General features: G+C 33.3%; 15 protein-coding genes and 1 long non-coding RNA gene across 28 annotated transcripts; 9 read left to right on the top strand and 7 right to left on the bottom strand.

The window, feature by feature from the left end:
- Window positions 1-10,747: 10,747 nt before the first annotated feature.
- On the bottom strand, window positions 10,748-19,877 carry LOC122605844. Of its 8 annotated transcripts, XR_006324733.1 has the most exons (7): window positions 18,541-19,877; window positions 18,339-18,437; window positions 12,132-12,204; window positions 11,931-12,003; window positions 11,365-11,455; window positions 11,096-11,248; window positions 10,748-10,762 (listed from the first exon to the last, which is right to left on the bottom strand). It is a non-coding gene; the product is annotated as an uncharacterized LOC122605844 (long non-coding RNA). The 8 variants fall into 8 exon arrangements; XR_006324732.1 differs by lacking the exon at window positions 10,748-10,762 and having other exon boundaries at window positions 10,963-11,248; window positions 18,541-19,850; XR_006324734.1 differs by lacking the exon at window positions 10,748-10,762 and having other exon boundaries at window positions 10,963-11,219; window positions 18,541-19,850.
- Window positions 19,878-20,619: 742 nt separating this feature from the next.
- Window positions 20,620-28,309, bottom strand: LOC122605096 (SKP1-like protein 1B). Of its 4 annotated transcripts, none has more exons than XR_006324550.1 (6): window positions 27,941-28,309; window positions 22,274-22,936; window positions 21,995-22,115; window positions 20,986-21,121; window positions 20,811-20,892; window positions 20,620-20,712 (listed from the first exon to the last, which is right to left on the bottom strand). XR_006324550.1 is itself a non-coding variant. In XM_043777972.1 (2 exons), exons 1-2 carry the CDS (start codon window positions 28,151-28,153, stop codon window positions 22,766-22,768), a joined length of 384 nt encoding a protein of 127 aa, XP_043633907.1. In that variant the 5' UTR covers window positions 28,154-28,309; the 3' UTR covers window positions 22,220-22,765. The 4 variants fall into 4 exon arrangements, 1 of the variants encoding a protein (XP_043633907.1); XR_006324549.1 differs by having other exon boundaries at window positions 20,819-20,892; XR_006324551.1 differs by having other exon boundaries at window positions 20,855-20,892.
- A 7,203-nt stretch (window positions 28,310-35,512) lies between these two features.
- Window positions 35,513-40,625, top strand: LOC122605321 (phospholipid-transporting ATPase 1-like). Its single transcript, XM_043778245.1, has 7 exons — window positions 35,513-37,181; window positions 37,278-37,584; window positions 37,714-38,389; window positions 38,727-38,850; window positions 38,944-39,163; window positions 39,497-39,955; window positions 40,161-40,625. Exons 1-7 carry the CDS (start codon window positions 35,645-35,647, stop codon window positions 40,366-40,368), a joined length of 3,531 nt encoding a protein of 1,176 aa, XP_043634180.1. The 5' UTR covers window positions 35,513-35,644; the 3' UTR covers window positions 40,369-40,625.
- Window positions 40,626-42,723: 2,098 nt separating this feature from the next.
- LOC122602666 (late embryogenesis abundant protein 47) lies at window positions 42,724-45,397 on the bottom strand. Its single transcript, XM_043775259.1, has 3 exons — window positions 44,695-45,397; window positions 43,624-43,914; window positions 42,724-43,022 (listed from the first exon to the last, which is right to left on the bottom strand). The coding sequence occupies exons 1-3, from the start codon at window positions 44,812-44,814 to the stop codon at window positions 42,843-42,845; spliced, it is 591 nt and encodes a 196-aa protein (XP_043631194.1). The 5' UTR covers window positions 44,815-45,397; the 3' UTR covers window positions 42,724-42,842.
- An 83-nt stretch (window positions 45,398-45,480) lies between these two features.
- Window positions 45,481-51,537, bottom strand: LOC122602664 (protein translocase subunit SecA 1). The gene is made up of 5 exons (XM_043775258.1): window positions 51,205-51,537; window positions 48,772-48,920; window positions 48,440-48,601; window positions 46,882-46,997; window positions 45,481-45,890 (listed from the first exon to the last, which is right to left on the bottom strand). The coding sequence occupies exons 1-5, from the start codon at window positions 51,446-51,448 to the stop codon at window positions 45,875-45,877; spliced, it is 687 nt and encodes a 228-aa protein (XP_043631193.1). The 5' UTR covers window positions 51,449-51,537; the 3' UTR covers window positions 45,481-45,874.
- Window positions 51,538-53,204: 1,667 nt separating this feature from the next.
- Window positions 53,205-57,066, top strand: LOC122602663 (programmed cell death protein 2-like). The gene is made up of 8 exons (XM_043775257.1): window positions 53,205-53,354; window positions 53,471-53,571; window positions 54,002-54,085; window positions 54,178-54,269; window positions 54,701-54,990; window positions 55,213-55,447; window positions 56,062-56,257; window positions 56,747-57,066. The coding sequence occupies exons 2-8, from the start codon at window positions 53,479-53,481 to the stop codon at window positions 56,822-56,824; spliced, it is 1,068 nt and encodes a 355-aa protein (XP_043631192.1). The 5' UTR covers window positions 53,205-53,354; window positions 53,471-53,478; the 3' UTR covers window positions 56,825-57,066.
- Window positions 57,067-57,290: 224 nt separating this feature from the next.
- On the bottom strand, window positions 57,291-60,602 carry LOC122602667 (DNA-directed RNA polymerase II subunit 4). The gene is made up of 7 exons (XM_043775260.1): window positions 60,513-60,602; window positions 60,016-60,083; window positions 59,795-59,903; window positions 58,414-58,491; window positions 58,270-58,303; window positions 58,094-58,162; window positions 57,291-57,594 (listed from the first exon to the last, which is right to left on the bottom strand). Exons 2-7 carry the CDS (start codon window positions 60,062-60,064, stop codon window positions 57,514-57,516), a joined length of 420 nt encoding a protein of 139 aa, XP_043631195.1. The 5' UTR covers window positions 60,065-60,083; window positions 60,513-60,602; the 3' UTR covers window positions 57,291-57,513.
- A 5,341-nt stretch (window positions 60,603-65,943) lies between these two features.
- On the top strand, window positions 65,944-69,063 carry LOC122604532 (receptor-like protein EIX1). The gene has a single exon (XM_043777418.1). It carries the CDS (start codon window positions 65,944-65,946, stop codon window positions 69,061-69,063), a length of 3,120 nt encoding a protein of 1,039 aa, XP_043633353.1.
- A 7,520-nt stretch (window positions 69,064-76,583) lies between these two features.
- LOC122604531 (receptor-like protein EIX2) lies at window positions 76,584-79,748 on the top strand. The gene has a single exon (XM_043777417.1). It carries the CDS (start codon window positions 76,584-76,586, stop codon window positions 79,746-79,748), a length of 3,165 nt encoding a protein of 1,054 aa, XP_043633352.1.
- A 6,661-nt stretch (window positions 79,749-86,409) lies between these two features.
- LOC122604529 (receptor-like protein EIX2) lies at window positions 86,410-89,385 on the top strand. Its single transcript, XM_043777416.1, has 3 exons — window positions 86,410-86,641; window positions 86,749-87,234; window positions 87,455-89,385. The coding sequence occupies exons 1-3, from the start codon at window positions 86,410-86,412 to the stop codon at window positions 89,383-89,385; spliced, it is 2,649 nt and encodes an 882-aa protein (XP_043633351.1).
- Window positions 89,386-91,494: 2,109 nt separating this feature from the next.
- Window positions 91,495-93,126, top strand: LOC122604528 (receptor-like protein EIX1). Its single transcript, XM_043777415.1, has one exon. The coding sequence runs from the start codon at window positions 91,495-91,497 to the stop codon at window positions 93,124-93,126; it is 1,632 nt and encodes a 543-aa protein (XP_043633350.1).
- An 11-nt stretch (window positions 93,127-93,137) lies between these two features.
- On the top strand, window positions 93,138-94,481 carry LOC122604527 (receptor-like protein EIX2). The gene has a single exon (XM_043777414.1). It carries the CDS (start codon window positions 93,138-93,140, stop codon window positions 94,479-94,481), a length of 1,344 nt encoding a protein of 447 aa, XP_043633349.1.
- Window positions 94,482-100,625: 6,144 nt separating this feature from the next.
- LOC122605385 lies at window positions 100,626-105,059 on the bottom strand. The gene is made up of 3 exons (XM_043778326.1): window positions 104,889-105,059; window positions 104,607-104,770; window positions 100,626-101,107 (listed from the first exon to the last, which is right to left on the bottom strand). The coding sequence occupies exons 1-3, from the start codon at window positions 105,001-105,003 to the stop codon at window positions 101,024-101,026; spliced, it is 363 nt and encodes a 120-aa protein (XP_043634261.1). The 5' UTR covers window positions 105,004-105,059; the 3' UTR covers window positions 100,626-101,023.
- A 1,588-nt stretch (window positions 105,060-106,647) lies between these two features.
- LOC122605060 (protein PLASTID REDOX INSENSITIVE 2, chloroplastic-like) lies at window positions 106,648-107,977 on the top strand. The gene is made up of 3 exons (XM_043777934.1): window positions 106,648-106,968; window positions 107,095-107,190; window positions 107,425-107,977. Exons 1-3 carry the CDS (start codon window positions 106,735-106,737, stop codon window positions 107,611-107,613), a joined length of 519 nt encoding a protein of 172 aa, XP_043633869.1. The 5' UTR covers window positions 106,648-106,734; the 3' UTR covers window positions 107,614-107,977.
- Window positions 107,978-108,339: 362 nt separating this feature from the next.
- On the bottom strand, window positions 108,340-114,175 carry LOC122603649 (histone-lysine N-methyltransferase ASHH3-like). Of its 3 annotated transcripts, none has more exons than XM_043776416.1 (14): window positions 113,966-114,175; window positions 113,806-113,890; window positions 113,561-113,684; window positions 113,130-113,250; window positions 111,179-111,278; window positions 111,017-111,095; window positions 110,766-110,937; window positions 110,612-110,692; window positions 110,034-110,148; window positions 109,778-109,805; window positions 109,581-109,668; window positions 109,380-109,428; window positions 109,192-109,291; window positions 108,340-108,716 (listed from the first exon to the last, which is right to left on the bottom strand). In XM_043776416.1, the coding sequence occupies exons 2-13, from the start codon at window positions 113,824-113,826 to the stop codon at window positions 109,214-109,216; spliced, it is 1,056 nt and encodes a 351-aa protein (XP_043632351.1). In that variant the 5' UTR covers window positions 113,827-113,890; window positions 113,966-114,175; the 3' UTR covers window positions 108,340-108,716; window positions 109,192-109,213. The 3 variants fall into 3 exon arrangements, with proteins under 3 accessions (XP_043632351.1, XP_043632349.1, XP_043632350.1); XM_043776414.1 differs by having other exon boundaries at window positions 109,986-110,148; window positions 113,966-114,174; XM_043776415.1 differs by having other exon boundaries at window positions 109,986-110,148; window positions 113,561-113,681; window positions 113,966-114,174.
- A 25,348-nt stretch (window positions 114,176-139,523) lies between these two features.
- Window positions 139,524-143,004, top strand: LOC122603168 (systemin receptor SR160). Its single transcript, XM_043775801.1, has one exon. It carries the CDS (start codon window positions 139,530-139,532, stop codon window positions 142,794-142,796), a length of 3,267 nt encoding a protein of 1,088 aa, XP_043631736.1. The 5' UTR covers window positions 139,524-139,529; the 3' UTR covers window positions 142,797-143,004.
- The last annotated feature ends 1,175 nt before the right edge of the window (window positions 143,005-144,179 follow it).

Below are 144,179 nucleotides of genomic sequence, written 5' to 3'. Positions count from 1 at the left end.
ACATTGATCTAAAAGAATAAGATTTAATGATGCAAAACTAAATACCCTTAACCGAATTTTATTACGTTATATGATAAAAAATTTATAAAAAGAAAAACATAATTTATAAAAACGTATTACATTAAAAAAAGAAAAAACTATTTTAAAAAATCAAAATTTGATTTTAAAAATGAAAAATGATGTAAAATATAAAACTAATAGTTTCCATTGTTATATGATTAAAAACATTAATTAATAATGTTTACAAATGCAAATAAGATCCATATTTGTTTAATTATGAATTAAGGTTTTTTTATATATATTTAGAGATAAAGTAAAGCCATTAAGCTATAGGCTATAGCCGTATGAATTGTTGATTTAACTTTTTTTTTTCTTTAGAACACCCATTTATTTATTAATTAAAAAGGAACTTGATAGTTGAGAAGGTCAACCATAAGTCCTAAAAAAAGGATATTTACAACTTGATTAGTGGATTATCAAGTCCAGAATTGTTGATAGTTTTCTGGAGTATTGAAATTATTATTATTATTATTATTATTATTATTATTATTATTATTATTATTATTATTATTATTATTATTATTATTATTATTAAGTTGGTGGATAAAGCTATTCAATATAATTTTAGAATTTTAGTTAAATTTAGATATGTTTCTTTGATAGATGTATGTACTTATTAATTAGTTTACATCAATATGATAATAGCTCATTTATGAGCAAACTGTCACAAGTTATTTTTAGCTAGGGAAAAAAGTTATTTTGATGCTAGTCTACACGCATAAAGTTAACATATTAATATGTTGGTGATCAGTGTGTTGCATAAAATTGGAAAAACACAACTTTTATTATGCATATGTAAAAACATTTATTTACTGCTTCTTACCTCTGAAGGATCATTTAAGATGTATTTACTAGAACATAACTTTGGTAAGTAAAAAAAACGTTGATTTTGATCTCAATTAAACAGCTGCAAAGTTATATTTACTAAAAGTTTCTTCCAATATGTTGGTCCTTTTAAATCTTCATCACCATACAGATTTTTCCCCTTAAATATTCTTCATCTATGTTTGTTGATTTTCATATAGTTAACACATAAACTATTGAGAATTCACTTTAAGACGGTTACCTTATTTTATATTTTACGGCAGATAAAATTATGTAAAGAACCAAGCTCAAGACGAGTTTAGCCTAAAAAAGTTAAATTACAAGAGTAAAGATTCAAAGTTACTTTTCACATCTAATGTTTAATCTATGAGTTAGCATATTAATTCATTCTTGGTTAACTTGTTAAGAAAAGCCTGCTAAAATAATCTTACATATATATATATATATACTATAAGACAGTTGAACTAATGATTTATTAACCAATCAATCATTCAATTTTATTAAATTGATTTTCGCTTATGTCATCATTTAGATTAACTATAAATTAAAATTTCTAATAATCATTATCTAAATATATTATTATATTAGTGTTTATATTAATTTGTAGAGAAAATCTCATTAATTTACACTTTATTGTTTATATTCGCTTTTTAGCCCTCAATGCTTAACTTATATTTATTTTTAATATATATTTTAATAACGTGTGCACTATTGTAATAATATAGTTTAGTTAATTTTTTAAGTTTTAAAATTAAAAGTGACATGTGTCATTTGAAGATTGTGTTGGATGTCGTTTTAATAAAGTATCAATCATGTTTTAGTATATCACAATAAAATGTTAAACAAATTATTATATAAATCTAAATTTAATAAACTCAGGAAACTGCAATAATATAGAGTAAAAAGTAATCAGAAAAAATATAATAGAAAAGTTTTAGTTAATACTTCATAGCCTTCTACCTACAAAATAGACTAACCAAATATGGGATAAAAAAACAAATTACCTTAAAGAAAATAACGAATATAATAAAAATCTTATGATCAAAACAAAAACATACAACTTATTAACGATTATGTATAGCAAGTAAATTCAAGTTAAGTCATTTAATCAATTATTAAAATCAGATTATATCGCTTTATTTAGAGATAAAGGTCATGAGTTCAATCTTCACCTCATACAAAGGCTGGAAATTCTTTTCTATCATTTAGATAGACCTGGAATTAAAGGAGTCTCTCTACCTTGGTAGACTAAGTCTGTTTACATCTCTATACGCCGTCGAGACACTTAAACCTATGAAAGATGGCATTTGATGTTACATTTACACTTGGCTTCATTTAATAAAATTACTAAATTTTGACTCGTGTCATATATACGTATTTTTTTAACATGTTAAATTTAAAAATAAATATATGTAATCTAAGAAAAAATGGTGAAAAAGAAAATTTAGGATGGGGTTTTTCGTGTAAATTACTTCTCCCTAGGTCTATTAGTGAACCTTCTCTCCATGGATTATGAAACTAGAAATATTCTTGTTATTGCTTCGACTCATATTCCCCAAAAAGTGGATCCCGCTCTAATTAATTTAGGATTATATAGTTGTTATTAGTTAAATATGTTATATTTTTAGTACATATAATTATTGATATTTTGATAAGTTATAATTATAGATGGAGGTTTTAGAAAAAACCCCTAAAATCAACATTCTTTTTAATACATATAATTATCTAGAGTTATAACTTATTGATAATTGTATTTATCTCTATTGTATTTATCTAGAGATTTTGGTCGACAACATAAGTTGATTTTAATTAATTGAATCAAGTCACGTGATTAATTTGATAATTAAAAGAAATCAAAAATTTTAATTGGTCAATTGAGATTTTATCAGTTGTCTTTTAGTATAGATAAAGAAAAATTATATATACGTAATACTCGATTGATAAATTTTCCATATAAAAACTCTTTACGAAATATAGATAGATGGACCATTATTTTTTTTTGTAAAAGATAGATATATTTATACTCAGTTTAAAATATATATATATAACTATTAATATTAGTTAAGGTAACTCAAAATTAAGAAAACCCTATTAATATATTATGTATCAATACGAATACGATAGGGATATCGGCTTCCCACTTGGGTTAGTGATCGTATAGTTTCCATGTCACATGAGTTTATCAATGGGTTCGAATGATATTATTCAACTTAAATTTTTGGTCAATGAATATTGTGCAAAGACATACATTTTTTAAGTCAGAAAACCAATACACAACTTACCAGAAACAAAAAAAACTGATACAAATACTTACAAAACATATGGCTAAGAAAAAAATTGATCCTGTATAGATTCCTGCATTTGATTCTTGAAGTGAGCACATATACCAATTTGGAGCGAAGAGTGTAAAATTATCTCTTTCTTAATAAATGATAAATGTGTTCTTTCCCTGACAATAAACCAGCTACATGGTTCCCCCATCTCAATTTCACAAGAAATTCGAATCAATAATTTGTAATTGAAATTGAAATCTTAATACATAAAATCTAATTTTCATTCATGTTTTCATTTAGGTTCATTGGAATTGAATTACTAACAACCCTATTTGGACCTTCTTTGCAAATGTTTTATATTCTTTGTATTGGCAGTACATAATTACCTTTGTTGTTAATGTATATTCGATTTTTGAAACTTTAATTGAATGTATTGCATTTATGGTTTTTGCTACTTTATTTATATAACATTTTATTTATATACTGTATAAAGGATATTGTAATAATGCTAGCTGGTTTTAATAACATGTCAGATGATGTGAACTTAAATGATTATAGTACTTGTTCAACAAACGAAGGTATAGAAACACATACCAAAAATAGTAGATTGCCTACAGAGATTCGCTGCAAACATTATCCAAACAAGTCAAATCTGATATATTTTATATACAATTATTTATACATTACCTGTACCTACTATTATATATACATGTTTAGACCTCTACAAAATGAATAACTTATTCATCAATCGTCCTACAACCAACAAAATAATATAAACTAAATAAGATAACTAATGACACGAATGATAAAATTCATTTGTTTGAAATGGGACTTGATTATTGTGGTCTTAGTTATGGAAATAAAATTCGGATTGAGAAGCTTCAATTGAAAATCTTTACCATTTTCGAAAATCCAGACACTTCATATTTTGGACAATGCGTTTTTGACACAAGTCACATACATAGCTTGTAATGTTTGACGGTTGGGCTTGTTAAACGTGGTTATCTAGCTTGTTCGACTCCATGGCAAATTTTGTGTTTTTTAAGACAAAGAAAATCTATTATGATGAATCTCAATAGAGATTTAAGCCATACATCATAATAACCAAGCTGTTGTTTTTCATTAATTGTATTTCGCAGTTCAATTTGAGCGTCTTTGTCATGAATCATTTGTGTCGAACAATAAAATTTTGAAACCTAGCCGATTTGTCTTAAGAACACATAAAAATGCATTTATGCACCTCAAAAATTACAAAAAAGTAACAAAATCTTTTGAAAAAGGGTCTTGTTAAACAAAATCATAAGGACGGTCATTAAAATGCATTAAATAGTTGTACATTTACAATAAAATTCAAGGGGTGGACTTTTAATATAAAAAATACAATCTTTTAATGCATGTTAAATAAAACCCTAAAAAAATTCATTTTATACTGCATCATAGTATCATGTGGTTATTTAGTCATTAGCCATGGAAATATCAACTATATTATTGTTTAAAAAACCTTTGAAACGTCCGTACAAACTAATATATTAGTAAATGAAATAAGAACAAATAAAAGTTAAAGTTATAGTCGTTAGCCTGGGATTACTTAAACGTTGTTGACCGGGAAAATATTTGGTTTTTTTTGTTAGAAGAGCCTTTATTTTTTTTGAACGGCATTTAAAAATTTTATTAAAAAAATGCTAGTAAGAATCTAGCAATTACAACATACACGTTAATCGATCCAACAATCAAATGGAAGTAAGGAAAATAATAAGTTCTAACGAAACAAGAAAAACACGCAACATATAGACGGCTACTAAAATCACTAGGGAGATCCCAACCCGACGCTAAAAGAATGATCTTCCATGAACGAAGCCAAAAACCCGTTGCATCATACCACAAATGCAAATATATCTAACCGACATCTTTTTTCCGTCTCTTTAATACACTGCGTAGGAGAACAGTATCTTTAACGTTGCCATAATATCTCCAGATCTTAAAATCATCAGAAAAATAATCTTTAGCCTTTATAAAAATGATTACAAATTAACATACTACTAAATGGGTGAAAAATAAATGAAAGATTGATGTTAGTTAATTAAGGAATGACAAAAAAGGCTAAAAAGATATAAATATATAGGATACGCAACAACATAACACTTAGAATAATTAAAAAATGAATTTATTTTCTAAAAATGTAGCCTATTGTTTCAGTATAGATAAAGCCGTCCTCTTTTGTGCATATATATACTAGGTTTTTTACCCCGCGTGATGTGCAGTTGTTTAAAAATATAGTTCAATTAAGTGTTGGCTAAAACTATATATATATGCTAACAATTATTAACAAATTGTTTTTTCTGCTTTAATAATATATATATAAACTCAGTCTATTTATTATTTATGTTGTTAATTATTAATTGAAACCAAAAATTTTATTTTCAAAAACGATAGATTTTTCACTAACACCTTTGATTAACAACCATCATGATATTTGCCATTAAAAATGGTCACCCAAAATCTAAGAAAAAAAGTATTGTAGTTGAGTAACAATAACAATAAAGCAAAGAAAAGATAAATCTTATTGTAATTAAGTTGTGCCATAACTAATAAATTAAGAAAAATAAAAAAAAAAAGACGTGCAATAGAACACATGAAATATAACAAATCGGTTAACTTGCATATTGAAAGTGGTGAAGAACAAAATTAAAGAGAAAACCTAAGAATTTTATATAATTGTGTCGATGGGCATTAGGAAGCATATTTATATAGAAATAAACAATATATTGACCACAAGTAATGTGTGTATTTAAAAAAAAAATCAAAAAATATATTTAGTATTTTTTTATAAATATAAATAAATAAAAATATAAATAAATATATTATAAAAAATATGGGGATGCCACCTAGGATAAATCCTATGTGGCAATATTTAAGGGTAGCTTTATAATAAGGAGGATGTCTTAGAATGCTTGGATTATTACTGTTTTATTAATTAGATAGATATACTATTGACTCTTACAGAAACATTTTAAAAAAAATTCATATACTAAATTTAGATTAATCCTTCAAGTTCTCCTAACTGTACCGTGCAAATATAATGCATGTTTAAAATAATTTTAATTATACCAGATAAATGTATTCTCGCTACGACGACGATTTAGCAGGGGCTGTGTGGTGGCGGGGGTTACAAGTAGTGGCAGCAATATTAACAGCGGAAGTGAAGGTGTCTGGTAGTGGTGGCGACATCAGTGGGTGGCGGCGACGATGACAGGTGGTGCTGGTGGCGACAGTGGTGTGGTTATTAATGTAAAAGTGACTTATGTAAACGGGGTAGTATCTTTATTTTAAAGGTTGAGAGTAGGGCCGTCTCTAAAAATTTATGGATCCAGCCCGAGCACAAAAATAAGGGCCCATAAGCTAAACGCAACAAATAGTATTATATAAAATATTTTATAAAAATGACAATAAATAATTATATCAATAATTAAAACCTAAAGACATAAATAAAATTTCAACATGTTCAAAAGAATATGAAAAGACCTAAAGAAATGACAAGCAACACGCTGATATGTTATTGTTTTTTTAAATATTATAAATTAAATATATAAACTGAAGCCAAGAAGTGAGTTTGCATAAAAAGCAAGGTTACGGAACTCGGGAATTGGGATCGGATCGACGAGATGAGAGTCAGGATTTTTAAAAATTTGGATCGGAATTGGATCGGTGAATAGTGGTTTTTTATGTTTAGACTTTAGAATAATAATTTTTGAAATTACATATAAGAAAAAATTAAAATTATAACTTCAAACTTACAAATAACATAATTTTTCAACTTAAACAAAATTGTCAGGAACAATAACATAATTTATAAAATCTTTAAAAAAGAAAAAAATGGTTTGACTTTGGTTGATCCAATCGGATATACCCAAGTCTTGACCGATACGACCAATTTTTGACCGTTGACCATGTTGACCCGAGTCTTGAACCCTGACTGATTTTCAGTCCGAATATCGGAAACTCGGATCCCCAGGCAGTTGATACACGAGCGATTCGACAAAATCGGTTGTATTGGCCGAGGTTTACAACCATGATAAAAAAGAAGACAATTTTTTGAATTATTGATGGTCATCTTAGTTTTAGGGGAGTGATAAATCTACAACAACTATTAGCCATCTACAACAAATGTACATATTTTACTGCACAGTATACAACTGCGTAAAGCATACATTGTTGTGAATGGCAAATAGTTGTTGTAGATATATTATTCCCCTTAGTTTTAGTTTTGTAGTTTTACGCGTATAAAACATAAAAATTCATATTAAATAAGTATTTAATATTGACAAACATTAGGCAAAAAGTAACACCACCTAGCCCTTTAACCAACAGGAAATCGTCATTATAAATCAAAACCCCGAGCCATATCCTTAGTATAACAATTTGATCAAATACCTTTATCAAAATTATACATGTTTTGTTGAAAAGCTTAAGTATTGAATATTGACAACTATCAAAAATAGTACAAATAATCAATTGTTTTGTTTGTCAAATTATATTCATAATATCGATGTTGTTAGCGTTCTTCTTGATGGATTGTTCATGGGATTGCCCGGGTTCAACATAACTAAACGTGTGTATTGGTTGTTGTATGCATTAGTGTCCTGTTACATAATCCAAAAATTTTTCCTAGGTAATTTTACTGCTATTGGACTATATGTCTATGTCTCAAATGGTCCAAACATTTAGTTAGGCCCCTAGGGTGGATAAGTTGGTTATAAATACACATAACTTAACATAAACGAGTGAGACTTGTGTTCAGAAGTATATATGTTGGACTTACACACTTATTTAATATGAATTTTCATGTTTTATACGCTTGAAACTACGAAACTAAAACGACCATCAATAATGCAAAAGGTTGTCTTCTTTTTATGCAAATCAATTCTTAGCTCGAGTTTATATATTCCTTTTTACCACGTTTTATTCAAATCAAACATTCCTTGTAAGCTTTCTAGAGTCGTGGTTGAAAATATAATTTTCATTTCCTCTAAATGTTTCTTATATTTTGTTTTGCCCTTTTTCATCGCATTGTGTGGTTGATTTTACATTGCAATCAACTTTATCTAAGTTATCATTGTTTAAATCAATACGAAATGATTGAGACCCAATTAATGTATTTAATTTTTGGTTTTTTGAATTCAATTATCGATTTTGGGTCACTTCTTTTCGATAAATGACCTGATTTTCCCATTAGGAGTCACAAACATATAATATCCTAGTAACTATTTAATTAAATAGGTGACTCCCTTATCTTTTCTGAAAAAAGTTAGCCTATAGGTTACAAATACACATAATTTAACATAAGCGAGTAAGATTTGTGCTCAAAAGTATATTTAATATTCGCGAGACTAGCAGTAAACTTTTCAATGATTTGAAGTCCATTTTGTTTATATGGATAACCAACAGGAGTAATAAGCATCGAGTATCATGGTTGGAATACGAATCCTCTTAATACTGGTAGGTAGTTTGTTTATATTTAGTTATCCTTGGAAGTCTCGTTTTGTTTTTATAAATTTAGTCGATTCTGTTCTTTTTTGTAACTGTATGTTGGTGATCACTAGCTCCTTGCTAGTCGATCTCTTTATTAATAAAATTTATGTTGTTCTAAAAAAAAAGTATATTTACTGGATTAACACACTTATCCTCTTTTCTTTTCTTTTTTTAACAACAACTAACACACTTATTTAATATAAAGTTTTATGTTTTATTTGACTAATAATAATACATCAGTATTGTATTGTTATGTTATAGGATTTGTACCACTTCTCTGCATAATACGATTCTTTAATACTAAAGGAAATTCAGAAAGGCTACAATTTTCTTATTATAGTCTGAAATTTTTTCCATTTTTAGCTAGCATTTAACAAGAGATATGACTAGAAAGTAGGTAGCTTTAGTTTATGATAGATTGATAGTGATCGATTTTTGAGGTGTTGTAGAATAGTTTTAATATATTCATTTTGCTATTTATTTTCTTCTTTATTATTTAACCTTTTTATGGTGACATTTATTTTACCATGACTTATTTCATTAAGTTAAGAATAAATTATTCTGACTTGATAATACACCACATAATCATCATGAACTCGTTATATTTTTACTTTTAAGGTTAAGAACAAATTATCCTACGTAATAATAATACACCACATAACTATCATGGACTCCCTATATTTTTTCTTTACTATATTGAACTCATTATATTGACCTGGCAAATGACCTGATTTTTCCCACTGGGAGTTTCACAAAGATATACGAGTAATATCCTAGTAACTATTTAATTAAATAGGTGACTCCCTTCTCTTTTCTGAAAAAAGTTAGCCTATAGGTTACAAATACACATAATTTAACATAAGCGAGTGAGATTCGTGCTCAAGAGTATATTTACTGGACTATCACACTTATCTTTTTTTTTTTTTTTTAACAGGAACTAACACACATATTTAATATAAAGTTTTATGTTTTATTTAACTAATAATAATACATCAGTATTGTATTGTAATGTTATAGGATTTGTACCACTTCTCTGCATAATACGATTCTTTAATGCCAAAGGAAATTCAGAAAAGCTAGAGTTTCCTTATTATAGTCTGAATTTTTTTTTCCATTTTTAGCTAGCATTTAACAAGAGATATGACTAGTAAGCTGTTCAAAAAAAAAAAAAAAAAAAAAAAAATTATATGACTAGAAAAGTAGAAAGTAGGTAGCTTTAGTTTATGATAGTGATCGATATTTGAGGTGTTGCATGATAGTTTTATAATTTTCATTTTGCTATTTATTTCCTTCTTTATTATTTAACTTTTTTATGGTGACTTTTATTTTTCCATGACTTATTTCATTAAATTAAGAATAAATTATTCTGACGTGATAATACACCACATAAGCATCATGAACTCGTTATATCTTTACTTTTGAGGTTAAGAACAAATTATCCTAACGTAATAATACACCATGTAACTATCATGGACTCCCTATATTTTTTCTTTACTATATTGAACTCATTAGATTGACCTGGCAGATGTTAAAATCAAAAACCTTTTAAATCTGCATAAACTCATTTGAGAGATCTCTCTATAAGAAATTTTTTTTTTTACCTAGGAACAGTTTTTGGATTATCATTTCCTTTCATTTTGAATAGAAATCAAAACGAAACTATTTTACGAGAAATGTTATTTTTCTGCCCAATTTTATATCACTAATACTTACGCTACAATGACTACGTCAAGCAGAACTCCATTTGATACGCAAAACTGTAACCGACTGCACAAACCGATGTCTAGTTCGAAGTAAAAATACAATAACCACTTACATTGTGAAAGAAACATACACATTAAACAAATTTAAGCCAATTTGATGTTGTAGCAGGCGTATGAAAGTAGTAAATATGCTATAATTCAGTTTTTTTTATTAGTTGATCATCATTCACTTGACCTATTCCCTATTATAGTTGAACTCTTTGATTCAGTCCGTTTGGTTAACCTATGTGGGTCGAAAACATCACCCCTAAAAATAGAAGTGACATGCTTTCAGAAATTGACACATATTATATAGCTACGGGAGAATGTCACCTGTGTCATAAAAGAATCATTCGGATCATCCAATAAAACCTATCATCTTGTGATTACAAAAAAAAAAAAAATCTAAGAATGTAATAAACTGGCAAGACCTGTGAATGTTGGGTTTAATATCTTTGGCCTTGAAAATATTGTCCGGGTCTTTCCCGACCCTAACTTATATATAGAAAATCACAAATCAACACAGTTAGTTAATCCCCAAATTAGATTCTTATATATGACAAACTAATGTTTTATAAATATTGAAAATTTTTGAGTGTTTCCAGCCAACCCGGCCCTAACCATTTTGACTCTTCCAAATATCGTCACCTCTAGTGTTACACTTACTTGAGGGTTATCACATGCCACCATATCCCATAGCTCACTTGGTTGCATAAACAATATGTCGGTTTATTAGGATTAATTGGTAGGTACAAGTCCACAGTGGGTGGGTTTGTGGTCGATGGTGTGCCTGTGGAGGATGCATCAACAAGGCATGACCTTTACAGAAATAAAGTGATAATTTTGATCATTAAAGCCCCCATCCATAGAAGAATCGGTGATTATAATTAACGCTATGTTTTAAGTAAAAGCAAGTTCATTACAAAGATAATTACTTTGTCCGCCCTCAGCCACCATCCTTTACAGGTTTCCCATTGCCATGAGCGTTCAAAGCAGGTGATCCAGCTGTAGCAGCATTTTCCTAGTCTGTCACAACCGTATAAAAAGCAGAAATGAGACGGAAGTGTGGTCAAGGTTCCACAACACTCAAGGTTGCCACTCTGACCCATTTACTTATGAATGGGTCTGTTTTGGCATTGTTTAATCTCATATTTAAATTAAAATCTTTAGCTAAAAGGGAAGGGGTCAGATAGTTGATGATGTTGAAAGTTGCCTAATATCTATTTAAAATACATGCGTGTAATAAATAATTTTATTAATATTTTGATTACTATCAAAAGAATATAGTATTTGTTAGTATAGCTTAAAAGTATATAAGATCAACCAAACCCAAGAGACCCATTTCCATCCATGCTAGACTTGTTTCAACTAAACCCAATTTGACCCATTACCTGCTCCACCCATCTTGTCACCACAACACAACACAACGGCTACAAAATCATGAAGCATGATATTCTGCAAGATATGTGTGCGACCGACTCAGAAGGAATAAAAAACGTACCTTGGTGTTGCCTTTCTAGTTTTTTAAGATATTAATCAAGTTGTTGAATATGAGCATCCACATCCACATCCACCTGAAGCAATATTATTTTCAACTGTTCAATTTCAATAGACCAAAAAATCACACAATAGAAAACCAGCCACAAATACTTTCAAAAAACACATAGATTTCTAAAGTATTGACACAAACAGAAGCAATAACCTTTTTTCCTGGACTGAAGTGTCCAACGTGGTTGTGAGACACCATCAAGCCAAGCTTTGCATGCATTCCGAGTCTACATTGAATCAGTTGATCATGCTTAACCCAAAAATAGAAACTTTTTCCAAAGGTGATGTAAAGTATTAACCGTTAAATGGAAATTAGTAAGGCTAGTATTTTAATAATGATTAGAGTTGGAAAAACGAGCTATTCGAGTAGATCAAGTAACAGCTCGAAACTGGTCATCTTTTAGCACAGGACTACACGTTGAATGGGGCAGGACAAGTCTAAAGATAAACAAAGCGTAAGGTGTTAACACAAAAAAAAACTCAAACTGTAAGCATTATAAAACGCGTATCAATATATGTTATCATCAAAGATTATAAGCAGAACATAGTTTCAAATAGAACAGAAGGCACCAAGTGTTGTGTATCATACATTATACAAAAATAAGTACCATCCTCACTGGATTGGATCTAAAAGATTGTCTACACTTTTATGGTAAGTCTCACAAGTTCACATTTTCCCATCATCTTGTGCCAATAAGCTGTTAAGGCACAACTCCAACAAACAGGGTCCAAATAGAGAAGCATAGTGATACGAATCAAGCTCAAGATCAGAAGATGGGCCAAGTTTACAGCCGAAAGGAGATGGGACATTGGGGCCAAGTTTACAGCAGAAAAAGGAAGAGACAAATCTGAGAAGTTTGAGAACGCTATGTGTCGTTTCCTTATAATAGTTTATTAATTATAGTAATTACTTGGTAGTCAAGAAAAAGTCACGTCCTCTTATGTTAAATAAGGATACGGGCCATTAGGGTTAATTGTCTTGAATATTGTTTACGTTCTGAGGAACATTAGGAGCTACTGGAGCTCTATATCCAGCATTATTAATCGTACAGCCGGTTCCAATTCGGCTATTTTGTTCGTGAATACTTCTGTTAATCTCTGTTATTGTCGTTTATAGTTAGATTCCTATCAAATTGGTATCAGAGCCTTGCTCTTGTGACTGGTGGGAAAGATGACTCGAAAAGTTACTGAGGTGGACGCTGACTTGAAGAAACTACAGAAGGCTTCAGAGGAAAACGCTGCTGCCGCAGCAGCTGGTTTGAGGAGATGAAGGTGAATTTCAAGGCTGCCTTGGAGGAAACAACTAACAAAATTCTGGAGTTAGTTGCAGCCAAGTTCCAGGAACAATCGAACCCTCCGGTTACTTCAGCGATTCCGTTTACTTCCATGCCACAAGCCCACAACCAAGTGTTACAGTTTTGACATCTAAGGGAACTGAAGTAGATGATGCAGCTTTCGATTACAAGAGATGGGCGGAGGCACACCTGAATAGTCCAGTGGGGAAATCAAGAACATCTTAATGGGTCAGACAGCAAGCGTTCGGGACTGTTTTGTGAACAGACTTTCAGACAAGAAAGTAACCAATTTGGGGATAAACCCATGCAACAGAGTGACTACCGGTTATGTAAGCTGAAGATGCCGATGTTTGATGGTGATGACGCGTATGGGTGGGTTTATAAGATGGAACGTTTCTTTGACGTGCAAGGTTTATTCAGCCTGGGGAACGTTTGAGAGCAGCGGTGCTATGTTTAGAGGGGCAAGCTTTGTCGTGGTTTTGTTGGCATCACAAACGTGAGCCTTTTGGTCATTGGGATATATTGAAAGCAGGTGTTTTGGAGAGATTTCAACAATCACAGGCTGGTGATCTATATGAACAACTGTTAGCTATTATACAAGAAGGTACAACTAGGGAGTATGCAAGTAGGTTTGAGCAGCTTGCAGCTCAGCTCAGTTGGATGGAATTCCAGAGGAGGTATTAATTACAACTTTTCTGAAAGGGTTGAAACCAGATCTGCGATCGGCGGTTCGTTTTTTACAACCTCCAAGGTTGAAACAAACCATTAAGATGGCTATTATGATTGATGAGGATGGTATGGTTGGGGGTTTAGAGGTCGGGAAAAGTGCACTGAAGTGGGCCGGTTCAGGGCGTATTGGGTTGAATAGTAAAGCATTAGGGAGTAGTGAGCTGGTGGCAAGTAAATTAGCAGTTACGGCTGTCAAGGGTGGCGATGTTAAGACTGGTGAGACAAAAAAACCCTTTAAAAGGATGACAGATGCAGAATATGCAGATAAAAGGGCAAAAGGGTTATGTTTTCGATGTGACGAAAGGTTTGGACCTGACCATCGGTGTCCTGAAAAAAGTTTGCGGGCTTTGTGATTGATTGTTGAACCTGGGGAAGGGGAGGGCTCTTCTGATGATGAGGACGATAATGAGCATGTTCACTTATATGTCATCTCCGTTTGAGCTAATTCGAATGTAGGGTTTTCTTCTCTACAAACGATGAAGGTTAGGGGTAGGATTTGTGGTCGTGCTGTGGTGGTTTTGATGGATTGTGGCGCTACCCACAATTTCTTGTCTGTTCGTTTGGTAGAACTACTTAAATTGATAATCACGGGGATCCAAGCTACGAAAATTGTGTTAGGTAATGGAAAGTTGGACAATAGTTACGGCTTGTGCCGCAAGATGCATGTGTGAATTCAAGAGCTCGAGGTAGAAGATGATTTTTATCCTTTAGAGTTGGGTAGTACAGATGCTATATTGGTAATGAAGTTATTGCAAAAATTGGGCGATACTCGGGTTTTTTGGGGTGCATTGACAATGAGTTTTCAATATGGCGGTCGGACAGTAACGCTTAAGGGTGAGTCGGGGTTGCAACATGGGGAGACTTCATTGCGTGCTTTAAGCCTTTAACCAACAATTTAGAATGTGTTGATGAGGGGTATTTGTTATGTGTGGCAGATTTAGATTCGGCTATAAAGCAAGAATCACAAGTCCGATCAGAGCTGGATGACTAGCTTACTAGTTTTGATGATATTTTTATGTTGCCTACAGGTTTACCTCCTTCACGAGATCATGAGCATGCGATTGTGTTAAAGGGCGGGACAGAACCTGTTAATGTGCGTCCGTATCGAGAAGGATGAAATAGAAAAGCTAGTAGGTGAGATGTTGACTGCATGTGTCATTCGACCGAGCAATAGTCCTTTTTCAAGTCCCGTGTTGTTGGTGAAAAAGAATGGTAGTTGGCGGTTCTGTGTGGATTATCGGGCGTTGAATGAGGTTACTGTATTGGACAAATTTCCTATTCCCATTATTGATGAACTTTTAGATGAATTGCATGGAGCTACAATTTTTTCAAAGCTGGATCTTAAATCTGGGTATCACCAAATTCGCATGAGAGAGAATGATATTCATATTCAGAACTCATGAGGGTCATTATGAGTTCTTAGTAATGTCGTTTGGTCTAACAAACACACCTTCAACATTTCAGTCTTTGATGAACAAGGTATTCAAATGTTATCTACGTAAGTTTGTTTTTTTTTTTTTTTTTATGATATCCTTGTTTATAGTCGCACCGTTGATGAACATAAAAAACACTTGTTATTAGTTTTTGAGAAATTGAGAGCTGAGGGTCTATACTGTAATAGGAAAAAATGTGTGTTTGGGCAAGGGTGGGTCGACTATTTGGGACACATTGTTACCAGCAAGGGTGTGATGGCGGATCCCGATAAAATTAAAGCTATGACCGATTCGCCAAAGCCACAGAATTTGCGAGAGTTACGGGGATTTTTGGGAGTAACTGGATATTACCGTAAGTTTGTTGAAGGTTATGGAAAAATTGCAAGACCATTGACTGATTTACTTAAGAAAGATGGGTTTGGGTGGTCTGATGAGGCTGAGCATGCCTTGCAGAATTGAAAAGGGTCATGACTAGGGTTCCCGTGTTAGCATTACCGGATTTTTCTAAAGAATTTGTGATTGAAACAGATGCTTCCGGGCAAGGGGTTGGGGTCATGTTGATGCAAGAAGGGAAACCGATTGCTTATTTTAGTCAAGTGTTAGGTGTACGAGCTCAATTAAAATCAGTTTATGAAAGAGAGTTAATGGCTATTGTTTTAGCTGTTCAGAAGTGGAGGCCATATCTGTTAGGACGTAAATTTACTGTAGTAACTGATCAAAAAAGTCTAGAATTTTTGCTAGAGCAGAGAACAGTTTCGGGGGAACATCTGAAATGGATTGCAAAACTATCAGGTTATGAGTTTGCAATTTTATATCGGCCTGGAAAAGAAAATGGGGCTGCTGATGCTCTATCATGACGTGGCAAAGAGGTAGAGTTTTGGCAAATTTCTACGACTCAAGTGGCGTTGGATGATGCTTTGTTGTTAAGTTAAAAACAGATACAGGTTTTAAGTGTGATACGAGACCATGTTAACCAGGAAGTTTCGGGATTGGATGGTATTCTGTTTGTGAGGAGTTACTCCTATATAAGGGGCACTTGGTACTACCTAGGGAATCCACTTGGATTAAGAGGTTATTTCTTGACATTCACGGGGGTGTTGTGGGTGGACATGAGGGAACCCAGAAAACTTATCAACGAATGAGTCGGGATTTTTATTGGGTTGGGATGCAGAAAGATATTGCTAGGATGGTGGTTGAGTGATGTTTGTCAGCGACATAAGTATTCTAACCAATCTCCGGCGGGGTTGTTGCAGCCGCTCGCCTTGCCTGGACAAATTTGGGAGGATATAACTATGGATTTCATTGATGGCCTGCCTAAGTCTGGGGGTTACAGTGTGATATTTGTGGTAGTGGATAGGCTAAGCAAAGGAGCTCACATTATTCCTTTGAAGCATCCTTATACCGCATCTTCAGTGGCAGCTATTTTTATTAAGGAAGTGGTACGTTTGCACGGGATTCCTAAGTAAATAATATCGGACCGGGATAAAGTTTTTGTTAGCCAATTTTGGAAAGGATTGTTCAGGTTCATGGGAACCGTTCTTAAAAGAAGCACGGGGATGGTCAAACCGAAGTCGTTAATAGAAGTCTAGAAACATACTTGCGATGTTTCACATCTAACAAACCAAAAGAATGGCTAAAATGGTTGTCTTGGGCTGAGTATTGGTATAATACTTCGTATCATTCAACGATTGGGATGACTCCGTTCAAAGTAATGTATGGTCGAGAACCTCCACCACTCCTCCACTACGATTCAGGAAGTGCTTATACCTTCGATGTTGATCAATACCTTGTTGAAGGTGACCAGGTTTAAAGGAGTTAAAAGTGCAGTTGGTGCGTGCTCAGCAAATCATGAAAACTCAAGCAGATAGGAAGCGTAGAGATGTGCACTTTGTGGAAGGTGAGATGGTTTATCTTGCATCCATATCGACAGGCTACTGTGGCTGGTCGTGCTAATCGGAAACTTTCAGCTCCTCTCTATGGTCCGCTCAAAGTTTTGAGTAAAGTGGGAGAAGTTGCTTATAGATTGCAATTGCCGGTAGAGTCTGCAATACATAATGTTTTTCACGTATCACAACTAAGGAAGGTAGTGGGAAATATCCAAGCAGAAACTTCTTTGCCTGCTAGTGTGGAAGTTACGGAAAATATACAGCCAAGTCAGTTATTAGGGGTGTTTCTGATGTTGACAAAGAAGTGTTGTTGTCTTGGGTCAGGTTGCCTGTTGAGGAGGCTACTTGGGAGAAGGCCGATTCTATGGCGGCTCAATTTCCAGCTATTCACCTTGAGTACAAGGTGATTATTTGGGAAGGGGGTAGTGATACAAATCAAGCTCAAGATCAGAAGATGGGCCAAGTTTACAGCCGAAAGGAGATTGGCCATTGGGGCCAAGTTTACAGCCGAAAGGAGATTGGCCATTGGGGCCAAGTTTACAGCAGAAAAAAGAAGAGACAAAGCTGAGAAGTTTGAGGGTTCTATGTGTCGTTTCCTTATAATAGTTTATTAATTATAGTAATTACTTGGTAGTCAAGAAAAAGTCACGTCCTGTTATGTTAAATAAGGCTACGGGCCATTAGGGTTAATTGTCTTGAATATTGTTTACATTCTGAGGAACATTAGGAGCTACCGGAGCTCTAGATCCAGCATTAGGGTTAATCATACAGCCGGTTCCAATTCGGCTATTTTGTTCGTGAATACCTGTGTTAATCTCTGTTCTTGTCGTTTACAGTTAGATTCCTATCACATAGAGAAGGTCGAAATTTTCTACTACACCAAACCGCATTATAACGAAATAAATCCAATATTAATACATGAACATCATGCTATAAATGTTTATATTTGACTACACTAACCTAAACTTTAGCACTATGTTTTGGCAGAAGAAGCGATTATAAAAGGTCAAAAACATACCCATTAGAAGTGATGTGATTATTAACCCTTTGCATGTTGCTTCTTTGAGTTAATTTGTGGCTCAAAATCCACAACTTTTTTCGCTAATGGAAACACCAGCTGCATAAAAGAAGACTCAAAAAATATAACTTTCAACAACTCTAATAACAATCCTTTATTTCCAAATAAGCAAAAATACAATGCATACAACTACATGTGGAACCTTTCCATTGACGGCCCACAATTGATGCAACACACTGACAAGAGAAGAAATGTGAAAGTCCCAACTCAGGGTTACTCTTATTGCCAGATCCATTTGCCACTAATGCTTTCTTGATGAAATCAAAACCACTTCTCTAATACACATCTTAAGCCTAATAACCCAGAAAAAACTCGTTAGACAAAAAAAAAGAAATCAAAACTGCTTGAAGAAAAAAAATAAAACTTGAAGAAAATGTGAAAGTCTCAACCCAAGGTTACTCTTTTTGCCAGATCCACTTACCATAGATACTATCTAAGAAATAGCTTTACTGTGGAAATACCCATTTTAAACTTCAGAGCTGCAAGAACATCAGCTTCAAATTTCACTACTTCTTGCTTTGTGTACGTACCATCCGGAATATAAAGTTAGAAAATTAACTTGATTAGGAAAGACGTGCAAGGATTGATATTATTATTAGTACCTAAAGACTAAAACTGTCGAATAGTATGCAATTCCGACTTCTTTATCCTCATTCCATTTAACTAAACCCCTAAAAGTTCCAACTCCCCTTCAACCAATACACAAACCTTGATACATTTACATCAACCAATATGGAGATCAATTTTTAGTAATCTGACTAAAAACCTTTGAGTAGGGCCTTGAAGCTGGTCTGATCTTTTCTCAGCTTCTTCAAACTTGGTAATTAGATCGGCATGTCTAGTATCACTTTCTAGTCTCTTCTACCAACTGCTTTTAATTTAGCAGTAACAGTAAAGCCTTCACAACGTAATAGATTGAATTAACCTAATATATCCTACTGAAATACTTGATGCTATCTCAAGCGTTACAACAGGCTAACCCCCTCCAAATCAATGAAGAAGTATTTTATTCACATTTCATAACCATCTAAACGAACCATCACTTATGTACAGGCCTGCCTACCTTCCAACCTTAGTTGAAAGGTGTCAACTTTTTATGTGCCCTGAACTATGACTGGGGTTTCCTTAACGATTCGAGAAGCTTCTACAATAGGCTTTCGTGCTGCCTTACACGGTTACACCCTTTAAATAAACATATCAAAATCCAGAATAATATACCAAAATCCGAAATAAGTAATCAGTATCGTGTAAATGTGTGAGAGACATTCAAGTTACAGTTTCTTCAAAAACACGATTAAACTACCTAATGATTCATGAATAAAGAAACACCTTACTTTAGACAAACTATACAAAGAAGCATAGATATAAAAAGGAAAAAACATGTTTCGTGAAACTATTATATATCTAAATCTGAAAAACTATCAATAACTTTTTCAAAAACTTGAGTAAATTAAAAGACCATAAACGTGATAAAGTACATCCAAAAAATGAAAAGAAAACGCAATCAGGCATTTTATCAAACACTTGGTGCACATTTACGTTCAAAGTTGAACAGACCTAGGATGTATAAAATATCTTTCCACCAACATATGCACTTTAAACCAATTTAACAAAAACTATTGGAAACTGCATCTCCTAACTTTTCTTTCGAAGTAATGTAAAACCCAAATCCGGAACTAAATTATGAATAAAACATAATCTAACAAATACGTTACAAAAATATAGTGATATATTTTATTTGCCGTGTTTTAAATGCAATGTGTATCTAGATTGTAATTTCACTTAGTTATCTAATCATCTAATTAGGAGTGCTAATTTCAATTAGAATAATCATCAAAAATAATAAAGGCAAAACCTGATTCCACAACTGAATTTAGAATACAGAGTATGAAGCGGGGTTAGAGGCAAAAGTGGGAAGCAATATCGAATGGCCCACGTACATCAAACTACTCGTATTTGCTTAAATCTGGTATAAGGTGTACACGTTGGATGATTAGTACTATAAACAACATTTCCTAAAACATGACACATAGGACATAACTAAAAAAATCAAAATCCAAGTAGAGATTTATATATAGTGTATAAATAAATAAATATATAGATATAGATTCTTCATTTAAAAACTTTGCAGAATATTATAAATAAATAAAACACGTCAATCAGTGAATAAAAGATATATTATGAATGTAGGAAAGCAAACCAAAGATTAGTGAGTATACGTGTAGCAGAGATTATATGTGAGTGATTGCAGGTCACCAGTCGAAAAGTTGTTCTCGTCCAATAAAACATGGTAATGGGCAGGACGGCTTGTACCCTATTCATTAACAAAGAACAGATTGCAATTCCAATAATTATAAAATCACGTCAATCATATATCCTAACACACCTAAAAGAGTGAAAAGTGGCATATACAATATTACCTGAATGCCAGCATGGCTGCACAAATAAAAATCAACCTCCGTAGGATGGCAAATCTTGGAATCAACCACTATGCCTGTAGATTCCAATATGACAAGAAATAAATCGGTAAGTCAAATCAAAGGAAAAATGGTAAATGTATAACCGAGTTGCAAAAACTATAGCATACCTGGCAGTATATTTCCACTACTGTCCACAGAATTATGATCTTTGTGGTTGTTGGCAAACAATCGAGTGTGATGACATTTTTGAACCACAACAAATGTGACTGGAGGCTGATAACTTGGTTCCAATGAAGCACAAGCCTGAGATGAGTTTATCGTAGTCATCATGGTTATATACCACAAAATAGAGGTAGCAACTTCAACTCTCACTCGTATTTTATTTCTAACTGGTCAAACATCAGTAAAAAATTACACCTTCAAAGGGATAGGTTAAAAAATTATTCAAATTTAGGTTACTACTGAAATTGCATAACTTCTGGACAGACTAACAAAATACCCAATCTCGTCAAAGGTGGAGTATGGGGGAGGTGAGATTTAGATAGTCATACCTCTACCCGATCATTTTGCAAACTACCTAATAATAATAATAACTTAGAGGTAGATAAAGGAGGTGTTCTAGGTCAGAATGATGCGTAGCATAAGTTTACCCGCTTAAACCAAAAGTCATTAATCATTATGAAATCCAAGCTAGCTTATTGAGGATACACAGATGATACTATCCTCGTCAATGTCCAACTGCAAGGGTATTAGTTATACAAAGCAAGCTAGCTTAGCTACAGTAATTAGAGACGAGCAGAATTTCCCAAATCCCAATTCCATACCGGTACCGAAATAAGGCTCCGAATCCCAAGTGGGATCAAGACTGGTACCTAGTTTTGTTGATTCTTTGGGATCGGTACTAATCGGTGCTGGAACCGAGAAATCCTGAAAATACCACCTAGTCCCGACTAATCCCACATTCTCCCATTGTTTTTCTTCAGTGTTGACTTTCCAGGTTTTCCAAGAAAGTTACATATGTTTACATATGCCATTTTTTTTAATAATGCCTTTAAAAAGTCGATCATTTCCTTATATACATCGATCTTAATACACACATACTTAAAATGAGATTCAATACAATATGAGCTAATACAATAATAAGGGAGCAATCTGTTACTAATAAGCCATAGGTACCTGAAGTTAAAGGGAAACCAAGTGAGTAGTTTCAGCTCATTAGATCAGAGATAAGCAATCTGTTTTGTTTTTAGAGATATCTTCTTGCCACAGCAGCCTAAGTTGTTGGAACTTCAAGCCCCTGTCAAGATTTGTGGCATTTGACTAGTTTCCAAAAACTTTTTTGTAACTTTCATAATCATAATCATGCTATCTTTATTACTGTGGTGCGAATACATCGACACATTTGTCGATAATAATAATAATTATTATTATTAGTTATATATCTCAAGATTCTACCTTTACAAAGTAAAAGCTACACTGATTTTGGAACGAATACAATGACTTGAGTTTCGTAATCAGGACTTCACGGGAAATGGTACTAATATCCCAGTTCCGTTCTTGTTCGGTACCAATTCAAATAGGACCGGGATCGGTACGGTGTTTTTGTGACTTTCGGGGTCAGTACCGGTACGAGATGGTACCAGTCTCATGCCCATCCGTAACCATAATTGCCTATGTTGGTGGGGTTAATTTATCTCCTCTTCCAAACTTCAACCCTTTTGGCCTCTCTTCCTCATCTTTTCATCCTTTAGTCTTCTCTTTTGTTTAATTTCAGATCTAATGTAGTCTATTATGGTATTTACATTTTTAGATAGAAAATTAATCCACAACAAGCATCTGAACCACCAGATATCCACAATATATAATACTTCGTCACTTCGACTTGGGACATACATTATATAATCAAAATCCAAGCTTCAATTGTACCACTGCATCTTGAGGCATAATTTACTTAAATTCCCAAACTTCATTTCTTCTGTGTCCCATCTCTTCAGGAGTTATATCATTCTCCAGCTTGAAGATTTTAGAAATCTCTTTATTAGTCTTCCCAGTAACCATGTCAGCTACAACTTTACTCATCAGTTCCCAGAGGCTTTTTATACGCAGATCGTAAGCAGCCTGAGATTAAAACAGAAAATCATGAAGCAAATTAATCAATGGACATATTCATAAAAACAAGATTATACCTATGTATAGATTGAAAACGATGACCAACGAAATTTATAGAAATTTAACCTTAAAGATATATTTATTTTATAGAAAGGCAACAATGACCAACACACGACATAATAATTCAGTTGCCCCTAATGGGACTTGAACCCAGCTAAGGTTGTACAAAACTCCAGTAAAACCACGTATGTTTGTGTGTGTATATATATATATACCAAACTAATGCTGTTCAAAACTCTTGTAAAACCGTGTGTGTATATATACAGGGTTTCTGAAAAATCTTAGTTGGGTTCACATTGAAGACAAACATATGTTAGATTGTGTGGTATGTTAACATTTGCCTTTCTATAAAATGTAAAAGAAATACCTTTAAGGTTTAATTTCTATATATATATATATACACACACATACATATAGGGTAGGGATCCTAAAAGAAAGTACCTCAAAGGGAGAAGATAGAGAATGTTCATTGTCGATTTTTTTAGCTTGTTTTTCATTTTTTTTTCCTTTTTTCATTCTTTTAGTCCGGGTTAGTGAGCTATGTATTGTAAACAGCTGAATACGGTACGGGCGTAGCCCATTTAGGGGGGTTTTGTCTTGAACGGTGGCATTTATAAAGGGGTTAATTAAAAAAATGAATGAAAAAACAAGCTAAAATGAAAAACGAACCTTCTCTACCTTTTCTACCTTTAGGTACCTTCTCTTTTGATCTCTATCCGATATATACATATACACACACACACACATATCTAATGTTCGATATCTGTTTCTTACATTAACAATGACATTTGAAACGCTTAACAAAGAATGTAAAGTATTTATCAATAGTCCAAAAAGCATGTCATATACAAAGAAGATACTACTATGAAAAACGGTTCTAGACACAATAAACTTGAAATATGAAACAGAAATAAACAACTAACCACAAACCAAACTATAAATATAATGACGTAAAAAAGACACAGATACCAAACATTAATTTCATTACTTGCTAATTAATCAATAATGATGATCACACAATCAAAGAGCGAGTGATAATATCATATTCACAAAAGTTAACATATCTAAACAAAACCAGGAAAATAAAGCAGGTAAGCTATTGTGATCATTTACATGGGAGGATCAAGCTGAGTGAGATTTCATTTACATGGGAGGATCAAGCGGAGTGAGATTTCTGCTGCAGGCAAATATGTTTGTTGATGTTGAAGTCTAATTAACTATCTATACACCCATAACCTCCTATATTGGATAATCAGATAAACTTGGCTAAATAATATCCAAAGCATATGAGAAAAAGTCCAAATTACAGTTATCTTTCACTAGCTAGCTCAAGGTAGTTATAGGCAAACTTCAAGCAACGTGCCCCGATAACCGCCTTAAGGAGAATGACTAATGTACATCGTATACATGACACAATGAAACATAGAAACAAATAAGAATGATATTATGTATACTATTTTTTTCCATATAGACTTGAACCAGCATATGCTTATTTTATGGGAAAAGATCCTAATACTTGGTACAGACCTATATTTGAACAACAAAGAGGTTGTGAAGCGATTAAAATTACATATGTAAAAACTTTAAAAGAATAATATCAGGTATACTGATTTTTGCCATAATTTATTAATGAAACCGAAGGACTAACATCATCAATAGGTGCCAGAAAGAAACCTGTTATTACATTGTTAGAGTTACTAAGGATGCAAATGAAGCAAAGGATACGTGAGATGAACACACAAGTAGATTAATGGAAATATGATGTAGGACCAGCAATACTGAAGAAGATGAAACTATTTTCACTTCTAATATCCATTCATTTTCATTAATGTAGCATCCGGACTACTTTTCTTAGTGGTGACCAAGTTTTTGAAATAAAAAATGCATTTGAGAGTTGAGACACATCTGGTTGACCTTGAAAATAGATTTTGTAGTTGTCATCTGTGTCAGTTAGCTAGTTTACCTTATATGTATGCAATATGTGCCATAAATTAAGTTGCAAAGAGGTCCAAAAGGTTGTGTCAGTCATTGGTTTAAGAAAGAGATGTTCAAGGTAGCAAGCCAGTTTCATATAAGCCCAGTACTAAGCAGCAATTATGGGGTCATGTCACCATTCCCTAGGCCATTGCCTCCTAAGGTCACAGAAAGGCCTACCATCAAGAAAAAGACATCCAAGTGAGAAGAAAGGAAAAATGTATAGTCTTGTAAGAATCATGGTGAAAACGGGCAAAATCAAAGATCATGTGACAAGGAGCCGGTACCTCTAGCCCCTAAGGTAAAGGTAGTAGGGTTGGAAAAGGTAGTAATATTACTGGTATTGGTGTTTCTTTTAAGTTATGGAGAGCAAATGCAACCCGAAGAAAATGAGTGCACGAAGGCAAACAAGCAAACTTTTGAATCACAACCTGAATGAGGAAGCCACTAGTATGCTCTTTCGGATGACTGGATTATATGCATGTCATTATCTTTAGTAAAACAATTAACTTTGGTATATGCCATGCTTTTGGATGACCATGTTATGTGCATGTCATTGTTTTTAGTAAACAAATAACTTTGCTACATGCCATGCTTTTAGATGACTACATTATGTGCATGCCATTGTCCTTTGTAAACAAATATCAATATGAACTAAACTAGTGGGTTCGATCCTTATTTGGAACTGTATGATATACTATGTACAATGCTACAACGAATCATTGATTAGAATATGGAACCAGTGTTGTAAATAAAGGTTTTAAAGGCCGTTATAAAGGCGTTATAATGCTTAAAGGTGGTCTGTCGTTACGTTATGTGTCTTGTAGGGTAGATTTAAAGGTTGCAGTCAATAAGGGTCAAATAACGAACTTAACGAGGATGGGACCATGGATAATAGATAGATACATATATTTAACCTATTGATTTTGTGTTTATTAGACTAAATTTGGTTTTGAAACCAATACAAATATCTTATGAAACAGAATGATGACTTGGTTTCAATAAATCACCAACATTTTTGGGTAGGTACATTATTGTTGTAAATTTTAAATACATACAAAGTTCATATAAAAATAAGTACATGTATTTTATGTTATACTTTTTAGTTTACTATGGTTATTGACTTATTTTGTAGAGATGTTGTTAATGTATATCTTTCAACAATGAAATTCCTTTATAATTTACAGTCTTCGTTATAACGCCGATATATCTCCGCAAAATGAGATTTATCCTTAAAGGTGGCCGGCCGCCGAGTAACCGCCGACCGTTATTTACAACCTTGTATGGAACAAAACATTACAATAGAAAAGAAAAAGGTAAATGGTTAACACAATTACAGTGTCAAAGTTAAGTAATAAAACATTATTAAGTGGATTAAATACATGTAGGATGCCACATTGTCACATATGCAAGAAACTGGATACTATAGGTAAATATCCGATGGAATGGTAGTTAACAAGTTAACTAACGTTTAGGTTAAACCATTCCAAAAAAAAACATAAGCGGTTAAAAATTAAAACGATCATAATGTCAAAGTTAATTGGTTAAAACATTATTAACACATAACAAAACAAGGAAACATTAGAAATTATTCAATTTAACCCTAAAGCTATTTCTTTATTATTTTATACGAGAGCAAGTACCCACGCGTTGCGGCGGTGAGATGGTGGGGGTGATAGGTCATAGAGTGTGATAGCCAAATGTCTTAGCCGTACGGGCTCCACCCTCAGATTTAAAAATTCGTCGAAAGTATATCGAATGACATCTCTAATGAAAGAGCACGAAATTTTAAGAACACCCATATAAATTTTATAATTTATCGATGTATGGTTTTTGAGATAAAAGATTTTGAATGAATTGGGGGAATACATGATTTATGGAGGAGAGAGAAAAAAAATGATTGGTTGAGATATGAGGAGAAAGAAAGGGTAATATAGTTATTTTAGGTAAATATAGAATAAATGAAAGGGGCACTTTGGGAAAGTAGATGTTGAAACTTAAAATGTAGACAGGGAGATCTGCTTTATGATATAGTATAGATAGAACAAATATTAACAAAACACTACACAACACTTCACAAATTTGTCCCTAATGGGACTTAACCCAACTTAGGTTGTTCAAAAACCTCGAAAAACCGTGTGACATACACAATGAATACCACTTTATAAAAACAGTTCTAGATACAATCAACTTAAAATAAACAACAGAACTAAACAACTAACCAGAAACACAGAAAGCAGACATTAATTTCATCCTTTGCTAATTAATCAAAAACGACAATCACGGCGTGATGATAACAGTTTCACAAAAGTAAACATGTCTAAACAAAACCGGGAAAATAAAGCAGGTAAACTGTTGTGATCAGATTACACGAAAAGATAGACAATTATGCTTATCAATGTTACATTCTAACTAATTATTCATATACCCAGCACCGAAAATATGTGGAAAACAATATTAGCGTTAAAAAGGCTCCTTGACATTGCTAAATATATTCCAAGGCATATGAGAAAAAGTCCAAATTGCATTTATCTTTCACTAGCTAGCTCAAGGTAGTTGAAGGGAAACTTCAAGCAACGTGACCTATATCTATCTATCCATATCTATATCTATATCTATATTATATCTATCCAAATTGCATTTAGTTCCTTCCATTTTTTCAACGAAGTTGTTGATAACCCTAAAATGCCCCTCCCTTTTTATTCATTCATATCTACTTACTTACTTACTATATCTACTTGAAAGTTGAAATACCTATAATACCATTAATGAACTTAATTTACAGCATCTACCCTTAACTCTTAAATAATTACACTACCCCTTGACGTCAATTACTTGCATTAATAATCATCCCGCTACCACCGCCAATTAAATATAAAAACATATACTCCAATAAAAGCAACAACAGCGTGATAGCAATTGTCTATCATAATTAATAATAATAATAAATTAAAAAGACAGAGTGAGCGAGAAACGTACATCAAGAAGACCATAAAGGCAGCCTTGCTTCTGATTCTGACTCAGAAAATCAGAATAAAACTCTTTCAATTCCTCATCGTTTCCGGTTTCTTTAATCTCTCTAATTTTCTCTAAGAAGGAAAGAACTTGTCCGAGAATATGGTTTGGGTGTTCTATTTTAAGTCGAAACTCGGCATAGAATTCTAAACTTTTCGCCTCCATGGCAGACGCCATATCAATTGTGTGTTCAAAACCTTCCGAACTGCGAACCGTTATTATCTTATTTTTTTAAATCGGCCTCATCTCGGCATGTTTCTGTTGCCATTATGGAATCTGATTTTGATTTGGGGAAGAAATGTAAAACCCTAATTTTGATTTGGGATATTTTGATTGAGGTTTTTGAAACTAGTTTTTTTTCAACTGAATCTATACTTGATACTTTTAGCCCTTATTCTTTTCCTTATTGACTTTTTCACACTTATTTTCTTACAATATTATACGAGATTACGAGAATAATAGATCTAACTAACACATTCTTATAAGACCTCTCCCAACCGAAGTCGTGATTCGTGAGAAGGTGTCACCCCTTGAATCGCCGATGGCATGACACATATCGTAGATTCATGTTGTTTCTTTCGATGACGAATCCAGAAATTTTTCTCACAAGTGACTTTATCAACGACGTTAAGTGCAATTTCTCAAACCTTACAATTTACATAAATATAATGTGCACATTACCATTTTAGGAAGTTTCTTAAACCAACCAAAGTGTAAAGCATGAGACTTTTCATTAGACGTGTCCAGACACCTTAAATGTCTTCGGTTTTTACAAAGTAAAATATTGAATATTAACAACTATCAACATATGAATGTTACAAATTATCTATTATCCTGCATGTCAAGTTATACTTATAGTGACAATTTTGTTAGGTTTGATGCTTGATGGATTATTCATGGGATTGTTCGGGGTCAACATAACTAAACATTTGTGTTGGTTGTTGTATGCATTAGTGTATTGTTGCATAAAGCCAAAATTGTTGCTATTGGACTAAATGTCTATGTCTCAAATGGTCACAACATTAAGCTAGGCCCAAAGGGTAGATAAGTTAGTTATAAAAACACACAATTTAACATAAACGAGTGAGACTTGTGTTGAGAAGTATATTTGTTGGACTAACACACTTATTTAATTCAATTTCATGTTTTATACACGCGAAACTATGAAACTAAAAATAAGACGACCATCAATAATTCTGAAAATTGTCTTCTTTTTGTGCAAACTCACTTCTTAGCTTCAGTCTATATATTCTTCTGTTTACCACACTTTATTCAAATCAAACATTCCTTCTAAGCTTTATAGAATCGCTATTGAAACATAATTTTCATTTATTCTATATGTTTCTTTTATTTTGTTTTGTCCCTTTTTATCACATTGTGTCATTGATTTTCGTTGCAATCAACTTTATCTACGTTATCATTGTTTAAATCCATACGAAATGATGAAGACTCAAATTGATAGTATTTAATATTTTGGAATCTTAGAATTCAATTATTGATTGTGGGTCACTTCTTTTCAATACATGACTTGGATTTTTTTTCTTACGAGTTTCAAAAATATATAGAGTAATATCTAACTGGTTAATGTTTAATAAATACATAAATAGACAACCCCGGTCTGCGGGTTTTTTTTCCCTCTCAACTTCATTCACTTCATTCAATACGTCTACCGAATATACTTATAATATCTTTAATAAAATAACCTACAATATATCTTTTCATTATAAGAAATACACAACTCCTTTTACATTAATTACTTTTACATTAATAACCACACCGCTGGCGCTGCTACCACCACCCGTCATCGTTTCCGCCACCTACCGTCGTCGTCACCCACCATTGCCTCCCTCACCACCACCTGTCATCGTCTCCGCCACCTACCGCCACTTTTATATTAATAACCATACATATTGGAAATTAAAATGTTAACAAGATTTTATTTGGGAAATAAAAAAGTTAAAAAGATTTTTTTCGGGGTAATTGAGAAATGCATTTTCTAGAAATAATCCTTTTAACTTTTTAAATTTTTGAGGTATATAAATGCATTTTATGTGTTCTAGGACCTAAACGAATTCAAGACAAATATGCTCATATTGAACTCCGAAACACACTTAATGAAAAATAATTTGGTTATTTATGATGTATGACTTAAGTCTCTATTGAGATTCATTATAATAGGTTTTCTTTGTCTTAAAAAGAAACCAAAATTTCCATGGAGTCGAACAAGATAAACCACGTTTAAGAAGTCCAACTGGTCAAACTAATAGTAATAAACACTACTAGTTATGCTTAAATTAATCATCATCAAAGGTTTAATGGCAAATTTTATTTCTTCACAGAAACTTTTAAGTTTGACTTTCATTATAGACAAATAAATTAAGGTAGCCAAGAAAATGGTTAAAATCAACTATCAATTGTCAATTTGTCATAAGAAAAACTTCATCCGCTATAGATATCTTTAAATTAATTCGTCGCCACAATTTAGCCCAAGGTCACTAGCTAGTTAGTTTTATTATTGATTAATTCACGCATTTTTTTAGTAACAGTTTATTTTCCATTCATTTTAGCATTGTTGGATTATTCCATTTGTCCCCTAATAAACCCGAATATTAAATAAGTTAAACTGTTAAAAGTATTTGCTAAATGCCAGCTATTGTTTGAATCGTATTGGTGTTTTGCTTTTTTGTTTCTTTTGATGATTTTTCTTTTAGCTTATGTTATATACAGTATTGGACTCACGATTTGTTATTTTTAAAGGGAGCGGGTTGTTTAATTACCAGGAGGTAATTGAAAAAACTAACATTGATTTAATTAAGTTTTGAAGTGAAAATGTATAGTATATAAAAAGTAAGGGTGAGCATGAGACGGTTTTGGCGAAAAACCAAAACTCGAACCAACCCATTCGGTATTTAGAAAACTAAAACTGTTAGGTTCCGTTCGACTTGTCAGTTTTTCGGTTCGGTTTGAGTTGGTTTTAGAAAACAAATTTTTGAAGAAATGATCTAGCCACTTGGAGGTTATAAAATGAGCATGATTTTTTTTTTTTTTATTAAAAGCTTCCAAACGTTTGTTGGTTGTTAATAAGGATTCCAAAACCATAGTTTTGCTGCAATAGGCCAACACCCATTAACGCAAAATACTACTGTTATCAGTTATATGTAAAAAATCGAAACACCAATGACGTAAAAAGATAAACTAATAACAAATATAAAAATAAATGATAAAAATGTAAAATATATAAAAAAAATATATTTGTATGGTTTTCGGTTCCGTTTGGTTTTGACCGTCGATTTTAGCATATGATATCGAAACCCGAACCAATCCGTTTGGATTTTTAGAAAACCAAAACCAAACCCAACAATTTAGTTCGGTTTTTAGTTCTTCAGATCCGCTTTTTACATTTTTTTTTTATTTATCGGTTCGATTTTTGTTCATTCTTGATAAAAAGTCATATCCTTTGAGAAAGGGCGGGAATTTTAGGCATGTACTGATCAAATTACAAAATTAGACACATACGGCATTATTTTAAATATTTTATTTATCGTATATGCCATTTGTTATGAATATTTATGTTTGGTCTATAAACACTTGACAATCCTTTCATTATTAAAATTGTTCATGCGTTTTCTATTTCCGGTTGATATTTGTGGGTTATCATAACGTATTATAGTTAATTTTAATTTAATATATTCGTTTGGTAGAAACAACTTATAGCTTAATAAACCTTCGAAGTTGACGTTTGTCTAATATAATTTATCTAATTAATCAAACAAAGCCTCTTTTGTGATATTGTGATGCTTTAAAAGATAATAATTCTAAAGGTTTTTGAATCAAAATTATCATTCTAGATTAGACTAGATATATCATGACTATTTCCAATTCTATCAAACAATTTAAGGTCTTCGGCCAACATTATAAGACTATAGATATATGTAACTTGGGTCAAAAACGCATTGTCCAAAATATGAAGCGTCTGGATTTTCGAAAATGGTAAAGATTTCTATTGAAGCTTCTCAATCCGAAGTTTAAATGGCTTTGCACAATATCCATTGACCAAAAAGTAAACTTGATTTAAGTCATTCGGACTCATTGATAAACTCGTGTGACATGGTAACTATATGATAACTGACCAAGTGGGAAGCGATATCCCTACTGTGGTATTTATATTGATACACTTATACCATCTATAGTCCTTTATAAAAATTATCACACCCTTCATTTTTAGAAATAGTTACATAATAGTTACATACGAAGATTCTAAAATATTTTTAATAAACATCCATTATGAAAATAGTTTTGATAAAATACCAAATTTGCCCTTAATAAATATATTTACACTTTAAACCTTTATTTTAATAATTAACACTTTAAACCCTTATTTTCAAAAAATTTCCACTATCACAATTATATCAACCTACAACACTTGACACCGTCACCACCACCAATAGTACCATCAGTGGCGGAGCCACTTTGGGAGTGGGACGGGCCATGGCCTATTCTAGACTTTGATTTTTTTACACCCGCTATATGTAAATTAACATTGATAACAGACTTTATTATGTTTTGGCCCATCTTAATTAAAAGACATATCCATGTTTGATTATTAAAATGTGTTACTGGATGCTTCCAAAACATGTGACATTTTTGTTTCTTTGTAAGCTGAACTTTGCAATATTCCCAGTTTACAATAACATGTATAGATTTCTTCATATTACTCATTGTCATAATATAAATCAATGCTTCTTTAGACTTATTAATGTTTCCTTAGTTTAACTATGACTTATTTAATATTCTTTACTTATTTTATCTCACTATAAAGTATGAAAAGAATTTAACATCGTTAACTTGGGAATCGGTTTATTAATTTCTTTAAACCTTTGATTTTATTAATTAACCGCTCGTATGCAAAAATAATTATATCTTTTGTATCAAAAGCTTGCCCTTTAAATCTATGATAAAAGTACAACTAATTTACACAATTGCAGTGCTCATATATTATATGTGTACTATATATAAACTAAGTTGATGTTGTGTCATTGCCATTGTTCGACTTTGTTAGTGCTGAAATTTTTTTTGGCCCTTCCTAAACCAATTAGCAGGCTTTGCCACTGGACACCATAGACCGTCTTCCCTACTATCACCGTCGCATTGCACGGATACCATGCTCGTGTGTGTATATATATATATACGTATACACGCAATATTGACTTATAAATGTTTTATAAAATTAGTTACGGTAGAATAATAAAATTATAAAAATAAGGTAGATTTATCACTTCTGATTTAATAAATATTGGTGACAACCTGCTAACTGCGCAACTTCAGTTCTAATGTCTGAAAAAATTGATTACAACTCACTTTGGGAATTCTTCGTAATTTTAAGTATTAAATGTTATTTTGAGTGAAACAATGGTATAAAAGAGATAAGTTTTTAAAAGTCTACTCCTTAGATACAATTCGAATAGGAAATGATGACTAATCTAACTGGTTAGTGGTATCTCATATTTTACTCAAGGTTTTAAGTTCGATCCTTAGGGATGGTAAGTCTTGGAGTTTTTTTCTCCGAATACTTGTAACGGCTCATGGTCAACATCTCGTTGTCTAAGGTACGTGCATGACTTCACCATTATACGGTGAGTTTTCCCTGATGTCGCATACCGAATGAATGTTCGACAAAAAAAATAAAATTAAAAAAAAAAATACAATCCGAACAAATACAATGGTTCAAAAGATATAATTGAAAAAGTTTGCTTTAATTTAGATCATTGTTGTTCCTAAAAGATAAATACATCTCGTGTCTGTGTAGGGAGGTGACATGACAATGATATTTACATAATTATACATTTATACACATTGCGCATGACTAAAATTGTTTGTCTATATATATTTTAATTATATAACAAGTTAGACTTAAGTCAAGTGGTTAATACATGTGTTTTTTAACTCCTTGCAAGAATTCTTTTTTCACCTTAGTTGTAACCTAAAAACACCATCACAATTTTAGGTACGACTAAAATTGTCTATATCTCAATATTCTTCAAATATCTATATATCGTTATAGACGATATTGGGATTCATTACTTGTTAAAGATAATATTGAATGTTGCTTACCTAGTTGCTAAATATCTTGCGAACACAAGCAAGTTAAAAGGAGGTGACTTAAATCTACATTAAAATATCATTTTGAATGTGATGCTACTTATTAAGTTAAGTACATAGCTATTAATGGAATATATCATGAAATCTATATAAAATCGACCACAATTTATATTATGTAATTGGTGTTGACTTTTTATACAGAAAATATATGATTTGAAAAAACAAATGCGGAGTATATTAGTATATTACAGTTGTTTATCCTATTTGACCCATGCATCATATTAGGAGGACCAAAATCTAAAAATGATGCACATAAGATTAGCCGGTTGCGTAAAGCAGTAATTTATTAAAACTGTTGCACATTTTAATCGAGGTTAATAATGTTATAATCCTCGACCTTTCGACTGTTTTTTCTTTTTAAACTTTTCATGGAAATGTTTCTACCATAAACATTGCTTTATTATCAACTGAGCCGAATATTATTTCTTTTAATTTGGCTCATGAGAATAATCAGTAACATTTTTAATGTTCAAGCTTGAATAAACTTCGAAAACTAATTTTGTACTAGCTACACGAGTTTGAGCTTGTGTAGCATGCTAAAATATTGACTTACTTAATTTAATGGTAAGATATATAATTTTCATATATGGTAAGTTTGAGTAGTTTTCTTTTTTTGAAAGGTATTTGAGTAGCTTTCTCTCCAGACTTCAGATAATCTTTGGGTGTAAAAATATCTTATCGAGGAGTTTAAATTGGCTGCGGGGAGACCTTCTAACTCAGATCAAGATAACGTATGCTAAACCTCTCGATATTTATAAATAATTCACATTTCACATTAAAAAAAAACTATTAGTTAAAAAAGTTACAGAATTAGGATGATCTTTGGTTAAAGTATATCCCACGATACTTCATACAGTATATTTGTTTGTGATTGAGATTGTGAAAGGAAAGAAAATAGACCCATTCCTACTATTCTAGATTAAGATTATTGAGGCCTTAGGAATACAAGGAAGATTCTTCTTTACAAATATGTTTTTTTCAAAGTCAATGTTGAACAACTAATGAGTCATTGGTTCCATGTGGCTTCATCCAATTGTTGACCCCACTCCCTATTATTTTAACCTCCAAAACCATTTTGTTTGAAAACTAACTCGTGGGAAATAAATAAATATACAAAAACATGTCTTTGTTTCACCTTTCCAGAATGTCATGACAATAATAATTAATTATGTATAATTATTATGTTATAACTAAATTATATATTTTTTTGCTTAAATTTCATATTCAACATTAATACAATTCCACATTTCATAGCCATCATATATTAATTTCTATATCTAGCTAGAATACTTTCTTTGACTTTTTCAAGATCATTTCCATTGTTATTTCATTACCTCATCATATTATTAGCTTCATTTTCTTTTCAAGAACATTAGATTTTCATTTAAAAAACTTACTAAAACAACTTTATTTTTTTGTTTTCAACCATTATTATCATAAACCAAGTACTAAAAACAAAGTCATTTGTTTGTGTAAGTAGTTCTTGTTGTGTGATATGTTAATAAGATCATGACTTCTGATCATTCATCATCTACGACCTCAGACGAATTCAAGAGTGTCGATTCTTCTCTCAAAGGCATTTCGTCGTTACGTGCAAATTCTATAAAAGAAGTCGGTTTCGTTGAGTTGGGTAGTAAGTATGGATCACAAAGAGGAGGAGGAGGTTCTGGCTATGAATCTCGAAAAGCAGGAGGTGGTTCGGGTAGTATGGGAAGTATGTCCATGTCACAAAGAGAAATAAGTGATGAGGATTCAAGGCTTGTTTACATAAACGACCCGATAAAGACTAGCGAAGAATATTCGTTTGAAGTTGCTGGTAATTCTATTAGAACAAGCAAGTATTCTGTTTTAACTTTCCTGCCAAGAAATTTGTTTGAACAGTTTCATAGAGTTGCATATGTTTATTTCCTTATTCTAGTTATTCTTAACCAATTGCCACAGCTTGCGGTTTTTGGTAGATTTGCTTCTTTATTGCCTTTGACTATGGTATTGTTAGTTAGTGCTGTTAAAGATGGTTATGAGGATTGGAGAAGGCATAGGTCAGATAGGATTGAAAACAGTCGTTTATCGTCTGTTTTAGTAAATGGTTTGTTTGCTGATAAGAAATGGAAAGATATTCAAGTAGGGGAGATTATTAAGATTTCTGCAAATGAAACCATTCCTTGTGATATTGTGTTGCTTTCGACTAGTGACCCAACTGGGGTTGCATACATCCAGACTATTAATTTAGATGGCGAGTCTAATTTAAAAACACGGTATGCTAAACAGGAGACGCTTTTAAGAAGCAATGAGAATGATAAGTATGATGGGGTTATCAAGTGTGAAAAGCCTAATAGGAATATATATGGGTTTTTGGCTACAATGGAGGTTGATAAGAAACGGGTGTCACTTGGCCCGTCAAATATTGTTCTTCGTGGCTGTGTGCTCAAGAACACGAGTTGGGCTGTAGGTGTTGTGGTGTATACTGGAATGGAAACCAAAGTTATGTTGAATAACTCTGGTGCACAGTCCAAAAGGAGTAATCTTGAGGCCCGAATGAACAGAGAGATTATCTTCTTATCGTTTTTCCTTGTTGGGTTATGCTCAATTGTGTCTATTTGTGCTGCTGTTTGGTTGAGGCGCCATAGAGACGAGCTAGATATCATGCAATTTTATAGAAGGAAGGATTACAGTGGGGAAGAAGTAGATAATTACAAGTATTATGGGTGGGGGTTGGAGATTTTATTCACGTTTCTTATGTCGGTGATTGTGTTCCAGATTATGATACCTATTGCTTTGTATATATCCATGGAGCTCGTTCGTATTGGTCAGGCTTACTTCATGATCAATGATGAAAACATGTATCATGAATCAACAGATTCAAAATTCCAGTGTCGAGCTTTGAATATGAATGAGGATTTAGGACAAGTGAAGTATGTATTTTCTGATAAAACTGGTACGTTGACTGAAAACAAGATGGAGTTTCAGTTTGCTAGCATTTCAGGTGTAGATTATGGTGGGGAGAAAACAGAACTATATGATGAACAAGGAGGATATTATGCTAAAGGTATTATATATTTTATATTATTTATAAATTTTCGTTGATCAGTCAAGTCATTTTTAGTAAAACTTAACTAGTCTTTATGTTATTGTGTTTTTTCAGTGGACGGGCAGGCTTTAAGGCCAAAAATGAAGGTGCAGGTTGATAGGGAACTAGTTCATTTAGCTAAAACCGGCAGTGATACAAAAGTCGGAAAACAGATTTATGATTTCTTCCTTGCATTGGCTGCTTGCAATACAATCGTGCCTATTGTGGAGGACACTTCTGATCCTGTTGAGAAGTTAGTAGATTACCAAGGCGAATCTCCTGATGAACAGGCACTCGTTTATGCTGCCGCTGCTTATGGTTTTATGCTTATCGAAAGAACATCTGGCCACATAGTTATTGATATTCATGGAGATAGACAAAGGTATGTAAAAAACTTCTCTTTGGAAAATGTACTATGTAATAATGGTCAAACTTATGTTATAAAAACTGATCTTATTCCTGGTCAGTCTACTTACATGCTGACTGATGAATTCGGATCATGACATCACAGGTTTAATGTTCTTGGAATGCATGAATTTGATAGTGAACGGAAAAGGATGTCTGTCATATTAGGATGTCCTGACGGCACTGTTAGAGTCTTTGTTAAAGGTGCCGACACGACCATGTTTAATGTCATAGACAAGTCAATGGACCCAGAAGTTATAAAAGCAACCGAAAGCCACCTGCATTCGTATTCTTCTGTTGGTTTAAGAACCCTAGTTATAGGCATGAGGGGAATGAGTTCTCATGAGTTTGAGCAATGGCGGTCATCTTATGAGTCTGCAACCAATGCTTTAATGGGTAGAGCCCGTTTACTAAGAAAAGTTGCCATTAATTTAGAGACCGGCATCAGCATTTTGGGAGCTTCTGGGATTGAGGATAAATTGCAACAAGGCGTACCAGAAGCAATCGAGTCTTTAAGAATCGCGAACATAAAAGTATGGGTTTTAACTGGTGACAAGCAAGAAACCGCTATTTCAATTGGATATTCTTCAAAGCTCTTAACAAGCAAGATGACCCAGATTGTAATAAACAAGAACTCTACAGAATCATGCAGAAGGAGCTTGGAAGATGCGTTGATTATGTCTCGTAAAGCCATCAGTTCTGGAGATAAGGCAACTTCGCTTGCCTTGATCATCGATGGAACAAGCCTTGTATATATCCTTGATACTGAACTCGAACAACAGGTAAATATTCTTGGAACCCTCGAGTTTCCTCTATTTGAGTTTGTATTAGAAGTAGCAAGATGGGTGGGTTGGGTAATAGTTCAAAGTGGGTTAGGGTCCAAAAGGGCTATCCTGTGGTACAAGTCAAAATGGGCGAGGTCAGTTTGACCCAAAACACTTTTTGTCCAAAATCTAGATTTAAGGGAAAAAACTAATGTTTATTACGAAAGACATTGTTTCTGGTGAATAGAATGATTTAGGAGACTTTTGACCTTTTTAGCCCGTTTATTAGTAAATGGGTAGAATTTTCATATCAAGTTTGTATATTCTGCATTTCTGAATATTTTGTTTGTAACAGCTATTCGAGCTAGCCAGTAAATGTGCTGTGGTTCTGTGTTGTCGAGTGGCTCCATTGCAAAAAGCTGGAATTGTTATGTTGATAAGGAAAAGAACAAATGACTTGACCCTTGCTATTGGCGATGGTAAGCACCATTTTTGCATCCTACTTATATGAGTTAGTTTATCTACTTGCCTCCACATGTTAGTAGAGTTTCTGATACCAAATTATGCTTCAGGTGCCAATGATGTTTCCATGATCCAAAAGGCTGATGTAGGAATTGGCATCAGTGGTCAAGAGGGTCGCCAAGCTGTTATGGCATCGGATTTTGCTATGGCACAGTTCCGGTTCCTTGTTCCTCTTTTGTTGGTTCACGGACATTGGAATTATCAACGGATGGGCTACATGATACTCTACAATTTCTACAGAAATGCAGTGTTTGTTCTTGTGTTGTTTTGGTAAGTTTTTCGTTATTTTTTTTATGATGAACAAGAAATAGGATACTAGAAATTACATGTGACAAAATGGGTGGGTTGGGTAATGAGCCAAAGCTGGTTAGGGTTGAGGAAGCTTGGCATGATTTTTATATTATATACTGGGGGAAGCACTCTTTCCCAAGTTTGGCACTATTGAAAATGGCCCGGGTCAATTTTATTTGTTTGAGCCATAAATCATTAGAGATAGAACATAACCCAAAATGATCCATTCATAAGTAAATGGGTCAAAATTGCTACTTGTATTAAAAAACTAGTTCTTTTTTGAAATTCTAATCTTTACATGTGTCTATCCAGGTATGCACTCTTTACCGCCTTCACCTTGTCAACTGCAATTAACGAATGGAACAGCGTTTTATATTCTGTGATCTATACAGCAATACCAACAATACTTGTTGGAATTCTTGATAAGGATCTAGGTAGAGATTCTCTACTGAAATACCCTCAGCTCTACGGAGCTGGACAAAGACAAGAAGGCTACAATGGAAAACTGTTTTGGCTTACAATAGCAGACACATTGTGGCAAAGTGTAGTAGCTTTCTTTGTTCCTCTACTAGCATACTGGAAATCCGATATTGATGGTTCAAGCATAGGTGATCTTTGGACATTAGCTGTCGTCTTTCTGGTTAACCTTCACTTAGCCATGGATGTCATCACATGGACTTGGATCATTCACGCGTCGATATGGGGCTCCATTGTTGCAACTATTATCTGCGTTATCATCATCGACGCTATTCCAATGTTACCTGGATATTGGTATGCATAATCTCTTCCCTTTAGTTTCAAATAATCAGTTTCTGATATACTAAGTTTCATACCAGCTGCATATTTTTTAACCCGAGTCAGAAGACTCAATGTCTTATCTGCTTTATAATAAGTCCTTAACCAACTTTTATGGCCCCGTTTTATTACAGCTGATTATCTAAACTCTATTCACCGTTATTTTGTTGTACGCTTGCAGGGCAATATTTCATATTGCAGGCGACGGGTTGTTCTGGTTTTGCCTGATAGGAATCATCGTTGCTTCCTTGATTCCACGCTTAGTTATAAAGACATTGGTGCAACATTACAAACCGAGTGACATTCAAATTGCAAGGGAGGCAGAAAAATACGGGAATTTAATAGATTCAAGAAATGCAGAAATAGAAATGAACCAATCTCAAAGGTGAAATGTTTTTGTTATAGGTTTATACATATTATTTTTTTGGTGTTCACATGCTCATTCAAATTCTTTAGGTTTGCTAGAGAAATGCTCTCTTGCTGTGCCTGTGTTGTGTAGTTTTTTTTTCTAGTCCTAAGGACAAAGCATATAAGTTTTCCAAGTTTATATTATAGTTTTGTTCATTATTTAATATTTATGCATGTCATTTGGACTTGCATGTATTGTAAATTATCAAAATTATAGTTCACAACATAATTTTTGGTACATGTTCTATATATACACATATACATATACATACAACTTTTTTTTCTTTCTACCTTTTTACATGGGTTTAGGTTGAAAGGTGCATATGTGACATCTCTTTGACTTTGAGTATAGTCATAGTTTTTTTTTGGGGGGATTATTTTATAGAAGTGTGTAAACCATAATGGTTAAATTCACAGTAAATGTATTATCATGAACTCATGATAGTTGAAAAGGGAAAATTTCATATATGCCATTGATAAGTCACATAATATCGTATTTGCCTAATTTAATTTTGAAATATCACATATGCCACTCTAATACACTTAAATATCATATATGTCATTTTTAAGTAAAAAAATAATATGTGTCAAATACATTATTAAATATTATATATGTCATCATTACTTCGAAATATAGCTAACATGTCATTGAAATTATATCAAATGCTTTAAGTTTATCATTAAAATTTAAATTTGAAATTTTCCTCTCTTTTGTTAATTCATGAGTTTTTATTGCATCAAATGTCGTGAAGACTAATTACTAAGGAAAAATAAAAGTATCACATATAGTTTAGTCACTTACAAACCATGATCGCAACACTTATTATATACCATGAATTGAATCGAATAACGGATTTAAAAATATCAATCAAATTAATCATGTAGGTAACATTGAATTAAATTTTACACGGTTTAGAATAAACATATGGATTGAACTATAAAAACAAGAGAAAAAACGTGTGTAACTATTAATTTCAAATTTTTCATTGATGATTTTTTTAAAAAACATTATGTTTTATTTTGACTAAACTAATTTAATAGCGCATATTTGATATATTTCATTGACATATTTGATGTATTTCAAATTTAACGATAGAATATATGATATTTAAAACTTTATTTGGATAATATTTAATTTTTTTGTTTAACAACGACACATTTGATAATTGGTAGATTGGGAATAACATGTATGATACTTTGTTATTCAACAATGACATATTCGATATATTGATAAGTTAAAAATGGCATATATGATATTTTAAAAATTAATTGGGCAAATATGATATTTTATAACTTAATAGTGGCATATATGAAATTTTCCCAGTTGAAAATTATGTTTACGTTAACTATTATTTCTATTTACAATATTTTACCACGTTTTATGTTTTAACTATAATCATAGCCTTATTCGCAAAATCCTAATTATTATATTCTCTTAAAAAATTATAAGTTTCTTAATTATTTAAACACAAATGAGATGCATACATCGGAAATTAATAGTGTTAAATTTTTTTATGGCGGATTAGGAGGAAAGTAGTTGATAACATGTAGAAAGTAGGAAAGATAAGTTTATGTGATCTAAATGCATAAATTATTGTAGGTGAGGCCATGAGAATACAATAATTAATTATTAATTATATCATATATAATGCTTAAATTATGAGTACTTTGTATTTTAATGCATATGGGGAATAATTGATTAAACTATAAAAACTTAGCCATATGAAAGTTAATAAAGATTTGGCTGTATCCATAAAGAAAGTTACTCGTATATTTTAATCTGGCTTACCAGAGCATTGTATACTTTATTAAAACCAAAATCACCTATTTTCTTTGTTAAATATCAAATCAAAAGATTTGTTTAGTAAAATAATATTTAAAGATATTATTGCCAATGACCTTGAAGAAGTTTTACTCACTAGGTAGAGGTTCAATCATTGGCTTGGTCTTTGCGAAGTTTTTCTTAGAATTGGTACATTTTGGTGGGTCCAGGCTTTCTTTCAACTAGTAAAATAGTGGCCAGCTGTGGGTTTCGGCCCATAATAGTTGTGGCCTTGTGGGCTTTAGCCATTGGACTATACCTGATGGCGGTTTGATTATATTAAGACAAAATCAAACATAATTTGAGACGAATGAAAGTATAACATCATAGAATATCAGAGGGGTAGTTGTATTCGGGTTGTTTTAGGGGTTAGAGAATATGAATGGGGTCCGGTCGGCGTCATATGGCGTTGCATACGTGACGGGTTGGCGCTGAATTGGGAAATCCATATCAGCTAGATCAAATTACTCATGTCACTCCATCATAACTTAAGTCAATGCCAACAAATCCTTCTATTTATATAAAGTACTATATACATTGAAGTTCAATACACAAATATGAAAATACATGTAACTTTAATTGTTATTAGAAAGAGTAAAAATGGCACTAACAGTTATTGTATTATAGTAATATTCATTCCTTGTTTTGTATGTTCTGGTTACCTTGGTTTATCCTTGCGGCGGCAGCTAGTGATGCTGCCACGCCGCCAGGACGAGTGGTCAGGTTTGGATCGTTTCTCAACTCTGCTCCAATGACACCCTCTGCATCTCTACGTGTCACCGGCTTGTCTGCTGGTAGTTTTGAAGTTGCATCCTGTTTAACATTAAATGCTTTCAGATTCTTATTTACTTACTGAAAGTTAAAATTACTAAAAGACATAAATTTCAAAATTGTTTATCCAAGTTAGTTGACTTTCTGTTATTTGGGACCTTTTGCCCCCCAAAAAAAACTACTTGACCATATGCATCTATTTTTTTGAAGATTTTCAAAATTAGGTGATCAAACTGAAAACCAATTTATAGCGGGTCGTCATAAACAAGGGAGGTTCTCTTTGTTTTACAGATTTTCCGGAGATGACAGAGTCTCTTTTGACATAGTTAATGTTATTAATTGCATTTTTAAATTTTATAAGACAACACTAAGTTGGTAATAGCTAGTGGCCACGCCACTTTTCAGGGGAGGTCTTGGGTTCGAGTCTTGCCAAAGGCAAACTTGAGATAATCAGGGGATTATTAAGTGGTTGAGATTAACCTAAACACTAGTCTGGCTAGGGGATTAGTGGGTACCAAATGGTACATGGAATCAGGAGGCTTCCATCCAATTACCCTTTTTTTTAACACTCATTTACAAGTAACCCTTATGACACAAATTATGAAAAAGCCCTAATATAAGTCGCAGAGTTATGTAAGTGTACCGCTAGAATCTCGCTCAACTTGGTTTTTTCATCATCTCGCGTGAGCCTAGCATTTCGAGTTGCAGCTGATTGAGCAGCTGCAGCGACGCCACCAGGTACAATGTTGGTCCGTCCAGTTGCCCTCACCTCTGCTGCTTGTATAGCAGCAGCATCACTGTAATCAACCGGTCTACTTCCTGCTGTTAGAGCTGTGGCTTCCAATGCTTCTCCTATGGTGATGTTCCCTCGTTCAAACGTTTGTTCTGAAGCTGCTGCTGGTGATGATGCTTGCTGATTGTTTTGCCTGCCAACCTTGACAAGCAATAGCTCAAATTATGTTTTAATACGTACATTTTAGAACAATCATTACATGTTTTGCGCAGGTTTTTATGACACGAATATATATGGTGGCATAACTCAACCTTGAATAGTGAATGGCAGGACGTTCTAATGTTTTGCAGTAGGTAGTAAAACAGGCATCAAACACGTCTTTATGACTCGAAAACATAGTCATGTGGGGGCAGACATGTTGGATAACAATTCGTAACAGACATGTTGGATAACTGTTCATAGCAGACATCTATGATTAACTTAAAAACCTTAAGATGTTTGCACATGGTTTTCAGGTTGGGTTAAACCATCACATTTTTTTCGTCCATTCTATATTATCACCAAAATCATTATAGCATTTCTCAAGATAGAGATCTAAATTTTCTAATATGAAAACGATTTAAATGTTTGGAAATGATTTGTTTAAATCCTCTAATCGATTTATCTTGCAGTAAGATATATTTAAATTTACAGCTCTGTTAAATCTAGAGTATATGCCAAATTGATAGTATTAAGAGGCTCCTCCTTTTAAAAAGAGATGAAGTCACAAGCAATTAGCAAATGTTTTTGCCCTTACGAAAATTTACTCGTTTTGACCCGTTATCCAATCCGTCTATTTATTCGTCTCAAATTGATCATAGAGGAAACCAAGGAGACATGCAACATCGTTTAATCGGCAATGAGAGTTTGAACCAATGACAACAAACAAAGCGCCTGTTGAACATGGTGTGGATGTTATTATATACATCAAACTCGACTCACCTGGCCTTCATCGCTAGTTTCTTCAAGATGCTTATGTTCTTGAACCTGGGAGGGGACCTTATCACGAGATTCCTGGACTTCTTCCTCGAGTTGGGGTTTCAAAGGTTGTTCCTGGCTCATCTTGTTTGTGTTTTGCCTAATCTACTATCACTTCACAAATATCTAATTTATTCCCTCTAGATTTCTCAAAAAACTTTTGCAGAATGTGGATATAGAAAAGACATTGAACGGGTACATAACAAATAGGTATCAAGATGGGGCAAAAGGTTGTACGATCAACACTTGGATGTGTTTTTGGCCCTACATATAGATGACTTGGTCTTCTTTTTTTAGCCAAGAAATATATGTTTTAGTATTTGGTGATTGGAGGTGTCCCATGAATATCGGAATACGATATGTTACATACAAAAGAATTGTTTCAAAATAATTAGATTTTTTAACAACCATAATGTTCCTAAAATATATACACATAAGTATGCATACTACTTTGAGTACATTCAATGATTACTACAAAACTGATGCTTTTTCTCTACCATTAGCCATTGTTTTTCTTTCTAACCATGTCATATATGTAAAGATATCCCTAATCAACCCATTCACATCAATTGCATTATTTATTATTTATTTGCAAAATCACCCTTTGCCCAAAATTACAGGTAACTCCGTCTGAAGGAAAACTATCACCATGCTCAAGTTGCACATGGAAATTGGCAACAAACTAGTACGTTTGTCTTGTAGTGTAGTTTTGCATGGTGAATAGCTCATAGAGGGGATGAAAAGTGCAAATTGGGAAGAACCGTTAAATTTCAAAGCTTATATTTCAATATCATCTTTGAACTGTTAAACAAAAATAGATTATCTCGATTGTATCATGCCAGCCTCCGAGATCCATAGGTGTATGCCACAGATAAATTATTTCAAAACACCACAAAATAAATAGCAATTATCTGTACTTCATTAAAATAAATAGCAATTATCTGTACTTCATTTGCCATCAAACAAGCAGCTGCTTGACTAGCGCATGTGTAATCACCCTGTCTTTTAATCCTTGTCAACAGATAGAAAAATACAAGGATCCAGAACGTACCAGCAAACCCTGAATGCCAGAAACAATCAAGTTTGAAACCTGCCATCAGGTATTTGCTTCAAGACATGGCCGTGTATCCTTAAACGTGATCCCTTACGCCCCACAGCACCTTCATAACCAGCAACATGAAAAAACGTATTAGCAGAACAGATGCATACACAAACTTTGTGTTAGCAACAGAAGCATTGTACATCTTGTAAGAATTACATCACTATACATGAACAAAAATGATAAAGAAAATTTTATGAAAATCCAACTAAAGTTTTTACAAATATGCACTTGGTCGGTAACAAATCCTTGATATCTTACAGATACAACAAAAGAGATGGCCGATACATAACACAAATTCATGTACGCATTGTTTAGGGTGCTGATTAGATGCAAGAACGAGTTACCAATATTACTGGCATGGATAGTATGATCAGATCTTATGGAATACATTTTACATGAGTGAAACTCTGAGTCGGAACGTGATAAATTATGCTAATATCAAGTTCTGCTTACATATAGACAAGTCATAATATCGTCGTCAACAAGTTCATGATAAGGTGGATAAAAACCACCACATGATCAATTACCCCACAGATAATTTTTTCTAATTGAATTCTACACTTCATTTTAGCATTTCTTTGTCAATATTATCGATAATTTCACAAAGAAAGACTTGAAAACCTTTAAAGAGCTCTGGCATGGCACAGGTGGTTGCTCATTTCACAATATGTTATAGCTTTCTCAATTACATCTTTGGGAAAACAAAAAGATGAGGTGGTCCAATGAAGTTTCATAGTTGTTCTTAACTGCATATACTTTTACAATACGATTACATATAGTATACTGGCATATTTATAAACACATCAAGTACATCGGTTTTGTCCTTCAAATGAACAACTTAGATTAGGACTTCGGACCTAAATAAGGCCCTTACTAGTGAGCCTTAAGCACATAACTAGTTTGTTGATTATTCAGATTAGGGAATTGACATAGATTGGATCATAATATGTATGTTCAAGTCTGAACATATGTTTGATTGTTAAAAACTAGCCATAATAGCTTTCCGTCATTTAAAGCGAACTAATTTCCTCCAAGGAAAGAAATATTACCGCTTGTATCGCTTTTTAGATCCACAAGGGCAGAGTGCATTTCTGCTTATTTGTCCGCTCTTAGCCATGTTTGATTGCGCAACATCCATTGGTGTTGATCCCATTAACTTTTGGACCTACCAAAGAGGCATGAATAACAATGAAGCTGCAGAATCCTTCAGTTGTATACAATAATAACTTCAAATGTAAGTATGGTTGTTTAAGTATTGCATAAATATCTTAGGTCGTAAGTGTTGTGTGCACAAGCACACCTTAGTCAAATGACACACATAACATAATACTTGTTAATATAAAACACATTTTAATAACATTATTGCTTAATTCAACATCTTAGACAATAGGCACCATCATACAAGTTCATCAGATTGTAGACATACACGTCCAACAGTCCAGTTGACTCATTCCTTCAACACGTTAAATAAACCATATATGCAACAAACTAGATAATTAAGACATCATTCTTTGTTGACAAGCAATAAAAAGAGCTACAAGCAATGAAAATAGTTGTCACTACTGATCAACTATTTGTCATATGAAAAAAAATCAAGCTCTAACGATCACATTGCAGATAACTCCCAACAATTTCAACGTGTAACGTCATGCTACGTCATCAATTCAAAAACCCTACTTTTTATGAACTCGTCTTGGCTGTCCCTAAACCTTCAAAAAGTTTATTAAAAGTTCCCACTTAACTTCAATGACCTTTAGATATATATATGCATTACAAATTTATTCTAAAAAGAAGACTCAATCTATAACTTCGACACAAACAAGTTCTTCGTTAATTAAAAAGTGCCAAAAAGTTATAAAAAATGTCTATTCAAGAAAGTTCGTGTATTATTATCTAAATACTGTTCTTTTAGAAAAATTCATCAAATCAAAATATAATGAGGTAAAACACACAAAAAACCCCCCATAAAACATACAGATATACACTTTTTTGTTGAAACAGTATTTATACCATCTATCATATGGTTAGTTCCATCATAACTATCTGAGAATGTTCCTCAAAGAAGCCATGTAGAATAAAGTATTCTTCACAAATCAGTTTTTATCTCCTGATTTAATGCCTATGTACCAAAGCATCTCTCTATCTCTTGATGCTATTAATCTTCCAATAATACTGTCAGTTAACATCTTCTATTCTTGAACGGTAAATACTAGCATATTGCTTATTGCTTTCAAAATTTAAGCATGTATGCAAATATGATCATCTACCAAACTACTGAAATCTCTTGCTTAAATTATCGATAAGTCTTCCAAGTTAGTTGGATTCTAACTAAATAAAAAGTTCACATTCACATTTCTAATAAGTTCATATTATGTAGATTAACATATAGAAGTACAAACAATCAAATGAGATTCATATGAAAGAGGATAGCGGTTGTGGTAAGAGTCGGAAAAAATATATGAGTTCACAAACTGGACCTATACACCAACATGTCTACTGTAGTATTCTAACTAACATCATTAATAAGCTGTCATCATATTCATCAATGATATTTCATCCATAAAACGTACAAGACAAGCATGGGTGGCTAAGAGAATTTAGTTATACCTCCCCTAAGCTCTTAGGCATCGGCTTTCCTTCTTCCTTCAACTTTTCAATTTTCCTCTGAGCTTCTTTAGCCCAAGTGAACTTTGCTAAAGTATTTTCAACATCCGCTATAGTGCATTTCAATTTTTTCGCAGCTTCTTGCTTTTGACTAGGTTGGATATTCTACATTTGCAGTTCATAAAACTTAAAGCAGTCAAAACAAACATAGCGACATAGTGGCATGATTATAGGATGTGCAAAAAACATCTAAGTACCTAAGGCCAAAGATAACATATTGTATATTGAAAACATACATAAATAACACGAAGTGACAGTAACTAGTAGAGAACAACCTCTCCAGTGTTATCAAAACCCCCAAGAAACCGAATTATAGCCTCCTGCTTCTCGAATGCATCCGCGAATGTGGCTTCACTGCTTCGACCAACCATGTACTGTTTAAAAGTACCTAACTTGCGTGCCTTTTTTAGCTCATCCGCAAACTCTACATTTCATCAAACACATATCATCTAATAAGCATTCATTAACAATAAACCAAACTGAAAAATCAGCTAATACACACATAGAATTATAGATACTAAAACACAACAATTCACACATATAGTTAGTAAATCACACATAGCATTAAATCCACATAATCATTACTAGTCATATACATTCAAAATTAAAAACTATTTTCTTAATATTTTGGTATCGAGTCAAGTTTTTCACAAATCGGAACTTTAAAAAATAGAGATAAATACACTGAGTGTAACATCTGGCTCAATTCGGCATTACTATTCAGCTACGATTACACTGATCCACGAAATCATCATCGGCCAAATAAATGTAAATTAGAACCTAAGGGCACAATCCCTAATTTTCATCTCCATTTTTTCTACAAAATAATAGCATGTGTTTTTCTATTCTAGCGAACTACTGAAACTTTCGAAAACGCGTTCAAAAATGATTTCCTCATTCGGTTTAGAAATCACAATAAGATCCGTAATTAGCTATAAACTATAAAAAGTCAGTATACACGAATCTATATATATATATATATATATAAGGGTGACTATCAAATGAGAACCAAATTAAAATGAGAACAAATGAGAGCACTTCAAAACTACATTTTGATGCACTAAAAGTCCATAAAACTAACATAGTGCATAACTAATTATCATTATTTAAGTGTTTAACAACACATTGATCCGTCAAAATCGAAAAAATCACGTTTTTTGTTGGATGCATCATTTTGATGAACATGCATCCAAGATGGATGCACAAAACAAAAAACGTGATTTTTTCAATTTTGACGGATCAATGTGTTGTTAAACACTTAAATAATGATAAATAGTTATGCACTATGTTAGTTTTATGGACTTTTAATGCATCAAAATGATGTTTTTAAGTGTTCTCACCGTTCTTATTTTAAAAGTGTTCTCACCGGAGTGTTACCCATATATATATATATATATATATATAGGGGTGGGTTGTACTTTTTATAGTACATGTGTAACATGTGTAACTTAACTTACACACTTCTTCTTCCTTCTTCTTTCCATCTCCGACCACCACCATGATACTCCGGCGACCATCTCCGGCAAAACTTCCACATGTGTAAGTACAACTTACACATGTGTAAGTTAACTTTCCGGCGAGAATCAGGTTCGTTTTCGGGTGTTTACGGTACGGGCCAGAGGCTCTTATCCGTTCTAAACTTAACCGTCAAGGGACGCATATGGGAATTGTATGGATTTGATGGGCGGCGATCCAAGAGATGGTGGCGGTGTGCTACGGTACGGGCTCCGCCCTTGCTGCCGGCGCAGGCGCCTTCGCTGGGTGGTCAGAGATGATGGTGACTGGTGGTGGTTGTCTCGCGAAGGAAAAAACCTAGAAATTTTAAACGCTAAAATACTAAAAAAATGTTGTACTTACACATGTGTAAGTAAGTTACACATGTGTAAGTCTCGCCGGAGATGGTCGCCGGAGGATCATGGTGGTGGTGAGAAATGATCATGGTGGTGGTGGTGGTGGTGGTCGGAGATGGAAGGAAGAAGAAAGAAGAAGTGTGTAAGTTAAGTTACACATGTAGTTACACATGTACTATAAAAAGTACATGTATTACAAATAACTTTCCTCTCTCTCTCTCTCTATATATATATATATAATCCATAAATTTTGCTTTCGGTTCACTCCTATGACAACTTCTTATAAAAATTTCCAATTTAAACACATTTTCTGTTTTTTATCTATATCTATATCTATACTATATTATAAAGCAAATAAGGTTTCAACTTTCAATTTCAACAATGTACACATGATAATACATAATGTACCATACATCAATGCCTACAACTTTCTCTCTCCTCCATAAATCATTTTATTCTTCTAATTCTTTCAAAATCTTTGATCTCAAAACCCGTACATCGATAAATTATAAAAATTATATGGGCGTTCTTAAAATTTCATGCTCTTTTATAAGAGATGTCATTCGATATACTTTCGACGAATTTTTAAATCCGAGGTCGGAGCCCGTACGGCTAAGACATTTGGCTATGACACTCTATGACATATCACCTCCTATGACATATCACCCTCACTATCTCACCGCCGCAACGGCGAGTACTTGCTCTCGTTCTTTTAAATACTCAAATTCCAACTCTATTAGCTGTCACTATTTTACTATGATTTGAGTGATCCACAAAATGTTCAGATAATATGTATATGTATATGTATATGTGTGTTATATATACATATTATTGTGAAGAAATGGAAAAAATACTTACTGAAAAGAGTGAATGACTGTGAGGTGACGTCATTGCTAGAGGAAGACGGTGACGATGTTTGACCGGTGAAAACGCCTTTGATCTTATCGCCGGCACCTTTGATTTTGTTCATCCATGATTGATTTAAATGAATTGTTGTTGATATCCATTTTTTATTATTATAATAATAATTTGATGATGGATTATTAGAAGTTAATGATTTGAATAAAATTATACTACGCCTGCTGCTGCTGATTGCTGCCATTTTTTTTACATCCTAATTTTTAATATTTGAATTGAAATGAATTCTAGGGTTTATTGTGTCACCAAAGTAATTTTGCCTAAAACCCTTCCAAAACAAATTGCCGGGTCAGGTACACTTTGTATGTTCGGTATTATCATTGACCGTATATAAACGTTAAAAAAATTAAAGGATGAAATTAAGAAAAAAACGAGTCCAAGTTTTAAACGATTTGAGCTCATATAACCATGGTTGTAAATTCCCTCGACTCGGCCGAGAATCCAAAATAAACTCTTGACTCCCTATCTTGCCGAGTGAAATCCGAGTCACAAGTTCTCTTACCTCAATACGCAAACGTCTGAAATAAAAACAAACCAAATCACAATCCTTAAAACTATACCGATAATAGCCCTAACATCATGAGCAAATCATCACGAGTTCCATTAAGACTTCGATCCTTTTCAAGTTTATTCTTTAATGAAAGACCACAGATGGCTTTATTTCTCTTGCAGATGCGCATGCATCCAACTTTCGTAGTTCCCTTACACTATATATAGGCGCAGTAAACACCATAAATTCATCGTCAACTGTATGCATCTCCAATTTTGAACAATCTATGTCACAAAAATCCAAAACAGCATTGAACCACTTTTCACGGTCTTCTCGTTTATCTTGACCTATGCCACAAGGCGGACGAACTTTGACCTTGTATCGTGGACGGTATCTTGAAAGTCTGGAAAAAGAGAAGTTACGGGAGTTAGCAAGACGAAGAAGGGACAACGTTCTCTTTAAATCCATTAGACTATCCACATCAGTGTACCAACTCAATCCAATCTTTAATTAAAAATTAATTTCTCTCTCATCCACCTATACAATTCAATCTAACTCAAATTTCCACTTACATCCACAACCCAACCTAAACCAATTGTTTATTATATTAAAATGATTTATTATCTTATCATATTAAAATGAATTATTATTATAAACTAACTTAATTTGTTTAGGTTTTGAATAATCTTAAAACATATTTCAATATAAATAATTAAAAATGTTATAATTTTATTTTGTCTTTAAAAATCTAAACACATAATTTTTTATATTTAGAATATTTTTTTTTCCAACTAGGTCCGTTTTTAATGAATTATATGTCAAAATGTTCGTAAAAGAAAAACAAAAAATAATACGTTTTCATATTTTTAGAAAAGCTTTTAGAATGAAAGATACTGATGAAAAACATATAAAAGTGAAATTAAATGTAGATAATTTAAATATTATAAATGTGAATCCAATGAAAAATGGGCATGTGGCACAATCTTAGACAAACTTGGCTCGTTTTGTAGATAGGTTCGTGAGAGTTCGCAGTACAATTTCATTTTCTTTCAATATTATAAGCAAGGCTAGAGGTTTTTTTTCTATCTATGATAGAACCTGGAAGCAGCCTCTTTACCTTTGGTAGGGGTAAGACTGTCTACATATCAACCTCCCCTATACACCGCCGAAAACGGTATTGGGACCAAAAACCCGTAGAAGACGACATTGGGAATTACTTTATTTTTTACTTTTGATCTCTTATATGGTTCATTGATAATGATGGTCTAGTAGAGTGCGAATCGCCAAGGAGGTCGGCAGAGACAAGGAAAGATGTTACGAGTAATTGTTTAATTGATTGAATAAAAATGTACTCGTAGTTTTCAAGTTGGAAAACATAATCTGTCTGACCGATTGACCGAGGACTGAAAAGGTAAATGTATAATAGTTTAGGGAGCGTTTACGTAAGTAAAAGAAAATTAGAGCAGGAAAAAAATGGCGCACACATTTTCTGCCTAGCAATAGCAGCAGCCGCTACCGGCCCACCGCCGTTAATCCATTTTCCGTTTATTCTATTCTGTTAACCTTCAGCTCTTCCGAACTCTTCTAAATCATTTAAACGGTATCGTTTCAATTAAACATTAATTAGTTTTATCTGTATATAAAAATAAATTGAAATTTATGTATAGATACACAACTATATATATATATATTAATTATGTTTATATATTGTTGTAGGTGAAAGGATGGGTGAAGTAATTCTAGGAATGCCAGGGCCTTGGGCTGATGATAATTTTGAAGCAGCTGATCATTACACTAGTAAAATTGGGGGACTTCCTGTAAGTCTTTCCGAATATTTTGTGTGATATTTTTCTGCCTTGTTTTGTTGTATGATGAATAGCGATGGCAGTTTTGACCCGTTTGCTTTTAAACGAACCAAACGGGTAAAAAAGAATATAGCTTTTAAGAAAGAAACAGATCAAATGGGTTGAACGGGTCAAATTCGCCCAAACTGCATTTTTAACGCGCTAAAGAAGGGTATTGTAGAAATAGTTAAGATCTTGTATTAGTAGTCGTTTTGGGCATACTATTTATTTAGTAAAAGATGAATCTTTTTTGGACAAAGAATGTCTCCGGCCAATCCAACTCGACTTAACATGCCATAGAATTACCTGTTTTGACGAAAACCATTTTCACCTGTTACCTAACCCAACCAACGCGCCATGTTGTGACTTTTTTTTACAACGAGCATTATGTCTCCTATTGCAGGATTGGCCTTGTCTTGAATCTTTTATACAACCTGATCTTCTTAAGTGTGATTCCTGTGGAGGCAATCTTAGTCTTGTGGCTCAGGTTAGTAACTATGCTTCTGTTGAAGTTCTCATCTTGGGGATCTTTATATGAATTCGGAGTGGTTTTAATATATCTTAGTTATTGTTTCACAGATTTATGCTCCTGTTTCCAACAAGATATTAAGTGTAGAAGAGCGTGTAATTTATATATTTTCTTGTGTAGCACCAACTTGCAAGAACATGAGGCAGGTTTATTCGTATACATTCTGTTGCCTAATTTCCAGTAGTTAACTTCCCGAGTTTAAGCTTATGTAGATAACACAAGGATGTACACAGGAAGTAAAGTTCCATCGTTCCCCATATTATATTCAAAGTTATCATTCCCAATGTTCTATAGCAGGAAACTTAAAGCTATTCTTGATTTATAGTATTATGTGGATTTCATTTTTCAAATATTAACGAATCACCATAAAGCAAGACATGCCAAACTATAAAATTGAAATCTCAATATCGATTCGGTTTTGGAAAACCAGAGGCTTATTTTATTTTGGACAAAACTCAAAGCCAAAAAGTTTGTTATTAGTCATTTATGTTTCTATGTATCAAGCAAGCACATGTTGGAAATCATCATAACTTAAGTTCATATTGTGGTGCTATGATGTTTCTTCATAAATAGTTGGCGCGCTCTCCGTCTTCAAAGATCTTTCAATGATAAAAAGCCAGAGCCTATAAGCCAAGATTCTATTGTATCACCTCTAACCACTGAGTTGCTGGATGACCTGTGGTCATTTGACTTGGATGATGAAGATGATGACATAAATCTAGATGATTTAGGTAAGGCACTTACTGAAGCCACAACTTTGGCCTCTGCTTCTAAAGATAAAAAGCAGACCACTAGCTTAGATGCTGTTGACAGATGCTCACCTATAAGCCTAAGAAATAGACCAGCTGATGACAAAGCGACAGGTATTGTTTCGGTAACTTTTAATAATTCTCTTCAACTTTACCCTTCCAAGATTTGCATGCTTGATTGATGTGCTGTACCGTTTGTATATAAGTACGGTTTTTATTTGTTGCAGTATTACCATGCTTTTAATAATCCTCTTCAACTTTATCCTTCCATGATTTGCAAGCTTGATTGATATGCTGTACCATTTATATATAATGATGATTTTTTTGTTGTTGCAGTATTACCATGCTTTTATTTATATAGTCAAGAGGAGAAGTATTCAAAGGATGTTGCCTCTGTCTCTACAAGCATCTCTTCTCTTCATATAAAAGAGAACCAAAGTGATGGTGATGAGCATGCACCCGAGGAAGCATGGGAAGGGGAAAGTTATGAATATGACAAAGCTCTCAATGCTGACAGAACCTATCTTAAGTTCAAGAAACGATTGGATGTATACCCAGAGCAATGTTTCAGGTACACGGCACGAGAAAGTCCAATCCTTGTAACATATTATCATACTAGTGGCTTTTCATAAGACTGTTGTTATTGTTCTGGTTGGATGAAGAACCAATACACATACTTTTTCTTCTTAGACTTGTGCAAGGGGTTATGTTGGTCAGTCGATATTCCTCGTTTTTGTTCTTACATGAGGGTGAGCCGAATGTGCGGATTTGATAATGGGTCAAAACGTGTTCAGGTTAAATGGGATTTAGTACAAGTTCAAAATGGTTTGTGGTAGGGTTGGCCCGCAAGGACTTTTCTGTCCACTTTTATTTATACAAAAAAACTTAGCAAGTCCTAAGTGTCTTAATAGTTACTATTGGAAAAGGGATATTTGGTACAATAATTATCCCAGCTCTCAAATGAAAGAATTTGACCCTTTTCCAATAAAACACTTCCCTAATTGACTCATTTATAAGTAAGCGGATTATCTGCACCTCTATTTTTTATGATACACTGTTTTGTGATAGTATGAATAAGCACTAAAGCGAAGAGTGACACTTATAAAGTGTTCTGAAAAACACTGTCCATTTCAATATTTTACTTGAGTTTCTGGCCTCTTATTTTTGGAGTTATCTCTTCTGCAGATATTCATATGGTGGGAAGCCACTTTTGGCCACAACAAAAGCTGGAGATCCTGGAAGATGCATGTTGTGTGGTGAATCAAGGCAATATGAATTGCAGCTAATGCCTCCGGTGTTATATTATCTTCAGGAAGCAACAAAGACCTATTCCCTGGAAAACTGGGACTGGATGAGTGTAATCGTATATACTTGTTCCAAGGTACGTTCATACAAGTTATGTGACGGGCACTTATAATTTGTCTTTTGTTTTTTTACGACTGTTTATTGGCTACTTAGAGCTGGGCATATAATGTTGGGCCGCGGAAGCCTAAGACGAGAGATGTGATATATCTGTTTTTTTTCCCGTACAAATGCACCGCCTGACCCTGGCACCTTTATCTTATAGATTATCTGGACTTTGCACCTTTAATCCTGTTCCTTTTGCCACATAGAAACAGTAAACTCTGAGGAGTCATCCTTGTTTTTATGGTTTGAGTTCAAAAATGGACCAAAAAATTTCAAACAAAGTATTCTTGAGTTTTATTAATTTCATACAAGTCTGCCTTCCAAACACGCTTAGCAATTGGACTTAGTATACCACAGCAAACAAAATATTTTGTACTTTATCTGTATCTTCAGCTATTGATATTTCACTTCACGTGCACTTGAATAACGTGTGTAATGTGTTACATTCTGTATCTTTGTCAAGGGATGTGCCCCCTCCTCGAAGCAGGGAAGTGATGGCTGGGCTGTCGCTGATGAAGGCATTGTGGTACAAACCGAATAGAGTATAAGTTAAGACGCATACAATCAGTCTACTCTGCTTAGAAGCAATTGGTGATGGCAATGTCCTCCACTTTTTTCATTAGATTGTAATGCCAAACTGTATTTTGCAATTTTGATATGTTTGTAGACCCAAATTTCTTAGGGTGCTTATATATATCTGGATATTAGAAGGTAGAATTGCATCAGCAAATTTTATGATATAATGGTAAAATCAATGAGTATCTTCTTGTCTTTTTATTTCAAGAGGAATCTCCTTCCCTTGTATTCAGCGTTTCAGACAAAAAAATTGACCCTACTCCATACAACATAATCAGTTAATCACAAGTGCTGTTACAGAAGAAAACAAGTTGGTAAGTGTTGAATTTTCATTACTCCTTCAGATGTGTATCTTACAACAAAAAGAAAGGTTTTTCAGCTAAGGTGACAAAGTGATCACGACCAGGTGTCATGAGGATATATGCACATGATTAACATCAACTTGTAATCCACTTGATACAAGTCAAGATACATGATCGTTTAGGATTCAACAAATTTTACTCGAGAACATTGTTTACCGTACACTTACCCCTACATGACTCATGCAATGCCACTCGAGTTTGATCAACAACTTTTTCGAAATAGACGCTAGACAACACTTGCATTGCATGTGACATTGATAATAAGGAAGCAGAAATGAAAAGGTGTCAGGTACTACTCAAATTTCTTTATCATAGACATGTCGTTCAGCATTTTCTCAATAGCTTCATCATCATCATGTCCTCGTCCTCTGGACTGCAAGAACACAATCACCCTATATATTAAGAAACATGCATACGAAGGAACTTTGCAAAAATAAACATAGCTCATTCCACAATAACTTATCTTAAATTAAATATAACATTGATTACGTTTAGAACAATCAGCTTGAACACATGATGCTTTTCCAACCAGTATATATTTTGATTTACAACACTACAACAAATAATAACACTTTCTTTATGGGCATAAAAAAGATTACATAGTTTATCTTTTTGAAAAGGTTTTATTGTGAAAAACCTCACATTAACACTAGAAATAATATGAAATTAGGTACTGATTATTGTTTTATTCGACAGATTCCTTGATTATGGTACTTAAAAGTTAAAAGCTTCAACAACTAGTCAAACAATCTCTTTAAAGTATGCTAAAACCTAAACGACCCTGATTAGACAGCAGGACTATGCCCAACACATAAGCAGATAAACTTCAATCCAACATAAAAATGTGAAAAGTAAAGGCAGGGAGCAGATACCTTGATAGTGGGTACCATAGCAATAGCTTCCTCCACAGTTTCAGGGCAAAGGTTTCCAAGAACACAAAGCTGCATGCCAATTATATTACAATTTGCATATACCATTTCAGAATCAAGATAACAGGAGAAAAGATACTAAAACAGGCATCAAAGTTCAAAAGCACAAGGCACATTACCTCAAATTCTGCTAACTGGTATCCACTCAGTAGTCTGCGAGTTGGTTAAGATAAACGGAACTGCTTTCACAACATAATATTGACATTACAAAAGACGATGAGAGTTGTAAAAGAAAGATTTTAGATTTAAGTAACTAAGGATACTCTCGAACTTGTCTAACAGCATCTGGATTCTTGTAGCGACTGAACCGCTTCACATATTGCAGTGACTTCTCAAACACTCTGACCAGTAACAGTAAAAGTCAAATACCATACACATATCTTATTCATACTGGGAATAGGAGAAAGCATATCGCAGTGCGACTGCAAACTTTATCTACACAGATATGAATCGAGTAAACAATATTTTGTCACCTAGTTTGAAAAAAAATCACCAACTATTTGTATGTGACATGAGCCCCATGTCTCGTGCACGGTCGTCGGTAACCGAAATATCAAGGAACCATATCAGTCATGATGGGGGATTAATGAACGGATCTATGGTTCATGGACCAATATGGTGAACGTGAATCCATACTTGAGAAATCACCCATAGTGCTGTAATGATTTATGTTACAAAATCACACTACTTACATATGGCCTGTTGGTTCAGACTACAAGTGAGGTAGAATTTATCACAGATGTGGCAAAACGGGTAGGTCAGCTAATAGGTAAAACAAATTCTAGTTGAAACGGGTCACTTTTTTTATACCAAAAGGTGAAATGTATCTATTAGAAACATTTATGTACACAATATACATACCAGAAATGGACATACCCGTTTCTGTAAAAAAACAATACAGACACCATTCCTAAAACCATACTCCACTAGATACAAACCAAAAACCTGAATTAGACAAAATACTAAACAACCACCAGAGCAAACATTCATATTTCCATCATTTCCAACCTGACACCTGCACTTGAATAGGCCGAAGAAGGCTCATCTTTCACGCACTCTCTACTCCTATTCGCATGTGCAGGCTAGCCCATACAAAGATACAACTTCACAACCACCAGTTGAACCTTCCAATTCCAATAGTTATTCAGTCATTTTAACATCTCACATTCTCAACTAAATTTGGTTGAATACCCCATTTCTTATATTCTGCTATAACATTAGCAGTCTTATTAACCTTCAATCCCATCAGCCTTAATTTGATTGTATCACTAATAATTTCACTAAGCACATTCTCACTTCTTTCCTCATTGCTAAAAGCTCTTAAAAGGGTCACTTTTAAGTAGTAATATTTGTGACAAAAAACCAAGATTTTCATAATAATCATATAAATCATTAGAAACACAATCTAGAAGGTTAGGTGCATTAAAAAGAAGACTTCTTTCAACCCGTTCCAAACTTTTAACCAGTTCCATCTGAAAAGTTTTTCTAATCTGGCCCGTAAGAGACACAACAGAACCCAAATCGACTCATTCATAAGTAAATGGGTTAAACTTGCCACCTATAACTTATCCATAACTCTGTTAACTCTACAATAACTTCAGAAACAAAACAGTATCAGATACAAATTTCGAAATTTATACTCACTGAGAAACATGATTCAACGGATCTTCAGACATCTGCTGAAGCTGTTCATATTTGTGTTCAAGAATCAACGAGACTTCACAATTCATTAAACACTTGGCCTTCAAAAACTCTGAAAAACCAATAAACTTTTATCAACAACAACTCAAAAAGATCAACGGCAAGCACAAAAGCCGCAACTTATTCAGAAAAGTACAAAACAAAAACCGAAAAAATTTAACTACCTTCGCCTATTTTGAGCTCGGCAGCATTTTCTTCCTCTTCCGCAGACATGTTTGAAGACAATGTAACCCTAAACATATATCGAACATAAATAAAACTTCAAAACCGGAGTCGCTAAAACAATAAACATCAACAGATCCTTACACTCTTTTTTTAAAAACGAACGAAAATGTACCCGCTTTGTCCCATTTAACAATTGCTACTATATGTATTAACAATTCAGTATGTCAGCTATATAAGTTGTTAGGTCATCAAAATCGGTGCCAGTATCACCTATTTATTTATATACTAAAAAACATGAAAAAAAATTAGCAATTTGATACACATAACAAATTTGGTACACTTAACCCTAGTTATAAGGTAGCATAATTTTTTCAATACACAAGCCCTAAAAAATCCCTAAATTATAATTGAATATAGAATCATTAAAGTTTAATAATCAAATTTAAGTAGAAGATAACAATAATAATAATAATTAAAATTATAATAAGAATAATACCGAATTAACAGATGATTATCGAATGCAAATTGTAGACGAAGAAAAAGAAGGCGATTAATGGAGTGAAGAAAATATATGTATTATTATTAGAGTGATCGACACAAATCGTCCCTGTGGTTTGTCCAAATAGTCTGATTTTGTCTTTTAACTTTTAAAACCTCAGATACCATCCTTTATAAAACGATCAGGTTTCATCCTTATCGATAATAAACGTCAACTCGTATCTGTTAACCCCACGTGAGGGTATCTGAGTCTTTTAAACTGCTAAAGGACCATCACTGATTTTACCTAATTTTATCTACATTTGTTTTTGGATTTTTCTTTTCTTTACTCTTTAATATGCATAAACTACTAACCACGCCCATTTTCATCAACACCGCTTTTCATTTTCAATCAAAATACCGAAAATAATCATACTTTATCTCTATATCTATCTCTATCTACATATATTTTCATTACATATTCATTGATTCTCCATCTCTAGTAATATATTTACATACTTATATCTATATTACACAAATTCAAATTCAACATAAAAAAGGACTCATCGTAATGTATATCACAATCACCACTTTGACCTCAAACAAAAATATCAAATCCACTTACAAAGTCATAGCAAACATGTGTAGTCATCTTTCTTAATCATATGTTCATATGAATCTCAAGAAAACAATTATAAACAATTTAGTGGTACACGTCTATGTTTATGCGTGTGTGTATATATATATATATATATATTTGACGTCAGATCCGATTCATAAGTAGAGGTAGTTTTTGAGGTTGGTTTTTTAAAGGTGGGTTTCGAAGGTGGTTTCCAGAAATGTTAGTTGGTGGTGGTGCAGTGACCGGAATAACGAGCGGAAGTCGCCATGGTGTGGAAGAACGACTTTATTTGTTCCCTTCAATAACAGTATAGAGTAGTGGTGGTCTTGTTAATCTCCTACGACTAGCATTAATCTTATAGATCTTTGACCACCATCCACCACCAAAGCCGCCGCCACTTGCCATCACTACCGGCGCAACACCCCACAACCACCGTCTCTTGATTTATGGAGATACACTAATGGTTTGAAAAACAAAAATGATTCGGTTTATATGAATTGAATCTGCTTTTCGTTGTATATTTATATATTCGTCCTTGATTTCTCTCTCTTTTTTTTTTTAATAAATAGCTTTAATATTATTATTATATATAATTATATATGGTATACATTATATATTTATTTGAACGAAATGGGTGGTGGTCGTGGACACGTGGTTTTCAATTGTTATGAGTGAATGAGTGATTGTATCCAAAAGGATATCTGTAATTGTATAGGTATAGATAGATGTAAATATTATAGATGTATATATGATTTTAGGTTTCTTAGATTAAAGATAAAAATAGGATAGTGGTGGTGGTAATGAACTTTGAGTTTCATCTGGATTGAAGATTAAAATTATATCATGTTTGGTCCTTTAATTTTGATAAAGTGACTATATTACCCTCACGTGGAAGACACGTGAGGGAGTTAACGGACTTAAGATGACGTCTGTTATCGTAAAGGATCAAATGTGATCGTTTTCCACCTATAAAGGATGGTCTCTGAGGTTTTGAAAGTTAAAGGACAAAACCTGACTATTTGGATAAACCACAAGGACGATTTGTGTCGATCACTCTTATTATTATAAACAGAAAATTGCTGTAAGAATTTCATAAAGGTGTTTTGACTATTGCATTATGTTACTTTTGGTCCCTTAACTATCAACTTTCTGAATTTGATTTTACTACTCGTATGGTCGTATTAAATAGAGCACTTAAATTAGTTTCCTCATTTTGCAAGAGGAAATATATAAGATTTGCGGAGGTTTATGGACATTCATCCTATCATGGAGTAAGTTGCCAATAGACAAACCTTCTCATGTCAACTCTAGCTTTTGTTTATATATATTTTGAATGAATTATATGAAAAGTGTTATATGTACGTTACCAAATTTGCAAAGTAACTCTCAATGTCGTCTTCTACGGGTTTTGGGTTCTAATACCGTCTTCGACGGTGTATGAGGGAGGTTGATATGTAGACAACCTTACCCCTACGAAAGGTAGGAAGGCTGCTTCCAGATTCTACCAAAGGTAGAAAATGACCTCCATCCTTGTCGGGTATGAAGATCGAACTCATGACCTCTGTTTGCAAAGGCAAAAGCTCTAACCACTGATCCAAGATCAACCCAGTTGGTATTTGTACGTTACCAAATTTGGCTGTACAATATTAAACCACGGTTCTTGTTATTTGGCACAACCGAAAATTTGTACATATTTTAACATCGCTATAGCATATGAGAATCTGCTTAAAGATAATTACCGTGAAGTAAAATTTGATCTTGATTAGCTTAAAAGCAATTGACAAAAACAATTAACAACAATAGTATATACCAACATGTATCATTGATCTGTATCTTGAACACATGTGATTGTGATATACACAGACATCTCTCTCTATATATAAAAGATATATATATATATATATATATATATATATATATATATATATATATAAGGCTATCAGAAAGTGCTCACGTGACATTCTCTTGTCGCGCCACGTCGGCTATTTCCTAGGTGTCGACTCCATATTACTCCAGATGACACGTCAGCTTCCACATAGGTATACATCTTCCACATAAGCATCTAAATGTTTAGAACATATGCATATTTAAAATTTGTAATAAAAATGCACTTACCAGGGTTTGAACTTGTGATGCATGGATAGCTAGGCTATCGCTTTCACCAATTGGACTAGAGCGAATTGGATGCCTTTCATATTTCATATTGTTTTCAATGGAGGGGCATACAATCAAGTATATATTACCTATTATTCTTGAGTTATTATATTAGAATTATTTTTAAAAAAGTGTAAATTTGTGATGAAAAACAAAAAAAGTGTAAATTACAGTCAAAGTTGAAAACAAAAGTCAACTTGAAAAAATCGAGATTTGTGATTGGTCGATAAATTATTAGAGCAACTGTTTTTTAATATATAAAAAGGTATTTATATTTTTTGATATTCAAAACTTGACAGTGAGGAGAAAGTTTATATAAGTGTAGATTCAATATGTGAAAATAACAATGGATCTGGTTTTCACGAGGAATTATACACTCAAGATTTTTTTAATAGTATTAAAGTATCCAGCATACTACATTATCGCTTGATTCTAAAAGTAAGTGTACCGGTTATATTACTTAATAACATAGATCAACTAGATCGATTATGTAATGACACCAAACTTTCAGTAAGGAAACTTGGTGAACTGGTTGACAAAGCTTGGATACTTTTTTGTTGCAGTACTCAAATTTATTTCTAACAATGATTATCAACAAGTTGTATGTTGCCTTTTCGATAGTCAAAAACAAACAATCATTGATAGTTTTGATTTTAGACAGCGATGACAAACGACGAACACCACATAAAATGTTGTTTTTAAAAAAATTTTGAGTCATCTATAATTCCTTTTATATTTATATTTAATTATGATTTAGTTTCAACCAGTTTTACAACTTTTTTTATGTAATAAATTATAGATATCTTCAATTTGTGGATGTCTTTATTGCTGATTTTTATTTTTAATTTTTTCAATGCATATGAAATGTTTGTTTACTATATACAACTATTCACTTTTTGTTATAATAATATTTTTATTATATGTTATTTACGTTGAATTACGTAGAAAATAAAATAGACCGATGCAACGCACGAGTTTTACCTAGTGTAATTAATAATTAAGGTGTCTAGTGAGAATGTTTTAGCAACTTGTTTCTTTTTTATAGAATATTATCATCATATACTTATTGAAAGTATGTACTATAAACATAGCCTTTATATATAAAATTGTAAGATCACGACATTTCACTAAACACATATGCGCCAAATAGGGTTGATTTTGCCATTTTGGGCATTTTGTCAAACTACAGCCACAGTTGTTTTAATATTCAAAGAAAGACAACTCAAATTAAACTATCTAATTTGAAAACTTACAACACTATGGTTTGGGTTTTTCTTTCTTTATATTTCATCTTTTTGCATCCACCTAAATGTCTTAATTTTTTTTCTTTTGTTATAATTCTTTTAAGGGTATAATATTTGATCTTTTCTATTAGTAACTGGATGAACTTACAAAATGAATGTATCTAGCTATATCTACTTCTAAAGCTCAAACTCTTCGAATTCAAAAACTTCTATTATTTGAACTCTAAAATTCAAATTTACTACATTTAAATAAGTATTAATGTATTATTATCAAATCCATTTTCAAAACCTATAGTTGTTAAACGCTCAAACGTTTAGCATACATGTTTAGCATTTTCGGTATTTCAACCTCGAGTTTTAAAGTGTCCATACATAGATAGGATCTGGAACCATATTACAGTCTAAGTATGTAAAGAGTTGTCCATGGCTTCATAGCCTAGTGACATCTTGGTGGTGAGATAAAGCCTTGTGACCATAAGGTCATGGGTTCAAAACCCACATAAAGGGTTTTCTCATATATAATGAATTTCCTCATGAAGTGGTGTATTGGCATATATTGCCAAGTAGGGATATGATCAAGTGATACCCTGGTGACATAATGACACTCCAATGGTTGATCTAAATTTTCCGTTAAACAAAAAGTACGTAGAGAGCTCTTTGACTCACAAGTTGGGACTAATTAAGACACTTTGATAATTTTCAAAAGTTAAATAGTGTCATTACATTATGAAGGATTTAAATAAATATTCTTGAAATGTAAGATTAAAATAATATGCCCCCTTAGTTACTGAAAAGTGATCAAGTTTTTCTTCTTGTTCTGGCCTTGTCTAGGTCATGTTTGTCTAATCAAAAAGTTGCTAATAATGATGGATTATTATGCATAGAGGGTGAGAGACAAGCACTTCTCCGGTTCAAACAAAGCCTCACGAAAAGTCGTCTTGCTTCGTGGATTGGTGAGGATAGAAGTTGTGTTGCAAATGTACATCGATCAATTCTGGAAGTGTAACACTTGGACATGACATAAACTATTTCAGATTGAAGTCATTGAACTATCAAAATTTTGCTGTACATTATAAACCGTTTAAGGCAAGTATAACATTAGTTTTTTAGATTATAGGGGTGTATTAGTAATTATAAACCTTGAAGTTATGAGTAATTAAGACAAATATGTAAACTTTTTATAATGTCTGTTGTTCATTGACTTGAACTTATTGTTTGAAGTCGTTCTATATGGTTTACTCGGACTTTTGTCATTTTTTAAATTCACTTAATTGGTTTTTTAATAATAAATTGGGACCGACACACTTTTATTTTTTCAAAGATTAAATGGAGTCCTTACACTTGAAATGTAAGAATTTAGTTTTAACTTGTCCCTTTATAAACTAAAAAACGGATCGAGTTCTCCCCATATATTATATTAAACCAGGCAAATGAGTGCCCTGTTTTCATTTTATGGTTACTTGAGTTTTCTTCTTGTTCTGGCCTTGTCTCATTCATGCATATCTAATCAAATACTACTTGATAATAAGGATGTGTTATGCATGGAGGGTGAGAGAGGAGCACTTCTCGAGTTCAAACAGGGCCTCATTGACGAAATAGATCGTCTTGCTTCGTGGGTCGGTGAGGATAGAAACTGTTGCGGATGGGCTGGGATTGTTTGTGATAATATCACGGGTCATGTCCGTGGGATTCATCTACAGGGCGTTATTTCTCCTGATCTATATGAGGGTTGTGACCGAACACGACAGTTGGGAGGGAATTTAAGTTCATCCTTGTTACATCTGAAGCAACTCAGACATCTGGACTTAAGCTGCAACAACTTTGGAGGGATCCAAGTTCCGGAATTCATTGGTTCCCTTACAAACTTGAGATATCTCAACATCTCAAAGTCGTATTTTAGTGGAATTATCCCTCCTCAATTGGGGAATCTGTCCCGATTGCACGTCCTTGGTGTTGGAAGTAGTTTTCATGTATCATATGAAAAAACACGCGTGATGAATATGCAATGGTTGTCAAGTCTTCGTTCGTTGCATCACCTGGATATGAGCGGTGTGAACCTCAGCAAAGCAATCGATTGGTTTCAGGTGATCAGTACCCTTCCTTCTTTGACCGAACTACATTTATCATATTGTGATATTATTGATATACATCCACATGTTCCTAGTCTTAATATCACATCCCTTTCCTTGCTCGATCTCTCTAATAATGATTTGAGTAGTTTCATGCCACAATGGGTATTCAGTATAACTAATTTGGTTTCCTTGGATTTATCATGGTGTAATATCCATAGCCTTATTCATGGCAATATCGATAGCTTCCGTAACTTGACTTCTCTCAAGTCGCTTCATGTTTCAAGGAACGATTTCATGAATTCTTCATTAGTTTTAAAAGGCTTGTCTAGTACTGTAGCTGGTAATCTTGTGTCGTTAAAAACAAGTTTTTGTGGCGTTTCGAGTTCAGTTCTCAATTCACTTCACAACCTAACATCCCTTCGTAGCCTTGACCTGTCAGCAAATGAACTCACAAATAAAATACCTAGATCAGTTGTTAACATTTGTAATTTGAAAGATATTGATTTGTCATCAAACAATTTTGGTAATATTAGTTTGAGTTATCTTCTTGGAGATTTTCTACAGTGCGAATCACGTAATGGTCGATCTTCACACTTAGAGGAGTTAGATGTTACTAATAGCAATATTTCTGGTACAATTCCAGAGTTCATTGGGAAGTTAACTTCTATGAGGAGATTATTACTCGGTAGGAATAGCATTTCTGGTCCAATTCCACACTGGATTGGACGATTATCATCATTGGAGCATTTAGAGCTTTCGAATAATGGGTTGGATGGTTTCCTTCCTGATGGCCTTGGTAATCTTTCCAAGTTAGAATGGTTAACATTTTCTAACAATTTGTTGACCGGTGTCGTAACAGAAGCTCACTTTGCCAAACTAGAGAGTTTGAAGTATCTATATGGAACAGGTAACAACTTAACTCTACGACCACGACTTGCAAACTGGATTCCCTCGTTCCAGTTGCGGGAGTTGGATTTAAGTTCTTGGGGTTTAGGGCCACAGTTTCCACTGTGGTTGCAATCACAGACCCATTTAATAGATTTGAACATAAAAAACACAGGCATTTCTTCAGCAATGCCTGTCGCATTTTTGAAATCATTCCCTAATCTATGGTCTTTAGATATGTCACATAATCATATCCAGGGAATGTTGTTAGACATCCCTGCAACACTTAGAGTACTAGACCTAAGTTTTAACGAGTTTAGCGGGGAATTACCAAAATTGTCTAAGGGGTCATTTCTATATGTGATGGATCTCTCGAGTAATAACTTTGTGGGATCAGTTCATCGTTTGTTGTGCTCCAAAAGTGTTAATAAGAACCCAGATGATCCTACTCAAACTGCTCTTAATTTGGGAAACAATCATTTGTCAGGTGTTCTCATTCCTGAGTGCTGGGATAAATGGCAAGAATTGAATTATTTAAACTTGGAGAATAATCATTTGACTGGTGAGATTCCGGGCACATTGGGCCATCTACATCAGTTACAATCACTGAACTTGCGTGGTAACAAGCTCTCGGGAATACCTGCTTCTCTAATGAATCTTAAATATTTGGAGGTCCTGCAAATTGGTAGGAATGAACTTGTTGGAAGCATTCCAAAATGGTTGGGTAACCTCTCTAATTTAAGAGATCTCAACCTTAGATACAACAATCTTGGCGGAAATATTCCTTATGAGCTTTGTTATCTTACACTGGTCCAAATATTGGATGTTGCGCATAATAATCTATCTGGAAACATTCCACGATGTTTCAACAACTTTAGTGTCCTTTCTGGCAAAGAATATCTCTCCATTCTAAATTTTGCGGGGTTCAGTATTTCTTCTGAAGAGGTTAGTGCCAGTGATTCATTGGTGATGAAAGGACGAGAAGACACATATGACACTATTCTTGGAATGGTCACGTTGTTGGACCTTTCAAGTAACAATCTTGTTGGACCCATTCCAAGTGAACTAACGGCTCTCGGGAAGTTACAATCTTTGAACTTATCAAGAAATCAATTGACTGGAAGGATCCCCGAAAAGATAGGAGACATGAAATCACTTGAAACTCTTGATTTATCACTGAACAAGCTTTCAGGGAAGCTTCCCTTGAGCCTGTCAAGATTGACTTTTTTGCTTAGCTTCAATGTGTCTTGGAATCAATTGACAGGAACGGTTCCGACAAGCATCCAGCTTCAGAGCTTCCATGAGTCCAGCTTCTTCAGCAACAAACTTTGTGGAGATCCACTCAAGCGTTGTTTACCAACTGAAGTACCCAATGAAGAAATTCAAAAAGAAGACAATGTATCACATGGAGCTACAGATTGGGGGTTGATTACGAGCATTGTGGTTGGAATAGTTGTTGGTTTCTGGGTCATTGTGGCTCCTTTGATGGTTAGCGAAACATGGAGGATCGCGTACTTTCATTTCCTGAGTGAGCTGAGGTATATGGTTTACGATATTTTCTATAAGTATGTATGGAGGCAACATGTTTTCTAAATGATCAAATAGGTCCCCGTGATCTGATTGTTTAGTATTATATATATATATACTACTTAAATAAATAAGTTGGAAGCTTGTATTTTAGAAGACTATCCAGTGTCGAATAAGTTTCTTATAAAGTAGGCAGACCTATGGCCTAAAGTACATTAATTGGTCTACATGTTGTTGGGAATGACTTTTGAGCAGAGTTATGAAATGAATCACCCTGCTTTGCATGGCCTCATATACGTACAATTCAAATTTGGTTTGATTCTTTGATGTATTTCAGTCTAATTGGTATCTAGTGAACATCCATTAGTCCTTAGCTGTGCCTGCCATATGACCAAAAATATATAATCATTGAAGCTTACCTTGTACTGTCCAACATACAAACGTACGTAAATGAAACATAATATCGGATGGTATTTTTTTCATGAACTGACTGGTGACAGCCACACGGCTGCAGTCTGCCAGTCAACCTTTGGAGCATAGAGTATATTGTCATCCCGTAATCTTGTTCAAGCTTCTCGTACATATCTTTGTCGTTTTTTCCAGATTGTATTTCGTCAGGAATGAGCTACAACCCGAAACAAGTATATATAATGAACCATAAAAAGTTACAGGGATTACTTCGTGTGGGTGCTACTCAATTTTGCAATTCTTATCAGGAGGGATGTACAGTAAGTATGGAAAAAAAATTCACTTTTTTCTTGCACCACATAAAATGGAACAACTAGAATGAATATACAAAAAATTATTATTTCCGTACAAAAGTTTCCGAATTTCATTGTACATTAATTATCCAACCACGGTTCTCAGTATACTTTGGCATAACCGATAACTCGTAAATATTCAAACATCCCTACTACTTATAAATCCGGTCTTGGATATAAGTAACTGATCTGTTTGGCTCAATTGTTACATAGGGTAGTGTCTTGTGCGAATGTTTTAGCAACTAGTTTTATTTCATCAAATTAAATATCATCATCATGTACTTACTAACAGGACCTACTACATCTTTTTTAACGACTAAACGTTACACCATTTCTACTCCTAGTCTTAAACTAACCCCATTATTCTAAACGTGTGTATGACAGGGTTGAAGCCTAAACTGCTCTCAAAGAAGCATAGATGCATATTATTGTCTAGTGGTTTTTATGTAAGGGGTAAGTGCCCAGAAATGCAATCAACTAATGCTCAAAAGTTAGTGTGCACGAACTCTAGATCAGCTTTATTGTGTTCACGAAACTTGAAGTTTTGGTTATTGTGTTCACGAAACGGGATTATGGCTATGTGGGACCGATTACTTTCACATTGACCTGTTGACTGCTTACGTGACATGTACACAATAACTTTTTGGGATTAGTTTATGCATACAATTAAAAAAAACAGATTATTTTTTTTCAAACTCGCCAGAAACTGCAACTCGCCGGAAAACTTAAAAATCCGATTAAACATTCGTTTCTTCGAATTAAACCACGAAATTCGCACCAAAATACTCAAAAATCAGCCGCGAATAAACCCTCAACAAAAGTTAAACCGATTGAGACTCGCCGGAAAATTCACCAACTCGCCGGAAAAATTAAAATCACCATAACTTTGTTGTTTATTCAAGTTTCGACTTGAAACCAACACCAAACTGCTCAAAATTGTTGTCCGAAACTCGAAGAAACAACAAAGTTATGGTGATTTTAAATTTTACGGCGAGTTGATGAATTATCCGGCGAGTCTCAATTGGTTTAACTTTTGCCGAGGGTTTGTTCGCGGCTGATTTTTGAGTATTTTGGTGCCAATTTTCGTGGTCTAATTCGAAGAAACGAAGGTTTAATCGGATTTTTAAGTTTTCTAATGAGTATTTGCAGTTTTCGGCGAGTTTGAAAAAAAATAATTTGTTTTTTTTTTAATTGTGTATAAACTAATCCCAAAAAGTTATTGTGTGCATAAACTAATCCCAAAAAGTTATTGTGTGCATGTCACGTAAGCAGTCAACGGGTCAACGTGAAAGAGGTGACCGGCTAACTTTTGACCCGGTCACTTTTGCATGCTATAGGACTATTGAACAAGTTTCCTGAATACAATAAAATTAACCTAAAGTTCGTGCACAGAATAACTTTTAAGAATTAGTTGACTGCATTTCTGGGTACTTATCCCTTTATGTAATCATAAATTTATATTACTTGTATTATCTAAACATATATCGAACGTAAATAAAAATTCAAAGCCAGAGTTGCCCAAACATGCAATATACATCAACACACCGTTGCAGTCTTTTAAAAAACGAACGAAAATGTTTCCACTTTGTCCCATTTAATAACTACTACGGGTATCCGTTTTGAAATTGTTCATCAAACTTTTAATTCATTGCTACAAATATGTATTAACAATTAAGTATGTCAGCTATATATAAGTTGCCACGTCATAAAAACCGGTACGTGTAACTATCACCTATTTAATTTATTTATATACTAAAAAACATGAAAAAAATAAACAATTTGATACACATGACAAATTTGGTACATTTAACCTTCGTTATAACGTAACATAATTTTTTCATTATACAAGCCCTAAAAACAGTGCCAGTCCCGAGATTTTAGATGCTCCGGACAAGATGGTCAAAATATGCCCATAGTATAAAACTTTAAACAAACAATCCATTGTCTCTAAACCATTTTTTTTAAACGGCAGAATTTTTATTGAAAAGGCAACTAGTAAGACGCTAGTCACCAACTAATGCAGTTACAAAGAACAAGTAAAGCAAACAAAGAAATCATTAAAGTGTAATTTTTGCTAAATTATTTTTCTTTCAATTGACCATTATTTTATAATAAACTATACGATCAAAACTGAAAATATTAACTTCTATATATGAATATATTTTAAAAAAAGGTAGAAACTGCTATAATATTTAAAAACAAAATAATGAAACATAACATTGAAGTTATACACCCGTAACCCATTTGGTAGGGCTATAAACGGTTCGCTTTGGTTAGCTAGAAATTTTGAACCGTTTTTCGGGTTTCGGTTCGGTTCGGTTAGTTAAAAATTTTGAACTGTTAATTTTCGGTTACTCTATCGGTTACCAGAAAAAGTCGATTAATTTTGAACTGTTTTATTTTCGGTTAACCATTTATTAAAGTTATGCTAATATAAAGTTTAAGTTTTCAATTATAACAGTCAATTTACATTATATTAATTAATTTTTCTATGTATAATAGTTATTTAAGTACATTAATATTTTGTTTTATAAATAAATATACATTACATCTAATTTTGAATTACCTTTTTCTAACGTTATATTTATGCAATGCTAGTATCTATTTATAAGTATCATGATTTACTACTTAAAATGTATTATGTATGATATTACTAATATTTTTGATAAATATTTTAAACGAAGTTAACAACTTTTTAAAAAAATAGTGTATATATATAAGAAAATTACTTAAAATATCCAAAACTAATTATAGATTGTGAAAGAAAGTTAGTAAAATTGTTAATATTTTAGGCAACAAATACAAAAAATTAGCTAAATAGATATGTAAATGATATATTCATATAATACATATATGTGTAGATATACATTAATATGATTATATGTAAGTGTATATCAAAATTCGGTTCGGTTCGGTTAACCACGGATAATGAATAATGAAAACCGTAACCGGACCGTTACACATCGGGTTTTTTGTTTTTTGATTTTTTCGGGTTTCGGTTCTTTCCGGTTTTGGTTTTTTCAGTTTCGGATCACACGATTCAGATCGGTTTTTCAGTTTTCCGGTTCATTTCTTACACCTCTACCATTTGGTGGGATGGCTTTCTGATACTTTATAAAGTAAATAATGCGTAACTCTTAAAGTTTAGGGGTAGAAATGACACTTTAACATATATGAAGGACTTAAATAAAGATATGTTCAAAGTCATCTTCTTCTCCTTTACCGTACAACCTGTAATTTTATCCGCCGCCTTCATTTCATCTTATTTTTGCTGGTACAGTATATACGTAAGTCTCCTATGAAAATTTTGACGCCCCCCATATTTTTTATGCTCAGGGCTGTCGCCCACTTGGCCTAGTGCCAGAGCCAGCCCTGCCTAAAAAATCCCTAAATTATCATAGCTTTTGTTTATATAAATTCTGAACGAATTATCATATGAAAAATGTTATACGCACGTTACCAAATTTGGTTGTGACATACACAAACATGTAATAAGGTGTCTAGTGCCAATGTTTTAGCAACTAGTTTCTTTTTATAGAATATATCATCATCATATATTTATCAAAAGTATGTACTATATCCCTTTGTTGTCAATGGTGTATTATTTTAATCCAAACATGCTATTTTGTGGACTGTTTCAACTCCTATTCTTAAAGGGTGATGATAAATATATCATGGATTTCGATAGATTTACCACATTATATAAGTATTACAACAAACTGTATAAGTAAATAGGGGTAAGTACGGTTCGGTTTGGTTCGGTTTTTGATTAAACGGAAACCGAACTGTTATTATTCGGTTTTTGAAAACTAAAACCATTGGGTTTCGGTTTTTTCGGTTTGGGTTTATTTCGGTTCGGTTTTTAACTACTTGTGGTTTGGGTCAAATTGAACTTCAAAAGTTTATAAGTTTATACCCTATAATTACACCTTAATTAGTTTTAACAAGTTTTTAAAACAATATTAGTAACAATAACACTACAACAATGACAATAAATCCATAAAAGTAAGTTATACATACTTCAAACAAATTTTATATATAACTATATATATTTTTTAAGCATTGTTTTATTGTACAACTATTAAAACAAATAAATTTTGTTGTGTATTTTCACTTAAAACATATAAATGAAATTATTATATACACCTAAAAATGCAAATAATATAACATATTTATCAAAAATTAATAATAAAATGATATAAATATAAAATAAAGTAAATATATTTACTTTTAGTTCGGTTCGGTTTTTATGGTTCAGTTTTTCATTAAAAACCAAAACTGAACCACAACTTTCGGTTTTTAGAAAACCAAAACCAATGGTTTTTGGTTTTTTCGATTTTCGTTATTTGATAGATTAATTAAGATATGTGGTACTAATATCATCTCTCATTCTTAAACTACCCCAATTATTCTAAACGGTGTATGACATGGTTAGAGCCTCTAACAAGTTAGTTAACCTGGTGTTATCTTTACTACTTATTGTCACTGTTTAATCGTGCATATTATTGTCTAGTGAGTTTTCATTTAATCATAGATTTGTTTTATGAATAATGATATACATGACTAAATATATGCATAAGAATATGTTTAATCCATTTAATTTAAAGAGTTAATTTCATATATATTAAAATTTTGATTTTTTTAATGGCTAAACCTACTTCTATTCTAAATCTAGAGAAAATTACATTTTTGGTCCCTCAAGTTGGCAGGATTTTCAGTTATTGCCCTTAAGTGATTAATTACAAATAAAACCCTGAAGTTGGTCAATTTTTTCACTTTTTACTCCGTGACTAAGAGCCGTCTATTAGGTCCGTTAGGTGAGGGGTAGATTTGTCATTTCATAATGATCCTTTTTTTTTCTTCTTCTTCCAAACTCAAACACATACTCAGAGAGGTTTTGTAGAAAACGAAATGTCAACTGAAATCACAACGACCAGAAATTTGAAAATCATACCGCAAAAATTAAAATTTAGATTTATCTTATGTTTCTTCAAATCAGAACACGAAACATGCTGCAATCGACTCAGAAATCAATCGCGCACGAACCCTAGCCAATATTAATCTGGTCTAGACTTCGCCAGAAAAACTTGACTCGCTTGAAAACTTGTTTGAATCGAAAATAAAGACAATATAAGCAATTGCACTTCAAATCCAACCAAATTTAGCCAAAATCGATTCCGATCCAAGCAATTCCGAATCCAAAAATCCTTGTTTCTGATCTCAGATTTGTGTGTTTCGAGTGTGTGTTTGTGTGCGTTTCCGAGTGTATGTGTGTGTGCTTGGTGTGTGTTTTTCACTTATTTCGTTTTCCGATCGCCGTGATTTTCAAAATCTGGGTTTGTGTTTGAGTTTGGAAAAAGACGGCTGTTAGTCACGGAGTGAAAAGTAAAAAAATTGACCAACTTCAGGGTTTTTTCTGTAACTAATTCACTTAAGGGGAATATCTAAAAATCCAGCCATCTTAAGAGACCAAAAATGTAATTTTCTCCTAAATCTAATACTCCAATTAATACACCAAATGCTCCTTATGGAGCTCGAACATGCGTTAGCACCACTAGAGGCATAATGCCCCACCAGCCCACTAAAATGGAATTGGCTCAAATTAAACTACTTATTGTAATTTGAAAGCTTAAGACACCATATATGGTTTGAGTTTTTGTTTCTTTTATATTTCATCATTTTGCATCCACCTAAATGTCTTGATTTTTTTTTTCTTTTGTCATAAATCTTTTGAGGGTATTTGATCTTTTCTGTTGGTAACTGGATGAACATAATATATATAGTTGAAAAATTACAAAATGAATGTATCTAGCTATCTACTTCTAAAGCTCAAACACTTCGAATTCAAAAACTTCTATTATTTGAACTCTAAAATTCAATTAAGTATTATATGTTATTATTATTTTACTTAATCAAATCCATTTTCAAAACCTATAGATGTTAAACACTACTTGAACGTTTAGCATACATGTTAAGCATTTTCGGCTTTTCAACCTCGAGTAATTTTAAAGTGTCTATATATAAACAGGATCTGGAACCATATTACAATCCAAGTAGTAAAGAGCTACTGACTCACAAGTTGGGACTAATTTAAGACACTTTGTAATTTTCAAAGATTAAACAGTGTCATTACATCATGAAGGATTCAAATATATATTCTTGAAATGTAAGATTAAAATAATAACGTGCCCCCTTATAAACTGAAAAGTGATCAAGTTTTACTTGTGTTTTCTTGCTGTTTTGGCCTTGTCTCCTTCATGTATATCAAGTCAAAAACTTGATAATAATAATGATTTATTATGCATGGAGGGTGAGAGACAAGCACTTCTCCGGTTCAAACAAGGCCTCATCGACGAAACAGACCGTCTTGCTTCTTGGGTTGCTAAGGATAAAAGGTGTTGCAAATGTACATCACTTCTAGACGTGTAACACGTGCAGTGAAATGGTTTGGACATAAACCGTTTCAGATTGAACTATCAAAATTTTGCAGAACATTATTTTCCGTCTTGGGCAAGTAATTGTAAACCTTGAAGTTATGAGTAATTAAGACAAATATATATACTTTTTATAATGCCTGTTGTTTCATTGACTTGGACTTTGTTTGAGTCGTTGTTTGGTTTACTTGGACTATTGTCATTTTTAGATTCACGTAATTGTTTTTTTTTTTTTTTATAATTGGGACCGACACACTTTTAATTTTTCAAAGATTAAATGGAGTCCTTACACTTGAAATGTAAGTATTTAGTTTTAACTTGCCTCCTTATAAACTAGAAAATAGAACGCGTGTTGATGTATTGTTCTCCCCATATATACGAAACCTGCACAATGAGTGCCCTGTTTTCATTTTATGGTTACTTGTGTTTTCTTCTTGTTCTGGTCTTGTCTCATTCATGTTTATCTGATCAAATACTTGATAATAAGGATGTGTTATGCATGGAGGGTGAGAGACAAGCACTTCTCAAGTTCAAACAGAGCCTCATTGACGAAACAAATCGTCTTGCTTCGTGGGTCGGTGAGGATAGAAACTGTTGCAGATGGGCTGGGATTGTTTGTGATAACATCACTAGTCATGTTCATGGGATTCATTTAGAGGGTAATTATTCTCCTCTCGACGTGGATTATTGTGACCGAACACGGCAGTTGGGAGGGAATTTAAGTTCATCTTTGTTGCATCTAAAGCAACTCAGGCATCTAGACTTAAGCTGCAACGACTTTGGAGGGATCCAAGTTCCGCAATTCATTGGTTCTCTTACAAACCTGAAATATCTTAACATCTCAGCTTCCTATTTCAGTGGAATTCTCCCTGCTCAATTGGGGAACCTTTCTCGATTGCACGTTCTTAGTGTCGGAAGTTTTTATGAAGACACACGCATGATGAATATGCAATGGTTGTCAAGTCTACGTTTGTTGCATCACCTGGATATGAGCAGTGTGAACCTTAGCAAAGCGATCGATTGGTTTCAGGTGATCAACACCCTTCCTTCTTTGACCGAACTGCATTTATCATATTGTGATCTTAAGGATATACATCCACATGCTCCTAGTCTTAATATTACATCCATTTCCCTGCTCGATCTTTCTTTTAACAATTTTAGTAGTTTCGTGCCACAATGGATGTTCAGTGTATCTAATCTGGTTTCGTTGGATTTTTCTTTCTGTTATCTTCATAGCCTAATTTATGGCAATATAGATAGCTTTCGTAACTTGACTTCTCTTAAGTTGCTTCACGTTTCCGGGAATGTTTTCATGAATTCTTCCTCAGTTTTAGAAGGTCTGCCTGGTAATCTTGTGTCATTAAAGATTGGTTCTTGTGGTGTTTCGAGTTCAAATTTGAATTCACTTCACAACTTAACCTCCCTTCTTAGGCTTGACTTGTCAGGAAATGAACTTACAAAGGGACTACCTAAACCATTTGTTAACATTTGTAGTTTGAGAGATATCGATGTGTCATCTAACAATTTTGGTAATATTAGTTTAAATTATCTTCTTGGAGCTTTTCTTGAGTGTGAATCACATATGGGTCGATCTTCACCATTAGAGGAATTAGATGTTAGTGATAGCAGTATTTCTGGTACAATTCCAAATTTCATTGGGCAGTTCACTTCTATGAGGAGATTATCACTACATTGGAATAGAATATCTGGTCCTATTCCGCACTTGATTGGGCGATTATCATCATTGGAGTATCTAGAGCTTTCAGATAACCGGCTGGATGGTAACCTTCCTGATAGCCTTGGTAATCTTTTGAAGTTAAGACATCTAGGTTTTTCTAACAATTTGTTGGATGGAAGCCTTCCAGGTACCCTTGGTAATCTTTCCAAGTTGGAGGAGTTAAAATTTTCTAACAATTTGCTCACTGGTATCGTTACAGAAGCTAACTTTGGCAAACTAGCTAGTTTGAAATACCTAGATGGAAAAGGTAACAACTTAACCTTACGACCACGACTTGCTAACTGGATTCCCCCGTTTCAGTTGTGGTACTTGGATTTAAGTTCTTGGAGTTTAGGGCCACAATTTCCATTGTGGTTGCAATCACAAACACATTTAACAGATTTGTACATAAGAAACACAGGCATTTCTTCAGCCATGCCTATGTCATTTTGGAAATTATTCCCTAATCTAACAAAGTTAGATATGTCGCATAATCATATCCAGGGACTGTTGTTAGATATCCCTGCAACAGTTTACCTACTAGACCTAAATTCTAATGAGTTGAGGGGGGAATTGCCTAAATTGTCAAGTGGTTCATTTCTAGAGATGTTGGATCTCTCGAGTAATTTTTTGGTGGGATCGGTACATCATTTCTTGTGTTCCTATAGTCTAGAAAACGACACAAATTTTTTCGGAAGTGTTCTTAATTTGGGAAATAATCATTTGTCGGGTGTCATTCCCGAGTGCTGGGACAAATGGCAGGAATTGTTTTATCTTAACTTGGAGAATAATAGTTTTTCTGGTGAGATTCCAAGAACATTGGGCACTTTACGTCATTTACAAGTAATGAACATGCATGGGAACAAGCTCACGGGAAGAATACCTGCTTCTCTTATGAATTTGAAAAATTTGGTGGTTCTTCAAATTGGTAGGAATGAACTTGTAGGAAGCATTCCAAAATGGTTTGGGAATTTCTCTTCTTTGAGGCTTCTCAACCTTAGATCCAACAATTTTGTCGGAAATATTCCTTCTGAGCTCTGTAATTCTACACATATCCAAATATTGGATCTTGCTCATAATTATCTATCAGGAAATATTCCAAGATGTTTCAACAACTTTAGGGTCCTTTCTGGAGAAGAAATATTTATCGATAGTCAAATTTTTTCCTATCAACTTGATTCAAAAGTGGTTAGTGGTAGTGATTCATTGGTGATGAAAGGACGAGAAGACACATATGACACTATTCTTGGACTGGTGAGGCTGTTGGACCTTTCAAGTAACAATCTTGTTGGGCACATTCCAAGTGAACTAACGGCTCTCCGGGAGTTGAAGTCTTTGAACTTATCAAGAAATCAGTTATCTGGAATGATCCCCGAGAAAATTGGAGACATAAAATCACTTGAAACTCTTGATGTATCACTGAACAAGCTTTCAGGGAAGCTTCCCATGAGCCTCTCAAACTTAACTTTCCTGAATAGCTTCAATGTGTCTTGGAATCATTTGACAGGAAGAGTTCCTTCAAGTACCCAGCTTAAGAGCTTCAGTGAGTCCAGCTTCTTTGGCAACAAACTTTGCGGAGATGCACTCTCTGATCGTTGCATACCAACTCAAGTACCCAATGTAGTAGTTCAAAAGGAAGACGACGTATCACATGGAGCTGCAGATTGGGGGTTGATTAGTAGCATTGTGGTTGGAATAGTTGTTGGTTTCTGGCTGATTGTGGGTTCGTTGATGGTTAGCAGAGATTGGAGGATCGCGTACTTCAGTTTCCTGAGTGAGCTGAAGTATATAGTTTATGATGTTATGCGTAAATACATATGGAGTCAACATGTTTTCTAAAAATGATGAAAAGTGTCCTCTTATTTGTGCAGTATGTTTTTTAAATTTTGTATGGTTAATTACATACTCGTAATACTTTAATAAAGTTGCAAGCTTATATTTTAGAAGACTATCCAATATTGTCTTATACATGTTTGTCGGGAATGACTTCTCAGTAGTAGAATTATGATATGAATCACCCTGCTTTGCAAAGCTTCATATACATATGATTCAATTTTGGTTTGATTCTTTGATGTATTTCAGTCTTATTGTATCTAGCTAGTGAACATACATTAGTCCTTTGCTTGCCTGCCATATGCCCAAAAATATATAATCATTGAAGCTTACCTATTACGAGTACTTTTTCAACATATAAACGTTAATGAAAGATAGTATTGGATGGTATCTTTTCTTGAACTAACTGGTGACAGCCACATTCCTGCAGTCAGCCAATCAAACTTTGGAATAAGCATAAAGTATTATCTTCCCCGTAATCTTGTTCAAGCTTTTCGTAGATATCTTTGTCATTTTTTGGGGATCGTATTTGATCAGGAATAAGCTACAACCCGAAACAAGTATAATGAACCATATAAAATGAAACAAGTAAAATGGACATGATCTGATAACCACTCACTATTCTTAACAGGAGGGGTTGCACAGTGGGCATGGAAAAAAAAAAATCACTTTTTTCTTGACCATATAAAATGAAACAAGTAAAATGAATACACAAAATTTTATCATTTCCGTACAAAAGTTTCAGAATTTCGTTGTACATTATCCAACCACGGTTCTCAGTATATTTGGGAATAATGGATAACTCTTAAATATTCAAATATCCCTACTACTTATGAATCCGGCCTTGGATATAAGTAACTGATCTATTAGGCTCAGTTGTTACATACATATATACTTTTTTTAAGGCTAAATGTTACACCATTTCTACTCCTAGTCTTAAACTACCCCAATTATTCTAAACGCGTGTATGACAGGGTTGAAGCCTAAACTGCTCTCAAAGAAGCATAATGGTGTTATCTATACTCCTTATCGTCAAACGGGTTCTGTTTAATCATAGATGCATATTATTGTCTAGTGGTTTTTGTTTAACCATAAACAAGGAGTAGATTGACGTTGACTAATAAACGCGTTAACTAAAAGAAACGTACATATGGTCAATAACATGGACATGATAACCACTCACAAAGACTAATTTACAGTTTACTTGGACTTTTAAGTTAGTAATTAGTCGGTTGAATTCACTTACAAAATTGGTTAGTACTAAGACACTAGCTTTTGACTTTTCTCAAAGACTCATTAAAGAGAGTCATTAGATTATGAAGGATGTAAATGTACGTAGTTGAACTGAAATCTAAGATTTTAAATTTATTTAACTTGTCACCCTTATTAACTGAAAATTCACGTGATGTTAACGTACTGTTCTTCCCCCATATATACAAATGAAACCAGAATGAGTGCTCTGTTTTCGTCTTATTGTATCTTGTATTTTCTTGTTGTTCTGGCCTTGTCTCATTCATGTATATCTAATCAAATACTACTTGATAATAATAATAATAATAATGATGATGATGTATTATTGTGCGTGGAGGGTGAGAGACAAGCACTTCTCCAGTTCAAACAAGGCCTCCTTGACCTAACAGACCGTCTTGCTTCGTGGGTTGCTGAGGATAGAAACTGTTGCGGATGGGCTGGGATTGTTTGTGTCATGTCCATGGGATTCATTTACAGGGGGGTACTTCTCATGATCTCTTTGGGAGTTATTGTGACCGAACACGGCAGTTGGAAGGGAATTTAAGTTCATCCTAGTTAGATACAATGTAGTGCTAGATTTGTTAGTTTGGATGTAATTATTATTAAGGTAAGGTGAGGGGTCTAGATGTAACTTGTTATCCTAGACTAGTATAAATACCTCCTACCTTCCTCTCTTTTGTAACCTTTTGACACTATTTTATCCAAACACCCTTTTCTCTCATATTCTCTCAAAACACATACTACAGACATATATTCTTACGTATGCATATTAACATGAATTTCCATGATTTACAATCCTTGTTGCATTTGAAGCAACTTGGACATCTGGACTTAAGCTGCAACAACTTTGGAGGGATCCAAGTTCCGCAATTCATTGGTTCTCTTACAAACTTATGATATCTTAACATCTCAGCTTCGTATTTCATTCCTCCTCATTTGGGAAATCTTTCTCGATTGCACGTCCTTAGTCTTGGATGTTTTCAGGAATTATATGAAGACACACGCATGATGAATATGCAATGGCTGTCAAGCCTTCGTTTGTTGCATCACCTGGATATGAGCAGTGTGATCAACACCCTTATTCCTTCTTTGACCAAACTACATTTATCAGCTTGTGATCTTATGGATATACATCCACATGTTCCTAGTCTTAATATCACATTTCTTTCCCTGCTGGATCTTTGTTATAATGATATTAGTAGTTTCGTGCCACAATGGATATTTAGTATGACTAATTTGGTTTCCTTGGATATTTCACGGTGTCATTTTCATAGCATTATTCATGACAATATCGATGACTTCCGTAACTTGACTTCACTCGAGTCGCTTCATGTTTCCGAGAATGATTTTATGAATTCTTCATTAGTTTTAAAAGGTCTCTCTAGTTCCATAGTTAGTAATCTTGTGTCATTAAAGATCAATTCTTGTGGTGTTTCAAGTTCAGTTTTGAATTCACTTCACAACTTAACCTCCCTCCGTATCCTTGACCTGTCAACTAATAAACTTACAAAGAAAATACCTAAATGATAAATCCTTTTAAAGATTAGCCTAAAAATCCTCCTAAAACTATAAGAAGATGACATATGGTATTCATTAATTCTCTTTCTTAATCTTACCCTCTGAAATTTCTAGATGTCATCATCTAATAGTTAAAAAGAATTTTTGACTATTTAATTAAAAAAATTAATCATTTCCCATATTATTCAAACAGGTATCATGATATGTATCTTGAACATATGTGGCTTTGTGATACAAACATGTAATAGGGCGTCTTATGTGATACAAACATGTAATATGGTTTCATTTTATATAATATCATCATCATATTCTTATTAACAGTGTGTACTATATCCCACAATCTATAGTCCATGGTGTAATTTTTTAATGGGAAGTGATATTAGTACCACTTATTTTGATAGATTTACCACAATTATGCAATACTGATTTGTACAGTCAGTTGTAAAACTTATACGTTATGGTACATCCATCAAAAGTCGTGGTACGAATATCATTTCCCTTTTTTAATGGCTAGACATTACCTACATCATTTCTACTCCTGGTCTTAAACTACCACTTAATCTAAAGACCAAAGTACTTTTTTCGTCCCTGTGGTTTTTCGAATAAGCAATTTACATCCTCGTCGTCAACTTTTGGCTAAAATCGTCCCTGTGGTTTGCATTTCGTCCTTGAATCCGTTAACCCCTCACGTGCAGGGGGATATATGTCTTTTCACTCATTTGTCCCTATGGTTAAGTGCAAAATTCGTCCTTATGGTTTGTCGTTTTTGCATTTTTCATCCTTGTATTTAACAAACCTCCAAACAAAAATTTAATCAAAAACCAAAACAAACTCAAATCAAAAACCTATATATACACCTACATATGAGGATCTAATTTAATACCGGCCGGTACAACTAATTTAATTTATTTTATTTTTTAAAAAAATGCTATAAAACTTATTATAATTTAACGAAAATAGTCAAAATATAATTATAATTCACTCAAAAAAAATAGGTACTTTATAACAAAATACAAGAAAGTTCACAAATTACAAAAAATAACATTAAAGTATTATAAAAATAATTTTAGAAAAAATTCAAAAAATAAAAATGTGAATACCGGAACGGTGATACCGAAAATATCAAAAATAGTTGTACCGGGGTACCCTCCGATACCGGTATTGTGGGTAATATTACCGGTATTTAAAACATTGTATGTACGTGTTTGCATTTAAAAGGGATTGAGCAGATCCTCAAATGTAGGTATATATGTTTTTGTTTTGTTTGGATTAAATTGGTACCGGTAATTTTTGTTTGTTTTGTTTTTTTTAAAATTTTTTTCCTAGATTTGTTAACGACGAGAACGAAAAATGCAAAAAACGATAAACCACAGGGACGATTTTTGCACTTAACTCTATGAAAAGACGAAAATGGCCCTTACGTGACTTACATGTGAGGGTGTTAACGGCAAAGTTATAACGGCAGGGACGAAATGCAAACCACAGGGACGATTTTAGCCAAAAGTTAACAGCGATGATGAAAAATGCTTATTCAAAAAAGGACGAAAAAAGTACTTTGGCCTAATCTAAATGTGTCTATAACAGGGTTGAAGCCTTTGATTTGATGTCAATGTGCCCGGAATCTCACCAGTAAAATGATTATTCTCCAAGTTTAGAAAATTCAATTCCTGTCATTTATCTCAGCACTCCGGAACGAGTACACCCAACAAATGATTGTTTCCCAAATTAAGAGCAATTTGGATACTAGTAAAGTTGGAAGCATTTTGACCTTTGGATTGAAATCAAAGGTCAAGATTCAAAGATTATCTTTGAATCTTGACCCTTGATTTTAATTCAAGGGTTAGGATCACAAACTTTACCAATAAATTTATAAATAACTTTAGAGGATCCTCATCCCTATTTAATGCAGCAGAACCACATCTATATTAGGGGTATCTCAGGCTACGGGTCCCTAAATTTTATGTAGTTCATCTTTCAAAAAAAAAATGATACATTTTATATTGATGCTACGAGTCAAATATATATGGGATACTAGTCAATGTAACTAAATTTAAGTTTTTCAAAGAATTTCATATCAATAAAACTTATAAATATGTACTTGTATAAGTAAATGATAAATGAAAATTACTAAAAGTTCCAAAAATCTTAAAACTGCTATAAATAGCCAAAAATCAATTTTAAAAATGCTAAATTTCGTAACAATTTAGTCATTGTCGTTATTATTGTACTTTACGTCATTACAAGGCTAGTGAGAAAAGAAAATGCAACGAGTCACATTCGATTCTGATTTATTTATTTTTAACGTCAAAAATAATATAATATATAACAAACGATCAACTAGGAAATCAATATACAATGTACAAAATTTAGAATTACACACTAAACACAAAGTAGATTCTTCTTAGAACTTTAACAACTAAGGATGTAAAAGGATTGAAAAAAACTTATGCTGGTTACAGGAGACCCGAGACATAAGAAAAAAAAACCCCATTAATGAAGGTCGAGCCACTGGTTTTTACTTTGTGATGTTTTTGTTGCAACTTGAAGCAAGTTCCAAGGCAGTCGAATAATAACAACATAACCAACTAACAATCCGCCATATGTAAGAGGAAGAAACGATTGAGTTAAAAATATTGAGACTTGTTTCACTCGAATCATTATAAAGCTTATTTTTTCTTGCTTTTCAGACGTGCCATCACCGATCAATAAAATGGCTTCAAGTCTGAGACGAACACCAATAGCATACTTCAAGTTGTCACACCAATAAGAATGAAAGATTTCAACACTGTATTTAATTATAGATTTGTTTTATTCGTCTTTGAGCCAATGGATGATGGATCTTTATGTACAGGCCGAAAGTATCATTTTTGACATGACTACAAGACATATAAGGACAAGACATGTAAAGACATGTTATAAAATATTTTTATAATCAAGTGTTTTCTTTAATAAATGTATTCACAATCTTTCATACTTTTGTACTTTTGATTGCCGTCTTACACTAATTACTAAATATTTGATATTTATCCGTGAGTAATTATAAATTAAAAATAAAAAGCTAAATATTTGATGAGTAAGAAGATAGCAACCAACAATATTATTCATTGTTGTTTAGTCGTAACACAAATGGCATATCAAAAGAATTAAAGTTGGAGAAATAATTCATTATTGCAATATGTAAGTAATATTCATAATTTATAAGTTATATAAGACGAGAGCAAGTACTCGCGCGTTGTGGCGGTAAAATGATGAGGATGATAGGTCATAGAGGGTGATAGGTCATAGGAGGTGATATGTCATAGAGTGTCATAGCCAAATGTCTTAGTCGTACGAGCTCCATCTTCGGATTTAAAAATTCGTCGAAAGTATATCGAATAACATCTCTAATAAAAGAGCATGAAATTTTAAGAACACCCATATAATTTTTTATAATTTATCGATGTACGGTTTTTGAGATAAAGGATTTTGAAAGAATTAGTAAAATAAAATGATTTATGGAGCAGAGAAAAAGTTGTATGCATTGATGTATGGTACACGATGCATTATTATGTGTACATTGTTGAAATTGAATGTGAAAGTTAAAAAATGAATTTGGTACACATAAGATAATACAAATTTTTTTCACTTAGTCACAACCATCATTGTTCTCAGCATGCATGTTTAGCATTTTCGGTTTTGCAACCTCTGAGTTTTAAAGTGTCCATATAAAAACAGGATCTGGGAGCCATACCAATTAACCAGAATGAGGACTCTGTTTTCATTTTCATGTTACTTACATTTTCTTGTTTTTCTGGCCTTGTTTCATTCATGCATATCTAATCAAATACTAATTGATGATAATAATAATAATAATAATAATAATAATAATAATAATAATAATAGTGATGTATTATTATGCATGGAGAGGGAGAGACAAGCACTTCTCGAGTTCAAACATGGCCTCATTGACAAAACAGGTTGTCTTGGTTCGTGGGCCGGTGAGGATAGAAAGTGTTGCAGATGGGTTGGGATTGTTTGTGATAACATCACCCGTCATGTTCATGGCATTCATCTACAAAGTAGTTTTCCTTACGGGGAGTGTGACCAAACACGGCAGTTGGGAGGGAAAGTAATTAGTTCATCTTTGTTGCGTTTGAACAACTCACACATTTGGACTTAAGCTGCAACGACTTTAGAGGCATCCAAGTCCCGGAGTTCATTGGTTCCTTAAAAAACTTGAGATATCTTAATCTCTCAGTTTCCGGATTCAGTGAAATCATCCCTCCGCAATTGGGGAATCTTTCTCAATTATACGTTCTTAGTGTCAAAAGTTTTGATGCACGCATGATGAATATGCGATGGTTGTCAAGTCTTTGTTTGTTGCGTCACTTAGATATGAGCGGTGTGGACCTTAGGAAAGCAAGTGATTGGTTTCAAGTGATCAACACCCTTCCTTCTTTGACCGAACTACATTTATCAGCTTGTTCTCTTATAGATATACATCCTCATGTTCCTGGTCTTAATATCACATCCCTTGCATTGCTCGATCTTTCTTATAACAATTTCAGTAGTTTCATGCCACCATGGATATTCAGTACAACTAATTTGGTTTGCTTGGATATTTCTTGGTGTAAATTTCATAGCCTTATTCATGGCAATATCCATAGCTTCCGTAACTTGACTTCTCTCAAGTCGCTTCATGTTTCTGGGAATGTTTTCATGAATTCTTCATTAGTTTTCAAAGGTCTGTCTAGTAATCTCGTGTCATTAAAGATGGCTGACTGTGGTATTTCGAGTTCAGTTCTGAATTCACTTCAAAACCTAACCTCTCTTCGTAGCCTTGACTTGTCAGGAAATGAACTTACCAAAAAATTACCTAAATCAGTTGTTAACATTTGTAATGTGAGAGATTGATTTGTCATATAATGATTTTGGTAATATTAGTTTAAGTTATCTTCTTGGAGGTTTTCTTGAGTGCAAATCACATATTGGTTTCTCTTTACCATTAGAGGAGTTAGATCTTACTAATAGCAATATTTCTGGTACAATTCCTGATTTCATTGGGCAGTTAACTTCTATTAGGAGATTATTACTAGATAGAAATAAGATTTCTGGTCCAATTCCACACTGGATTGGACGATTATCATCATTGGAGCATTTAGAGCTTTCAGATAACCGGCTGGTAGGCAGCCTTCCTGATGGCATTGGTTACCTCTTGAAGTTGGAACAGTTAATTTTTTCTAATAACTTTTTGACGGGTATCGTATCAGAAGCTCACTTTGGCCGACTAGCGAGCTTGAAATATCTAGATGGAAAAGGTAACAACCTAACCTTACAACCACGACTTGCTAACTGGATTCCCCCGTTTCAATTGCGGTACTTGGATTTAAGTTCTTGGAGTTTAGGGCCAAACTTTCCACTCTGGTTGCATTCACAAACACGGTTAACAGATATGTACATAAGAAACACGTGCATTTCTTCAGTCTTGCCTGTCTCATTTTGGAAATCATTCCCTAATCTCAAGAACCTAGATATGTCGCATAATCATATCCAGGGAACGTTGTTAGATATCCCTGCAACACTTGAAGTACTAGACCTAAATTCTAACCAGTTGAGGGGGGAATTACCTGAATTGTCAAGTGGTTCATATCTAGGGATACTGGATCTCTCGAGTAATTTCTTTGTGGGATCAGTGCATCATTTGTTGTGTTCCTATAGTCCGAAAAAATATGCAACTTTTTCAATAAGTGCTCTTAATTTGGGAAACAATCGCTTGTCAGGTGTCAAGTCTGATTGTTGGGACAAATGGCATGAATTGATTTATTTAAACTTGGAGAATAATCGTTTCTCTAGTGAGATTCCAGGAATATTGGGTTCTTTACGTAAGTTACGATCACTCAATTTGCGTGGGAACAAGCTCACGGGAAGAATACCTGCTTCTCTAATGAATTTGGAACATCTGCATATCCTTCAAATTGGTAGGAATGAACTTGTTGGAAGCATTCCGAAATGGTTTGGGATTCTCTCTTCTTTGAGGCTTCTCAATCTTAAATCCAACAATTTTGTCGGAAATATTCCTCATGAGCTTTGTTATGCTACAGATATCCAAATATTGGATCTTGCTCAAAATCATCTATCTGGAAATATTCCAAGATGTTTCAACAACTTTAGTGTCCTTTCTGGCAAACAATTTTACTTCAGTAAACATAAAGATATTTTTTTGTTTGGTATTGATAATATAGACGTTAGCGGTAGTGATTCATTGGTGATGAAAGGACGAGAAGACACATATAACACTATTCTTGGACTGGTGATGCTGGTGGACCTTTCAAGTAACAATCTTGTTGGGCCCATTCCAAGTGAATTAACGGCTTTGCGGGAGTTGAAGTCTTTGAACTTATCAAGAAATCAGTTGACTGGAATGATCCCCGAGAAGATAGGAGACATGAAATCACTTGAAACTCTTGATTTATCAATGAACAAGCTTTCAGGGAAGCTTCCCTTGAGCCTGTCAAGCTTGACTTTCTTGGTTAGCTTCAATGTGTCTTGGAATCAGTTGACAGGAAGAATTCCTTCAAGTACCCAGCTTCAAAGCTTCAACGAGTCCAGCTTCTTTGGCAACAAACTTTGTGGAGATCCGCTCGTTGGTCGTTGTTTACCAACTGAAGTACCCAATGTAGAAGTTCGAAAAGAAGACGACGTATCACATGGAGCTGCAGATTGGGGGTTGATTACGAGCGTTGTGGTTGGAATAGTTGTTGGTTTCTGGGTCATTGTGGCTCCTTTGATGGTTAGCAGAACATGGAGGATTGCATACTTTCATTTCCTTAGTGAGCTAAGGTATATGGTTTACGATATCTTCCGTAAGTATGTATGGAGGCAACATGTTATCTAAATGATCAAATGGGTCCTCGTGATCGATTGTTTAGTATTTTAAATTTATAGATATGATGAAATGAACCCCCTGCTAATTTGCAAAGCCTCATATACGATTCAGTTTTGGTTTGATTTAATTCCTTGATATATATGAATCATTTTCAGTCTTGAGAAAGTTAATAACTTGTTCGTGTTGTGAAGAGTACACAGATAACCTCGATGATCCAATATTATAGTAATGCAAACATGTGTTTCGTTTTTCTTTTCTCATTGTTCTCGTTGTTTCGTTAATTATCTGTGTATGAATTATATGAAAAGTATCATATGCTAAACTATTATCTGAAATAGATGCGTACGTAGATTACTCGTTTTAGTTAGCATTATGTTATACATGAACCGGAACTATTAATAGTAGCTACCGATGGGTGTGGATGGTACCACCGGCCAGTCACCAAAACAGGGTACTGATGTCGGTCTCATATGAACCTTAACCTAAACGGGCTGGTATTTTGGGTAAATTCCTGGTTAGTCACTTAGTCCCAACCATCATAATTATATTCTAGATTTCCAGTTCAATTCTTAGCATGCATGTTTAGTATTTTCGATTTTGCAACCTTGAGGTTTTTAAAGTGTCCATAAACAGTTTCTGGAACCATATTACCGTCTTTAAAGTAGAAAGAGCTGCTCGACACATAAGCTATATAATTGGAATCATTTGGTTTTGCAACCATGTATTTGTACGCTTTTGGAACTGGATAGAGGCTACGTTCAGTGTCTAAAGGCTCTCATCCGTGTGTATGTGTTTGTGCAACAAGATATGAAACGAAGACAAAATGTTTATCTATAGGAAGAATTCTTTGAGGTGGAGGTGGCCAGGATGAGGATCTCGATCATGGTCGGGTTCGTACTTTTTGGGGTTTAACAGGACCCCTTTGTAAGGTTCATGTCCAATAAGTGAACATACATTAGTCCTTTGCTGTACCTGCCATATGCCCATATTCCTCCAACAACTCCAGCAATTACAAGCTGCTATAAAATCATTGAAGCTTACCTTTTATATAATCTCAAATGTAAATGAAATATAATTCTGGATGCTATTCTTTTTTTTTTTCTGGCTGGTGACAACCACACGCCTGCAGTATGCCGATCAAGCTTTAGAGCATAAAGTATTATTGTCTTCCAGTAATCTTGTTCAAGCTAATTCTTGTAGATATCACAGGCCATTTAATGATTGCAAGGCACATAACGTCATAACGACCTCAGGGCTGCTTTATAAATTCCAAGAATTGTGGATATTGCAAAAAACTTTCAGCATGAGGCTATAATTTTTATATAGTAGTATAGATAAGCCTCTACTAAGTGAACTAACGCCATGTTGTCATCAATGGTGTTATTCTTTACCCTTATCGTCAGACGTGTTCTGTTTAACCATATATGCATATTATTGTCTAGTGGTTTATGTTTAATCATAGATTGATTTGTTTTATTTATCCTGGAACTAATGGATATTAATAATGAACAGGGAGTGGGTTGACGTTGACTAATAAACGCGTTAACTAAGAAAACTAAGAACCTTTTCAAACATTTTTCAAAAATTCATTAAATAACTATGAAGGATGTATACCCTTGGATTGAAATCTAAGATTTTATTTTTATATAAATGGCCCCCTGCATACTAAACCTGTAGAATGAGTGCTCTATTTTCATATGTTCGTTGCTTGTGTTTTCTTGTCGTTCTGGATTTGTCTCATCCATATATATATTATATCTCATCAAAATGTTTATAATAATAATAATGATAATGATGTATGGATGGATGGAGATCGAGTTGATGTTGACTTAAAGATCATACTATTAATTGATTTTTTTATTGTTGTGGAATTAGTTGTTTTCTCTGGAATTACTTTGAATTTTCAAAGATATCTTTGAATTTAAAGATTTTGATTTTATTTGACTTGACCCCCTTATAAACTGAAAATTTATCTTAATTTATACATACTAAACCAGCAGAATGAGTGTTCTGTTTGCATATTCTTGTTACTTGTGTTTTCTTCTTGTTCTGGCCTTGTCTCGGTCATGTTTGTCTAATCAAAAAAATGATAATAATAATGATGGATTATTATTATGCATGGAGGGTGAGAGACAAGCACTTCTCGAGTTCAAACAGGGCCTCATTGACAAAACAGATCGTCTTGCTTCGTGGGTCAGTGAGGATAGAAACTGTGGCAGATGGGCTGGGATTGTTTGTGATAACATCACTGGTCATGTTCATGGGATTCATCTACAGGGAAGTTCTTCTCCAGATCTCAGAGGGGGTTATTATTGTGACCGGACACGGCCACTGGGAGGGAATTTAAGTACATCCTTGTTGGATCTGAAGCAACTCGGTCATCTGGACTTAAGCTGCAACAACTTTGGAGGGATCCAAGTTCCGCAATTCATTGGTTCTCTTACAAACCTGAGATATCTTAACATCTCAGCTTCCTATTTCAGTGGAATTATTCCTCCTCATTTGGGGAATCTTTCTCGATTGCACGTCCTTAGTCTTGGATGTTTTCATGAATCATATGAAGACACACGCATGATGAATATGCAATGGCTGTCAAACCTTCGTTTGTTGCATCACCTGGATATGAGCAGTGTGGACCTTAGCACAGCCATCGATTGGTTTCAGGTGATCAACACCCTTCCTTCTTTGACTGAACTACATTTATCAGATTGTGATCTTATGGATATACATCCACATGTTCCTAGTCTTAATATCACATCCCTTTCCTTGCTAGATCTTTCTAATAATGATTTGAGTAGTTTCATGCCACAATGGATATTTAGTATGACTAATTTGGTTTCCTTGGATGTTTCACGGTGTCATTTTCATAGCATTATTCATGACAATATGGATGGCTTCCGTAACTTGACTTCACTCAAGTCGCTTCATGTTTCCGAAAATGATTTTATGAATTCTTCATTAGTTTTAAAAGGTCTCTCTAGTAATCTTGTGTCATTAATGATCAATTCTTGTGGTGTTTCAAGTTCAGTTTTGAATTCACTTCACAACTTAACCTCCCTCCGTATCCTTGACCTGTCCGTTAATAAACTTACAAAGAAAATACCTAAATCAGTTGTTGACATTTGTAATTTGAGAGAGATTGATTTGTCATATAACGATTTTGGTAATATCAGTTTAAATTATCTTCTTGGAGATTTTCTCGAGTGCAAATCACATAATGGCCGATCTTTACCGCTAGAGGAGTTAGATCTTACTGGTAGCAATATTTCTGGTACAATTCCAGATTTCATTGGAAAGTTAACTTCTATGAGGATATTAGTACTACCTTCGAATAGGATTTATGGTCCTATTCCTCACTGGATTGGACGATTATCATCATTGGAGTATTTAGATCTTTCATTTAACCGGTTGGATGGTAGCCTTCCTGATGAACTTGGTTATCTCTCAAAGTTGCAAACGTTAAAAATTACTAACAATTTGCTGACTGGTATCATAACAGATGCTCACTTTGGCAAACTAGCGAATTTGATATATATATATGGAGGAGGTAACAACTTAACCTTACGACCAAGGTTTGCTAACTGGATTCCCTCGTTCCAGTTGCGGGAGTTGGATTTAAGTTCTTGGGGTTTAGGGCCACAGTTTCCACTGTGGTTGCATTCACAGACACGGTTAATAGTATTGTACATAAGCAACACAGGGATTTCTTCAGCCATGCCATCTCATTTTGGAAATCATTCCCTAAACTAGCCGAATTAGATATGTCGCATAATAATATCCAGGGAACATTGTTACATATCCCTGCAACGGTCTACATACTAGACCTAAATTCTAACGGGTTTAAGGGGGAATTGCCTAAATTGTCAAATGGAACATCGCTATTGATGTTGGATCTCTCGAGTAATTTCTTTGTGGGATCAGTACATCATTTTTTGTGTTCCTATAGTCCAGAAGTTTTTCTCAGAAGTACTCTAAATTTGGGAAACAATCATTTGTCGGGGGTCATCCCAGAGTGCTGGGACAAATGGCACGAGTTGATTTATTTAAACTTGGAGAATAATGGTTTGTCTGGTGAGATTCCAGGAACATTGGGCTCTTTACGTCAGTTAATATCACTGAACTTGCGTGGGAACAAGCTCTTGGGAAGAATACCTGCTTCTCTAATGAATTTGAAATATTTGGAGATCCTTCAAATTGATAGAAATGAACTTGTTGGGAGCATTCCAAAATGGTTTGGTAACCTCTCTTCTTTGAGGCTTCTCAACCTTAGATCCAACCATTTTGTCGGAAATATTCCCTATGAGCTGTGTCATTCTACACGTATCCAAATATTGGATCTTGCTAATAATGATCTATCTGGATCTATTCCAAGATGTTTCAACAACTTTAGTGTCTTTTTGGGCAAAACAGTTCTCAATAATAATCAAATGATGTTCTTTGGTACTAGATCTAAATTTGTTAGCGGTAGTGATTCATTGGTGATGAAAGGACGAGAAGACACATATGAAACTATTCTTGGACTGGTGACGTTGTTGGACCTTTCAAGTAACAATCTTGTTGGGCCCATTCCAAGTGAACTAACGGCTCTCCGAGAGTTAAAGTCTTTGAACTTATCAAGTAATCAATTGACTGGAAGGATCCCAGATAAGATTGGAGACATGAAATCACTTGAAACTCTTGATCTGTCACTGAACAAGCTTTCAGGGAAGCTTCCGTTGAGCCTGTCAAGCTTGACGTTTTTGAGTAGCTTCAATGTGTCCTGGAACCAATTGACAGGAAGAGTTCCTTCAAGCACCCAGCTTCAGAGCTTCCATGAGTCCAGCTTCTTTGGCAACAAACTTTGCGGAGATCCACTCAAACTTTGTTTACCAACTGAAGTACCCAATGCAGAAGTTCAAAAAGAAGACAATGTATCACATGGAGCTACAGATTGGGGGTTGATTGCCAGCGTTGTGGTTGGATTATTTATTGGTTTCTGGCTCATTGTGGCTCCTTTGATGGTTAGCGGAGTATGGAGGGTTGCGTACTTTGGTTTCCTGAGTGACCTGAGATATAAGACATACGATGTTATGCGTAAGTACTTACGGAGGCAACATGTTTTCTAAATACTCAAAAGTATCCTCGTGATGTTTAGTATTCTAAATATATACTTCCTAGCTAGCAAAATAAGTTAGTTATTGCATTCCAGTGCTGAATATTGCTACACATGTTGTTGGGAATGACTTTGAATAACATTATTGTGAAATGAACCACCCTTCTTTGCAAATTAAATTAAGCCTCACATACGGCTTGATTCAGTTTTGGTTTAATTCCTTGATATGAATTATTTATATGAAATTTAATAACTTGTTTGTGTGTTGTGGAGAGTACATAGACAACCTCGACCGACACCAATATTATAACGATCGATGTAAATTCGTGTTTCTTTTTTTTTTCCCTCGTTTTCGTTAAATTAGTATTTTTGATCATCATTCTAGTTCTTAGCAGGCATGTTAAATTAGTATTTTTGATTTTGCAACCTAGAATTTAAAAAGGTCGATATACATGATCTGGAACCGTACGTATTGTCGTCTTTAAAGTAGTTAGTTACTCGACTCATGGGTTATTTGATCGGAGCTATTCGATTTATATAAAAATATTTTTTGTAACCTTTTGGATCTAAATAAATTAGGCTACGTTTTGTGTCTAAAAGTTCTCATCCCATATTCCCATGTGTAGGTAACGATGTTAAAAACTTAAAATATAACGAAAGCATTTAATAGAAATTAACTAATTCTCAAAATAGCGGTCATCAAATAAAACCATTTTCGTAACAGCAATAAAGAACATCCATGATCCATTCGAAAGGTCTAACAAGGATAATAATTCTAATAGCAATAAAGAACCACCACTTTGGTGGGGTGGTAGTGGTGGGGTGGCAGAGGTCTAAGGTCTTGCATTTTGGTGTAAATAATCAAAGTTCAAACTTTGATAATGGTATATCTATATACATATTAAAAAATAGTTATTCAGCCACCCTTCTTAATTTAAAGGTATACTTAAAAATTGACACATAAGATTTTCTCCATGTTTTTTATTACAATAAATGTGGCAACAATATTGGAATTTAATAATAAACATATTTAGAACAACCGTAATATACTTTTAATTTTGGTAAATATTTACTTTTCATAACTAGATATTATCAAAACTCTACTTCTAATTTAATATTCTTATTATACAATTATGTTTTATATATATATATATATATATATATATATATATATATATTATTTCTACCAAACCGATTTAGTCCCAAAAATAATAAGACAAGAAGTTAACAAAAATTGAAGGAGAAAAGAAAGTTGATGGTGCACGAAAGAAAATGATCAATCCCTAATCAAATAATAAGATGATTTATTAATTTTACATTATTATTATTAAAATGATAAGAAAAGTCATGAACATGAATAACTGTGATCAAATTTTTGATGTATAACTACTTTAATTTGTTTAACTTAGATTATTTATTTTGTAATAATTTGTGATATTATTAACATATTGATTAGATATATTTCATATTTAGTTTATTTAGATATTGATGATAGAATGTAATGTAAGTTAAAGCAAAATCATAGTGATAATTGATGATATTGTTGATGTCTTAATGAGAGATATGTTTCATTTTTAGATTATGTAAATATTGCTGATAGGATGTAATGTAATCCAAAATTATATTGAACCAGGAATAGACCATGAATTATATCATATTGAATTTTAAACAATAAAGTTGTTGAATAATTTATTAATGCGTTTAACAGTTATTGGAACCTGTATATGTGTATATTTTTTCTTTGAAAAAAAACCTTTTTTATGTATGTATTAAGCAATTTTTTTATTTTCCGCATATCGTGCGGGTAAAATACCTAGTATATATATACATACATATATATATATATAATATAACTAAAAGAGTGGGTTGAGGGTACAATTGGCACCCTTAATCCCCCTTCTTTAGCCTAATCCTCCATCCATATTAATCCTCTATTTTTTTAATATTTATCTAAGTTAATTTACACTTTTTGGTTTTCCATCACCAATTTACACTTTAACCCAATCTAAAACAATTAATTTACACTTTTTGGTTTCCCATCACCAATTTACACTTTTTAACCCAATTTAAAAATAATTAACTTACACTTTTTGATTTTTCATCACCAATTTACGCTTTAACCCAACTTAAAAATAATTAATTATACTTTTTGGTTTTTTTTTCACCAATTTACACTTAAAAATAATTATTTTACACTTTTTGGTTTTTTATTACCAATTTACAATTTCACCCAATTTAAAAATAAATAATTTACACTTTTCGGTTTTATTGGTAATCTATAATATAACTCACGTACGACAAGGAAAAAAGAAGCTACGATCAACCACAAAAGGGTTTTTTTATATACTTTGCACATAATTAATCATTATTATTATTATTTAACATTGAATTCTTCTGTTATATACTGTTATTAATATTTCTTTTAATTTAGTTTGTTGTCCATTATAGGTTCGTTATGGTTTTTTCTTCAACAACAATAAATATGACCATATTAGTTCATCTTGAAGATCTTAAGCCAATACATGTTAACCATCATTTATAACTCTGTGTTGTGCATGTATGGACTGTTTCGGAGTGGAACAACCCGAAGAAAATCAAAACGTTCGAGATGGTCTTTGTTGATGAATTAGTATGTATTTTTCAAATTATATAGTTTACATTTTTTGAATAGAAGAAACTGTAAATTTTTATTTAACTAAAGTTGGGGAAAAAAAAGAAGGTAAACTGGAATCAATATTTATATGGAGTTAATATTCGTATGTTTCTTCTTTAACTTTCGTATTGATTAAGTTATGATATATGACTTAACTAATCTAAATATTGTATATTAAATTTTGTATTTGTAACCTATATTAACTCTTAGGATTTACAGATATATCTTTCTAACCTTTTAGATATAAAGTTTAAATTTGCTATGAGTTTATTTTGATATCGTTTTAAAAGTAGCTCATTAATGGTGTATACTTAAGATTTACGATTATACCTTTCTATAAGCTTTTAGATGAAAAGTCGAATTTTGGTATGAGTAAGATTATGATTACTTTTATATATCGACTATGATTATTTAGAATCTGTTTTAAAACTAGCTCATTAATGGTGTAACTTTTTAGCCGTTGTTATTCTATCAGGGGTAAATGTTACATATTGATGTGTTGAATGTTTTAGTATGATTATTTAACATGGTGGAACAATTCATCATTTTAGTTTGTGTATGACAGATATACTTCGGATCTTATGAAAAACATGATATCAATTTTAAATAATACCTTTAGATAAATCCTTTGAACTACGTTATGTTTAGGATTTAACAAAACAGAAGATGGATTTGCAAGGTTTTTGGCTCGACTCCTTTTTTTTATCAAGAATTTATTTTCCTATCTTTCTTGCATTAGCCGATAAAATCATTTGATCCACGTTTGGAATGCCCTTGATTGGGTTCTTTTTTTATCTTGATTAATTTTTCTGGATCTGTATACAAAGATGTTTATTCGATTCTTATGGTTAATTTGTTTGGAGTTTATTTTTAAAAATTTGATTAAGTATATAGAAACACACTAAGAGAACACTATTATATAGGGCATTATCATACATGGTTCGGTCAATGGTCAATGGTGAATGGGCGGAAAATTTTAGGAGTATTTTGAATGATGGAGTGGCCATTCAGCTAGCAAATTTCCAAGTTGATTTCGGTATATCTATTTTATATATTTGAATTCCAATTTTTTAGCTTTGATTAATATATTTTGAGACTACCCGTCCATTGGACGGGCCTAAACACTAGTATATGTGTGTGTGTGTGTGTGAAAAGTGAGTATGGGGTTGTTTTTTTTCCGAACATTCAGTCGGCATAGGACATCGGAGAAACCTCACTGTATAATGGTGAAGCCTTGCATGTACCCTAGACAACGAGATGTTGACCATGGGCCATTACAAGTATTCCTAGGGAAAAACCCTAAGGTTTTGACAACCCTAAGGATCGAACTCAAGACCTTAGGTAAAACCGGGAGTGCCTCTGACCAGTTGAACTGACCTTCATTGGCTATGGGGTTGTTATATACCCAACTTAGGTGAAAGACCCCTCACATAGTAATTTTTTAATATTTTGAATAAACATTTAGGCCTCATGTTTTTTATGGTTTAAAAAATGACATGTGAGGTGTTTTTCACCCAACTTAGATATCTAACAGTCTTATATTCCCTTCCACTTATATATATATATATAGGGAAAAGTAAATATGAGGTTGTTCCCCCATCTAAGCTTAGATAGAGAACCCTTCACACATAAATAACTTATTATATGTTGAAATTTAAATAAATATATCTTGAGTCCCATGAATTTTTGAGTAAGAAACAAAAATGTGAAAGGTTTCTCATGCTTAGATGGGAGACAATCCATACTCAATACTCACTTCTCCTATATATATAATTGTAATATGTGTTGTAAAAAAATATATATATATACAAATCAACCTAAAGGTAACTAATGCCTTCATCACCAATCCTCGCACATCTTCTATCTAAAACCTCGTTAGCTAACCTAATGAACAACATCATTTCACAAAAAGAAAAACAAGTGTAACTAATTAAAACTGGACAAGATATCCAAGTTCACACAAAACACTTGTTAGTAGTGGCGGACCTTCAATTAGGGTAGTCACTACCCCACCCTCAACTTATTATTATTTTTTTTTAATGAAATTATTTTTTAATATACAATTTGAGCTTAGTTAATTAGGCCCGAAGTTCCATGTGTTTTAGTGATTAGTTTATTTAGACCCCAATTTATAAACGTCTGAATTCGCCACTATTTACTCGTTAAACATCTTAACAAAATCTCATACATATATCAAGCTGACAATCAACAACATATTACAATTAAGATTCTCGAAACTCAAACATGTCACATATCAATATTAGATTATGCCTCAACATTAATTATCTGACTTGAGCCACTACTCAAAACACACTACCCTCAATCAGTGTATCTTCTATTAAGAAATAAGGTAACCAACAGTAGTAACACATGACATATAAGATACAAAAGATTAAAAAAGGTAATCCAATGAAAAGGTACCATATGGCAAGCACTACAAGAAAAACATCTTTTAGCGACATGTTTGGCGACTTATTTAGCGACATATTTGAAGCCGGCGTCTCACTTAGCAATGTCAGGTGTGATGTCTCTAGAAAAAAAGTCGCGGATTTTTGCGACATCAAGGTGTAAGACGCTAAAATTAGCGACAATAATGGCGTCATCTCCATTGTGTCGCTAACTCTTTTTTTGCGACATGACTACTATGACGGTAATCGAATCGCTAATCTTAATTAAGTCGATCAACCGATGCCTTAAGGCTGGTATAACAGGTTTGACACGACCTGTTAAGACATGACACGATAAGACACGAGACCTATTAGGGTTGAACACGGACACGACATGATAATTAATTATGTCATTTTTTTCAGACACGAAAATTAAAAGGTAACACGATAAAAACCCGCCAAGAAACCTATTTACATGTTTGAATTGTTTTTTAGATTAAACACAGATTAAACACGAAACCTGTTAAAAACAGGTCATGTCGTGTTAACAAGTTTCGTATCAGAATTGTCAGCCTTACCTTGTAGGAATACTTTGCACTATCCAACATTGCAAGCCTTGTATGAATCAAGTAGTAGCAAATGTTAGGAAAAGAAAATACTGACATCAGCTATGTGTTGCTTAAAGAAGCTTGAACGACAGTGGTCATGGTATAGAAGTGGCTAATGACGTTTATTTGACTATAGTCACAGAAAGAGTCATGATCATACAATCTTTCTCACCAGACCCATTTCGTACCAAGTCAATGATCCTGAGTATCATAAAGACAAAAACTCATTCATATCATAAACTCATGCCCATTTACTTTTTATACATCATTCGCTCCATTTCTCTTTCTTTCCATTTTGCAGGTTCCAAACTTCAAATTCGACAGCAAGTTTTGTAATCTTGACAAACTTATCAAGTCGTTTCTTCTCACGGGCCAACTCATTCATAAGATGATTTGCAAGTCTATTTGTAGAAGAAAATAACATTTTCCTTCTACAACTGAATGTCTGCATTGGCAGCAACAATGATTTTGACATTTCACAGTTTACAAGAGAACGAAAACACAGACAATTTAGAGTTTGAAGCTTCAACAAACAAACTACATGAACTAGATTTTATATTCGTTTTAAGAAACAATAATACCATTTAACTTCATCTTAATAAATCAGTTTATCAAACATAAATCGGATACCGATTTTATAAATATTACCAGACTCTCACTTGTGCACATACTAATTATCTGGTTGGCATAATGCGGATATCTCTGACCATTGAATGATTGCAAGGCTCCTAACATCATAACACCCTCAAGGCTACTTTATAATTCCAAGAATTTTGCTTAATAAATCCCAAAACGCTTATTGGAATTACGGAAAACAAAACAAGATTAGCTACTAGCAAACAAGTTCAGATTCTCGAATACTATCTAAAGAAACATTTCTATGGCCCAGCAACAAAGAGATGCACTCTCATTTATCGGCCTTTGGAACTTCGACTCGTGGCCTCCAAAGTCCAAGCCGGTACTTGTGAGCATACTTCAAAATCAGCTTCCTCTGTTGCATCAAACACAGAGAGTTGAAGTCAGTAAAAGAGATAATATCAGTCTTGAAAAATTGAACTAATGCGGTGACTGGATCAAGTAAAATTATATTCTAACAAGAGCAGCGCAAGAGATACTGATCATGTAACTACACCAGAACAATGATAACATGTGGCTCGGTATTCAACAAACGAAACTATTTCCGATTTTCCGTACACCATCAAAATAATTCATATCTATAGAGACTTGGCATCTTGACCAATAGTAAAAAAGCTTCAAATGCATAAATATCAATAATTCAACAAATGCAGATCAGAGAGGTTAAATCAATACCACCAAATTCAACGTATCTGAAAGTTCACAAATCACAATATGGTTGTGGCAATGTGGTATATATAGTCAGTGAAACAGGATTGAATGTTTAAGCAGTAATACTATGTTACTAGATGATAATAAAGGAACATAAAGTGTTCCATTTTTACTTAAAAGTAGAAGTATTTCACACACCATCTTATAAGTTGAAGTACATCTGCCGAATATTTTTTATTATTATATTACTTGATAACTAAATATGACTGGAACTATGAGTATGTGTTATATCTACTTTATTCCTATATTTTAGTTTATTTTGACAGATTAGTTTAGTAAACATCCCCATACAGTGTACACCAAACCAATTCATGGATCTTACGGGTCAAAATGAAAATAATAAAATCTGAGATAAATCACAAGGACAGATAAGGATACATAAAACCACCTCATGCTTAAAGAAGTATGTTTGAACAAAGGCAGCAAGTGTTTTACTTAGTAAAGTTGGTTGTGTCCCATGGTTCATATCAAATTTCAAATACCTAACCCCTAATGATGCGTCTCAATCTTTGTTGATTTTCTTTGTTCAGATAAAGCCCTCCTATAGAAGATCAACCTTTCAAATTTTACTACCCAGCGTAAACTTGCGTAAATCTTTCAAATATACACATGGAACCCATTTATAGAAAAGAACATTCCATAAGAGTTGTAAGCTTTATCATAGAAGTTTTCAAGAATCATCTCAAGCAACTTTGCTCTTAGCATCAAGGTTTCACATTGTACCTACTACCTAGTTCCCAAATATAACATCTTTTTGGCTGAGCGGGGAAAAAGCTATTTTTCTTTAATTCTTTAAACAACAGCTGATATTTCCTAGATGCACTAAAGTGCAGACAAAGATGCACAAAACCTTATTGATTCCCTTTATCTTTCTATTGACTCCCTTTATCTTTCTATGCTTATCGGTTATCATGCATGTTATGCACTGATGCTGCACATTTAACATCATCCTGACAATGATGGCTCGAGTCTCCATCCTCGGAAGGACTAAATTTACCTTTCATACTTTCCTAAATGTACTTGATTATAGCACCACCTTCAACTTAATCAGATCTTACAAAGCCTTATATCGGCTTGTTATTTCCTTGGTTATACTTTACACTGTCAGAAGCCTCAAATTTCGTAGAATCTATAAGCATGTGTTGTTACTACTCTATTCCTTAAAATTACATCTATTTTGGAAAATTAGTTTAGAAAACAAACCTATAAAAGAGTGAAAAGAACTAGTACATTTATAATGGAGTTCAGAACAAACACAATGGCATTGAGTTATTTACACAAACTTTACGAGCATATATCAACACTACAATACTATACTACCAAGATGGCTCTGCAATTTGAAATTATGGATGACCTTTTAGACAGACAGTCTTTGCTTCTCTTGTGGATCGTCCTGCTATTTGGTTTTATTCAGTAAAAATCGACAGTAACTTTGTGGATCCAACATATGGAAGTAGACTAAACCTTATCAATTTTTATTTACTTTAAGATGATTTTCTTTCTAAACTATAAAATTTACACTCTCACTCGATATTACTCGTACTGAACATAACTAACATAATCATTAATCTTGAAAGCACAACTTGGCTGGAAGGAATGAACTTTTAGGGTAGAGATAAGATTGTCTACATCTCACCTCCCCCATACCCCACTTATGCCGACTTTGGGTACCATTGTTGTTACTTTTTCTATAGACTTCATTTCAGCACCAGCAGCAACTTAGCAAGATCTTAAACAACCCTTCAAGGGCTTTCTATTTAATTGGTCATCAGCCGTCTTCTATAGATAGGTTTGAGAGTTTAACTCTACATTTGTTAAAGTATACTTGATCAAAGAATTGACCTTTGCCTTCAAAACCTTAACAGGACCACTTCATCAACCTTTTGATATTTGACCCATCGTCCCACTCTAACTCCCTCACTAATAAAAATAATAAGTTAGGTGAGTTCTACATCCACAGTTTCACATCTATATGTTCTCTGAAAAGTGGTTTTTATCAGAGATTCAGAGCACAACCCCCCCCCCCCCCCCCAACACCACCATCAAAGACCCTGTAACTTGTAACATACGAAACATTTAAGACAACCTAACTAATTGTCAATCGCATCCACTAATACCATATCTTTCTTTTTTTTTTGAACAACAGTGGTGATTGCCTGATTTGACTCAGGGGCATGCCTCTTCATCGTCCGGTAGAGATCAACCACGTCACCAGCACAGTCAATCCGAGGGCATGACAGGCGGTGGAAGTCCCACTACCGTTTTGGAGGAAACTAGCTAATGCTAGAGAAAACCCCCATGCTCCACCTCATTGGCAAAGACTTCCCAATATGCCTTTCAAAGGTTTTGAACCCGTGACCAACATTTGGCTGAAAGACATAAGAGGCATTAAATGTCCAGTTGGGTAATACCATATCTAAAAACTATTTTCTTGATCAAATGGTCCAGAAGATCATTCCAATCATAAAAACTCAATTAATGAAATTCATTTTAGCAAAATGTAGATTTATCTCCGGTTGTCAACTGTAAATCCCAACTCATCAACTATTGCTAGACAGATGAGCAGACTAGGACAAGGTGAACAAGAAGCCTTAACTGACCAAATACAATAGGGAACCACTTAAGTCCTAGGCGAATGAAAAACTAGTCTAAAGTCTTGAACTATAGGATGTGACTAGATCAAGTTGATAATATCCCAAGTACAAAATATAACTTCAGCGTTCATCTTCAACAACTTATATGGATACATTCGGTCTGAACGAAAATCAAAATCTTGAGTTACATAGGCAGAGAAAGATGCATAAATCTAGCTCTTACTCAAAATAGTATAATTGCATAAGCTTTATCCTAATTCCCAAATAACAAAAAGCTTCATTTTTAGATATTGTCAAGCACCATCTGAAAAAAAACCTTGTTGTAATTCTAAGACCATGATCTGACTACAAACGAAATTAACTCGCATGACTTTCAAAGCGTTTAAATGTCTTTTTTAACCCGACAAAAAATTCCATCCACTATCACATTTCTAATCCAGCTAATTCACACACTTACTTCTACAACTATATTTCAAACATTCATTATATCTATATCTATATCTATAAAGCAAATAGCTTTTTCAACATTAAAAATGAGGTTTTGCTTACATGTTTGCAAACTTTAGGATCAGCACCAACATTAAGTTTCTTAAGCTTCATAGAACGAGCAACTAACAGATTCTGCAAATCGCCGAATTCGGCTTCGAGTTTTTCGGCATATGTCTCCACTCCGTTCCCTATCCCGTTTAGAAACTCAGGTATACCTACCTTCACTGTTAACATACAACAACAAACAATCAATTACATCTCATCATATATATATATATATATATTATATATAATAGATAAAGAAAGAAAACAAAATTCGATGGATTATGATATAAAAATTACCGTGATAAGGATTTGATTTGGAAGAAAAATTAGCAGAAAATGATTTGGAAGGAAATAATGAAGAAAAAATCAGATTTCGATTTAAAAATGTGTGTTGCGATTGCCTCCATGCCATCTGTTTTTGTTTCAGTTGTTTTTGGAGGTGGGTTTGAGAGTGAATAAATGAGAAAATGGGTTTGGGGGTTTTAGAAGAGGTTAGAGCCCTAAGCGGGTCAAATAGTTTACCCGGTTCATTCGAGACCCACTTGATTGTTCCTTTTTATATTAACTTTTTCTTCATATTTTAGAAAATCATTAAGACCGTTAATCTAAAACACCATTGAGTCATTGACTCGTGGATTATACAATTTTGGTAACACTACGATGATCTTGTAGTGTATCAAAAAATAAATACAATCAAATGATCAGTTAGTGTATTGGGTTTAAATCATTGACAAAAATGTGTTAAAACAACTTTGATTGTACATAGTAAATGTTCTATAAAGATTGTGGCAATGGGTCTGGCCCCATGCCTGACACCGCCGCCAATACCTAGGCATGGGGTCGGCATCAAGGTTCTAGGCATAATTGCCGGAGAGACATGGGATGGGTGAGCGAAAATTTGAGCATTTAACCATTGGGAACGGATATATTTAGTCAAAATGACCATTTGATGACTTTAAAAAAATATATATATATTTTAACAACACTTCTCCATTCATACAACAATTTCTTTCATTCAAACAAAAAAATCACAATCACACTTTCATTTACACAACACTTTCATTAACATGTCTTCATCACCTTCCTCATCCTAAGTGGAGGAAGATGACTTTGATTATTTATTCATCAATTTTATTATTGACAGAGAAAATTACTAATATTATTACATATTTGCATTTGTATATAAACCAAAAAGTTTATTCTTTTACATCGTGCGAAACGTTTATTAGTATTACAAACAAAAGGTTTGTTGTTAAGTGGCTAAGCTTAAATGACTAAACCGACCAATGATTGATATTTATTGTTAATATTTTATTTTCTTTGTACAATTAAGATCATCTATGTGGGTAAGGGTGTAAACGAACCGAGCCGAGCTCGAGCCTGAGCCAGTGCTCGAGCTCGAGCTCATTCGAATCTTAGCATTTAAACTCGAGCTAGGGTCGTAATTTGAGTTCGCCTCCTTTGGCGGAAAACCTAAATAAGTTCGAGCTTCGCTCGAGCTCTAGATCGGCAAGTGATTAAAACTAAGCTCAATTATTAAAGGCTCGTCAAAAAAACTCGTTTAATCTCGACTCGATTAGCATATGTTTGCTCGATTAATATAAGAATATGTATATAAAATGATTATTATATTATATATATAAAAGCTCGTTTAGGCTCGCAAGCTTAATCGAGTTATGGATTCGAAGTTCGAGCTCGATTAATAAACAAGTCAACAATTAAGCTCGAATTCGACTCGAACTCACTTAAGCTCGGCTCGGCTCGGCTCGACACGAGTTTTTTACAAATCGAGTTCGAATAGTTCATGAGTAGACTTGACTCGTTTATACCCCTATTTATAGGTAATCTAAAACTTTACATGGCAACATACAATGCGGAAGGAGAGATAGATAGGTGGTGGTCTAGAAAATTTATTTTCTTTAAATTGTTAGGATTTATTTTTCATTACATTGAACAGCGGTAAACAATAGATTTAAAACTTTACATCCATTCCTCTCTAAAGTTTTTTCAACAAAAAATAATATTAGTTACAAATATCATTTTCCTTGTATAATCTAAGCAATTTATAAGCCCTAGACCAAGAGAAAACAAACACACAGTCACAGACTGACTTCGTTTCTAGATAATACAAACACACACAGAGATGGCTACTGCTTCTTCTTGTTTAATACTTTCCTCAAGAATCCCTTTTTCTTCTTCTTCATTAAAATGTGTTTCAATTCCAAGATTACATCACCAAAATAACCTTTTTAATAGAAAATTCACTCTCCATAAAAACAACACATATTTTTCCACTAAAAGAAACCACCCTAAAACCCTAATTGTCAAAGCTGCCGAATACAAATTCCCAGACCCCATTCCAGAATTTGCTGAAGCTGTAAGTATTCCTATGTATGATATTTGTTTCGCTTTCTGTATCTAGTTTTTTTTATATATAAATATAAATAAATTGAGGTAATTTTGATTTGGTGCACACTACGTGTTTGTTGAAATGCCTATGTAGGAAACTGAGAAGTTTAGAAGTCATCTTATTGAGAAATTGTCAAACAAGGAAGTTTTTGAAGATTCTGTTGATGAAGTTGTTGATGTTTGTACTGAGGTAATATTATATATTATATAGATACAGATATTCATGTCTTTGTACATATAAATATGAAATTTCTCCCTTATGGTATAGAAACGGAAGCTTCGACACCCATGTCCCCTTGACCATTAACCTTAGTTACGCAATTTACCTCTCTAATGTTGGCCATGGGACCAGCCGATAATTGGCAGGATATCGATTGTATGTAGGAAAGGCTTATAATTGAGTTGTGTTTTATGGTGTGAATAGATATTTGCAAAATTTATGAACGAGGAATATGGAGGTCCGGGAACACTCATGGTTGATCCTTTTTGGGAGATGGCGGATACGATAAACGAGAGTGAATTACCTGGAGGGCCACAAGCTGCTCGTGCTGCAGTTAAATGGGCACAAGATCATGTTGACAAAGATTGGAAGGAATGGAACGGCAGTGATTAGCAAAACAACCATAGTCATTTGCCGATTGATCAGACAGTTTTTGATGGGTATTTGATTGATTAATATGCTATTGTGTATCATATGTCATACAACAAGTTAGATTGATCTTAAAGACGGCAGCAAATGGAAACGAAACAAGGAATGAAAGCATCATGTTTGTTCATGGGATGGAGTTTATTATTGTCATAGGTATTAGATCATTATTTTCCTGTTGTATGCCATGGAACAAGCATCTTGTGTAATAGGTCATGATATACTCTTGAATCCTTCGTATTCAACAATTCTATCTTGAAAAATGATAGATAAGACGTAAAATGTGCCTTAAAAAGGAGAAGACATCTTTAGACGTTTTTATTCTTCCAAACTTTGAGTTCAAATCCTACATGTTTGTTTTGCATATGTTTCAACTTCAAAATCTTGACGGATACAATTTAACATTTACAAGAATTTTCTTGAGCATGACAAAAAAAAAAACAAGAATCATTAACGCCTGAACCATAAAGTTAAATGATGCTTAATTTTGTCAGTCATTGCAATTAAAAAAAAACAACGATACCCTTATATCTATTATAGATATGTTTGTTTTCAAGATGAACATTCATCCAACTTTGTAACACCATTTGTTGTGGACAAGGTTTCTCTGTATACGGTAATTACTAAAGGTAAGAAAGTATATAAAGACATTCGGGTTTCAATAAAAGACCAAACCTGAGAGACAGTTTCACCTTGACAAAACCAATGAGTAAAAGATCCAACAGTAAACTATTATGGAAAACAATTTTCCAAGTATTGGTGACAGAGGATAACCAAAAACGAACTCATCTTCACAATTATCTAGCAAATTTACAAAGAATTAAATCAGTTGTGAAGACATTACTAGAATACAACAAACAACATATAGGAAGACGGATTCAAGAATTTTGTACTCAGCAAGTCAGCAACAGACCTAAAACGACGCCACAGCCCTCGAAAAAGATATGCAAGGCTAGACATTAGCCCTGATTTGACCATTTAGTCACTTATGAGTCAGATCAAAAGAATAATACTTGCTGCGTCGATGTTTCAGCACGCGAGATCTAGAAACAAATGTTCTCATTCTATACCTGTAGTCAATGGACCAACCAGCATTGAGAAACATTCTAGAAAACGTTTCATTGGTGTAGAAATGGGCAAGCCAAACAAATTATGTAACAAGTGTGGATCAAAGCAGAACTGGGTTCAACAAGCAAGCACATTTGTGTCTATTCTTTAGATTTTTAAAAAAGTAATGTATTAAACGGTACTACAGGTTTATTATCACAAATTCACAATTGATATAATATTTTGGACTAAAGTGATTTAGCAGGTTGTACGATTCATAAAATTCCCTTTACGCAAACATTTAGCCCTTTCAACCCATACCCTATTAAGCTAAAATTTTATAGAACCCTTTTAACCCATTAAGCATATAAATAAGGCCAAGTCACTCCATTTTTATAAGTAATTGAATTCGAACTTATAGAACCCTTTTAACCCATTAAGCATATATATAAGGCCAAGTCACTCCATTTTTATAAGTAATTGAATTCGAACAGCTACCTCTAGTAAGAGGTTTTAATGGTCATCTCTTATCTAAACAAAGCTCCCAATCAACTTGCGTCAAATCAAGGAGTTCACTGTTACCATCTTCAAACATAATCTGTATGAAAACATAAGGGGATTCTTTAATCGTCAAACTACCACAAAGTCACAAACTAGCTGCAACAATGACACGAAACTGTACTTACCAAATGTTTTCTTGAGTCAACATCAAATCGCTTGATGATGCCAAATACGCTATTAAAAAAAATCAACGCGAAACTATTAGCAGCTTTGCTTTAGCAACTGTGGCAACTGGTTTGTTTCCATATAAATGACTTCAAACCATCACTTCCCACTGATACTTTGGAAATTCCTAAAACATAGATCTCAACAAAATGAAGTTATACCTCTTTGGCCCAGGTCGTACTATCATGAGCACTTTCCCAATACAACAGAGCGATGTTCTTGTCTGATCACTCGCCTGTCTTGAACCTCCTACAAACAGGAACAAAGGAAATAAAGTTACAAATTTACAATCTCTTGGCTTCTACAAATCAAACTAATATAATCAAAACTTTAAACAAAGTGAATTGAGATTTAGTACCTGCTTGTCGAACACCATTCTTGTAAGCCTGTATAACAGAATAATAGCTCAGATTACTTTAAATATTAATTAAAGGACGCACAATGAGAATTTAGTAGAACATCACGTTGAAAGATTTTAATCCTAGACTGTAGAGGAACCAGTGATAATGACTACAAATTACCACCATAATACATTTTTTAATCATCATGAAAAACACAATACATACATCTTTCCCAGAAAGAACTGCTTTTACTTTTGAAGAATTTATAGCCACCTGACATGCAACTATCTTTAATGCGGCATTTGATTTGTTGGGCTTCACTCCCAGTTTTCGTCTACAGTCTACAGCACCACAGTGACAGTCCTGGTCCGCCCCAAACTGCACAAACCTGCTAACTTTGTTAAACTTAAACACCAGCAAAAGATGCGGGGTATAACTTTGACCCATTTACTTAAAAACATTGGGACGTTTCAGATTAATTTTTATATCAAGCCAGATCAAACAGGTAAAAATAGAATAAGCCAAAGTGGGGTCGAATTCTGTCAAAGTGCAACAATAATGCATAATTTCTCCTAAAACCATATTCAGAAACTGAATCTTAAATTCTTTCATGCTTGACATAATATATTAAAACAATTCATTTTTGAAGAGGGTTTCAGGAAAAGCCAAACCATTATAAAACCATACAATGATTGAAAAAAAAAGCTATCCCATTTTCACTTTAAACTGGCTTTATGGCATTCCATATAGTACATTGACCAACCATGGAACCAGATATAATTTTACATGAGCATTTCATACAGAAATATAAAAAAGCCAAAAGTCAAGAATGCCAGGTAATGTGGTCATACTGGTAATCATATGTGAGGTGTTCGCCTGTCTTTATATCCCGAGTTGCAAATATGCCGATTCTCGTTTCACCATCAATCCTCCTGAACAGAGGGTTCTTATTAGACAATGATCGTTGTTATGACAATGAAATTTAGAAACAAAGACAAAGATAACCATTTCTGCATCTCTGTATTTGGAGAACAACTATGATTTATATATCTTGATTTATTTCCTTTGAATGTGGCATCAATCACCATGTCTCGGTTAATCTCACACAAGTAAAAGTTTGTTTCCCCCTGGCGTTTCATTCTCCAAAGTCTTTCCTCGCAAGTTTTATCATCAATAACTACATTTTGTTAAAAAAGAAAAGTCAGACAGCATACTTACCTCTGAAATGAAACATACTCTTAACTTAGAAAGGTTACCTTCTCCCACATATTCGATTACAAATTCCCCCTGCATGATATCCTCCTCGGCAACAACCCCTGAGCCACATTTTTCAGTCTGGAAAAACAACTTAGCATGAAAAAAAAAAAGAAAAAGAAAGAAAAGAAGTCAACAGAATCTGTTTTTAAAATGATATACACCTGAACTATTTTCATTTTCTTCATAGGCCGTTGGTGGAACGGTTTATTCAGGCATGACTGGTCACATTTACAGTTAGACGAGCAGCTCGATTGTAGCATCCTGCATCATGAAATGATATTGTGAGCATAAAATGGCTAATGCTAGAGTACATTTTTACAGTAAAAAAATTTCTTAAAGATCAAGCACTCCCAACAGAAGGCAGCACCTTACTACCCCAAGAAAGTGCACATTAAAAGTAAATAATATGGTTCCGTAATTCCGTAAAGTTTGATAATAATAATAATAATAATAATAATAATAATAATAATAATAATAATAATAATAAAAACTGCTTTTCAAAAAAGCTGTTAAATGTAAAACTATACATCTAGCCCCTCTTGAGTAAGTAAGTATTGAGTTGAGAGATGAACTACTTGCATCTTTCATTAACAACCAGTTGCAAGATAATGGAACAAGCTTATCCTGATTTCCATGAAAGAGTGGACTACGGAATACTATGGCCCAAAAGAGTACTGCTAGTCTACTACCCTAATTCATAAGTCAGCTAGCTGAACTGCTGAAGAATGTTGGAGGATTATCAAACTAAACCTGAACATGTTGAACATACTCCATAGAATGAAAATAGCAAAAAATCCATCATAGGAAGTCCCATTTATTGCAATATATCTCAATTACTGCATGTCATCAATACAAAAGTCTTCATGATATCAACTTTGACTTAAACAATTAACTTTGAAAAAGAGGTTGTCACTATGAACAATGGGTATTCCATACAATTGGCTAATAGTCAAACATCAGACCTTTTTTTTCCAAGTAAATATGCATATAGGGTCCAACAATGTTCACTTACGGTGGTAAATATCGGTTATCGGTTTATTATCGGCCGACCCCCGATAAGCGATAAATAGGATATATCGGGGATATATCGGATACCCTAAAATGTGAAGGAATGCATCTAAAATTTATATATATACTAACAAATAAACAATTTGTAATGCAATACATCAATAATTAGAATATAAAACTATAGAAAAGAAAATAATTACAATTAAAGTTTCGAAATTTAAGTATCTATAGAATATATTCAAAAGGGAAAAACGGTAGTAAAGAAAGTAATTACAATTTACAACTAGAAATCAATAGATTATTAAAGATTAACTCAAAAATTAAAGAATTAATTAAAAATTAGCTAGAAAAAATTGAATTAAAGAAAGTAATAAACCCTAATATTTGATTTTAAAAAAAAAAAAAAAAACCCAGTTTTTTATTATAAAAAAAATTGGTCAATTTTTTTTTACCAATACGTGCCGATATTGACCACTAAGTGCCGAGTTTGACTGACATCTGACCAAAACAATAAATTGCCCGATAAGTCATTTTTCTTACCGGTGAATGGCCGATAACCGATATATCGACCGATAAATCCGATATTTACAACACTCCAAGGATCAAGGAAGCATGCATTTGGTACAGAATCACAGACGCTAGTTTCGCATATTTACTTGGAGCTATAGGGAAATGAAGAACTTGTATTAAAGGGAATGAAAATACAGGGTACACTAGCCTAGATAATCTTTAGATAAAATGAGCTAACAGCTCCTCAAATTTCTTAGAATACAGGGCATCTTTATTTTAGTTTATACTCAAGCGTTCCATCTTGACAAGAATAAAAGCGTATAAAATGACAGTCACTTATTCTATCCATGCTGCAGATGCAGTTTAAATTGGTCAACTGTCTCTAGTTTATTGCTTTATAGTGCAAAAAACCTGCATTCTAAAACAATAATTTCCACAAGATCCAGATACCCGAATTCATAAAACTGAATCAACCATCTAATCCGGCATCAGGCAGGTTTGATATAAACTACAGTCACCCACGTTATACAAGTGTCTAACAGTGCAAAGTAAAAACAGAACAAAAAAGTATCCTAACTAATCGTTAAGACTTACCCACAGTGACAGTCTACACCACATGCACCAGAAGACCCCGGTGTTGAGCTACAGGAGCAGAATATTCCATCATCCTCTACTCGTACTCGTTTTTTAACCTTCTGTGTTGTTAGATATATATCTTGTATCTATGTTAATCCCAACAAATCAAAACAATATTTCAACTACACAAGCAATATATAAATATACACGAGAAAGACATTGAGACCCAATGTCAACAGGAATGCACGGAAAAAACAAAAAACGCGTTCATATTCCGTAAATTCTGTATATATACACACACATTCGTTTTCCGTAATTTATGTACATATGAACACATTCGTTTTCCGTAAATACTGTTTATATGAAAACACTCATTTTTCGTCAATTCAGTATATATATAAACAAATTGAAAGAAACCTCAACATTATTAAAAAAAAAAAAAAGGATACTGCGCCTTATCATAGTATAATCTTGAGATTTTTTTAACCAATCAGGAAGTTCAAAATCAACGGGTTCACCGATCTCTTTCGCCAATTTTTCAAACATTTGCCCGATATCGCCTTGTTCGACCTTCTGGATTAATCAATCACCATACAAAATTATCAAAACATTAACTGTTAATTATATCAAAACACTAAAAATTTAATCTAATTAGAATAAATAAATAATATATAGATACAGTAAGCAATTGGACCTTATTATTCATAGCAGGCATCCTTTCAAAATTGCTCTATTCAAGTCTGTGTATGTATATATATATGTATATATCTCTGCAGTTCCTACAGAATTCAAAATATAATTAAAAATAATATAATATATAATGACAAAAAACAATTAGATCTGAAAATAATTACAGTTAATACGAAAAAGAAGTGAAAACCCTAGCAGGGGTGAATCTTCATAAAGCGCGTGGAGATGAAATTGAGAGGAATTTTGAAAGAATAAATGAGAGATTGAAATGGAGTTGCAAAACGGCGTCGTATGACGGGGGGTTTGAACGGAATGGAAAAGAAGTACGTACATAAGTAGTCAGAAGTAAAAAGTGAAGTGATAGAAGGAATGGACGAAGGACGGACGGACGGAAGGAAGGAAGGAAATTAGATTTTACTGTTGTACTTTGTAACGGCTCACACGCAGTAAAAAAGTATGTATGTATGTGAGAATTTAGATTAGATTTTACTGGGTTTTGGGGGATTTTCATTAGATAACGGTTTCACCCCTATGGCCTTATATGGGTTTTAATTTTTAACCGCGGTGTTTTGACTTTATAGAAAAGGTAATCCAAGTATTGAACCTCGTGGGATGTCGATCGATTCCAGCAACCAACTATCAAAAATGTAAATTACCAACAAACGTTAATATGAAAACTGAATTCGTAACTTTTGCTTTTATAAAAAATGAAAGTATAAAATTAAAAAATATAATTACTTTTTTTTGAAAATAAAATAATAATAATAATAATAATCACTTAAGATGATGGCATGCCCATGCAAACACCACCATCAAGATTTAGGCATGGCATGTGAGAACGTGCTTTTGACCGCTAGAGGGAGATAAATTTGGTCAAAAATGATCGTTTGATGCCACTTTAAAATAAAAATTTCTTTTTCTCTCCATATTTATACAACACTTCTCAAACAACAAAATCACTTAAACAATACACTTTTCTTTACATTTTTCACTCAAACAACAAAATCACTACAACACTTTCATTTACATTTTCACAATGTATTCATCATCTTCTTCCTCATCCGATGTGGAGGTAATACTTCCCGAATCCTCGTCCGAGCTATTGTTTTCCACAGGTACGTACTACCATGTCAACCTTTTTAGCCATTAACGATGCCATTTGCAGACACGGCTTGCTCGTCCTTTACTCCTCGAGAGGCCGTTACCCTTTTTAGTGAAAAGGCTCGTCAATCTCTAATGGATGGCTATTTCATGAAAGAACCAAAGTTTCCCGACCATATGTTTCGCCTTTGGTTTCGTACGAGTAAAAGCTTGTTTTTAAATATTGTGAACGATATTGAAGCGAATATCGAATGGTTTCAAGAGGGCCAAGATGCGAGGGGGGAAGGTTTCACTGCCTTAGAAAAATACACTTAGGCCATTCGACAACTTGCAACAGGTAAACCACCGGATAGATTTGACGATTGCTTAAACATGGCACGAAGAACGTCCGGTTAGTTCTTCGAATTCTTTTATTTTTAGTTTCGAATTCTCTTTTTTTTTCAACACACCTTGATGGCTAGTATCATGGGTTTTTTTTCGATTTAATGTTTTTTTCCCGATTTTTATGTATGTTTTTTTTTTTTTTTTATGTTTTTTTTCGGTTTTATGTAATTCTAATTTTAAATGAATGAATTATGTTTTATTATTTAGTTGTTTAAATTAAATATATTATGAATTAAAAAAATAAATATTAACTTATTCAAGGCATGGGGAGGCATGATTGTCATTAGGAATGACAATGGAGCAGGTAGTAGTAAACCCGAACCTGATAAGAAAACCATTACCCCAACCCACCCCGATCCCCGTCAGGTATCTTATCGGGGATCCCCATCGTGGATAAAACTGTACCCAAAACCTACACGATACCCGATCCTCATTATGAAACCCGGAACCCAGCCCGAAATGAGGCAAATACAGAATGTTTTTTCATCACACAAAGCCACACAAACATAAGTTACAGAAGGTGACAGAAGGTCTAAACACAATAGAAGTTCTAAGTTCATGAACTAATACAAAAGTTGACTGTTGAGTGGTAACAAACAAAGACCAAGTTCATAAGCTAATGCATAGGTAGATTAAAACGGAAGCTTTTTTCATCAGGCAATCCCTCGAGACATCAAATCTTCAGGAAAAGAATACCAATTGTCAATTCAAAATGAGTAGTCCATACTTATTCCACTTTCATTGGCCATTTCCTACAAAAGACAATCAACAATACATAATCAATGGGTGAGTCAATAATAATAATAATAATAACAACAACAACAACAACAGAACTCTTTTACAAGAATCAGTGGGTAAGTCAAGAATAAAGAACAGTTTTTTTTTAGAGAAATCTAGTAACTAAAAGTAACCTTAAAAGTAATTAGAAGAGTGGAAATGGAACTAAATAACATTTATCTGTGGATTGAAAAATGGAGATGGAACAGCAAAAGAAGATTGAAGAATGGAATGAAAGTGTGGAACAGAGTCACAGACTATATGTGTGTGGCGGTGTGAATAAAATGAGAACCCTAAATCTAACACCTTTTATTTAGTGGTATTTATATTTTTAACTAAAATATTACATATATATATATATATATATTATCGGGGTCGGGGTAAGCATGACCCGATCCCCGCCCCGAACCCGAACCAAAAACCCGATAGTCAACCCGAAACCCGACCCGTGGCCCGATAAGCTTGCCCCGACCCTCCCCGAATTTTTTGGATTTCGGGTTTTCCCGTCGGATTCGGGTTTTATTGTCATCCCTAGTTGTCATGGGTTGGGCATGACTTAAGCATGGAAGATGTGGAGTTATGTTATTTGTGGATTGCTAGGCATGTGTAATACCCCAAATTTCGCAGTAATATTTTATTACTAAAAGTATTATCTATCAAATGAATAAATGTAGATTTATTTAAAAAGCCGCATAAATCAAATGTCGGCCTTATTGTTTTCAGCGTCGTTTACTAAAAGGACTAAAAGTGCAAAATAGTTCTAAAAAGGAGGGCCTTTAATATAAAATGGAAATTAATTCTAGGAATATAATAACAATTAATGATCATTTGATCATTCTAAAAAAAAAAGTGTAAGTCGGCCAAAAAGAAAGAAAGAAGCGGTGATGAGTCGGCCGGAAAGGAAAAGTGGAGAAGAAAAAGAAGAGGAGAAATAGCGGATTTCAAATCAAACCAAATATGTCAAATCATTTATAATCAATTATAGGCTTTGATATCTTTTTAAGGTACAATTTCTTAGCTTTTTAGTCTAATTAATAGTTATATAAAAATAGCCTAGGTCAAAAGAAGGTGACTGTTTAGGTTCATATTAATTTCTTAAAATCCGGGCTCAACTATGAAACATATATTAAAATTTGGTAAGATTTGGAGATAGTTTTTGTGTCACGTTATGTGTCAAAAAGTTTAAGAAAAACTTTGTAAGGTAATGATGAAACAATGATAAGAAAATGAAAATAATTGGTCTGAGAAGTATTCGGTAAGAAAAAGTTAGAAAAGACAATATGTATAGATGTTGATGGGTTATATGAATTTGGTTAATAGGTAACAAAGGATTATGAGGAATACAAAAGTATGTTGTAGCAAGACCACAGGTGAGTATATAAGATTTTAAACTGGCAGGTTGATCATATGAGGGCAAATTACATATGCGTAAGAGACTTCATATGATCCTACGGTTATATAATGTCGTATTTGTTTAGTTGTTTTAATTGTTGAAAATATGTGTTGAAATTGCTGTTATTAAATATATTATTAATGATTGAGCCGTAACATTGAATTATATAGAACTCGGTTATCTATGTGTGATCGATTTCATGTAATAGTGCAGTTGGTACTAATATAACAGTAGTTGATATGCAGTCTTGTTTAGTTATGTGATATGGTTTTTGTTAAAATTATGAAGATAGATAAGTTGTAGCAATGAGATTGTTGTTTTGATAAGATTATGGTAATTAGTATGATAATAAAGAAGTTAGTGGCAAAAAATGTTGTTATCGATAATATTAACCTCATAATGTAATAAGCAGAATCCTTATTATAGTTGTAATTTTTAGGTAATAATTAAGCAGCTTGAAAATTAATAGCTAGTACTTGCAGTTAACCATTGTTATTGGCCTTAGATGATGATCATGCTAAAGGCAGAATTTAGGCTGTTGATGTTGTATATTGAGGTATGATTATAACGCTGAATCGACTTATTTGTGAGCTAGAAAGCTAAGTAGGCTAGATTGGTGATACCATGAAGTTTGTTGGATTGACAATGTGTAACCTAGATGTTTTGTTGTGTAAGTGTGTTTGTTATGCAACCACACGTGCTTTAATTCTTATGTGATTGTAGAATTTTGTTAGTCAAGTTGTTATGTGTATCTAGATGTTTTGTTGTCTAAGTGTATATGTTATGTAATCATACATGCTTTAATTGTTATGTAATTGTCATGTGATTGTGTGAAGTAAATTCAAATATATAAGGCTAATGTGCAGCTTTTGTAGATGTATATAAATTGATGTTGTAAAACGGAACCATTAAAGAATAGCAGTTAACTCTTCTATGCATATAGCAGTATTATTTACTTTCTTATAGTTTGATAGAGTGACCCTCTTATATTTAGCAGCCAGAGTTGATTATACGGAGGTTGACTATATACGTGTAGTTTGGTCCATATAATTGAACAACTGAAAGAATGTATTTGCAAACAATCATGTAGTTTATCTCACGCAATATGATATACAAGTACTTTATATAATACAGAACATTTATATGTTTACTTTCTATATATTCACTAAGCGTTGTGCTAATTCCTTTAACTATAATGTTGTAGGTGCCTATAAGTTTAGCGTTAATGATGAGCAACGGGATAAGCACAGGGAAAGTCATAGCCGTAGATGAGCACTTGCCGAAGATTTATGTAAGTGTTATGTTTAAATTACAACCGAGTATATTATTATTGTCACATTAATAGCCCATATTTTGGAACTAAATATGTAATTCTCTTTAAGTTGGCGATGTGATCGTTAAACTGAGTCATGTCAAGTATTTTGGTTGTTTATAAAAAGGTTGTATAGATTGAAAACAAGCAAGTATTGATTGTTGATATTACGATGAGGTAATGCCGAAATTTCTAAATTTTCCCTTTGGTCGTATTGAAATAAATTGGTATTCCACGTTGTCGAATAAATATGTATATGGTGAATACATATTTATCTATAAAAACCTAAATGAAGTTTCTTTAAAAAAAAAACAAAAAACCGTACGTACCAGCATGGCTAGGCATGAGAGTGACTCATCATCCTTAGTTGTAATGTTTTTTTTTTTTAAAAATAAACGATATTTTTTTAATGAACTACGATCATTTAATAAATGAAAGAAATGTTTAATAAAAGTAAAAATAAAAAAAAAATTCATTTATTTACTTATTTTATCATTCTTGAGGAAAAATACAATAAACTGTTATATAAATAGAACGACCTTTTACTTATATTTTTTTTTCTCTTGAAACCAATGTTTTAAATACCGGTATATACCGGCCGGTATTACCGGTATTTGATGCTACTCCGGTATTTTAATCCCGGTATTTTTTCGGTATTTCCACTGTTTCATACCGGCCGGTATTTTTCGGTATTACCATTCCGATATTTCCGGAATTTTAATTAATTTTTTTTTTTGAAATTTTTTTAAATATTCTTTTATGACACATTAATGTTAGTTTTAGTTATTTGTGAACTTTAAACCTTATATTTTGTTATGAAATACCAATTTGGTATTATTTTTGAGTGAATTATAATTGTTTTTTTCATTAAATTGTAACAAATTTTGTAGAATAAGAATAAAATAAACTAAAATAGTCTTACCGGCCGGTATTTCCGGTAATTCCGATAATACCGGTAATACCGAAAAATTTTTCCATACCGATATAATTAAAATACTGGTTTTTAAAACATTGCTTAAAACTTTACATTTTTGATAGAATCAAAATATATAGTTGAGTATCTTTATCTTGAGTTCTTGGCATATTAAAAAAAAAAAAAGAATTAATTCATTATAATTCAAATCAGTTTTAAAAGTAAAATTACAAGTGACACTAATACAAATTAAATAAAAGTTAACATAATATTTTAATCAAGATCAAACTTTTTATTTATATTTGTTTTCATTTTTGTAAGATTTAAAAAATCCTACAGAATGTCATACTTGTTTTCATAATTATTGTAATTTATGTTATAAAGATGTAAAATGATGTTTCGTGTTTTTCTAAAAAACTTTTCTATTTGATAATTTTGGTTTATTTGCACATAAAGTTATTGAGCTACTTGATAGAGTCTAACAGTTCATGCAGAGTAACGTTATAATAACGTTATGATACCAAGGTTTAAAAATGTAGTTTTTAAACTTGGGTTAGCGATAAGAAAAGAGGTTGACGATGTAGCTTGTTATCCGAATGCTCTCTATTTCTATGTAAAAGTGTTATTCTAGACTGAAATTATCAAAGGAGAAATACTTTTAACTCTAAAGAGAATATAAAGTATATTTTACAACCAAACCTATATATATTCATTACATGAAACAAATTACACCATCATGTCAAGCGTCATTTTGTCTTTCGTTAAAGCAAAACCAAAATGTAGTCCACATGAATGAAACCTGCCTTATATAAAATTATGAACATGGATAGCAAAATAAGTCAGACTACACGTGACAATGAATAGAACATGTTTCATCATAAGTTTCATGAACGATGGGATGAGTAAAATCTAAACGAAAAAGCGACAAATTGACCACACAAAAAAAAAACCAATAAAATCGAATTGAAAACCAATAATAATAATAAAAAATCAGTTGGTTATCCTATTTTTGAAATTCGGTTTCAATTTCATAAAACACTGAACCATAAAAATAACAACAAAACGAAAATATATATTATTTATTTTATTTTATGTTTATCACGTTTTACTATTACGAGCATGGTACCCGCGCAATGCGGCGGCGGTGGTGTAGAAGACGGTCTAGTGGTGGTGGTGATGGTACTGTTGGTTGTGGTGGCGGTGTCAAGTGGTGTAGGTTGATGTAATTGTGATAGTGAAAAGTTTTAGAAGATTAGGGTTTAAAGTGTTAAATATTAAAATAAGGGTTTATGGTGTAAATTAGTTAATTAAGGGCAAAGTTGGTAATTTATAAAACATTTTCCATAGTGGGTTTTTATTAAGGGACAATTTGGTAAATTCCCCTGTGACATTTGAGTAACTTTTTCTAAAAATAGAATGAGTGATAATCTTTATATAGGAATATATATATTTTACTACTTAAAGTATAGTAACTATGCCAATATATTTAACTTTTTGCTTTTTGAATGTATAAAAAAAATCATCTATATATTTTAAGTGAAATATATACCAAAATCAATTTAGTTTACAAAAATTGGATACCATATAAACACCCAAAAGATAAGTTAGTTAAGTACAATGTTATAAGCTTTTTTTGATTTTATTATCATATTGTCTGTTTAACAACCGAAAGTTTTCTTTCAAACTTAATAACCTAAACTTGTTTAAAAAAACGTTTATAAAAACTAGCAACTAAAATCAAAACACTGACAAAAACCGAACCTAATAGTTTTTCCGTCAAGAACCTAACTTTTTGGTTTAGTTTTTAGCTAAAAATCAAATCAAACCGCCCTATAGACACCTCTTATTAATAGGCACTTAACTTATCGAAGTTTGAAATGATAGTATTTATTAGTTTAAGGTCATGTTTGTTTACTTAATGGACTTAATTGGAAAAATACATAATTCATTAAGTCAATAAAAAATATTTGTTTTGTGACTTAATAAAAAAAAGAATATTATATATATTGAGTTAATCCACACATACATTTTTTATCAATTCAGTCATTTATTTGTTAAAAGAACAAACACGCCCTAAGATCATAAAATTTTTTTACCTATCAAATAATTATCTTTATGATTTTATAAGCTCATATGAGGGAAACTCTTAAATTAAGGGCCCAAGATTGTATAATATTTGGCAAAGAGCTCTGGAAGTTTATAGAGACTTAAAGCATCAAACTTTAAAATAAACTTTTTTAAAATGATATTTTTGTTTATGTATGAATTTGAGAATCGTTAAAACCTTAAAAGTCTTTAAAGTACAAATATGTATTAGGATGGTTCAGGGGAAAAAATTTAGCTCCTAGCTCCACGGCAGTGCCTGCTTTCCTATATAAGGAGATTAGTGTTCAGGCCCGTCCATTGGACAGGTAGTCTCAAAATATATTAATCAAAGCAAAAAAATTAAAATTCACATATATTAAATAGATATACCGAAATCAACTTGGAAATTTGCTAGCTGAATAGCCACTCCATCGGTCAAAACACTCCTAAAATTTACCGCCTATTCACCATTGACCGAGTCATGTCTGATAGTGCAATAGCAAAAAAAAACTGAAAAAAACTGATAAATTCTGTTAGTGTGTTTCTATGTATTTAATTCAATTTTAAAAAATAAACCCCAAACAAATTACCATAAGAATCGAATAAACATCTTTGCATACAGATTCAGAAAATTATCTAGGATAAAAAAGGAACCCAACCAAGGACACTCTAAACGTTGATCAAATAATTTTATCAGCTAATACAAGAAAGATAGGGAAACAAAATTTTGATTAAAAAAAAAAGAATCGAGCATAAAACCTTGCAAAACCATCGCCTGTTGTGTTAAATCCTAAACATAACGTGTAAAGGGTTTTATCTAAAGGTATTATTTAAAATTGATATCATGTTTTTCATAAGATCCGAAGTATATCTGTCATACACAAACTAAGATGATGAATTGTTTTACCATGCTAAATAATCATACTAAAACATTCAACGTCATCTCAATATGTAGCACTTTCCCCTGATAGAATAACGGCGGCTAAAAAATTACACCATTAATGAGCTAGTTTCGAAACAGATTCAAAATAATCATAGTCGATATATTAAAATAATCATAATCTTATTCATAGCAAAATTTGACTTTTTATCTAAAAACTTATAGAAAGATTAATCATAAATCTTAAGTATACACCATTAATGAACTACTTTCAAAACGATATCAAAATAATCAAAATTAATATATTAAAGTAATTAGAAACCTACTCATAGCAAATTCAGACTTTTATATCTAAAAGGTTATAGAAAGATATAATTATAAATACTAAGAGTTAATATAGGTTACAAATACAAGATTTAATATATAATATTTAGATTAGTTAAGTCATATATCACAACTTAATAAATACGAAAGCTAAAGAAGAAACATACGGAAATTAACTACATATAAATATTGATTTCAGTTTACCCTTTTGTTTTCAACTTTAGTTAAATAAACAATTACAGTCCCTTATATTCTAAAAGTGTAAACTATATAATTTGAAAAACATATCAATTCATCAACAAAGACCATATCGAACGTTTTGATTTTTTTCTTCGGGTTGTTCCACTCCGAAACAGTCCATACATGCACAACATGGAGTCGTAAATGATGGTTAACATGTGTTGGCTTAAGATCTTCAAGATGAACTAATGTGGTTATATTTTTTTTTTGTTGAAGAAAAAGCCAACGAACCTATAATGAACAACAAACTAAATTAAAAGAAATAATAATAACAATAACATAAGAATTCAATGTTAAAAAATAATAATTATTATTAATTATGTGCAAAGTATATAAAAAGAAAACCCTTATGTAGTCGATTGTAGCTTTTTTTGTTGTCGTCCGTGAGTTATATTATAGATTAACAATAAAACTAAAAAGTGTAAATTAATTATTTTTAATTTGGGTGAAATTGTAAATAGGTGATAGAAAACCAAAAAGTGTCAATTAATTATTTTTAAGTGTAAATTGGTGATGGAAAATCAAAAAGTGTAAGTTAATTATTTTTATATTGGGTTAAAGTGTAAATTGGTGATGGGAAACCAAAAAGTGAAAATTAATTGTTTTAGAATGGGTTTAAAGTGTAAATTGGTAATGGAAAACCAAAAAGTGTAAATTATATTAGATTAATATTAAAAAATTAGAGGATTAATAAGGATGGAGGATTAGGTTAAAGGAGGGGAATTAAGGGTGCCAAGTGTACCCCCAAACCCCTCTTTTAGTTATATTATAGATTAGGCATGGGCCTAAGGCCCTAAAAATACAAAGACCCCCATTTTTATATTTTGGGTTTAATGTTTTAGACTTAAAATTTTTGTCTTAAATGTTATTACTATCGAAGGGTAACAAGAATGCCTAAGAAAACAAATAGGAAAATAAACTTCATGGCCTACCTTTAGATAAAAGACACCACACAAATGAAGTTACAACCTTTAAAAAAGAAAACTAACTATTAAGAAATTGAAAAAGTCTGACCGTTGATTTTCACTCTCAAAAACGATTTCCAACAACGAGTTAATGATTAAATCGTGATTATATTGAAGACTTTCTCATAAAGATGATACAGAATTTTGCTTCTTTGCGTTCTTTTCACATAGCAGTCTAGTATATAAGATAAACTACTTAATTTTTTTTCTGGTTTTGTATTTACTTTAATTTGTATGTTAATCAATTAGGCCACCAAAATTAATCTCGCTTAAAACCCCCAAAAAGCTTAAGCCGACACTAGTCCACGGTTAGCTCTAGGTCCAACCCTTATTCATAATCTCAACTCGAAACTTTTTTCCCAAACTAGTTAATGTTGTATTTATTATTTGAAGATAGTTGGAAGAAAAAAAAAAGATATTGTAGATGAGCTAGACAATGGGTAGTAAAGGTGTAACGAAAAATTATAAGATTTATAGGTGTTTGCGTTGCAAAATAAAATTCGTCACTAAAAACTTTATTTTAAAAACACATGATTCAACTTACTTTCTTAAAACTACGTTTATCTCTTTCAAAACGCATATAATTTTACTTTCCAAAATAACAACTCTAATAGGTTGGAAATCGGCCTCCGCGGATCATACTAGACCTTTTTATTTTATTTTACTTCACTTTCTAAACTTAATTTTATTTTAGGTATTCAATTTCATCATACTACATAAGCATCTATACAATATCTAAAGTTTAGAACCATTTTAAGTATGTAGAATCGTTTGTAGTGAAATTTTGAGTTTTAGACATCTTACATATCAATAATACATTATAAAGGGTTTTGAGGTTTTATATTCTTGAAATCGGCTCATACTTAACCAAAACTATTTAATTATATAATGCTAATTGCTAAATGATCCATTTTAATGGATTACTGTTTCTTGACGTACTGTTATATGTATCAATGTATGTTCAAATGGACCTATTTGGATGTAACTATCCAATTAGTAGATTATTTTTTTAGAACGAGTAAGTCTCTTTTAAGATGGGTTTTTATTCATAATTTGTTACTCGCATAAGTTGTAATAATTACAAATGATATCAAGTTTTATCTTTTCATATATCATGTTATTTTGTCACATTAATTTGGCTTGGTGACCTTTCAGCATGGGCAAATGAGCTCTCAACATGTATTCGAGAGTTCAGCCAGTATATCCATTATGATCCCGAATCCATTGACACAAAGTACTTGTGGAATGGATAGAATGAATACAAATTTGTACAATTACCTACATGTACATACTGTTGGATGTTAGTTGGGAAAAAAAAAAACTATAGACACAAATGTATATTTTAAAACTTTGAAGTAGGGCTAAAAGTTATAATTTATAATCTAAGGTGTTATGCGTAGCACCTATGCTTTGCCACTCTAAAAAGATTACATTATTTCAATCTACCAATATATATATAACAAGGTGATAAATTCATTCCTAAATAAACAATAACCTTTGGATGAATTCAATTTTTGATTTAGAGCCATTAGATCAAATTTAATTATTTTATCTTTCTTAAATGACAATATTAATACTTATACTTTTTATGATTATACAAAAATACCCATTTAATTTACACTTTTTGATTTTCCATCAAAAATTTACACTTTTTAACCAATAATTTAAATTTAATTTACACTTTTTGGTTTTCCATAAAAAATTTACACTTTTTACCAATAGTTTTAATCAAGAAATCAAAAATAATAGCTAATATATATACCCCTTTAAGTTAATTTACACTTTTTGGTTTTCCATCACAAATTTACACATTTTATCCATTAATTATAATCAAGAAATCAAAAATAGTAGTTAATATGTATATGATAGTATTTTTTTAATATATTATTATATTAACTGCTAATATATATCCTAACTAGATTAATACCTGAGTAATACGCGAGAAACATATATAATTAATAACATGTTAAATTTTTATAATATCATAAGCTGACAAATATTTAACCAGGTAAGAATTAAGCCACTAGAAAACATGAAGTTACATTAGTCGACGATTAGATTATGCTTAATAGTGTCCAGACAGTTCATTTTTAGGCATGATGTTCGCTTTTTTAACAAACCTTAGTCATATATATTTGTGTGTTATTTAACCACAGTTTTAAAAAATGGATACATCATCTATTAGAGGTCTCGCTAAGTAAGATTTTCGTTTCTTTGGATGTCTTTCATTCATACGGATATGTCTGCATTGTCATTGCAATTGTGTTTTAATGTTTTGGCCTAATAATTTAGTTATACTCTAAAATTTCTAAGCATATAACTTAATATAAACGTATTACATTAAAAAAGAAAATTTTATTATAATAACATTAAAAATTAATTTTATAGATAAAAAAATAATGCAAAATATAAAAATATTAGTTTTCATAATTATATCATTAAAAACATTAATTATTAATGTATACAAATTTTAATAAGGAAGTAATAATAACTTAAATTTAATAAAATTAGATCAAAATCGGTCAGGTCAGCAAGGACTCACGCACCTACTCCTTATCTAATACCTTTCTCGCGACCCCTACTAATCAAAAAAATAAAGGCTTAAATTTAATCCAAAAAAGTTAAATAAGGTATATGACATCATCATTTGATCTAAAGGCTCTAAATAAAAGTTAAAACTCATCTAAGGGTTCAAACTTTTTCAATTATAAATTAAGGTTTCTCTTTAATATATATTTAATGATAATAAAATAATACTCTTTATCTTTTGTTTTATCCAATAGAATAATTGTTAATATCATATAAAAAAACACAACATATTTTAATTAAAATACTTGAGATATGTTTCATTTAATATATATAGATCAATTTTCTATTGATAAAAATAGTAAGTTATATTTCAAACCATAAAAAGAAAATTGAATATTAATAATGTCATAATACCCTATATCTACAATATTATATATATATATATATTTATATAATGTCCGGTTTAGTCAAATTATCAACGACAGTTTTGAGAAAGGTCGAGTTTAGCTTAGGTGAGTGACAACTTCGGGAACATCAACCTGTAACATTGATATGCAATTTTGGAGCATGTCGTGACAAAGAAGTTGCGCTCTATTAAACAAAATAAAATAAACAATCGAAATTAATGATATATAATTTAACTTGTAAATATGCGTGACTATTGTGATTACTATTATAAAAGAATTTGAAAAGAAATAATGTTTTTACATACAACTATATTATCAATGTACTGTACCTTTACCCAAACAAAAAAAAAACATTTTCCGACCTTTTTTTTTTCTTTTTCCTATTATATTAAAAATCAAAATAACTCAAAATTTTTACTCTACCAATAGAGAGGTTTATCTCAAGACTAATATTTCCAACCAAGTGATGTGGATTTAAAGAAGATACTTATGACAACAAAGTCAATGTTTGTATGTATTCTTTATTTATTAATATTTTGCATGAACAAAATTACAAATATACCCTTAAAAAAGTTTACATTGTACAAAAATTGGAGTCCGACTCCATCCATGGTTATATTTCATAAATTTTGTAAAGTTATTATAGAATTAATCTAAACTTAATATTAATGCGTTGCCTATGATGAATTCTAACTCGGCAATTCAAAGTATTTAGGATATATTATTTTTCTTTAATTCGATTGATAAAGATCACAATTTCATTTTATTTAATTTTTGTGTGGAAGGGGCAAGGGAGGGGGTCGAACTCGGAAAATGAAATGTAATGGATTGACTGGAAAGCAATCGTCAGGTAAAAAAGTGGGTGATTTAGGTTTTGGTGGTTTGGAGACTCAAAATTTAGCATTAATATGTACAAATGGATATGACATGTGGTTCAAAACTTGGATGTCGTGAGGTTTAAAATCATCCAAGTGATTTATGGTTATGAGTTTGCATTCCTATGTAAAACAAATGGTAATAATATATAGGCAAATATATGTTCCTCATTCTTTGAGGCACACTCGATTGCTAGCCCCTTAAGATGTTATTAAAGATCAACTGGGAGTGAAAATAAGACAAGATTCTGGAATGATCATTGGCTTAATGATGACAATCTTGCAACTCGGTTTAAAAGGTTGTATGCCTTGACACCATCTAAAGAACGTGTCATGTGTGATATTTTTTATGATATGACATGGAAATCCGAATGACATCGAGATATTTGTGATGACATGGATAAGCAATAACTTTTGACATTGAATAATTTATTGAATCAGTAAGACTTAATGAACAACATAATAAATTTTTGTGAAATTATTAAGATCAAAAACACAAATGTTAATAAAGTGAAATTGAATATTTTAATTCATTAATTATTACTAATTCGTTAACTATTACTTAAAAAAATTATATTTTTGATATATATAATTATAAAAATATACTTACTCGCGTATTACGCGGGACAATAATCTAGTTAGATTTATACGAAACGCAATATATTTCGTGGCATTTGCCAACATTTGATACAATCCGAAAAATGGTATTGATACCGTTGTTAAACTAACAACGGATCAATAACAAAGTTACAATGTAAAGAAAAAAAGAAACTGTTCATTATCGTATACTGTAAGTTTTGAACCCCGATGTTTTGTACAGTGTATGGGGGAGGTTATGATGCAGACAGACCTTACCCCTACCAAGGTAGAGAGACTGCTTTCAGTTTATACCTAAATAAAAGAAAATGACCTCCGACCCATTGCATGAGATGCGAATTCAAGTCAAAATGTTTACTATTGATCTAAACTACGTTGCTTAACAAAGATACAATGTCTTACTATAGTAATATGCCAATGCCAATATCACATATAACATAATCAAATGAACATAAAATAAAAAAGTAAAATTAATTGGAAGATATTTCCCAAAAATGATATAGTTATAATTGTTACCCGAAGATAAAAAAAAAGTTGCTTATATGTGTATCATCGAAAGAAAATTTAAGAAGGAAAACAATCAGAACTGTAATCAAACAAAAAATATGAATCATTTTATGTCGTATCACTTAAACAAACATTGGTAAGTGTTGCTCAAACGTATAAAAAAAAAAGTGCATCTAAGTCGTATGATTTTAAAGGAAAAGAAAAATAATCCTAAAGTTGTAGACCGTTAGGCTATTTCATCAGAGTGTTCGCAATGCACGCGGTATGAATGGAAGAATCCCGTGTCCCCTCATATGAACACTATCGTCAAAAAAAAAAAAAAATTTACGATGTGAGGAAGTTCCTCACAAGGTGAAAAGTGGAAGATTCTTCCTTTTCTTTGTTTTTTGTGGTATAATTTTTTGTATATTTGCGAGGTTGTTTGTATATGAGGTATAATATAGTGTGCAGTATGTGTAAGGGATAAGGTGTCATCAAAATAATAAAATGTGTTGTGAGTAAAAAGTAAAGTGAAATTTTTTTTAACTAAAGTGTTACCAATACTCTCAAGAAGATGAAAAGATCAATATTCATATTAATGACCCCTTCGTAGCTAGGAATGAGCCATTACCTTTTTTTAAAAGGTGAATTTCGCTTGAGAACTTTGTGTCGCGATTCGATAGCGGGAGGTCTAACATACGTTATTTTAACTGGGTCCGCGTTAGAGAGCTCCCTCGAAGTAGAAATGCCTATTTCAAATACCCGATGGGGGAAAAACCCCTACTAATTGGCCCAAAGACACGACGATCAATAGGGGTAAACCCTGCCTCCTCAGACTTGAACCTGGGTATACCCAAGCCAAGTCTTCATAGAAAGACTTCCTATATACTTCCCAAGTCTTGAACCCAATACCTCCTACTTAAGTAAAAAGAAAATGTAAATTTAACTTAAGTATATATGAGTGTTATAATGCTTATAAATGTGAATAGTTAAGCAAAAATCATAAGAGTTATCTTATTTTACTTCATCTACGAAATACTTTAAATACGATTAGAAAAAATGTTTTTTGACTCTTATTGAAAGAAATGGATCATATTTATTTGTACAGCCAATCCGGTTGCTTAGAAAGGAGGAATGGGGGTGTTTGTGGTTGTTCGTTGGCGGTTCCCTTCCGGTAAGGCTATGCCTTTTGTACGCCAAGAATGTGTGTATGTGATTGTGAATGATTCTAGCCATCATTCCCCTATTTATAGGGGGTTCGTGACTTATTCCCCAAGTAGAGTTTTCATGGGCCGTGTATATTTCTTCCGGGAAAAGCGGATTCGTTCTAATCTTCTTTCCTAATATATAGGATTCTTGATAGACACAAATCATTTCCTTGTTTACCGAAAGCAGAATGTACCCTTCAAGCGTACCCTGGGTGCTTGCCCCTGGGTGGGTACGTCATCAAGCCCCCCAGCCTAATGAGGTGACTTTGCGAAGATCATCGTATTAGACTTTCGCCCTGCACCTGCGCTTTTTTTGAAAGTTCACGCGAAGTATAGGATCTTTTTTGAAATTATCGTTGGTAGGTTTGGGGTATTTAATTTGCGAGATAGTGGGCGAGTATCTCAAAAATCAAAACCTTGATCGACGACCGAGTTACTGAGTTGCCTTATAAATATCTTTTCGTGGTTAACATCGATCCAAATTCTTTATCCGATCAAAATTATTTTGCTGCTTCTTTGAGAGAGAAAGTCGTCGTTTGCCAAAGGTACGATCTTTTTCCTCTGCTTTTGTTTTTTGAATAAATCCTAGATTAAATGGCAAAACGTGGTATAGCCGGTACCAAATCTATTGTAGGTGCCGACACCCTCTGGGATTTTGTTGATCAGTTTTTCCCTGGTCGCCATTCGTCTTTCCGATTTCCCACTCGTTCACAAAGTGCTTTAAAACCCCCGAATGGTTTTGTTAGTATTTATGTGAAAACCTTCACTATGGGAAACCTAAGGTATCCGTTTCCTAATTTTTTCCTTGAAATCTTCAAATACTATAATGTCATATCTCTATGATGCATCCACTAGGCTGTGCTAGGATAATTGCTTTTGAGATTGTGTGTCGTGCTTACGGTGTTGAGCCATCCGTTACTCTGTTTAGAAAGTTGTTAAGTGTTTCTGCCGCCAATGACTGGATTACCATCGCCAATAGGCCTGGTATTGAATGTGTTATTAAGGGCGGTGTAGACATTCGTGATTGGAAGGATGAATTTGTGTTTATGCACCATAGCTTGTTCCCTCAACACTGTGAGTCTTTGTATGAAAAAAGTAGACTTAAGGTCCAGAAGAAAGGTTTTTTTGGTAATCCCATCCCTGATGATGATTGTGGTGAGATTTATGATATCTTAGAAGAAGAGGGTTTTGTTGTTTACCCGTATCCAGATGGAATTTTGTTTAGGGCAGGTCTTATTCCTGTTCTTGCTGAAGGAGAGGAAGAATTTAATTGTATGCTTCCATTATATGATATTTATATTGTTGCTGCATACCTTGTCATTGTGTTTCTTTTTGTTATTTGCAGAGATGTCTTATCTGAAGTTCGTTAAGAAAGGTGCCAAAGAGGTTTCCCAAATGCCCACCCCCAATGTTTCCGGTGGTGGCAGTCGTGGTGAGAGGACTGGTGAGATTGGTGAGGTGGTTAGTCGTCCTCCTCCGATGGTTCAAGCTATTGATGTTGATTTGATCCCTGATGCTGGTAAGAAGAGAGTCAATGTTCTTCCCCCTGGTGGTTTTATTGGTGCCCGTTTGAAGAAAGCTAAGATTGCTATTGCTAAGATTCCTTAGGACTTCATAGGCAGTCTTCCTATGTCTTTTGACATAAATTGACCGATTCTGGGTGTGACATGCAGTTGCCACAGCTTCAGCCCAAAAACTGGTTGGAAGACCTGATTCAGATAACATACTTCTTCCAGCTTCAATCAACGTGCGATTCTTTCTTTCAACCACACCATTTTGCTCTGGAGAACGAGCTGAAGAGAAGTTTTGAGAAATGCCAGTGTCATTGCAAAATGATTCCAATTCTTTATTTATAAATTCTGTACCATTATCACTTTGCAGCTGACACACTTTCTTGGTATGCTTGAGCTCAATTCTTTTGATGAGAGAGATGATCTCACCAGGTGCATCACTTTTTGATCTGATGAACACCACCCAACAGTATCTGGTGTATTCATCAACCACAACTAAAGTGTACCTCTTCCCAGCTTTAGTTTGAACATTCACTGGACCAAAGAGATCTATATGTAGTAAGTGAAGAGGTTCAGTGATGCTAAAGTTTTGCCTAGTTTTGAAACTAGCTCTTTTCTTCTTGCCCATTTCACACCCTGGACATGGCCTTTCCTTTTTAAAGGAGATTAAAGGTATCCCATCCACCAGTTGCTTTTTAGATAATTTATTGATGTTTTTGAAATTTAGGTGGGATAACCTCTTATGCCACAGCCAGTTGGTGTCCTCATTAGCTTTTCCATAGAAACAATGCTCTTTTGGAGCAGGTTCCATGTCCATTATGTACACATTTCCTTTTCTTGGAGCAATCATTACCACTTGCCAATCCTTGTTAAAAATGGTGCCTTGTGCAACATCGAACAAGACTCTGAAGCCATCATCACACAGTTCACTTACACTGATCAGGTTATATTTTAAACCATTTACAAATGCAACTTTAGTGAATTTGACTTGTCCATTGTTAAGCACACCATATCCTTCAGTTTTTCCACTACCATCATTACCAAAAGTCACTGTCGGTCCATCTTGGACAGTGAACTCTTCCAGCAGGGGCTTACATCCTGTCATAGTCCATCCAGCTGCGCTGTCTAGATACCAGATATGCTTCTTTCGATCGCCCTGCACACCCATAAAATTATTAGTTGTTTTTGTGAAGCCATCTTTTCTTGATGGGTTCACTGGACTTCACTTGAGAAGTCTCAGCTGATTGTTGAAGGGTGGAACTGGAGGCTGAATCTGGAGTTTGTTCAATAACTTCAGATCCATGAGTAAAGACAATTGGTACTTGGTATTTTCTTCCCTTTCCATTTTCAGTTATGTTTCCAGATAGAGCTTTTTGCTTTTGTTTAGACTTAGAAAGGGTTTTGACATATAGTTTCTCAACTGAAGGAGAGGAGGCTCCTTCCAGATTTTTGATTCTGGCAGTACAACTCTGAACTTGCCTAGACAAAAGTTGGAGTTGACTGTCCAGTTTCAATAAAATGTCATTTTCTCTAGACACCTGACCCTTGGATTTTGGTTCAGTTTGAGTCTTGTTCTTAGGATTCTTGGGTTCCTTTGACTTTTGAGGCAAAGGCTTTTCACAAACAACCTTTTTAAGTGGAGCTTTAGCCTGATTGGCTCCAGTTTTAACCTCAACTGGGGTGATTTTAACAGATTCAGTTTTGAAATTCTTAGGTTGATCATAAGGTGTTTCAACCTGAAGAGATGAAGGCAATGCATGGAGATCTGGTATGGCTGCTGCCATTTGAAGATCTCCAGATTTCCATGCATTCTTTTGGGCATCAATTGTTCTTGAAAAAGCATCATAATTCTTCTCGGATGCATTCACCCAGGACTTGATAATCTTTTTCTCTTTCTCAAGATCAGATTTTAAACTTTGATTTTCAAGTTTTAATGCTTCAATTTTCAAAACTGATTCTTTTAAAGCCAACTGGACACTCTGCAAGTCATTCAACTGGGGTTTTACATTGTTCAATTCAGTTAAAATTGTTTCCAGATATCTTTCACTATCAGTTCTTACAGTTTCAACAAACAATAAATCACCATTGAGTGATTCAGCAATGTCCAGTTTCAATTCAGGGTCATTCTGCTTATCATGATCACATACCTTTTTCAGAATGATGTCCACCCATCTTCCTGCAATGACATCATCTTTCACCAGATGTTGCTGTTGATCTTCAAGTGCCATAAAACACATATCCCTAATCTCTTCTTCATCATCAGATGAATCATCAGAGAGTTCCCACTTCCCTTCAGTGTTTGCCATCATACATTTATTCTTCTCTTTTTCTTTTTCAAGGGACAAGAGGGCAATTTGTGCCTTAAGTTTCTTATATTTAGCTTTATATTTATCATCAAGTACATTGTAAGTTGGGATAAGGGGACCAGATTGATTATTCATTTGACTAAACCTGCAATCCTTCATAAAATGACCTTTCTTACAACACTTATAGCAGGTAAGATTGACCTTGTCCAAAGAGTTGGAGCTGGAAGCATTGTTGGAACCATTAAATCGATTAGATTTGTGTTTAAACCTATTAAAGGTTTTGGCAATCATGGCTATCAGGTCATCATCGTCAGTTTCATCACAACCAGCACTGGTCTCAGTGGTCAACCCAGAGTTCAGTAAGTTGCTTAACATCTCCTTCATAGAATGTAACTGGACATTCTCCAAAGAAATTAAAGCAGCACAAGGTTGTCCAGTGAGACTGGTTCCCTTGGAACTTTGAGCATGGTTTATGGCATCCTGTTCAGCCACAAGTCTTGCAGCATTGTTATCCTCTGTGAATCTAAAGGCTCCATAGAGAGATGCAAGAGTGTGACTGTGCAGGGTTTTCCTTGTCTTAGGACAAGAATCATATTTTCCCATTTGGATGGAAGAACATCACAGAATTTCTCAAGAAGAATGTCTTTTTCTTTTTCAATACCCAACCCTCTTAACTGATTGATAAGACTAGTGAATCTGGTGTAAGTACCAGTTAGACTTTCATTGGGTAAAGCAAAGAAGGATTCATACTTTTTGTTCAAAGCAACCTTTCTAGTGACAATGGTGTCCTCACCTCCTTCAAACTGAATGATCAATTCATCCCACATTGCCTTAGCACTGGGAAACAACACAAGTGTTGGAATTAAGTCTTCAGGGACAACAGCAAGAATCATGTTTTTCAGTCTGGTATCCAAATCTACCAGTCTGCGATCCTCATCTGACCAGTGGTCTTCTGTTTTTTCTCTAGACCCTCTTCTTCCAGTTGGATCAAGAAGAGGACTTACCCTAAGAGACATGGGTCTATAGGGTCCATCCTTAAGGATTTTTAACATATACCTTTCAATCCCACCAAACTGCAGCAGCATTCTGGCCTTCCATGTCCCAAAAGTTTCACCATTCCCATCAAATTTGGAAACAAGAGTATTAGAGTAATGTACATGGACATGGTTTGGGGTATTGGGATGAGGTGGAGGAGGATTGTTATTAGCATTTTGATAAGGTATGGTATTGTTAACATTAGTGTTTTCATCATTCCTAGGACCATTCTCACCTTCAGTAGTAGACATCTTAGCAGATCTAGGCAATTATGTTAGCCTTCTGCTCTGATACCACTTATGAGTCCCAACTCAAGAGATGGTACTAACTGAAGACACCTCTATGTCAATGGTGAGAGTTCTTTGCAATATAAACACTGAACTGGAGATGACCAGTTACGGTGATTGTATACCAAGTCCTAGAAAAGATTACTTAGTAGGTGACAAAGAGAAAGACAATGCAATAAGTAAGTATACTAAAATAAAATGGTGAGACCAAGTTGTAATTTTCAAATGTATTTTATTTATTGGTACTAAATAAAATAAATAAATAAAATACAAGGTTGTTGCGGAACCAAGATAATACATAAATGTAAATATCCTAACAACCTATGAAATACAAATGATCTATACTAGGAAATTCTCTTTTAACAATCAAAACACTTAAAGTTGTGAAGTGTTCCCTTTTACGATTGAGAGAATATTGCACAAGTACACCAAGAATATTGCAAAAGTCTGAATATGCAAAGTCATCTTCTTGTTGTGCAAAGACCTCTATTTATAGACAAAGTTGGCATTGGGAATCTAACTTTGTCGTATAAATATGGTTGACAGCATTTAAGGAAACTAAGTGAGTTCCTTTGAAATGCTTGATAAGGTAAGTCAAGACATTACTTTATCTAACATGCTTTATGCACTTTTGTACTTTAATCATAGACAAATGATATTGTCTGTATAAAGCTGCATAAAGCAAAAAGGTCTTCCTCGTAAACAGTGTAAAGCATTGTAAAGGCTTTAAACTGATATTCTCCAGTTTCGATCTGAGTAGAATGCCAACTAGGCTTCGCTGCCATTGTCATTCTCTATCTTCCATTTGTTTTCTTTGACGTCAATTGGAATGTCTTCTGTTCTGATCAAATCTCAACTGGAGGAAGTCTTCAGTTGCATAAACTGTACGTTGCAACTGGACTTCAATATATTTCTAGACAAATCTTCTGGTCTCCAGATCCAACTAGAGACTGGCCAGTTTGGACGAAACTGGTTCTAACACTCCGTTTGAAATTTGACCATACTATGTATTACGGAGGATATCATTCCAAATTTTTGGAGTGTTGGTCTTCCCAGGATTGCATTGTAGGGTGAGGATCCTTTGATTATCATGAACGTTAGCTCCTCTGTCCTCCTACGTGGTCCTGCAACAATGGTGACTGCGAGGGTGATTGTTCCCGCAGGTTGAGTTTTATTACCAGAGAAACTTATTAGCCAAGTACTTGGGGGTGATGACAAGATACACAAATCCTATATATTTTATTAATTGTCTACTTAATTCAAAAAGCTCTTATTATGATCAATGAAAAATTTTATATTTCTCATTCATAACTAGACACACCCATAAAACAAATAGATGACGAACACAATCTACTTATCACATCACATTAATGATGTAGATAACTGACACTTCGCCGGCAACAACATTTTATATATCAACTTTTAAAGGTCTTGAGTTCGATCCTAAGAATGATAAAAACATTGAAGTTTTTCCCTTTAAATATTTGTAACGACTCATGTTCAACATCCCGTTGTCTGAGGTACATGCAAGATCTCCTCATTATATGGTGGGTTTTCCTCGATGTCGTATCCCAACTGACGGAAAAAGATAGTGAAAATGAAATCTTTACCATAATCTTGGTATTACAATCCCATATTGGTTCCAAGATGATTTGCATAAGCATAGCGCGCACACACACATATATATACACACTAGGTCTTTTACCCCGTGCGATGCACGGACTATTATAAGTTATTGTTCGATTAGTGTTGATTTAAACCTTTTGATATAGATATACACAATAATTATCTAGAATGATAGTGTGAAATCCCGAAATTTGCTCTGAACAAAGTAACAAACCCTACTATGACGTTATCAATTAAAAATAAGATAACAACATATTATAAAACACATGAAAACTAACAAATTAAACAACATAATTTGCATATTGATGCAGAGGAAGAAGATCAATAAAATAATTAAATAAAAAACCTATTTAAAAATTTTTTATTTATGAACTTTCATATAATGATTGTGTTGATTGATGGACTTTAATTATATAGACATACACAATAATTATCCGAAATGATAGTGTAAAAGCCCGAAGTTTGCTACTGAACAAAGTAACAAAAAAAATAGTATGTCATAATCAATTAGAAAAAGATAAGATAATAACATATTATAAAACACATGAAAAATAACAAATTAAACCATATAATTTGGATATTTGATGTAGAGGAAGAAAATTAATGAAATAAATGCAAAACCTGTTTAAGAGCTTTTATTTATTTATGAACTTTCCTATAAAGATGTGTTGATCGATGGACCTTAATTTAGAATGAGAAAGATATATATAAATAAACAATATATTTACCAAAACTAATGTCTCTTTTTCGGAAAAAAAAATATATTTTATCAATTTTAAAATTTTAATTTGTCACGTACAAAATGAAAATAAGATATTTACTAAAATTTCAAAATATATTTAAGATTTGATTTGATAAATATGAGAGAAATTTTTATTTTAATATTTTGGGTATATATGTTGTATAAAAAATATGGAGATGCTACATAAGATAAATCCTACGTGACAACGTTTAAGGATAGCTTTGAATTGAAGAGGATGGCTTAGAAAGCTCAGTTAACTACTGTTTTAATATATATATATATATATATAGATATATTCTTAATTTTTAAAACACGTTGCAAATGATTTATTAAGTATTATTTATCGGTTAACATAACATGTTTAGTTTATATTATTTTTTACACGTACATTACATTAATAAATTACCAAGTTATATTCTGTACGAATTATATTACATACAGTACCATAAATTTGTCTTTAATCATCTTTTATTCAAGAGAGTACAAAGGTTTAAGTCATCTATATTCAACATGTTTGGCAAGTGGACCATACATCGGCTATCCTATCGTAAATAACATTTCCTAGTAGTTAATGTTAATAAATTGAATTGAAAGTCATGAAAAAGCTAATAACAACAATTAAATGAAAAATAAAAAAGGAAAGATGGAATCTAAGAAAAATAACATATGATAGTGATGGATCTATCCTTATAAATCACACGTACGCATAACGGGAAAGTAAAGAAGAGACAAACACACTCCTTTTAAGACAACCTACTTGTATTCCTTTCCCCCTTTTTTAATACCCACAATTCTTTCATAGATTTTTATATATTTTCTTTCGCTATCTCTACGAAAATTTTCATGTTCAGCTTAAAAGAAAATCTTCTATAGCTTATTTTGATTAATTTTTAACTGACTTCTATTTAAAAAGTTTTATGTTTGTTATGAGTATATTATAACTTTAATTGCAAGATTAACTCACAATTAAGCTTAAAAAGAGAAAAACAAAAAACACTCATAACCACATATAATGATCATTTTGTTCCTAGTAAAACTATGTTATAGTAATATTTATATATAAATTATATTATAAAACAAATCTCATTTAACTAAATTTCAAATTTTAACATTAAATTTATTTCAAACGTTCATTATATCACTCGTCGTTGTTGTCACCATCACCAATCACCGTCGTCAGTGTCGCTGCTACTGCCGCACGCTATCATTATCACTGCCATTAGATTACACTGGTGCATTACAAGTGTATCCTTTTAATAAAATCCAATAATTATAATAATCGATTTCAAATACCGGAATAAAGTTTGAAACTTAGAAAGTTGAAAACCCCAACTAGACGACTACTGCTTGCTTGGATCGATATAAAAAAAAAATTTCTCAATTTTCCCCCACTTTGCATCCATCTCCAGGTAAACCAACAGTAAAGATGGGTCACATGCCCATGTGACCAAACAGCTGTCTCCACATCCCAAATATACCCTCATTCATTCACTCCCCTTCTCTTTCCTCTTGCTTTCCTCATTCATTCATTCACTTTCTTTCTCTCTCTCTCTCTAAAACCCAATCTCACTCTCCCTCTCTCTCTCCACAAACCAAACAAGAAATTAAAAACAAATAATAATAATATGATGAAAGCAAAAACTTACTCATCATAATAATCTCCTGAAAAAAATCCACTCAAAAGCTAAACAAAAAATCTAACATCATCATCTCATTTTCTTCTCTCATTATATATTTATGTATGTATGTATATGATGATAAATCTTTTAGCCTTTTATCTTATTTTCTTATCTTTACTTTCTTGTTTTGTTTGCAATAATAATAATAATAATCTTACTAGTACACATGAAGAAGTAGATGAAGCTCAAAAAATCCTTGTCAACTTCAAATCCTCCTTAAAAAACACCAACCTGTTACCCAACTGGTCACCTAAAAACCACCCATGTAACTACACTGGTGTTTTTTGTAACAATAATACCAAAAAAGTTGTATCTATAGATCTGAGCAATAATGACTTGAGCTGTGACTTCAGTTTAATTGCTTCAAATTTGCTCACCATTCCTACTTTAGAAACTTTTGTTTCTAAAAATAGTAACCTCACTGGCACTGTGATAACCACCCCCAGATCTCAGTGCAGTGAGGTACTTAGAGAAGTGGATCTGAGCGGAAACCGGATAACCGGTCCGGTTTCCGCTCTTTCCGGACTTTCTGGTTGTCCATTGTTGAAAACTTTCAACTTTTCAAGAAATTTGTTGGATTTTAGTGATGGTGGTGTAACCCCATTTGGGGTTTCACCTCAAGTGATTGATCTGTCATATAACCGGATATCCGGTTCGGGTTTATTTCCATGGATGTTAAGTGAAGGATGTGGTGAACTTGTGGAGTTTAATGTTTCGGGTAATAATATATCCGGGTCAGTACCCGACATCTTAAAATCCTGTTTGTTGTTGCAAGTTTTGGATATTTCTAAGAATAATTTCTCTGGGGTTTTACCTGTGGGTAACTTTGTTGGGTTATCCAATTTGAAAGTATTGAATTTGGGTTTCAATAACTTTGTTGGGGAGTTGCCAGAAATGTTGCATGAGTTTACGAATCTCGAGCGGTTCGACGTGAGTTCGAACGAGATAACCGGCGGAATTCCAGGTGGAATTTGTGAAAATGTTGATAGTAAGTTGAAAGTTTTGTATCTTCAGAATAATAAACTTACTGGTGCAATTCCTGAATCTGTTAGTAACTGTTCGAATTTGGTTTCGCTTGACCTTAGTTTTAATTTGTTAACTGGTAAAATCCCTAAAAGTTTTCGATATTTGTCGAAACTTCAAGATTTGATAATTTGGATGAACTTGTTAAGTGGCGAAATACCTGAAGAGCTAATGTATGTTACTGAACTTGAGAATTTGATTCTTGATTTCAATTATTTAACTGGTTCAATTCCTGCTAGTTTAAGTAATTGTAGTAACTTGAATTGGATTTCGTTATCGAATAATAAGTTAGGGGGTGAGATTCCGGCTGCCCTTGGCCAGTTGTCGAATCTTGCTATTCTTAAACTTGGGAATAACTCGTTTTCGGGTAAGATTCCAGCTGAGCTTGGGGATTGTAAGAGTTTGGTTTGGTTGGATCTGAATACGAATCAGTTAAGTGGGACGATTCCGCCTGATCTTTTTAAGCAATCTGGTTATATTGCTGCTGCTTTTCTCACCGGGAAACCGTATGTATATATCAAGAATGATGGGAGCGATCAGTGTCATGGTGCAGGAAATTTGTTGGAATTTGGGGGGATTCGATTAGTGGATTTGGATCGGATTTCATCACGACACCCGTGTAATTTCACCAGAGTATATTCGGGCATGACTCAGCCGAATTTCAATCATAACGGGTCGATGATCTTTTTTGATCTTTCGTACAATAGGTTGGAGGGTGGAATTCCGAAGGAGCTAGGGAAAATGTACTATCTCAACATTTTGAATTTAGGTCACAATGATCTTACAGGACCGATTCCTGATGAGCTTGGTCGTTTGAAAAACGTTGCGATTCTTGATTTGTCACATAACAGGCTCAATGGCTCGATCCCAAATGCTTTAAATGGTCTGGGTCTTGGGGATGCTGATTTGTCTTACAATAATTTGTCCGGAATGATCCCTGTAGCAGCCCCGTTTGATACGTTTCCACCTAACCGGTTCTCAAACAATTCCGGGCTATGTGGGTATCCTCTCCCTCCTTGTGGAGCAGACAATGCTAAATCAAATGGCCACCGGAAGTCTAACAAACGAGAAGCATCACTCGCCGGAAGTGTAGCCATGGGTTTGTTGTTCTCGTTGTTTTGCATCTTTGGGGTGATCTTACTTTTGGTCGAGATGAGAAAACGGAGGAGAAAGAAGGCTGCAGCTTCCTTGGAAGCGTATACGGACGGTGGTGGCAATTCCTATTCGGGTGGCCGGGGAGATGGTAATGCTAGCACCGCTTGGAGACTAACAAGCACTCGTGAGGCTTTAAGCATAAGTCTTGCCGCGTTCAATGAACCGCTAAGAAAACTCACCTTTGCAGATCTTCTTGAAGCCACAAACGGGTTTGACAACAACAGTCTCATTGGCTCAGGCGGGTTTGGAGATGTTTACAGGGCTCAGTTGAAAGATAAGTCTGTTGTCGCGATAAAGAAACTTATACAAGTTAGCGGACAGGGTGATCGAGAATTCACAGCTGAAATGGAAACCATTGGCAAAATAAAACACAGAAACCTTGTTTCGTTGTTGGGATACTGTAAGGTTGGAGACGAAAGGCTACTGGTTTACGAGTATATGAAGTTTGGAAGTTTAGAAGATGTATTACATGACAGGAAAAAAATTGGCATCAAATTGAACTGGGCAACAAGAAGAAAGATTGCAATCGGGTCAGCCCGTGGGCTGGCTTTTCTTCATCACAACTGCATTCCACATATCATCCACCGCGACATGAAATCTAGTAACGTTTTACTAGACGACAATCTTGAAGCTCGCGTGTCTGATTTTGGTATGGCAAGACATATGAGCGTAATGGAAACTCATTTAAGCGTCAGCACATTAGCCGGGACACCAGGATACGTCCCACCCGAGTACTACCAAAGTTTTAGATGCTCAACCAAAGGTGATGTCTACAGCTACGGTGTGGTCCTTCTTGAGCTCTTGACGGGAAAGCAGCCTACTGACTCACCAGACTTCGGAGACAACAATCTAGTCGGTTGGGTCAAACAGCACGCTAGATTGCGCGTAAGCGACGTCTTCGATCGGGAGTTGTTGAGAGAAGATCCAACGTTAGAGATCGAGCTTTTACAACACTTAAAAGTGGCGTGTGCGTGCCTCGATGACCGGCCTTGGAAGCGGCCGACGATGATCCAGGTTATGGCGATGTTTAAGGAGATTCAAGCAGGGTCCGGGCTTGACTCGACATCAAGCATAACCACAGATGAGACTCAATTTAGTTCAGTTGAAGGAATTGAAATGACCATAAAAGAAGACAGTGAACAAAGTAAACACTGAGTTAGGAAGGGGAGTTGTTCTTCAACTGCAAGCCAATTTCTGTATTTTGTATGTATGTATATGTATTATTATTATTATTAGGATTTGGGAGGTAAAATCTTCTTGTTGTTATACATAAAAACAATGTTAATGGGTCAATTTTCATCATCATGTACATATTTTTTTTACATAATAGCTTTGAGAGACTATGTATTTCCGGTTGGTGGTAGTAGTTGTTGCATGCATTAAAAGTTAGCATCTTGTTTACCTTTTAAATGAACTTTGAATATTGGTAGTTTTTGTTACACAAAAAAATAGCCATACAGTACTTGTCGATATAAATAAGGAAATTAGAAGCGTTATCTTTCATTTAATTCATGTATTACGTTATATGCATATTGAATTTTGATGAAGTAGTTGAGAACAGTAAATGGTAAGAGAAAATGTACTCCTTAAATGGAAAACTTGAGAATTGAGTGTCATCATTTTCTAATTGTATGCTATCAAATATATTTCTAAGATGTTGTATTGTTTATATGGGTTGAGTATTGTAAATCTAAGTATTAAAGTAAAATAAATAGGACAACATATTGACTGTTAGATTATGGTTAAGTTGATGCACGAAGATTCACGAGGCAATTGATGCACGATGGTTTTTTGTGAAAAGAAACATATTATTTTATTTGTTCTACTTTAATACTTGTTTTATTTTACCTATATATTGTTTATAAATGTACAATAAAATTGATGATATACCCTCCCAGCGGTACGTGGGACCTGTCACATAAAAGAGTAGTAGCACGATACGACACGAAGCTTCTCCGTAACAAAGGTATCCACAGAAGATAATAAAGATAAGAATTGTTTCCCTATAAAACCGGGATTTGCTCTTATCACTTCCAGTCGATAATTAGGAAAATAATATTACTGGCCTAAGACTTGGAGAAACCCTAAAGAGGCCTAGCTTGTCCTCCAAGATCATTCCTCCCTATAAAAGGAGAACCTAAAGATCTTCTAAGGCATTCATAGCATACTCGATCACATACAAATCACATACTTGTTCGGTTGACGTAAAGAGTATAACCCTACTTTCGGGGAACCGCCAATGAACAATCAAAAAGCACCCATCACCCCATTTTCAACCTAACCCGATTCAGTGCACAATAAAACTTTTTGCATTGTACATATATAATATATGTGCAATTATTCTGAAGGTATGTTGATGTCAAAGGTCAATTTGTTTCCTTTCTATGCTTCCTCTGAACAATTCAAACACACAACGGGATATGGATTTAATAAAAGCGTATTACATTAAAAAAGAATTTTAATGTAAAATAAATAAAAATTAATTTTAAAGATAAAAATATTAGTTTTCATAATTATATCATTAAAAACATTAATTAT

This window comes from Erigeron canadensis, chromosome 6 (genome assembly GCF_010389155.1).
Source record: "Erigeron canadensis isolate Cc75 chromosome 6, C_canadensis_v1, whole genome shotgun sequence".
Taxonomy (NCBI): domain Eukaryota; kingdom Viridiplantae; phylum Streptophyta; class Magnoliopsida; order Asterales; family Asteraceae; genus Erigeron; species Erigeron canadensis.
The sequence above is the reverse complement of the archived record's forward strand: the minus strand, read 5'-3'. Positions and strand labels throughout refer to the sequence as shown.

Coding starts and splice junctions, on each gene's coding strand:
- LOC122605096 (XM_043777972.1), bottom strand. CDS start 28,153: ATGGCGTCTGCCATGGAGGCGAAAAGTTTAGAATTCTATGCCGAGTTT. Junction 22,937..27,940: donor GCCTTTATGGTCTTCTTGAT/GTACGTTTCTCG, acceptor TTTTAATCTCAG/GCTGCTTACGATCTGCGTAT.
- LOC122605321 (XM_043778245.1), top strand. CDS start 35,645: ATGACTTCTGATCATTCATCATCTACGACCTCAGACGAATTCAAGAGT. Junction 37,585..37,713: donor ATTCATGGAGATAGACAAAG/GTATGTAAAAAA, acceptor ATGACATCACAG/GTTTAATGTTCTTGGAATGC. Junction 38,851..38,943: donor GACCCTTGCTATTGGCGATG/GTAAGCACCATT, acceptor ATTATGCTTCAG/GTGCCAATGATGTTTCCATG.
- LOC122602666 (XM_043775259.1), bottom strand. CDS start 44,814: ATGAGCCAGGAACAACCTTTGAAACCCCAACTCGAGGAAGAAGTCCAG. Junction 43,915..44,694: donor AAACTAGCGATGAAGGCCAG/GTGAGTCGAGTT, acceptor TTGCTTGTCAAG/GTTGGCAGGCAAAACAATCA. Junction 43,023..43,623: donor AGTTGAGCGAGATTCTAGCG/GTACACTTACAT, acceptor AATGTTAAACAG/GATGCAACTTCAAAACTACC.
- LOC122602664 (XM_043775258.1), bottom strand. CDS start 51,448: ATGGCAGCAATCAGCAGCAGCAGGCGTAGTATAATTTTATTCAAATCA. Junction 48,921..51,204: donor ACAGTCATTCACTCTTTTCA/GTAAGTATTTTT, acceptor GATGAAATGTAG/AGTTTGCGGATGAGCTAAAA. Junction 46,998..48,439: donor TGCCTAAGAGCTTAGGGGAG/GTATAACTAAAT, acceptor CCTCTTTGGTAG/GTCCAAAAGTTAATGGGATC.
- LOC122602663 (XM_043775257.1), top strand. CDS start 53,479: ATGGGTGAAGTAATTCTAGGAATGCCAGGGCCTTGGGCTGATGATAAT. Junction 54,086..54,177: donor ATCTTAGTCTTGTGGCTCAG/GTTAGTAACTAT, acceptor ATTGTTTCACAG/ATTTATGCTCCTGTTTCCAA. Junction 55,448..56,061: donor TACCCAGAGCAATGTTTCAG/GTACACGGCACG, acceptor TCTCTTCTGCAG/ATATTCATATGGTGGGAAGC.
- LOC122602667 (XM_043775260.1), bottom strand. CDS start 60,064: ATGTCTGCGGAAGAGGAAGAAAATGCTGCCGAGCTCAAAATAGGCGAA. Junction 58,304..58,413: donor GCTGTTAGACAAGTTCGAGA/GTATCCTTAGTT, acceptor ACCAACTCGCAG/ACTACTGAGTGGATACCAGT. Junction 57,595..58,093: donor CTATGGTACCCACTATCAAG/GTATCTGCTCCC, acceptor GTGTTCTTGCAG/TCCAGAGGACGAGGACATGA.
- LOC122604532 (XM_043777418.1), top strand. CDS start 65,944: ATGAGTGCCCTGTTTTCATTTTATGGTTACTTGAGTTTTCTTCTTGTT.
- LOC122604531 (XM_043777417.1), top strand. CDS start 76,584: ATGAGTGCCCTGTTTTCATTTTATGGTTACTTGTGTTTTCTTCTTGTT.
- LOC122604529 (XM_043777416.1), top strand. CDS start 86,410: ATGGAGAGGGAGAGACAAGCACTTCTCGAGTTCAAACATGGCCTCATT. Junction 86,642..86,748: donor AATTAGTTCATCTTTGTTGC/GTTTGAACAACT, acceptor TTAATCTCTCAG/TTTCCGGATTCAGTGAAATC. Junction 87,235..87,454: donor TTCTTCATTAGTTTTCAAAG/GTCTGTCTAGTA, acceptor ATCTTCTTGGAG/GTTTTCTTGAGTGCAAATCA.
- LOC122604528 (XM_043777415.1), top strand. CDS start 91,495: ATGGAGGGTGAGAGACAAGCACTTCTCGAGTTCAAACAGGGCCTCATT.
- LOC122604527 (XM_043777414.1), top strand. CDS start 93,138: ATGTCGCATAATAATATCCAGGGAACATTGTTACATATCCCTGCAACG.
- LOC122605385 (XM_043778326.1), bottom strand. CDS start 105,003: ATGGCATGGAGGCAATCGCAACACACATTTTTAAATCGAAATCTGATT. Junction 104,771..104,888: donor CAAATCAAATCCTTATCACG/GTAATTTTTATA, acceptor GTATGTTAACAG/TGAAGGTAGGTATACCTGAG. Junction 101,108..104,606: donor ATCCTAAAGTTTGCAAACAT/GTAAGCAAAACC, acceptor TTGATGCAACAG/AGGAAGCTGATTTTGAAGTA.
- LOC122605060 (XM_043777934.1), top strand. CDS start 106,735: ATGGCTACTGCTTCTTCTTGTTTAATACTTTCCTCAAGAATCCCTTTT. Junction 106,969..107,094: donor TTCCAGAATTTGCTGAAGCT/GTAAGTATTCCT, acceptor ATGCCTATGTAG/GAAACTGAGAAGTTTAGAAG. Junction 107,191..107,424: donor TTGTTGATGTTTGTACTGAG/GTAATATTATAT, acceptor TGGTGTGAATAG/ATATTTGCAAAATTTATGAA.
- LOC122603649 (XM_043776414.1), bottom strand. CDS start 113,826: ATGCCTGCTATGAATAATAAG. Junction 109,669..109,777: donor GAATGGTGTTCGACAAGCAG/GTACTAAATCTC, acceptor TCCTGTTTGTAG/GAGGTTCAAGACAGGCGAGT. Junction 109,292..109,379: donor TTGACTCAAGAAAACATTTG/GTAAGTACAGTT, acceptor GTTTTCATACAG/ATTATGTTTGAAGATGGTAA.
- LOC122603168 (XM_043775801.1), top strand. CDS start 139,530: ATGTATATGATGATAAATCTTTTAGCCTTTTATCTTATTTTCTTATCT.